At 36.4% G+C, this 144,179-nt stretch overlaps 6 protein-coding genes across 6 annotated transcripts; 3 read left to right on the top strand and 3 right to left on the bottom strand.

Moving 5' to 3' along the window:
- Positions 1–11,886: 11,886 nt before the first annotated feature.
- LOC133328894 (transcription initiation factor IIA subunit 2) lies at positions 11,887–12,429 on the top strand. Its single transcript, XM_061537404.1, has 2 exons — positions 11,887–11,958; positions 12,178–12,429. Exons 1-2 carry the CDS (start codon positions 11,887–11,889, stop codon positions 12,427–12,429), a joined length of 324 nt encoding a protein of 107 aa, XP_061393388.1.
- A 27,310-nt stretch (positions 12,430–39,739) lies between these two features.
- LOC133328892 (uncharacterized) lies at positions 39,740–71,173 on the top strand. The gene is made up of 4 exons (XM_061537402.1): positions 39,740–39,839; positions 65,524–65,721; positions 68,740–69,278; positions 70,920–71,173. The coding sequence occupies exons 1-4, from the start codon at positions 39,792–39,794 to the stop codon at positions 71,155–71,157; spliced, it is 1,023 nt and encodes a 340-aa protein (XP_061393386.1). The 5' UTR covers positions 39,740–39,791; the 3' UTR covers positions 71,158–71,173.
- Positions 71,174–77,710: 6,537 nt separating this feature from the next.
- LOC133328896 (TRAF3-interacting protein 1) lies at positions 77,711–86,110 on the bottom strand. Its single transcript, XM_061537406.1, has 5 exons — positions 85,962–86,110; positions 85,777–85,894; positions 80,543–82,164; positions 77,955–78,154; positions 77,711–77,893 (listed from the first exon to the last, which is right to left on the bottom strand). Exons 1-5 carry the CDS (start codon positions 86,094–86,096, stop codon positions 77,746–77,748), a joined length of 2,223 nt encoding a protein of 740 aa, XP_061393390.1. The 5' UTR covers positions 86,097–86,110; the 3' UTR covers positions 77,711–77,745.
- Positions 86,111–86,808: 698 nt separating this feature from the next.
- LOC133328897 (protein suppressor of hairy wing) lies at positions 86,809–92,962 on the bottom strand. Its single transcript, XM_061537407.1, has 8 exons — positions 92,510–92,962; positions 91,161–91,319; positions 90,660–91,087; positions 90,464–90,596; positions 89,944–90,134; positions 89,725–89,870; positions 87,191–87,954; positions 86,809–87,120 (listed from the first exon to the last, which is right to left on the bottom strand). The coding sequence occupies exons 1-8, from the start codon at positions 92,960–92,962 to the stop codon at positions 86,809–86,811; spliced, it is 2,586 nt and encodes an 861-aa protein (XP_061393391.1).
- A 5,215-nt stretch (positions 92,963–98,177) lies between these two features.
- On the top strand, positions 98,178–112,299 carry LOC133328898 (palmitoyltransferase ZDHHC6). Its single transcript, XM_061537408.1, has 6 exons — positions 98,178–98,238; positions 105,931–106,115; positions 108,595–108,676; positions 108,752–109,050; positions 111,554–111,772; positions 111,844–112,299. The coding sequence occupies exons 1-6, from the start codon at positions 98,178–98,180 to the stop codon at positions 112,297–112,299; spliced, it is 1,302 nt and encodes a 433-aa protein (XP_061393392.1).
- Positions 112,300–117,468: 5,169 nt separating this feature from the next.
- LOC133328900 (F-actin-monooxygenase Mical-like) lies at positions 117,469–142,186 on the bottom strand. Its single transcript, XM_061537409.1, has 10 exons — positions 141,795–142,186; positions 141,607–141,722; positions 133,502–133,660; positions 128,641–133,278; positions 121,175–121,763; positions 119,965–120,169; positions 119,798–119,884; positions 119,261–119,361; positions 118,896–119,146; positions 117,469–117,474 (listed from the first exon to the last, which is right to left on the bottom strand). Exons 1-10 carry the CDS (start codon positions 142,129–142,131, stop codon positions 117,469–117,471), a joined length of 6,489 nt encoding a protein of 2,162 aa, XP_061393393.1. The 5' UTR covers positions 142,132–142,186.
- Positions 142,187–144,179: the final 1,993 nt, after the last annotated feature.

The following is a 144,179-nucleotide window of genomic DNA, read 5'->3' on the forward strand; positions in this document are numbered from 1 at the left end:
TCTCGCCATTTACTACCAGACCTACTTTGGCAGGCTCCTTCTCAATTTGTTCAAAGGTGGCTGTTGCCGCTCGCTATCTTCGAGCTATTATGTCGATGTCATCGGAATAGGAACATGTGTTGTTTGATGTACAGAGTTCCACTTCTGGTCATCTTTGCCTCCAGCAAGATATAAAAAAAAAACACACGACAAACTGTCATCTTGAAAAAATTTAACCCCCCTTGTAGAAACATAACTAAGTTCTTGATTTTTGGTTCTTCGAGACGAATCAGTGGTTTTTGGAGGAGTTATCAAAAGAAAGTCAAACGAACGTATGACCTAGTGATTGAAAACCCTATCGACTGATAACTTTACAAGTTCTTGTAGAATTTTCTAATATGAAGTAATGTAGAAATAAGTCAGTTAAATGTGGGAGTATCAATATTTTACTTTTGGTCCTTCGAGTCGCATACCGAAGAGAGAAGACCTTCTGGTCTTCTATGAGATGACCTTCTGGTCTTCTGTGAGAAGACCTTCTGGTCTTCTATGAGAAGACCTTCTGGTCTTCTATGAGAAGACCTTCTGGTCTTCTATGAGAAGACCTTCTGGTCTTCTATGAGAAGACCTTCTGGTCTTCTATGAGAAGACCTTCTGGTCTTCTATGAGAAGACCTTCTGGTCTTCTATGAGAAGACCTTCTGGTCTTCTATGAGAAGACCTTCTGGTCTTCTATGAGAAGACCTTATGGTCTTCTATGAGAAGACCTTATGGTCTTCTATGAGAAGACCTTCTGGTCTTCTATGAAAAGACCTTCTGGTCTTCTATGAGTAGACCTTCTGGTCTTGTAAGAGAAGACCTTCTGGTCTTGTAAGAGAAGACCTTCTGGTCTTGTAAGAGAAGACCTTCTGGTCTTCTATGAGAAGACCTTCTGGTCTTCTATGAGAAGACCTTCTGGTCTTCTATGAGAAGACTTTCTGGACTTCTATGAGAAGACTTTCTGGACTTCTCTGAGAAGACCTCCCGGTCTTCTATGAGTAGACCTTCCGGTCTTCTATGAGAAGACCTTCTGGTCTTCTATGAGAAGACCTTCTGGTCTTCTAAGAGAAGACCTTCTGGTCTTCTATGAAAAGACCTTCTGGTCTTCTATGAGAAGACCTTCTGGTCTTGTAAGAGAAGACCTTCTGGTCTTCTATGAGAAGACCTTCTAGTGTTCTTAAGAAGACTTTCTGGACTTCTATGAGAAGACCTCCCGGTCTTCTATGAGTAGACCTTCCGGTCTTCTATGAGAAGACCTTCTGGTCTTCTATGAGAAGACCTTCTGGTCTTCTATGAGAAGACCTTCTGGTCTTCTATGAGAAGACCTTCTGGTCTTCTATGAGAAGACCTTCTGGTCTTCTATGAGAAGACCTTCTGGTCTTCTATGAGAAGACCTTCTGGTCTTCTATGAGAAGACCTTCTGGTCTTGTAAGAGAAGACCTTCTGGTCTTCTATGAGAAGACCTTCTAGTGTTCTTAAGAAGACTTTCTGGACTTCTATGAGAAGACCTCCCGGTCTTCTATGAGTAGACCTTCCGGTCTTCTATGAGAAGACCTTCTGGTCTTCTATGAGAAGACCTTCTGGTCTTCTATGAGAAGACCTTCTGGTCTTCTATGAGAAGACCTTCTGGTCTTCTATGAGAAGACCTTCTGGTCTTCTATGAGAAGACCTTCTGGTCTTCTATGAGAAGACCTTCTGGTCTTCTATGAGAAGACCTTCTGGTCTTCTATGAGAAGACCTTCTGGTCTTCTATGAGAAGACCTTCTGGTCTTCTATGAGAAGACCTTCTGGTCTTCTATGAGAAGACCTTCTGGTCTTCTATGAGAAGACCTTCTGGTCTTCTATGAGAAGACCTTCTGGTCTTCTATGAGAAGACCTTATGGTCTTCTATGAGAAGACCTTATGGTCTTCTATGAGAAGACCTTCTGGTCTTCTATGAAAAGACCTTCTGGTCTTCTATGAGTAGACCTTCTGGTCTTGTAAGAGAAGACCTTCTGGTCTTGTAAGAGAAGACCTTCTGGTCTTCTATGAGAAGACCTTCTGGTCTTCTATGAGAAGACTTTCTGGACTTCTCTGAGAAGACCTCCCGGTCTTCTATGAGTAGACCTTCCGGTCTTCTATGAGAAGACCTTCTGGTCTTCTATGAGAAGACCTTCTGGTCTTCTAAGAGAAGACCTTCTGGTCTTCTAAGAGAAGACCTTCTGGTCTTCTATGAAAAGACCTTCTGGTCTTCTATGAGAAGACCTTCTGGTCTTGTAAGAGAAGACCTTCTGGTCTTCTATGAGAAGACCTTCTAGTGTTCTTAAGAAGACTTTCTGGACTTCTATGAGAAGACCTCCCGGTCTTCTATGAGTAGACCTTCCGGTCTTCTATGAGAAGACCTTCTGGTCTTCTATGAGAAGACCTTCTGGTCTTCTATGAAAAGACCTTCTGGTCTTCTATGAAAAGACCTTCTGGTCTTCTATGAAAAGACCTTCTGGTCTTCTATGAGAAGACCTTCTGGTCTTCTATGAGAAGACCTTCTGGTGTTCTATAAGAAGACTTTCTGGACTTCTATAAGACGACCTTCTGATCTTCTATAAGAAGATCTTCTAGTCTTCTATAAGAAGTCCTTCTGGTTTTCCATAAGAAGTCCTTCTGAACCTCTATGAGAAGACCTTCTGAATCTCTATGAGAAGACCTTCTAGTCTTCTATGAGAAGACCTTCTGGTCTTCTATGAGAAGACCTTCTGGTCTTCTATGAGAAGACCTTCTGGTCTTCTATGAGAAGACCTTCTGGTCTTCTATGAGAAGACCTTCTGGTCTTCTATGAGAAGACCTTCTGGTCTTCTATGAGAAGACCTTCTGGTCTTCTATGAGAAGACCTTCTGGTCTTCTATGAGAAGACCTTCTGGTCTTCTATGAGAAGACCTTCTGGTCTTCTATGAGAAGACCTTCTGGTCTTCTATGATAAGACCTTCTGGTCTTCTATGAGAAGACCTTCTGGTCTTCTTTGAGAAGACCTTCTGGTCTTCTATGAGAAGACCTTCTGGTCTTCTTTGAGAAGACCTTCTGGTCTTCTTTGAGAAGACCTTCTGGTCTTCTATGAGAAGACCTTCTGGTCTTCTATGAGAAGACCTTCTGGTCTTCTATGAGAAGACCTTCTGGTCTTCTATGAGAAGACCTTCTGGTCTTCTATGAGAAGACCGTCTGGTCTTCTAATAGGAAGACCTTCTGGTCTTCTATGAGGAAGACCTTCTGGTCTTCTATGAGAAGACCTTCTGGTCTTCTATGAGAAGACCTTCTGGTCTTCTATGAGAAGACCTTCTGGTCTGCTATGAGAAGACCTTCTGGTCTGCTATGAGAAGACCTTCTGGTCTGCTATGAGAAGACCTTCTGGTCTGCTATGAGAAGACCTTCTGGTCTGCTATGAGAAGACCTTCTGGTCTGCTATGAGAAGACATTATGGTCTTCTATGAGAAGACCTTCTGGTCTTCTATAGGAAGACGATTTGGACTTCTATAAGAAGACATTTTGCACTTCTATAAGAAGACATTCTTGTCTTCTATAAGAAGACCTTCTGGTCTTCTATGAGAAGACCTTCTGGTCTTCTATGAGAAGACCTTCTGGACTGCTATGAGAAGACCTTCTGGTCTGCTATGAGAAGACCTTCTGGTCTGCTATGAGAAGACCTTCTGGTCTGCTATAAGAAGACCTTCCGGTCTTCTATGAGAAGACCTTCTGACCTTCTATAAGAAGATCTTCTGACCTTCTATAAGAAGACCTTCCGGTCTTCTATGAGAAGAGCTTCTGGAAGATCTTTTGGTTTTCTATAAAAATACCTTCTGATATTCTAAAAAGACCTTCTGGCCTTCTATAAGAAGACTATCGGGTCTTCTATAAGAAGACTATTGCTTAAAAATATCTTCAAAATGTCGTCTCCCGAACTCCCAATGATCTTTTATTGTAAGAAATGACTTCCCTTGATCTTTCTTTCTCTAACTTTGGATTATTTAAAGCTTTGTTATGTGTTTCTTTTTCTTTTACCTAAAGAAAAAGAAACGCACAACAAAACATGACAGAACCAAACAAAAGAAGAAAGTAAAAACTATGGCAATAGAAAAACAAACAAAAAATAGTGGACTTACCGTTTAACCATTTTGTTGGTTATGCCCGAATTGTTTTCCTGTAGAGATCCAATATCGTCGGATTTATTATAATCCAGTTTTGAAAAGATTTTTATGCGACGGAAATTAATTTTGCTGAAATTATTTTGGGGGGTGTTTGTGAATACGAATGATAATCACACTCACTCACAGACACACAAACACACGCACGCACGCTCTCAGTGAAATATCTTCAAGTTGGTGTTTTTTATTTCGCGTTTTTTTTTCTTCCAGATAAGCTTTTTGAGACAATTGTAAAAGAGATGGGATTTCTCTGTGTGTGAGATATTTTCTTTAGCTTTGTCTGGTGGCGTTTTTTTATTTATTTATTTTTATTTCACTTTTTGTTAAATCGAACACACTTTTCTGATCTGCTGCTCTGGCGATGATGAGATGCTGGGCTCGCTGCATTAAACGAAAAACAGACAAACGAAAAATTAAATAGAAGACTATGATAAATTTTGTTGCTCTGTTTGTATTTGTTGATTTTTTCCATTTACACTTTTTTGGGAAGGTGAAAGGAAGATTTTTTTGGATTTTTATTATTTTTTTTTCCATGTGTTTTGTTTTAGGGTTTGTTCTTTGTTTCTTAGTCTTCCCCTTTTTATAATTGTTTTAAATAGTAATTTGTATTAATATGTGATTTCTTCCACCCCAGCACAGCACAGTGAGACAAGTAGTGCAGTCATGCACACATACACTAATACACACACAACCCAGAGTCCATGCATGCATTCCTAACCCAACACAAAGATTCATTTGTTTTGTTTTTGCCCTAACAAAACAAAACATTAAAATCTGATTAGAAAAATAAACTGAGGAAAGAAAATGCAGGGAGTTTTCTGGTTATTTTGGTTAGAAGGAGACAACAAAACATTGAAAAGTGTGTGAGAGAGAAGGGGGTGAGGGAATAATTGAAAAATCAAATTAGATTTTTTGGAGTAATGATTGTTGGTTGGTTGGTTCTTCTTTCTAATGTTGTTTTATTACATTTTATTACACTTTCTCTTATTCTCGAATGCAGACAATGGAATGATAAACAAATGTCGAGAAACTGGCGTCTGCAGTTTTCAAACAAATGGAAATATGTCTGGTGTCAAATGTTTGGAAGTCGTAAACGAACAAGGACAAGGAACGAAAACAATAGAGGTCCATCTTTCTGTTCGAAATGGCTGATCACAGGGGTATACGATCCGAAACGACCCTTACTCGGCTAACATCTATTACCTCAGCTCATTGTGTAAAAGCAATAGGGCTTCATAATAACAAAGAACCCTAGTGTGGCGAGTGATCGAATCCATTTAACGGCGTTGGGGCGACAGATGCGAAGATCCGACAAATTTTATAGAACCCCGAGATTGACAGGGAGAATAGTATTATACTATAGTATACGATATCTATAAGTGGATGAGGAACCACCACAATTTACGTTGGAGGATATTGCAAGTGTCATGCGAAGCGAAAATCATCCAAGGCGCTTGGTCCGGATCGAATCTACATGGAGATGTTGAAGCAGATCGTTAGCCATCGTAATAGGAAGCAGCTATTTCCACACATATAACAGAAGGACTCAACCAGAACAGGCCGTGTAACAGGACAGTTATGGTGGCGCTGGATGTATCAAAAGAATTTGATACCGTCAGTGCCGTCAAACTCTTCGAAGACGTCGAACGAAAAACCATTTAGTCACGTTTAAAACGTTGTATTGTAAACGATATGTGTGGAAGCCAGGCATACGTTGAATTCAGAAATAGGAAATCGAAAGCCTCTAAAATTAAACAGGGAGTTCCTTACGGAGAGGGTAATATCACCGCAACTGTTTAACCTCTACCTTTCTGAAATTTCACGCTCACAGGATGACATAAAGATCATTACGTAGGCGGATGATTTTGTACGATCATAGCGTCAGGAAAATGTATGGCATTTGCAAGAGGCTGAAAAGCTATCTCGTGGATATAGCCGGATATTTCCGGCAGAGGAATATGAAAATATCCGCCACTAAATCAACGGCCACACTGTTTACCACATGGACTGCGGAGATGTGCAGGTCAATGGGCGCACAATTCCGACTATCAAAATTTCTAGGGGTCACATTCGATAGCCTCTATAAGTCGTCCGCGCATGCCACAGCGATTTGCGATAAGGTTAGGAGCCGGCACAAGGTTCTCAAGTCGCTAGCCGGCAGCACTTGGAGTGCTAACAAAGAAACCTTGTGAACAACATATACAGCAATAGGTTTGTCTGTGGTAAACTATGCGGCTACGGTGTGATCCGCCAACTTTAAAGCGAGAATACCGCCTGAGGACAGCAACAGGGTGTCTGCTTATGTTGTAACAGCCCTATTGCTTTTGCACAACCGGCTGAGGTGACAGGCGTTGGCCGCGTAAGTCTTGGGTCGTTTGGGATCGTAGACCCCTCTGTGGTATTGACACAACTGAGATCTGAATCGTGTAGCCGGCTCAATTTATATTGGGTACGAATTGATGGTGACGGTGAACAATATCTGCCTGCCACTTTAACTGGCCATCCAAACCCACTCATCTAACCCCATCTTCACTTTGGACACAACCTATACAGGTCACAGCCTTTGCTAGAGAAATACACAGCAGTACCAACTGCTAAACAGATCTCCGGCAGAAAGATTTCACGGAGAGCAGTTAACTTCTGCAACCGGGTTAGTAGACCGGATAATAAATTTCTTCTGATTCAGAGGTATCTCAAATTCGTTCGCAAGTTCTCTCGGAACTATCCGAATAACATTGCAAGAGACTTGTTAACTGAAAGAATTCCTAAGTCGAATTCTGATCACTCAGCACCCTCCACGGGATCTCTATAGTGAAGGTTTACTCATGGTTCCAGGAGATTTTTTTTTTTTTTTTTGTTCCGGTTGATAAACCCCACAAGCTGTCCACCTTCGACTTAAATTGAGTTTAGGGGCTCATCTCCGATTTTTCTGAAATTTACCATAGGTAGATCCCGTCACCCTGATCACGAAAATAATATAACATTCATGGGGGAAATCCATATTTCCCGAGATATGGACCTCTGAAGTTCCGGAATACATATGCTCATAACTTCGAAATTTATGGACCGGATATCGTAATATTGGCGGATATTTAGAGAAATATGTTTATTTAGAAGAAAATTTCGTTCGCATAGCCGAATTTTCCATCTGTTCATAGAATCCCCGGCCGAAAGCAGTATATTTAAAAAAAATAGTTTAAAAAATGTTGATGCGTTCGTCAAATTTTGCCGCCCCTAAACTCAACTTGTTCCCACAATACTTCCCAATGTTGTACAACAAATTCTAAAAAATTTTTAAACAAAGAAAATTTGTTTTCAAAATTCTTTTTAGTTTTGTTGAATAATTGTTGTTGCTTTTGTTGTGGATGGAGATGGTTTTGATTTTAGGCAAGAATAATCATGGGGAAGATGATGATCATGATCACAATTAATTGCGGTGGTGGTGTCGTTGTTCTCTTAATGTGCAAACTCTTGTTGTTATTGCAAAATATTTTGCTTTTGTTTTTAATTTGTATTTCTTCTTCCTCTTTTTTGCAAAAAACACAAATGATGACTGTCCAAAAATGATTGCTACTGCTTGTCCGTCTATGTTTACCTTTTTTTGCAAATGGACTCCCACACAATAAAAAACCAAACAAACAAGTGAATGGAGAGTACAGCAGCTTAGAGGAGAGAGAGAGAGTGACAGAGAGATAGAAATTAAGAGACTTAGATTTGTTGTGAAAATTCTGCTTAATCACGGTTTAATCATGACTTTCTACAAAAAACAATGGTGAATCAATGTTTTTCATTGATTTCAAGACAGACCCACTGGACACCGCCAAATTCCGCCCCCACCAGACCATCCATTTCATATATCGTACATATGGAACATTTTTAATATGTACACACATATATACATACACACAAACAAAACGAACAACCAAACTTACATTCACCCCCAACCAGCAGCGACAGCAGCAAAACAACAACAGTGTGGTGTCGGCAACGACGGCGAAAAAACAACAAAAATTGGTTGGATTTGGCTTTGACTGTGCTTGCTTGCCTGCCTGCCTGTTTGTGCTTGATGTATGCGTGCAAGTAGTCTTCTCATTGGAAAAAAAGTACAACAAGACTGCAACAACAACAACAATTCACAATTTGCGTTCCAATTTTCCCTTTGTTAGAACTTGGCTGGCTGGCTGTCTCACTGGGTACGTTCGATGGTTGGTAATGGTGGCTTTTAGACTAAAAGCTAAAAGTTTTAGTTTTTTTTTGCTGCAGCAATGACGACGACAACGATGATAACAACAAAAACAACAAGAACACCACCATCATAGCATGCAAAGATAAATTCACATTTAAAAATGTTATAATTCTTGTTTTTTTTCTTTTATGTTTTTTTTATCACAGAACACACAAACACAACTAATTGCATTAAATATATTTTTTCCTTCTTTTTATTTGCATTGCAATTCCAAAATCACACAATTTTTTTCATTTCCTTCAAAAGGGAATTTTTCTTCGTTGCAATTTGTATTCTTCCACAAAGTGCATTGCTGCTTGCTAGACACCACCACCATTCACAAAATACATTTTTTCCAACTAAGAAAATTCCTCTTTAAAATAAATTCCAAACTATTTTTAAATACAAATTATGGTTTTCACAATCATATTTTTCGAAAACTTTTATTTTTTTATGTATTTTTATTTTTTTTTTTTTTTTGCATTTTTATCCCTTCCACATATCTATATTTTTTTCACAAATTTCCTTTTATAACTCCTCCATGCAGCAATGCAAAAATCATCATTTTTTTCTTCTCCCACAGAAAAAGGGAATTATAAATTCTTTATATATTTTTTTCGTCGTTTTTATTTTGTTTTTAATTCAATTTATTTACTTTAAAACATTGCGGCACGTTTTCCACACAATTTTCTCAATAATTTCATTAATATTTATTTTATATTTTCTTCACATTTAATATTTTTTCTTTAAGCTTTACTTGAACACTTGTTTTGGCCTTTTCGTCGTTAAAAAAAAACTTTTTTCCTCGTCGGCTGTTAATGAAGTAATGATTCTCCACACAGTGCTGATGTTTTGATTACTTGTCTCGGCAAAATATGACAAAGGCGCGCCAATTGTATTAGGGACGGCGTCAGGGTTTGTGAAAATGTAACAGAACAAAAGGGAATATAAGAGAAAATGTAAAAATTGGCATTCACAGTGCATTGATAACACATGGTATAAATGGGAAGCTTTTATGACGACGGAAATGTAGACTAGATTATTAAATATTTTAATATATTTAAAAAAATATAAGGGAAATAAAACTTAATAATGTATAAAGACACAATATCAAATAAATTAAGGTTTATATTAACACAAATAAAGTACCTAAAATAAAAATTACGAAAATTCAATTCTTTGCAACTACAGGGATAAAAAATCAAAACATACGCACTCCGGCCAAACTTTTTACACCCTTCACGATGACGGCGGCAGTGTTACCCCTGGGAATTTTTAAAAAGTTGTACAAAAAGTCGTTCATTTGAAAAAAGTAAATTGGTCAATAAAACTGTTCCGAGAATATGTCAGATAACCTTGGAACTCAAAAACGGCGCAGACGAATCCAAAATAGTTTGAATTTACACAAAAAAATGAAAATACAACTTAACAAAAACAGGGAAGAAAAGTCGGACAAAGCTTAAAAAGTTGCAAACAGAGTGAAGTGGGAAACACATTGGAGGATTCAAACCTGGGCCAAACCTGAATTTGAACGCCGTTCTCTTTTTTTCTTTTACAATAAAAGAAGCCAACTTAGCATGCCAATCCTGAAGTCCTGGTAAGTGTTTCGTCCTTTTCAGGGCATCAAAAAGGTTGCAAATTTAGTCGCACAACGGTTACACTGATGGTAGGTATTCAAAATACCTAAAATTTTCTAGAGAACTATGTCTAAACATGCATACACAGTGTAAATTATCTACCTCATTCGTCGAATAAAAAGTGACTAGGATTTTTAGCATGCCGAAAATGTGGCAGGATATTTTTTTGTGAAGACTATTGGTTTCGGTTGGTAAATTCGTCATTGAACGAGATCTTCATATGGATCATATCCCAAAACATGGATCGAAATTAAAACTGCTTCGGTTAGAAATTTCGAGTTTCATAATTTTCATGTGGCGGCCAATAATTACCCCAAGAATCACATTCGAAAGCCTGTATAGGTAGTCCTGTATAACGAAAGCCCGGTCTGTGGTAAACTATAACTTTATTGGAATCCTGCCAGAATGCCAAAGTTAGCACAGCGACAGGGTGAGGCTACGAATATCTTTCATGTACGTCGTTGTTGATGCAATATATGAATCCAAATGCAACATAACCCTCCACCTAGGGTAAATTTGAATGAACTAGAGATACGGGTCCAATGTATAAGAGATATAAAAGCCTATTAAAATCGTCTGAACCCGAATTATAAATACAAGAATACAAGATACAACAATATAGAGTAATTTGAAGGGGTGATACCAACCCAGAGGTTTGATAGTATACGAATTTGATTTATGTTTCGAGAAATATTACAATCCGTAAAGGTAGAACCCAATAGGCAATTCTTGGTAAGTTATCGTGAGGAAATACATTTCAAAATCGCATCGAAGTTATCTGAAACCGATCTAATCCAGTCTCATTTTAATCTATTAAAGTCAGTATGGATGAGGGAGTCCTTATAGTTGCCATGAAGGGACTATTTATAGCCGCCATGAAGGGAGTTCTTATAGCCACCTTAAAGGGAGCTAGGGAGCCGAGCTGAAGAAAGTCTTTATAGACCAGTTGTAGGGAGTCTTTATAGACGAGCTGTAGGGTGTCTTTATAGACGAGCTGTAGGGAGTCTTTATAGACGAGCTGTAGGGTGTCTTTATAGACGAGCTGTAGGGTGTCTTTATAGACGAGCTGTAGGGTGTCTTTATAGACGAACTGTATGGAGTCTTTATAGACGAGCTGTATGGAGTCTTTATAGACGACCGGATCCTTTATAAGCGAGTTAAAGAGAGAGCCTTATATAACAACTGAACGATGTCTTTATGGAAGGGCTGAAGGGAGTCCTTACATACGAGTCTTTATAGGTGGGCTGAACGAAGACGTGCGGAATGGAGTCTTTATAGACGATCTGCAGGGTGTTTTTATTGTCCAGCTGAAGTATGTCTTCATAGGTGGGCTGAAGGGAGTCTTCATAGACCATCTGAGAGTAGTCTTTATAGATGAGTTGAAGGGAGTCTTTATAGAATACCTAAAGGGGTCTTTAATCCCCATTATTCCCCAGGAATTTTGTTAACCATTTTAAGGCAGAAAATGTGAAATAAGTTGAAGAAATTAAGAAAATGCAACTCTGTATGTCCTATTATTATTTTTTTTTCTTTCATTTTTAACTGTTATTTGAACCACATTTTATTTTTCACGTCTGCAATGCCTTTTCAATATTTTTTATCTGGCAACAATTGCGTGTATTATCAATCCACAGTGCACATTCTTCTTCTTCCACCCCAAAATATTGTTTGCAGCTGTCATTTTCTCATCATTCCTTCATTCTCGCATTTTCTTATCGGAATTTTTTCTATTCGGCGGCTTTCTACATTATTTTTTGTTGCTTCATTGGTTTGGTATTGAAAAACGAAACTTTTTTCTAATATTTTTCAATTTTATTTCCAACGAATAACGAGAAGAAAAGATGTCCTATCAATTGTATCGTAATACCACATTGGGCAATACCCTGCAGGAGAGTTTGGATGAATTGATTCAGGTATGTTTGGGGGAAAAATGCAAACACACAAGAGGAGCAACAAATTTACTTTAGTGCTGGGCTCCCATTCACCACCATATTAAATATTTAGAAGGAACTTTTGAATATTTTAAGCGAATTAGGGGGGAGGAGCTACGGATCCATATGGAGCACAGCACAAAAAGTAAATTTGTTGCGTATATTCAGAACTTTGTAATTGAGTTTTGTTTCATGTTTCAGTATGGCCAAATTACCCCCGCCTTGGCCTTTAAGGTCCTGCTGCAATTCGACAAATGCATCAACAATGCCCTCAGCCAGCGTGTCAAGGCCCGTGTCACCTTCAAGGCCAACAAACTGAACACCTATCGTTTTTGTGATAACGTCTGGACATTGATGTTGAACGAAGTGGAATTCCGAGAAGTCCATGAATTTGCCAAAGTGGACAAAGTGAAAATTGTCGCCTGTGATGGTAAAAGTGGCGAATTCAATTGAGTATTGTGGGTGGCCTTCTCGTTTAGAATCCTAGCAAGATTTCGTCTACTATAATTAATTGTTTATTGCATAATTACACAACAAAGACACAACAAAACATAGTTGCAGTTTAGAATATTATATACTACTACGTACATACAATGATGATAAAGGGATTGTGGTTAGCTATATACAAACATACATACATACATTAACTAGAAAGGTAAATTTAAGTTTTGTGGAGTTATGGTTTTATAAGGAAAACAGAATCCGATTGGCTTGATAATGGACTATGGCATTAGAAATTTAATTACTAAAAAAATATTATTAAAAAGAAGATATTGGTTTAAAAAAGAAAAACAAAACAAATACCATGTATTTAATATAATATTTTTTTTAAATAAAACAAATTTTAATTTATGTAGCATAATTGTAAATAAGGATATGTAGTTTATAACCTTGAAATATAAGAAACTAGGGAAATATAAGAAAGTAGGGACTTGAAATAAGTCTTTATAGAAGACCAGAAGGAAATCATTGTAGACGTTCAGAAGGGAGTCATTATAGACAAGCAGAAGGGAGTCTTTATATACTAGCGGAGGGGTCTTTGAAGTGACCTTGTGTGTATCGAGATGCTTGAATCTGGTGCTGCTAACTACCATGTTTTTTTGCTGCCGCGAAGTCAATCAACCTCATGCCGCTGTCTGATGTTTCTTCATGGAGGCTGAAATTTCCGACGGAGGGGCCAAAACTATTTTCCTTTCCCATATTGCATTAAAATCAGAATTTTAATGTCATGGCCAGCGCAGTGATCATATTATGTTTCTAGGCGCTCGTAAAATATGTCTTTGGTCTGCTCATCTTTATCTTCGGTCGGCGCATGGGCGCAAACGAGACTGATGTAGAAGAATTTCGCTTTTATACGGATTATAGCAATTCGCTCAGCAACTGGAGTGAATCTGGAGACGAGGTCTTTTATTCTCTTGTTAACTACAAATCAGGAGCCAACTTCATGTCTCGTTTCATGGCAGCTATAATACAGGGCGTAATCATCTGATTTCCTTACGCCAGTCCCTTTCCATCGCATTTCCTGTAAGGCAATAATATCGGCTTTGTACTTTTTGAGTACATCCGCCAAAGCAAACATGCGCACATTCCAAGTGCAGATTTGCAGATCGTGGTCCTTTATACGTTTGCGGGGGTCGTCAACATTAGGGGGGTTTGGTTTTCTTTTTCTTTGCTTTTCCATAGTAGTTTGGTTTTCCGAGAGTGGGCAACTAACCCGACGCCTCAACCCATTTTTTTATAGTTCTTATGGGTGAAGTCGCAACAGATATTAGCTCACTATTTCATCGGGTGATGAAAATAGGTAACACAGTTGGCACCACGGGGACGTCTGTGTCCCCAATTGAGATGAAAGGGGGACCAAGATAAGACGGGACTTCGCCATGTTAAAGCCAATCAGATCCGTTGCTTGGTAGCTATCATCCCCTAAGCCACCCGCCTTCAAAAAATATTTTTTAAAAAATCCACGACTTCAAAAAAATATTCTTTGCCTTGATAGGCATCGAAAAAATGTTCCTGTAGAAACCTCAAGCCTTTGAAAGGCCTTGGAAAAATACCATGCAAATAACACATGTTCTTCATCAATACTAGCATGGAAATTTACAAATAACGTGCTCGTTATTTTGAATCATAACATCTATAATCTCAATGGCGTCTATTTCCTTTACATATTCGTAATATTAAAGTAGTATTTCCAAACTACCAAACCGTAACGAATTATAGTCTAAGCCCACGCATTTATGATTTTATGATATATTTTATTTTCGTATCTTTTTAAGCACATGCATATTTGGTTACTAGAATCTCAAAAAAAAAAAAAAAATCTTAAATAAAGTTGTTAATTAATCTGAACCAAAAAAATTGACCGATCAAAAAAAAAAAAAAATCATCTTCGGGTCGAGTCATAAACTCTTGCCATTATTGACGCTGGCGAATAATTAATTTTACAATGCGATAATTGATATTTCAACTCGTGTATGTACCAACGCTGGTTGAAATATGACGTTTTTTTTTTTGGTTTTGGATTGATATCTAAATAAAGGATCGCGTGATTCAACCAAGCATGGAAGGTGTTAATTTTTGTCCATTAATTACCACTTTCCAAAAATCAAGTTGTTTCAAATAAGAAAAATGCGGTTTTGAAAATTTTGAAATCCTAATTTTCGGTGCAGATTAACTACACAAAATTTTGAAATTAATTAATTTATAATATTTGTTATAAATTAGTTCATTTCAAAATATTATCTTGGGAATATCTTATGGAATTTCCAAAACAAATTTTTGGGGAAGTACCTTAGCAAAAATTCACACTTTCTAGATGAATAAATTGGATCAATAAAACCAGTAGATGCAATTTTTATGAGGTTGGCTACTGGGTGATTAATTAAAAATATATTTTTTTCGTGTCCTATCAAAAGCATGGATTTTTATACCCTTCACCACACTGGAACTATGTGTTTTTCCCTGTAGATGTAGTAGAGGTATTAATAATTTGCTCTAATGGGTTCATTAGTGTGTGGAAAGTGTGCGGGATTTGTGTGATGATGGGATATAGGTATTTTTGGTTATGATGGTGTGTGGGTTATTGGGCTATGTGTGTGTATGTGTAGATGTTAGGATATATATATGAATATATTATGTAGGAAGCTGCAAAAATTGGGCCACTTCTACTGGTCTAATCCAGAGATCCACAAGGCGCAAATCTGTGGGCCTGACTGGGCAAGAAAATAGGTGATTTGTGTCATGAGGAGTGCTGTAACAATTTGGGCACTGATCGCATGTGCTGGAAATAATTCGTAATTGATAATTATTTAGAATGGTACTCCAGCCCGATCTATGTTGAGCTACAGTTGTTCTAGTGGATCTGGGGAGGCGCTTTTCGGAGTCACTGATTGCTGGGGGATGTTCATTAAGGACTTTATTTAGGCAATCTCCATCGACTGATTGATTAACCGCTCGAGTGTGCAGCTGTTTCTGATCTGCAGCTATTGACAATCAGTTGAGGTCGGATGGTATGACGTCTTGGATGTCGTGGAGGAGAATCCTGCACCACTATGTGGTGGTTGGGGTGACTTGGCAGATGACAGGCCAGAAGGAACCGTCTAGCAAGCAACACATTATGTTGCTGTACTGACAGTATGCTTGTCTCATCATGAAGATGATCCACGCTCAACATCTTCCGGAAGCAATCCTTAGAGCACTATTTTGGATCGTTTGAAGGTTGCACCATTGGGTGTCGCTGAGGAATGAAGTTCAAACGGGGGGCGGCATAGCTCAGTACAGAGCGACTAATGACTTTGTTCGTCATGATGAGCGTCTCTTTATCATTTCCCCAGGAGGTACCTGTCAGAGCTTTCAGGACTTTGTTTTTGCTGAGGTCTTTCCCTTCGACATAGGCGGCGTGCTTGGTGAAGTTAAACAGGTTATCAAAAACTACTCTCAGTATTATGGGATGTTGGACGGTCGGAATTCTTCGGTCAACGACTATGATATCAAGGTCTGTCTTAAGTTCACGTGTCCAGGATGTAAATAAAGTCGCAGTAGATTTGGAGATTTCCTTTCCTTGATTTTCACGCTTACGTCATCAATGTCGATTCCAGACGACATGATGGTACAGTCATCTGCGTAATATACCATTTTAACATCGGGAGGTGGGGCAGGAAGCGTCGCAAGATACAGATTTAATATCAGTGGAGATAGTACTCCTCCCTGCGGTTCGCCCATTTTGATCTTGCGGCATTTAGATATCCGACCTCTGAACTCCACATATGCCTGTCTGCAATTGATATATTTACCAAGCCTGTTAACATTGGGCAATGTGGAGTTCATGATATCACTAAGCAAAATCGAGTGGTCCACTGTGTCAAGCGCTTTTGATAGGTCTAACGCAGCGACCACAGTCCGCGCTGGCGGTCGATTTTGGTTGAGGCCGTTTGCGATGTATGTTGTGATATCATTTAGCGCCGTTGTAGTACTGCGTGCTTTGCGGAATCCGTGTTGATGGTCAGCTAAATGGAGATGTTCACTCATGGAGGCACAAGTCACTTAATCGGTTCAGATTTAGATTTAGCTCCCATATATATATATATATATATATATATATTTGTCCGATATAATGTAAACGGTCCCAATATATCTTTCGATTTGCACGAAATTTGGTACAGCCTAATGATTTAGGTCTAGAATGATGTGTGTTAAGTTTCGTGAAAATCGGTTCAAATTTAAGTATAGCTCCCATATATATTTTCGTTCGATTTAAGGTAAATGGTATACCAAAGTCCCTATATATCTTACGATTTGCACGAAATTTGGCATAGCGTAATGAAACAGGTCTAGAATGATATGTGTTAAGTTTCATGAAAATCGGATCAGATTTAGATATAGCTCCCATATATAGTTTCCTCCGATTTAATGTAAATGGTGCACCAAAGTCCCTATATATCTTTCGATTTGCACGAAATTTTGCATGGGGTACTGAATTAAGTCTAGAATGATGTGTGTTAAGTTTTATGAAAATTGGTTCAGATATAGATATAGCTCCCATATATATTTTCGTCCGATTTAATGTAAATGGTCCCTATATGTCTTTCGATTTGCACGAAATTTGGCATAGCGTAATGAAATAGGTCTAGAATAATGTGTGTTAAGTTTCGTGAAAATCGGTTCAAGTTTAGATATAGCTCCCATATATATTTTCGTCCGATTTAAGGTAAATGGTGTAATAAAGTCCCTATATATGTTTCGATTTGCACGAAATTTGGCATAGGGTACTGAATAAAGTCTAGAATGATATGTGTTAAGTTTCGTGAAAATCGGTTCAGATATAGGTATAGCTGCCATATATATTTTCTACGGAAACATTTTGCAATTATACTGAAGTTAATATAACCTAGCATGTGGAAAGTTCTGTTGAAATCGTTTCAAATTTGAATAGAGCTACCCTATATATTTTCTCCCGATTTTATGTAAATGATGCACCAAGAACTCGAAATGTGGCCGATATGCACAAAATATACTGAAATTAGTATAACCTAACCTGTGACAAGTTCCGATTAAATCGGTTTAGATTTCGATATAGTTTTTATACCCTACACAACTATGTTGTCAGGGTATTATAGCTTTGTGCAGCCCCTATATCTCGACTAGCTGAGTCGATCTAGACATGTGTGTCCGTCCGTGTGTCCATTATAATTTGTAAACACGATACAGGCCACAGTTATGGACTAATCTTCACGAAATTTTGCATGTATGGTGGGGTCTGGCCAATGAAGACCCCTATTGTTTTTGGTAAATATCGTTTAATATTTAGGGGATGAAATGGACCAAATACTGAATTTTTGTCAGGCCACAATTATTGCCTAAACATCTCGAATTATTACATGGAGAAGGGGATTGGGCCAAAGAATAAGCATGCCTGTTTTGATAAAGATCGGTCAATATTTAGAGGGTGAAATGGACCCTGACTTTTGTGTGAAAAATGACAAAAAATTGTATTCTATGGCGTATATATTTACCCGTGGAGGACATAGAGCCGAGTAGATGATAATATATCAAAGAGAAGTTGCTGACCTTTAAACTGATATCAATTATAATGTCGTAGGTAATCGGATGCGGGAGTTACACTTAAATATTTACAGGTGCTTACGTATTCGGATATTATTTAGTAACCCATTACCACACTAGAGGGCGGAAATATAGCGCTGATCGCTATGAAATGTTCCATGAGGTTCCAGTTATGGTCAAGTACAACGCCTATAATTGTCGGTGATGATCAGATAATTTTTTTTTTGAGTCGATCAATAGGCCTCATTGAAAGCCGAACATCACAACACAACCCACGCTGAAAGGAATCTGGACAAGTAATTAGAAGTGCTGTACAGAATATTACTAATATTTGTTGACCTCTAGTCGGCCAAGAGGGTAAAAATATCGCAAAATATTGCCCAAGCTCAGAATATAGAACCCACAAAGTTAGATTTTCGTGGAAGTTGTGTAGGGTATTATATGGTTGGCCCGTCCGACTATATATAAATATGTTTTGCTTAATATATTTCAAATAAATTTTTATTTTCCAATAATAATCTTCCACTTAGTGTACGGTGTGAAATATTCGACTTCAACCTCCATCAACCTTCTATCTATCTCTTGCCGATTTTAATTAAAATAACCATACCTTTAATTTATTTAGAAAGATATTCGAAACTGGCTAAAACCGCTACTTTATCGGCTAACCAAAGAATGCCGACAAAATCACCAAGCCAACCGACCCGTCACCAAGCCCCATTGCGTTGTGTGTGCAAAAATTGAAAGAAAAAAAAAACATCAAAGTCCGTGAAAAATCCCAAATTTCGTAGGTAGTTATCTGCACTTACGAAAATCGGTATTATTAATTATAACAAAATAAGAAAAAAAAATCAAAATGAAAAACGTCTCTGATATTGATTTTGTTTTATTTTATTTATTATTGCTTGGTGGTTATTTTTTTTATTGGAAATCATATAGTTCCGATAGTAGTTATCAGAAATAATTTATAACCCAATTTCTTTTTTTTTTTTGTGTAGCTGCAATATCTTTTTTTCCCATACCGAACCGAAAGAACATTCGATTAGGTTGTACTACATGAAAGTAAATAAAAATATAACGAATATATCAGATTTAGTTGTAGTACTGGGTACCGCACTCACTGGTTGTACCATCACTACGACAACTACTACTAATGTCGGTGATAATAAAAAATGTATAAAAATATCAATGACTAATATTTATGATTTTTGTTGTTTTGCGGTAGATAGATATTCGAAGTGTCATCGTTAGCTGTCTATCTTTGTTTGTTGTTATTTTACTAAATATAAAAAAATATAGGAATTTTCCAAAAAAAAAAAAAAAAAATGGCAAAGGTTTTTTATTATTGCTTCTAGATGGCCGTTAGCGAAGTTTTATCTGGTTTGTAATGTATTTTCGCAAAAATGGGGGTGTGTAGGTCCACTAAAAAATCTCCATGGAAAAATCACAGTTTTAATAATAAATCTAGTCGCTGCAGCTCAATACGTCTAACAATGTCGATGTCCGAGAACAGCTGGTACAACTCATGGTTCATTCGATGGCGATATTCACCGTCAACGCAGATCGGCCCATAGATCTTTCGGAGAATTTTTCTCTTAAACACTCCAAGAGTTGCCTCATCTGCATGCGTAAGTACCCATGCTTCAGATCCATATAACAGCACGGGTAGTATCAGCGTCTTGTAGAGTGTGAATTTGGTCTGGCGGGAGGTGGCCTTTCTTTTGAGTTGTTTGCTCAGACCCTAGTAGCATCGTTTGGCCATCACTATACCTCTCCGAATGTCATTTGATTTATTTATGGAGGTATATAAACACTTTGACTACCTCGAAGCTGTAGTTTTCAAGTTCCACAGTTGGTCCGAGTCTACTGGACAACTTGCGCTTTGATACCATCAGCTTGGTCTTCTCCCCGATTACTGCCAGACCCACTTTGGCAGACTCCTTCTCAATTTGTTCAAAGGTGACTGTTACCGCTCTCAATATTCGACCCATTATGTCGTTGTCATCTGCGTAGGCGAGTAACTGATGTTGTTTGGTGTACAGAGTGCCATTTCTGTTCACCTTTGCGTCTCGTATGACCTTTTCCAGCTGGATGTTAAAAAGGTCACACGACAAACTGTCACCTTGTCTGAATCCTCGTTCGATATTAAAGGGCTCCGAGGGGTCCTTTCCGACTTTAACTGCTGCTGCTCTTGTGCCAGTTAAAGTTATCCTGCATAGCCGTATTAATTTTGCAGGAATGCCAAACGCAGACATGGCTTTAAACACCTCTGAACGGATATGGCTGTCGAATGCGGGCCACATGTCGATGAATAGGCCACACTATTGCTACTATTTGATACCAGAAGTTCAAAATGATCCTTCCAAATCCTCAGCACGCTGTCTGTATCTGTCACCAGGTTTCCTTCTTCATCTCTACAGGAGGATGTGCCTGCACCAAAGCCTTCTGTTTGTTGTTTTATCCGTTGGTAGAATTTTCGGACTTTATTCTGACTCCTGTACATCTCTATTTGCTCACGCTCACGGTTTTCTAGTTCTTTCTTATTTTTTCTGAAAAAACCTTTCTTTTCTCTCCTTTTCTCCCATAATATCTCGGCTAGCTGAGTCGTCCGTCTAGACATGTGTGTCCGTCCGTCCGTCTATCGATTATAATTTGTAAACACCATACAGACCACAGTTAAGGACCAATCTTCACGAAATTTTACATGTAGTGTTAATAGCGTAAGAAAAAACAGCAAGGGCCTTTGATAAACATCCGAATATAGTCAGGTTTATTCACTAAAATATAATTTTAGGCTACAGATTGAAAATGAAAAGATATCAAAACTTACAATTGTAGACCCTTCTACGCTATTCAACAATTCAAGTTACAATGAAAAATATTTAAAAGTATATGAACAAATTTGAAGTATAGAACAAATAAAAATCAAAACATACTTAGTTTAAATTATGAATAACAAGTTTTAATTTCACACAGTATAAATGTAACATGTAGGGTTCTGACCAAAGAAGACCTCTATTATTTTGGTAAAAATCGGGTAATATTTAGGGAATGAAATGGACCAAAAACTTTATTTTTGTCTGATTTTATGGTCGCTCCAGAGGCCGCAATTAGGGATGATGTTTAGGGAATTAAATGGACCAAACAATTAAAGTTTGTATGGTTTTTAGGTCGTTCCAAAGGCCACAATAATAAGCCGAACATTACAACACATCACACATGGGAGAGGAATTCTTGCCAAGGCCTGTGTTGATAATGATCGGAAAAAGAAAACCAACAAAGACCTTTCTGTGTAAAATTAAAAAAAAATTAATAAAAATATTTACATGAAGGATCCTTCGCCCTAAAAAGGCATAAAACTAAAACAAACAAAAAATCAGTTTGAGCCCGGCTGGGATTTGAACCCTGGTTCCTATGGCATCTGTAGATTGTCGTCCGGCGACTTCAAAGCCACCTCCTTATCTTTCTAAGGTTGCACAATATGCAGTAATATACCATTGAAGAAAAATATTGTTGTCTGTATGGAAAAAAAGTCCGTCACTACAAGAAAAATCTACTCTGAAAAGGAATGTTCTGGTGTGATGCCAAATGTCCGAACCTTGACACGGTTGAATTTAAAATCGTAGATGCAAGTTTGCAACAATATTCGACATAAATACAACTTATCAAGTAACGACATTTGTAAGTCACATTGCCAAATATGCCTGATTTAAATCTGGGTCGATTTTCAGGAAACATAACACACATCATTTCAGACCTAATTCATTACGCTGTGCCAAATTTCGTGAAAATCGAAAGATAAATAGGGACTTTGGTGCACCACTTATATGTACTAGGACGAAAATATATATAGGAGCTATATATAAATCTGAACCAATATTCACGAAACTTACTACACATAATTCTGGACTCAATTCAGTACGCTATAACAAATCGGAAGATATATAGAAACGTTGGTGCCTATATCGAACGAAAATATATATGCGAGCTATATCTAAATCTGACCCGATTTTCAGGAAACTTAGCACACATCATTCTGGACCTAAATCAGTATCCTATGCCTAATTTCGTGCAAATCGAAAGATATATAGGGACTTTGGTGCCCCATTTACATTAAATCGGACGAAAATATATATATGAGCTATATCTAAATCTGAACCGATTACAAGAAATTTTACACACATCATTCTAAACTCAATTCAGTACGCTACGTCAAATTGCGTGCAAATCGAAAGATATATGGGGACTTTGGTTCCCCATTTACATAAAATCGGACTTAAATATATATGGGAGCTATATCTAAATCTGAACCGATTTTCACGAAACTTAGCACACATCATTCTGGACCTAATTCAGTACCTTATGCCACATTTCCTGCAAACCGAAACATATATAGGGACTTTGGTAAACCATTTACATTAAATCGACCGAACATACATATGGGAGCTATATCTAAATCTCAACCGATTTTCAAGAAATTTTACACACATCATTCTAGTCCTATTTCAGTACCCTATGCTAAATTTCGTGTGAATCGAAAGATATATAGGGACTTTGGTGCCTGTATCGGACGAAAATATATTGGGAGCTATATCTAAATCTAAACCGATTTTCACCAATTTCAATAGGGTTCGTCCTTGGGCCAAATAAATGAACTGTGCCAAATTTCATCAAAATCGGATCATAAATGCGACCTGTACTTTGTTTAAAATTTAACATCTACAGACGGACGGAAGGATGGACATGCATAAATCGACTCAGAAAGTGATTCTATGCATATACTCAGAAGGAACCATGGGTCATTCTCAATTCCTTTTGCCTGTTACAAACATATGCACAAAGACATAATGCCCTGTACCACAGTGTGGTGAAGGGTAAAAAAAGCACAAATTATACACCTTTCAACGTGCATCCCCCTTAGTTAGGGAATAAGTTAATAATAATCGCTTCATTTGAGATAAACCCAATTGATGCTTTCTTCTTAGTTTTTTTTACAGTTATTTTTGAAGCCCCGTTAGCATCTCAATTAAAATTCCATTGATACAAAAATTACAGAATCCCGAATCACTGGCAGATTTTAATTCTTCATCATCAATTTCCCCTTATTACGAAATAAAAAATCCGATATTTAAATTTGAATTTTATTACAACATAAATCGTTTGTCATGACGAAATTTCGTTTACCTGCTTTTCATCACGTTAATGATTCATTTCTTATCATCGCTTGTCTCTGTCAACACAATTAGCAACTTGAAATTATAATTCGATATGATTTATTTTAGATTGCATTTGACACATAAATAATGCCTAAAATATGTGCCGCTATTTTTGGTACGAATTTCCTAAAAAAATATATTGAAACGTTGCTTCAAAGAAGTGAAGCCCAAAAATTTCCACATCCCCTCATCCATAGCACCATTTCTCATATGTCTAAATCTGTGTCAATGACTTATTCTTCGTTCAGTTGAATTAAGTTTGTGTGCTTTCCCAAAATTTCACCAAATCATTATTCAGATGCTTGGCACACAAACATTCGAAGCATATTTAAAATTCCCGCAGATCACACCTAACAAAGCGCTGTCGATCAGGTTAAGGGGCTTGCACTTGAATTGATTGTTTCTTTGTTGTTAGGGATCTTTTCTTCATGGGAATCCCAGTTACATCTAAGCAAAAATCCATTTACATAAATCTGAAGAATTTCTGCAGCGTCAGCAGATTCTTCAACACATAATTAAGGTATATTGTGGAATTAAAAAAATACAGATTTAGGAAAAGATCTTGCGAAAAAATATTTTTTTAATCGACACCTCTTAAAAATCAAGGCGAGTAACTGGTGTTGTTTGATGTACAGAGTGTCATTTCTGTTCACCAATACCTCTCGTATGACCTTTTCCAGCAGGATGTTAAAAAGGTCATACGACAAATTTTCTCCTTGTCTGAATCGTCTTCCGAAATTAAAGGGCTCCGAGTGGTCCTTTCCGACTTTAACTGCTGACCTTGTGCCAATTAAAGTTATCCTGCATTGCCGTATTAATTTTGCAGGAATGCCGAACGTAGACATGGCTTTAAACACCTCTGAACGGTTATGGCTGTCGAATGCGGTTTTATAGTCGACGAATAGGTGGTATGTGTCAATGTGTTTTTCGTGGGTTTTTCCAGGATTTGGCGAAGAGTGAGAATCTGGTCAATGGTGGATTTGCCAGGTCTGAAGCCGCATTGGTATGGTCCCATAATGTCATTGACCATTGGCATCAGTCTTTCACACAGTACGCTGGATAGCATTTTATATACGATGGGAAGGTGACTTATTCCTCTATAGTTGGCACATATCGTATTGTCTCCTTTTTTGTGCACGGGGCACATGAGGCTGAGGTTCCAATCATTGGGTATGCATTCCTCTAGCCAGATTGTACTAATCAGCAGGTGCATGCTCCTTACCAGCATCTGACCACCCGTCTTGAATAGTTCGGCTTGTAACCCATCGACACCTGCTGCTTTAATATTCTTCAGCCGATTTATTGCTATTCTGACTTCATCTTGGCTCTGGTATACTATTATTGGTTCTGGGTATCCTCTTCACCGCTAATATTTGATGCCAGAAGTTTTTCAAAATGCTCCTTCTAGTTCTGTCACCAGGTTTCCTTCTTCATTTGTACAGGAGGATGTGCCGGCACCAAAGCCTTCGGTTTGGTGTTTGGTAAAATTTTCGGACTTCATTCTGACTCCTGTACATCTCGATTTGCTCATGCTCACGTTTTTCTTGTTCTTTCTTTATTTTTCTGAAAATACGTTTCTCCTCTCTCCTTTTCTCCCGATAGTTCTACATCGCATTACGCAGGGTTGTCCTATACGCTGCGTTTATCATATCAGTAGCATTACGACTCTCCTAATCGTACCACGGATTTCTTGATGGTGGTCTTTGGTACCCAAGTGTTGCTTTTGCAGCAGTTTTTTGGATCTGCAATTCTCTGCCACTGTGATTCTGTATTATTATCGGGACAAGGGGTGCTTTCGTCAAGCTGTTGGGTACGTTGAGCGTTGTAGGCCTCGGCTACCTGTTGTGTTTGCAGCTTTTCAACGTCAAATTTCCGTGTTACATTAGATCCCACCTTTTCTGCTACATTAAGAAGGGTGCGTACCTCGGCTGCTATAAGGTAATGGTCCAAATCTACATTCGCTCCTCGGATCGATCGGACGTCTAAAACACAGGATGAATGCCTTCCGTCTATCACAACACGATCGATTTGATTTCTCCTTGTTCGATTGGGAGAAATCCAAATGGCCTTGTGTATATCGAGATGCTTGAATCTGGTGCTGGCCAGGGCAGCGATCATATGCTGTTTCTAGGCGCTCGTAAAATATGTCTTTGGTCTACTCATATTTATCTTCGGTCGGAACATGAGCGGAAATGATGTAGAGGAACTTCGCTTTAATACGGATTATAGAAATTCATCTACTGGAGTCAATCTGGAGACGAGGTCTTTTATTCTCCTGTTAACCATAAATCCGCAGCCAAATTATTGACAATGATAACCGCCTTAAAAAAATATTTTAAAAAATCATGGTAGGCACCTTGAACTATTATTACAAAATCCCATATTACATATTTTCCGAATATTACTAATATTCAGTACAGACTTTCTATGTAATTGTGCAGTGATGTTCGGCTTATAATTGTGGGCTATAGACCGACTCGAAAAAACACAAATAAATTAAGTTTTCGGTCCACTTCAACCTAAAATTATTATCTGATCATCACCGAAAATTATAGGCATTGCCCTTGACCATAACTGGAACCTCATGGGAAATTTTAAACCCATCAGAGCTATATTCCGCCCCCTAGTGTATTAATGGGTTACTAAATAATATCTGAATACGTAAGCACCTGTAAATATTTAAGTGCAACTCCCACATTACGACAATATAATTGGTATCGATTTAAAGGCCAACCACTCCTCTTGGATATACTACCAACCTCTGGGGTCTATTTCCTTCGGGGGCAAATATATATGCCGTAGAATACAAAATTTGTCATTTTTCACACAAAAGTCAGGGTCCATTTGACCCACTAAATATTGACCGATCTTTATCGAAACCGGTATGCTCATAACACATGTTACTCGCCTACGCCGATGACATCGACATAATGCGTCGAACATTGAGAGCGGTAACAGCAAATTGAGAAGGAGTCTGCCAAAGTAGGTGTGGCTGTAAACGGCGAAAAGACCAAGCTGATGGTATCAACGCGCAAGACGTCCAGTAGACTCGAACCAAGTGTGGAACTTGAGAACTACAGCTTCGAGATAGTCAAAGATTTTATTCGGCGAAGGATAGTGATGGCCAACATATGCTACTATGGTCTGAGCAAACAATTCAAAAGCAAGGCCACCAAACTCACACTCTACAAGACGCTGATACTACCCGTGCTGTTATATGGATCGGAAACATGGGTACTTGCGCATGCAGATGAGGCAACTCTTGGAAAGATCTATGGGCCGATCTGCGTTGACGGTTAATATCGCCGTCGAATGAACCATGAGTTGTACCAGCTATTCTCGGACATCGACATTGATAGACGTATTGAGCTGCAGCGACTACATTGGCTAGGTCATGTTGTGAGAATGGATGAAGATGCCCCAGCCCAGAAGGTATATAAAAGTGAAGCAACTGATGGTTCGCGCAGAAGGAGAAGGCCAAGAATACGTTGGAAAGATCAAGTCGAAGACAATATCGCCGAAAATGGTCTTTCAAATTAGAAAAACTGCGCAAAAGACCGACGCGCCTGGAAATCTTTTCTGATCTCGGCTTATGGAACGTAAGTTCTGTCACAAGCCAGCTACGTAAGTTAGCATGCCCATTCCTTGGCCCAATCCCCTTCTCCATATAAAAATTCGCGTAGTTTGGGTCATAATTTCGGCCTCAGGAGCGACCAGAAAAACCGACAAAAGTTAAGTACTTTGTCCATTTCATCTGCTAAATATTAACTAATCTTTACCAAAAACAATAGGGGTCTTCATTGGGCCGAACCCATCCTACATGCAAAATTTCGTGAAGATTGGTCCATAACTGTGGCCTGTATCGTGTTTACAAATTATAATGGACAGACGGACGGACACGCATGTCTAGATCGACTCAGCTAGTTGAGATATTACGTTCGGTATAATTAAAGGTGGGTCTACTAGCACCAATATTTTGCGGCGTGACAAACTCTTGGGGCTGCACAAAGCTGTAATACCCTGACAACATACTTGTGTGGGGTATACAAATAATTTAAAAACCAGTGAACGGAGCAGTATAGTCGGACGGGGCCGACCATATGATACCCTACACAACATCCATGAGTTAGGGAATATTTCGCAATATTTGCACACTCTTGACCGATTAGAGGTTAGCTAATATTACTAATATTTTGCACAGATTCCCTTCACCGTGGGTTGTGTTGTGATGTTCGGCTTTCAATTGTGGCCTATAGATCGACTCGAAAAAAACACAAAAACAATAAGTTTTCGGTCCACTTCATCCCAAAATTATTATCTGATCATCACCGTAAATTATAGACGTTGTCCGCGACCATACCTTCAACCTCATGGAAAATTTCAAACCGATCAGCACTATATTTCCGCCCTCTAGTGTATTAATGGGTTACTAAATAATATCTGAATACGTAAGCACCTGTAAATATTTAAGTGTAACTCCACATCCGAGTACATACGATAATATAATTGGTATCGATTTAAAGGTCAACCACTCCTCTTGGATATACTATCAACTTCTCGGGTCTATTTCCTTCGGAGGCAAATATATATATATATATATATATATGACGTAGAATACAACATTTTGTCATTTTGCACACAAAAATCAGGGTTCATTTGACCCGCTAAATATTGACCGATCTTTACCAAAACATGAATGCTTATTGTTTGGCCCAATCCCTTTCTCTATGTAAAAATTCGAGATGTTTGTGCCATAATTGCGGCCTGTGCAGCGACCAGAAAATCTGACAAATATAAAGTTTTTGTTCCATTTCATAACCTAAATATTAACCGAATTTTACTAAAAACAATAGGGTTCTTCATTGGCCAGAACCCATCCTACATGCAAAATTTCGTGAAGATTGGTCCATAACTGTGGCCTGTATCATGTTTACAAATTATAATGAACAGACGGAAGGACGGACGGAGGAAACACATGTCTAGATCGACTCAGCTAGTCGAGATATGATGATGGGTATACTTAAAGGTGGGTCTATGACCAATATTTCGCGGCGTTACAAACTTTTGGGGCTGCACAAAGCTGACAACATAGTTGTGTAGGATATAAAAATCCACGCCTTATAGACCCCTTAAAAATAAATTTAAAAAATCCACGCCTTATAGACCCCTTAAAAATAAATTTAAAAAATCCACGCCTTATAGACCCCTTAAAAATAAATTTAAAAAATCCACGCCTTATAGACCCCTTAAAAATAAATTTAAAAAATCCACGCCTTATAGACCCCTTAAAAATAAAAATAAATTTAAAAAATCCACGCCTTATAGACCCCTTAAAAATAAATTTAAAAAATCCACGCCTTATAGACCCCTTAAAAATAAATTTAAAAAATCCACGCCTTATAGACCCCTTAAAAATAAACCTTATAGACCCCTTAAAAATAAATTTAAAAAATCCACGCCTTATAGACCCCTTAAAAATTAATTTAAAAAATCCACGCCTTATAGACCACTTAAAAATTAATTTAAAAAATCCACGCCTTTGATAGGCGTCTGAAAAATTAATTTAAAAAAATCCACGCCTTTGATAGGCCACTGAAAAATTAATTTAAAAAAAATCCATGCCTGAATAATTATGGCAAATTATTACGCAGCCTTGCAAACTTTAGTCCCAAAACCAAATAACAAAAAAAAATATGTCACATGATAAAATAAAGTAAATATTACAATAGATACTAACTAACAAAGAATATTATTTATTATCGATAAAATACATAGATATTTGTTTTATTTAACATTGAATATTTTTTTGTTTTCTTATCTAAGTTAATGAAAATGACAATCCCATCATTTGTGCCAAAAAAAAAATAAATAGAACGTTTCACCCGGTGTTAAGTTGTCACTTTAACTTAAATCCCATTTAAGCACTTAAGAACCAAAGAACTCTGAGTTTTTTTATCTATTGATGACACGGGGTATTGATGGTCCAAGAGGTGGGGAGAAGAGATATACATAGAGACTGAGAGAGGGAGATACGTGATTTATCACATTTCCATAAACAAAAACAAAAATCGATAAATTTATTTATCTGTCACCTTCTTCGTACAAAAAAAAACCTCAAAAAAAAAAAAATCCGCCTACACCTTGAACTGTCCATTCTGATTAACTTCAAATCGAATTGACATGTCATTTATTTGAATATTTAATTAAATTATTAGATAAACTAACGAAAGAACTAAATAAATAAACAATATCACTTTGAAATTTTCCAAATCCGAAGCGAATCATAACTTACAACAACAACAACAACCACACTACCACCTTTTGACAAACATTGCAAATGTTATTATCGCCTGCCAGAGTACTAGGAAATCGGAATCTCTGATTGGCTGTTCTGCTCCGCATATGTTTCGATTGACTCAATTCATTAAAGTGTGTCGTGTCGTTTTTTTTTTTCAATCGAAATGTTTGCACAGATTTATTTGGAATAAACTAAACCAATCAGGCCAGTAGTTGTGGCTCCTCTTTTTTTTTTTTTTTTTTTTTTTTTTTTTTTTTGAGAAACTTTCAGTGATTAATCTGAAAATCGAATGAATCTACAAATTATGCGACGACCACAACGACTAATTTTTAAACCACGTAAGTGTGAGATTTTTGACTTTTGCGGGGACAGTTTGTCTTTCATGTTTACCCCGCTGTCTGTTAATTCAATTAACAACTTCGGTTTTTTTTCGAAGTGCTATAAATTGTTGGGAGGAGATACACACACAGGCACATAGGTGTGGAAATTAATAGAAGATGAATAACAGCTGCTTCCAAATTATATTTGTGTTAGAAAGCCCGTGAAGGATATTGAAATTTTTTTTTGATATTTTTTCCAAAGGGATAACAAAGACGAAGAACAAAAAAGGAGACAAGACGATATTTGCCAACTATAGAGGAATCAGTCTCCTTCCCATCGCATATAAAGTGCTATCCAGCGTACTGTGTGAACGACTGAAGCCAATGGTCAATGACATCATTGGACCATACCAATGCGGCTTCAGACCTGGCAAATCCGCCATTGACCAGAATTTCACTCTGCGCCAAATCTTGGAAAAGACCCACGAAAAGCACATAGACACATTCCACCTATTCGTCGACTATAAAACCGCATTCGACGACAGCCCTGTCCGTTCAGAGGTGTTTAAAGCCATATCTACGTTCGGTATTCCTGCAAAATTAATACGGCTATGAAGGTTAACTTTAACGGGCACAAGGTCAGCAGTTAATGTCGGAAATAACCTATCGGAGCCCTTCAATACCGAACGAGGATTCAGACAAGGTGACAGTTTGCCGTGTGATTTTTTTAACATCCAGCTGGAAAAGGTCATACGAGACGCAAAGGTGAACAGAAATGACACTCTGTACACCAAAGAACACATGTTACTCGCCTACTCTGATGACATCGATATAATGGGTGGAACATTGCGAGCGATAACAGTCACCTTTGAACAAATTGAGAAGGTGGGTCTGGCAGTAAACGGCGAGAAGACCAAGCTGATGGCATCAACACGCTAAACGTCCAGTAGACTCGGACCAATTGTGGAACTTGAGAACTACAGCTTCGACGTAGTTAAAGATTTTATATACCTTGGTACCGACATTTATAGAATGAATGACATCAGTTTTGAAATTGGGAGAAGAATTGTGATGGCCAACAGATGCTACTATGGTCTAAGTAAGCAGTTTAGAAACAAGGCCACCTCCCGCCAGACCAAGCTCACACTTTACAAGACGCTGATACTACCCGTGCTGTTATATGGATCTGATGCATGGGCACCTGCGCAAGCAGATGAGGCAGCTCTTGGGGTGTTTGAAAGAAAAAAATCCAAAACCACGATCTTTACAATTTATACGCGGACATTGACATAGTCAGTCGTATTGAGCTGCAGCGGCTACGGTGGCTAGGCCATGTTGTTCGAATGAATGAGAATGCCCCAGCTCAAAAGGCATATAAAAGCGAGCCTACTGATGGTTCCCGTAGAAGGGGAAGGCCACGAATTAGATGGAATGTCCATGTAGAAAAAAAACATCTTGGAAGGTATTCTTTCAAATTGGAGGAGATGCGCACAAGACCGACGCGCTTGGAAATCTTTTTTTAAGCTCGGATTATGGAACAACCGTTCTGTAACAAGCCAGCTAAGTGAAGTGAGTCATCAAAGGCGTAGATTTTTTTTTAATTAATTTTCAAGAGGAATATCAGAGGCGTGGATTTGTATACCCTTCACCACACCGCGGTACAAGGTATTATGACTTTGTGCATATGTTTGTAAGAGGCAAAAGGAAGCAAGATAGACACATTGTTCCTTTTGAGAATATGCATAGAATCACTTTTTAATTCGATTTATGCATGTCCGTCTGTCCATGTTAGATTTTAAACAACGTGCAGTTCGCATTTTTGATTCGAATTGGATGAAATTTGGCACAGCTCATTTATTTGGCCCAAGGACGAACCCTATTGAAATTGGGGAAAATCGCTTTAGATTTAGATATAGCTCCCATATATAATTTCGTCCGATTTTATGTAAATGATGCACCAAACTCTCAATATTTGTCCGATTGGGACAAAATTTTGTACAGCGCACTGAATTAGGTCCAGATCGATGTAAGCGAAGTTTTGTTGGAATTGGTTCAGGTTTAGATATAGCCCCCATATTTAATTTCGTCCGATTTTTTGTACATTTTGCACATCACACTGAATCAGGTCCATACTTATGTATGCGAAGTTTTGTTGGAAAGGGTTCAGATTTAGATATAGCTCCCATATGTAGTTTCGTCCGATTTTATGTGAATGATGCACCAAACTCCCAATATTGGTCTAATTGAGACAAAATTTTGCACAGAGCACAGAATTAGGCCCAGACTGATGTCTGCGAAGTTTTCTTAAAATCGGTTCAGATTTAGATATAGCTCCCATATATAGTTTCATCCGATTTTATGTAAATGGAGCACCATACTGCCAATATTTGTCCGATTGGGACAAAATTTTGTACAGCGCACTAAATCAGGTCCATACTAATGTATGTGAAATTTTGTTGGAATCGGTTCAGATTTAAATATAGCTCCCATATATAGTTTCGTCCGATTTTAGGTAAATGGTGCACCAAACTCCTAATATTGGTCCAATTGATACAAAATTTTTCACAAAGTACTGAATTAGGTCCAGATTGGTGTCTGCGAAGTTTTGTCCAAATCGGTTCAGATTTCGATATAGCTCCCATATATAGTTTCGTCCGATTTTTTGTGAATGATGCACCAAATTCCCAATATTTGTCCGACTAGGACAAAATTTTGCACAGCGCACTGAATTAGTTCCAGACTGATGTCTGCGAAGTTTTGTCCAAATCGGTTCAGATTTAGATATAGCTCCCATATATAGTTTCGTCCGATTTTTTGTGAATGATACATCAAACTCCCAATATTTGTCTGATTGAGCAAAATTTTGCATAGCGAATGCAATTGAGGAAAAATGTGTGATGTGTGATAAGGTGTGTTGAAATCGGTTCAGATTTTGATATAGGTCTTATATGTATATATTTTCGTTCGATTTTATGTAATTGGTGCACCGAAGGGCCTATGTTTGTTCGATTTACATGAAATTTTAGCCGAGTGATAAAAAAAGGCAAATAGTGTATGCAACGGTTGTTTAATTAGGTCCATTTGTTTATATATGTCATACCAATGGTACACTAAAGAATCCAAGTCGGCCCGTTTGACATGTAAATTTTTCATTGATTTTGGAATGGTACGTGTATGGGTTTTTTCAATTGGTTCAAATATCTATCTAGATAGCACATTTAATTTCGCCCGATTCCATCACAATGGTCCTCCAAAGATTCTATGTCTGTACTATTTACAGGGTATTGTAGATATTAACATCTCTATGTACCCAAAGTGGTGAAGGGTATCATATAGTCGGCCCCGTCCGATTTTTGATCTTTCCTTACTGATTTAAATTAATTTTTCTGAGAGCTATCAAAGACGTGGAGTTTTTTTAAATCAAGGTGAGGAATTTTTAACAATTATTTTTCAGGTGTCTTTTCCGGCGTGAACTTTTCAAAATTAATTTTTCAGATGCCTATGAAAAGTGCGAATTTTTTACAATTATTTTTTATTCTTTCAAGTGCTAATTAAATTATTTTAGAGGTCTATCAAAGGCGTAGACTTTTTTACAAATAAATTTTCAGAGGCCTATTCAAGGCGTGGACCTGGATACCTGGATTTTTTAAAATTAATTTCCGTGGGAGCTACCAGATACCTGGATTTTAAGAGGCCTATGAAAGGATTTGGATTTTTAAATAATTTTTTAGAGGCCTATTAAAGGCGTAGATTTTTTAAATTAATTTTTCAGATGTCTATTCAAGGGATAATAGACTTTTCGAAAATATTTTTATAACTCCACGCCTTGGATAGAAGCATAAAATATATTTCGATAGACGCCTTAACAAATATTTTTAAAATGTCACGCATTTATTACGCCTTTTATAGGCCTCTAAAAAATAATTTGAAAAAAATCCACACCTCTGATAGACGTCTCAGAAATATTTTTAAGAAGGCCTAATATTACAAATGTGTTTCCAAATGCCGTTTTTCAACAAGCTAATAACAAATTTTTATAAAATTTACTTTTAATTTTAACACCACAAAATATCAATCACCTAACACCACCACCACCCAGTTCACAAGTATTTTACGTTTTGCCATGTGGCGTATGGGTGATAAGATTAAAAATTTCCCATATTCATCATACGCCAGCGGCAAATTGAAATAGATATGTAGGTCAGGAAATATGGAGGAAGTGTAATAGGTGTTATCATAGGGGAAGTGTTAGTAATAGAGCGACTTGGATACCTCCACCACAACTCAAAATTTTCAAAACAACATTTTTTCAATTTTTTTTTTAATTCGACACAAATCATGTTTGACACCAACCAAAAATCTTTTTTTAATATTTGACTAACAACAGTTTGTTAACGTCACAGTTTCCCCATGCATTATCTAAATAAGAAATAAAAAAAAAACACACACAGGTGGTTTTTTCTTCTTTCCAACTAATTTAACGTGACTCGCACTTGACGTCTGACTCGTTACAGAGAAGCGTGCTAACCATGCAGCGTACCCAACATGCATGCATGCTGCTGTTGTTGTTAATGAAAATGCACATATTTACATTCTCATTACAGCTGTTGTATAGTAATTTACTGTTACTCTTTAATTGTAAACACAGTTTGTGTCATTTAGTCACTGGAGTGGAGTGGTGGTTGTATATTTACACACACCTGATTTCAAAGTGGTTTAAACATTAACTCCATTCTATTGATGGCATGGCTGGCTTTCATTTTGTTATTATCTGAATATTGATTTTTTGTTGTTTTTGTTTTCTTCCACTGCATTTCAATGTGATTTTTCTCTCATTTTTGTATTTTCCACCATCATCGTCACTAGTTTAATATATGTGCATGTATGTGTGTGTGTGTAGACTTTTATCATTAGCACTTTGTGACAATTTGTTTGTTTTGTTGATATCAACGTTTACGGCGTATGTTTAATATTTTAGCAAAACAAAGCATCATATATACGAACATACCCCTTTTGATTTGTTTTTAATACGTAGCACAAACAATCAGACTCTCGAAAAAAACACACACGCACATGTACACACGTCTCTCACCTTAACACTAGTGAATGGTGAGTGGCCTCTAGGCTAGGCAATGTGCTCTCTTTTGTTGTTTTCTTTTTTAGTTCAACATGAAGTTCCTTTACCTCTCTTATTTTATTATTAATATATTTATTTTTTATTATACTAATTCTCATGAAACTGTACTTGTGGGAGTGCATTGTACTTGTTTTTTGAAGTAATAAACAATAATAAAAAGAAGCATGTTTAGTGCGCTCATTTATTGCACTATACAATAGCAACAACAATGAACAGTATGTGCCGTTATCAATCAATTACTCATCTTTGTTATGCTGGAAAGACAAGAAACAACAACAATATTTCCTTTTGTGCACACAACAGTTATATTCACTAGGCATCTCCTACTCTCGCTCTCACTCTCTTTATAAAGGAGTACTGTAATTTGCCATATGAAGAACAGTTGCCAAAATCAATAATTTCATGATCGGTAATGCAAAGAGAGTGGGAGAGAGAGTGTTTAATCACAAATGGGAGAGATAATATAAATTAGTTAAGGAATATGACAATAGAATAGAAGAAAATAGTTTATCAATAAATGTGCGTGTTCAGATTAATATGGAAAATAATCGAAACTAGTAAATGCACTGCGCAAAATTGATATCTTTGTTAGGTCTCGGAAAAATTTAAGAATATTTTTTCAAGGCCTAAACAAGGCGTGGGATTTTAAAGAAAATTTTGCAAGACCAAAAACAAGCGTGGATTTTTAAAGAATATTTTTTATTTAAGGCCTAAACAAGGCGTGGATTTTTTTAAAATATTTTTTCAAGGCGTGGTTTTGTTTAAGGAATATTTTTTCAATGCGTGGATTTTTTTAAAAATATTTTTTTTTTCAAGGCGTGTATTTTTTAAGAATATTTTTTTCAAGGCGTGGATTTTTTTAAGAATATTTTTTCAAGGCGTGGATTTTTTTTAAAATATATTTTTTCAAGGCGTGGATTTTTTTAAGAATATTTTTTCAAGGCGTGGATTTTTTCAAGGCGTGGATTTTTTTAAGAATATTTTTTTCAAGGCGTGGATTTTTTTAAGAATATTTTTTTTCAATGTGTGGATTTTTTTAAGAATATTTTTTCAAGGCGTGGATTTTCTAAGAAAATTTTTTCAAGGCGTGAATTTTTTTAAGAATATTTTTCCAAGGCCTAAACGAGGCGTGGATATTTTAAAGAATATTTTTTCAGGAACCATCCGAGGCGTGGATTTTTTAAAGAATATTTTTTAAGGAAACGAGGCGTGGATATTTTAAAGAATATTTTTCCAAGGCCTAAACGAGGCGTGGATATTTTAAAGAATATTTTTCCAAGGCCTAAACGAGGCGTGGATATTTTAAAGAATATTTTTCCAAGGCCTAAACGAGGCGTGGATATTTTAAAGAATATTTTTCCAAGGCCTAAACGAGGCGTGGATATTTTAAAGAATATTTTTCCAAGGCCTAAACGAGGCGTGGATATTTTAAAGAATATTTTTCCAAGGCCTAAACGAGGCGTGGATATTTTAAAGAATATTTTTCCAAGGCCTAAACGAGGCGTGGATATTTTAAAGAATATTTTTCCAAGGCCTAAACGAGGCGTGGATATTTTAAAGAATATTTTTCCAAGGCCTAAACGAGGCGTGGATATTTTAAAGAATATTTTTCCAAGAACCTACAGACCAATAAGAGTGGATTTTAAAGTATAAGCGTGGATTTTAAAGCATAAGCGTGGATTTTAAAGAATATTTTTCCAAGGCCTAAACGAGGCGTGGATATTTTAAAGAATATTTTTTCAAGGCGTGGATATTTTAAAGAATATTTTTTCAAGGCGTGGATATTTTAAAGAATATTTTTTCAAGGCGTGGATATTTTAAAGAATATTTTAAAGAATATTTTTCCAAGGCATAAACGAGGCGTGGATATTTTAAAGAATATTTTTTCAAAGAATATTTTTCCAAGGCATAAACGAGGCGTGGATATTTTAAAGAATATTTTTCCAAGGCCTAAACGAGGCGTGGATATTTTAAAGAATATTTTTCCAAGGCCTAAACGAGGCGTGGATATTTTAAAGAATATTTTTCCAAGGCCTAAACGAGGCGTGGATATTTTAAAGAATATTTTTTCAAAAAATATTTTTCCAAGGCATAAACGAGGCGTGGATATTTTAAAGAATATTTTTTCAAAGAATATTTTTCCAAGGCCAAAGCGTGGATGTTTTTAATTATTTTTAAATTCTTTTAAACTATTGTTCAATAGGGCTATCACAGGAGTATTTTATTTTTTTTTTTAATTATTTAACTTCCACTTAAAAATTCCCATATGAAAATGCCTCACCACCATTAAAACTATAAATCGAGTGATTGTCCAAACCTTTATTTATGTTTATAAAGGTTTTCTCCGTATTTTTCAAAACCAAATGACACTGAATTTTCACACACTGCTCTCCTTTAAATGACACTGTCACACCAATCTCTCATTTGCTCTCATTTTATTTTTTGATCAATCTTGTTCTATACATCAAAAACAAAACCATCACTTTCTCTTCCCCTTTATTTTATATGTTAAAACAAAATTGTGTGTATTTATTATTTTTATTTTCATTTTATTTATTTTTTTATTTCCAGTGTATTATTATTTTTATAAATTTATTTAATTTACAATAACAATTACGATAAGAATTTGCTCTCATTTAAAATATTATATCACACACACGCACTGTTATCTCTCAGAGCTCCAACTCTATGTCTTATTGGAGGGGAGAACAAATACAAAAAGAGTTTTTTGTGTGAGAGCGAGAGTTGATTGATAATTGAATAACAAAAAAACCGTAATAATGAGAGAGGAAATCAACAACACAGTAACAAAACAACGACGACAGAAATCAAGCTAACCACCAACCAGCCACTCATCCAACCATTCATATGGAAAAAATCGTCTAACAACAACAAAAACAGCTGACTAGATTGCTGTGACTGTGTTTTGTTGTTGTTGCTGCTTGCTAACTTGCTTGTGTCTGTCGTTGCTTTGCTTTTCTGATGGTGTTAAAGTTAGTTACCCCACATAACAGTCAAACAGTCAGAAGTAGTCGCTAGCCAAAAGCGAATGGTCGAAGAAGAAGTTTTTGTTTAAGCTGTGCGCGCGCTCTTAAATCGAATGTTATATAGTAGATTGGTGTTTCCGTTTAAAAGGAATCCAATAAGAATTTTAAACGGTTAAAAAAAAAATAATCCTGTAATAAAACATTCGTTGTGGTCGTACGAGACAGCAAAGAAGAAAAACAAAAATAGAAATAAGTGCCTTCCATTTTAATGAAATTAAAGAAAATAAAATAATTCAAGTGCCTTATAAAAAAAATAGAAAATTATTTTTTTTAACACAAAGAGATTGTAAATAGAAGCCTATGGAATTGTAAAGAAATTTTGTGCAAAAAAAGGAAAGAAAAAATTAAACCAAACAACGACATTTTTTTTAAATGCCATTATTTTGCCACCAATCAAACAAACAACGAAAAAAACGTAATAAGAAATAACAAAAAAAAAACTGTATTTTATGGAAATCGAAAATATCAGTAAAAAAATTAATCGTACGTAAAATTTGATAATACGTGTATAAATTGACATTTCTGGCAAATTGTTTGCATATTTCCAATAAGAAAAGAAAAAAATTAAAAACAAATCAACAATAAAAACATCACGTTTCAACGTTTTGGGTTTCAATGATTTTGTTGTTATTGTTTTACACAATAAAAACAAAAGTAACTGGCAAATACCACCATTAACAGCAACAACAATAATAACAATAACATTCACATACAGTTCAGAGACATGCAATGCATATTTTGTCTTGTTTGGTTTTGTCTTCTGTGAACAAGAAACAAGAATAGTTAGCAACAATAACAATAGTAATAACCTCCATTTAGAAACAACAACTGTACTACAACGAGGAGCAACAATAACAAGAAATCAAGGGAGTTCATGCAAGACATGTGAAACAAAACAACAAGAACAGCCAAGCAAATCAAAGAGCCTGCATGCATAGTCAGTCTTCCTGTTAAAAGAGATTACTACAATAGTAAATTTCCCTGAGATAAAGAGTGGGGCAACAAAAAGAGAGAGAGGAGATTTGGTGCATGCAAAAATCAAGCACTCTCACTAACTCCAACAACAGTGCATTAACACTGCATATGTTATAAGAAGAAGCAGCAGCAGCCATTTGTCATTGTTATCTTGTAAGCCAGTCTTCTTCTTGTTCTTACTGTAGTAAGAAAAGGCGGCTTAAGAAGGCAAATACCTTTTGTGGAAACAAAAAAGGAAGAAGCAACACATAATAAAAGTTCAAGCCCAAGAAATACAATACAATAATACAAGAAAAAAAGGCCAGAAGCAACATAAATAGATCGCACAACAGAATACAACAAAGAACAAGAGTAGCAACAACAGGCAAACAGACAGGCCTTTCAGAGTACATAGAGAGCAAAAAAACGAATTGTTGCCAAGTCAGTGAGTGACGACTGGACTGCCTACAAAGAAAAAATAAAAACAACAAGAAGAAGAAAAAAATAATAATAAACTAAAAAAACATACATATTTGGAGACAGGCACACTTCGTACCGGCGGGAGCCACATTCACACACTCTCACACACACATATAATACAAGTAATAACAACAAAAGCCTGCAGTGACGTGCTAAAAATAAACTAAACCCTACCCTAACACTATTGGCGTTTTGTGTTAAGGCTTGAGCATTTGCCGGAGAGGTTTTGCAAAAAAAAAAAAAATTGAAAAAGCAACAACTTTGTAATCATTATTATCTTACCACACACAACACATCTTCATCATGGATTATTTTGTAAAGGCCTATAAAGATTGGAAACTGCATTCACAGGTAAGAAAAGATTGAAATAAAAATTAAATCTTTTTATAATTAATAGATTATTAATTTATTAATAGTTATAAGGTATGTGTAACGAAAAAAAATCAAATTACAATAATATCACTTAAATTGATTGGTGGCATAATTTTTTTAGTTTTGTAACGGCTAAAATTACCTTAACCACAGTTACCCAGATTTGTATTATTTTGCAAAAATAATTAAAAAAGTGTTTAAAAGCACAGCATCTTCTCATGAACCGCCACCACATCTGTTATTTGAGTTCAACCTTCCAAGATGGGTTTCCATTACATGGAAATATGTAATTTCATCGTAAAGTCTGTGGTTTTTAATTTTTTTGTTTGGTATCGAATCTTTTCGATTCTTATACCTTCGATGAGTCACACAGTTTTATTCACATAAAAGACCTAAATTTAAAAAAGGGGTGAACTGGAAAGAAGTTCTTGTTATCACGAACCAGTTTTATTTTAAACACAAGAGTTTTAGGGAAATTTTAAAGAAGCCCACAGATATCATGGAAGTCCTTTTTTATGTGGAACATTGTGAACAGTATAATTTTTATACCCTTCACCACACTGTGGTACATGTGCATATGCTTGTAACAGGCAAAAGGAATTGAGATAGATCCATGGTTCCTTTTCAATCACTTTCTGAGTCAATTTATGCATGTCCGACAGTCCGTCCAAATATGTATTTTTGTTAACAAAATACAGGTGGCATTTGTGGTTCGATTTGGATGAAATTTGGCACAGTTCACTTATTTGGCCCAAGGACGAACCCTATTGAAATTGGAGAAAATCGGTTCAGATTTAGATATAGCTCCCATATATAGTTTAGTATAATTTTTATTGAATGATGCACCAAATTCCCAATATTTGTCCGATTGAGACAACATTTTGCACAGAATACTGAATTAGGTCCAGATTGATGTCTGCGAAGTTTTGTCAAAATCGGTTCAGATGTAGATATAGCTCCCATATATAGTTTCGTCCGATTTTTTGTGAATGATAACACCAAACTCCCAATATTTGTCCGATTGGAACAAAATTTTGCACAGAGTACTGAATTATGTCCAGATTGATGTCTGCGAAGTTTTGTTAAAATCGGTTCAGATTTGGGTATAGCTCCCATATATAGTTTTCTCCGATTTTAGGTAAATGATGCACCAAACTCCCAATATTTGTCCAATTGGGACAACATTTTGCACAGCGCACTGAATCAGGTCCATACTTATGTATGCGAAGTTTTGTTGAAATCGGTTCAGATTTAAATATATCTCCCATATATAGCTACGTCCGATTTTTTGTGATTATTTCATTTGTCCGATTGGAACAAAATTTTTTACAGAGTACTGAATTAGGTCCAGTATGATGTCTGAGAAGTTTTGTTGGAATCGATTCAGATTTAGATATAGCTCCCATATATAGTTTCGTCCGATTTGATGATACACCAAACCCTCAATATTTGTCCGATTGAGCAAAATTGCGCCTGATACCATCTCAATGGTCCTAAAAAGATAATATGTCTGTTCTATCTACAGGATATTGTAGATATTAAAATCTTTTGTATGTACCCAAAGTGGTGAAGGGTATCATATAGTCGGCCCCGTCCGACTTTTGAACTTTCCTTACTGGTTTAAAAATGTTTTAATTTTTTTAATAAGTTTCTACAACATTTTTATACCTTATTTTAATTTTTATAATTTTTTAAAACATTTTATTTAATTTTTTTATAAAATTGGATTTTTTATTTAAAAAATTTAATTTAATTGTAAAATTTTAAAAGAACCTCAAGCTTATAGTAAATATATTGAAAAACAATTATAAATACATTTAATTAAAAATAATATTAATTTTTTTTATTAAATTGAAAAACTCATAGTTATTTGAAAAATAATTCGTATAAAAGATTTATTTAAAAAAATATCGTTTGTAGAATTTTTAATTTAAAATTCACGTTTTAAGAAAATATTTCAAAAATGCACGCTTATATTTGTTTTTTTTTATATTTTTTATTATTTGTATAAATGTTTTTATATTTTTATTAAAAAATGTGTTTTTATAAAAATTATAAAAAATATGTTCTGTTAAAAAATCTACGATAATAAAACATATTTTATACTAAAAAAATAAAAATCCAGGCTTTTAAAAATTATAATTTTTTTAATCCACGATTATATTTTGATAAAGCATCCACGCCATAGAGACTAATTTATCCGATCACTTTATCGTCGTTATAGGTGATTTGGACTGATTTTTTTCTTATATAAAAATATTTGGGGTTTGTCAATAAATCTGAAGTCCACAATTTTATGACACCTGTTGTCTTAGCTGTCGAATTTTTTTTTGTATGTTTATATTTTTATAATCCCTGTCGCATGTTTTGTCATGTTTATGGCGAGGCAGATGATAAATTATGGATGGCTGGGGGATAGGTATCATAAACTAAGCTGTTATCTATCGGGGGAGGCAGCTGCAATTTGCAATTTTTTCCGCCCCCATTGGGCACACTTCACCAACTACTAACCTATATTAGAATGATTAACAAATAATAATAATAATTAAAACAATTGTTAATGTGTTATAAAACTATAAAAAAATTGTGTTATGGTTTTACGACATTCCATTTGGCTGGTGGTGTTTTTTCCCACATTAATATTCAAATCCGGTTAAAATATTCACTTGAATACGATATGAAATCCGGTTTTTAAGTAGTATGCCCTTTCGATATTTGTTTTCAGGTGGGTGACCGACCCAGCATCACTTCATCATCGTCAGCATCATTTTTTTTCTGTTGTGCCCGTATGTCAATTAGAACGAATCAAGTGGTTGGTTTCCCCCCTTTTCTGGGGTATTTCTGTGTGAATGGCTTGGCTGTCAACCAATGTGAGAGAGTGTATGTGTGTGAGTGTTAAACTAATTCTTAACGACAGCTGTTCAGAGCTGAGTTTGTGAAATAGATCTTTGTTTCATAAATATTTTTTTTTTTATTTTTGTTGTTGTAGTCACGAATGTGTCAATTATTGTTGTTGTGGTTTTTTGTTCTAATATCTGTTGTCTTTTTCTTTGTTTTGCCATTCCTACCAATCATAAGCCAAACCTGATGACCATGAAGTTGTTCAGTTCCTTCTACCCACCTAGTTTGTTGTTGTTGTTCTTATTAGTATTACTTGTCATAATAATTATTGGTATTACTTTTTGTTGTATATTGCCTGTATTGACAACAACTTTCATTAAATTGGCAACAACAACAACGTTCAACACCAATTGCCGCTGATGAAAGTAAAGCCAATTCAAAACAAGAACAACAATTTTTTTCTGAGCTGGGTTTCTTTTATTTTTGTTGTTTCTCTTTTTTCTCTCTCTCTCTCTCTCTCTTTCCTCATCCCAACATATGGTAATCCCTCAAAAATAATACACTCAAAGAAAAAAAGCTGTCAAACAACCAAGATGTGTCACGATCTCAGTGAATGGATTAATGACGTCTTCGCCTCATTATCATCATCATCATCGCCATCACTCACCATCGCCGACATCATCAATGGCTTTGTTGTTAAACAACAGCGCACAGCTACAACACAAATAAAGTAACTGTCAATCTACTATGGCTCTCTTGGTTGTTTCGATGAGCAAGACCGGGCTGGCAACACGACTAATTTTATTTTTGTTATTTTATTACAGTCGGAAGTCGGTAATATTTTTTTTGGGTTTTTTTGGATAGTTAAAATATGGTGGGAATTTTGAGAAATTATGCATAAAAAATATTGCTATTAAATTATTTAATTAATTACGACTCTTTCTTCTATGGCCAGATATGCTAAATAAGGTTCTATGATTAGACAATATTGAAACAACAAACAACAAATTATTTATGTCCCCGATATTCTTGCAAATGAAGAAATGATGAAATAAAAAATTTGTGGAATACATAGATATTTGAAATAATTTAGAACAACCGATTTTCAGGAAACTTAACACCCATCATCCTGGACTCAATTCAGTACACTGTGCCAAATTTCGTGCAAATCGAAGGATATATAGGTACTTTGGGGCGCCATTTACGTTAAATCGGACAAAAAATTATTAGAGCTATATATAAATCTGAACCGATTTTCAGGAAACTTAACATAAATCATTCTAGACCTAATCCAGTACGCTATGCTAAATTTCATGCAAATCGAAGGATATATAGGGACTTTAGTTCACCAATTACCTTAAATCGGACGAAAATATATATGGGAGCTATATCTTAATATGAACCGATTTTCAGGAATTTTAGCATACACCATTCTAGACTTAATCCAGTATGATATGCCAAATTTCATGCAAATCGAAAGATATATAGGGACTTTGGTACACCATTTACCAAAAATCGGGCGAAACTATATATGGGAGCTATATCTAAATCTGAACCGATTTTCAGGAAACTTAACACACATTATTCTAGACCTAATCCAGTACGCTATGCTAAATTTCATGCAAATCGAAGGATATATAGGGACTTTAGTGCACCAATTACCTTAAATCGGACGAAAATATATATGGGAGCTATATCTTAATATGAACCGATTTTCACGAAACTTAACACACATCATTCTAGACCCTATTCATTACGCTATGCCAAATTTCGTGCAAATCGAAACATATATAGCGGCTTTGGTGCACCATTTACCTTGAATCGGACGAAAATATATATGGGAGCTATATCTAAATCGGAATCGATTTTCAGGAAATTTAACACACATCATTCTAGACCTAATTCAGTACGCGATGCCAAATTTTGTGCAAATCGAAGGATATATAGGGACTTTGGTGCACCATTTACCTTAAATCGGTCGGAAATATATATGGGAGCTATATCTAAATCGGAATCGATTTTCAGGAAATTTAACACACATCATTCTAGACCTAATTCAGTACGCGATGCCAAATTTTGTGCAAATCGAAGGATATATAGGGACTTTGGTGCACCATTTACCTAAAATCGGCCGAAACTATATGTGATAGCTATATCTAAATCTGAACGGATTTTTCCCAATTTCAATAGGGTTCGTCCTTGGGCCAAATAAGTGACTTATGCCAAATTTCATCCAATTCGAATTATAAATGCGACCTGTACTTTGTTTACAATTTAACATGGACAGACGGACAGACATGCATAAATCGACTCAGAAATTGATTCTATGCATATTCTTATGGGTCTATCTCGTTACCTTTTGCCTGTACAAACATATGCACAAATACATAATACCCTGTACCACAGTGTGGTGAAGGTTATAAAAAGGGGGTTATATGGGGACTACCCCAAAAAAATGGGCGAGTATTTTTGGTAGGGAGATTTGTTACCATGTACGACTACAAAATACCATATTACGCGCTCAAGAACCTCAAAATACCGAAAATTGGAGGTACCTTTATATGTGGGCTAACAGAAAAAGTGGACCGATATTTATAATTTTTAGTAGAGATATTTGGTAACCAATAAGAACCCAATGTACCAAATTTCAGCGAATTCGATTGAAAAATGCGCTCAAGAACCTCAAAATACCGAAAATTGGAGGATACCCTTATATGGGAGCTATGCCTAAATGTGGACCGATAAAGCCCATCTTCGAACTTGACCTATGCAAAATGTTGAAGATCTATCCTAATTCGTTTAGAGGCTAGAGTGATTACAACAGACAGATATGGCTATATCGTCTTAGAATTTTACCCTGATCAAGAATATATATTTTATAGGGTCGGAAATGAATATTTCGATGAGTTACGAACCGAATGGCAAAATTAATATACCCTCCATACTATGGTGGCGGATATAAAAAAATTATTTATTCTTAAAAGTGATATCTTCGCATAGTTCCCCCTCTGATAGGAAGATCATGGCGATGACGAGTCCATCATCTCCATATTATCTTTTTCTACGAACATTCATACTGCATAATAACAGATATAATTTACTTACATACTTATGTATGTATATAACTATGTAAGTATATATCAACATATTGGTTGTGTTTATATATATTTTTACCGCATTATAAAAACAAAACAAAATAGACGAAGATAGAAAGAAAATGAATTGTTATTTTTATGAGCTTTCATTTTGAATCTTTATCTAATTTTTGTTGATTTTTATTTTTATTTTTTTTTTTTTATAAAAGATGATGAAGAAGAAGAAATTGTGACAATGTTTATTATTATCAAACATGTGAGGATGTTTTTTTAGGTGGATAGGAAAAACAATCGTATCTAATATCAAGGTCAATTTCTCAGTGCTGCAGCACGTTTCTTAGGGTATGTTGGTATGTTGAATTTTTTCCAAAAATGACCCCATAGCCTAAAAGATGATTATAATATTTTTTTAAATTTTTAAATATCAAAATATATGTTATTTTTTTTTTGTTATAAATACTGGGATTTCCCATGAGAAAATAACTTTCTCATTTTTTTGAAAATTTTCTTTCTTAATTAATGAAAAATTTGCAACGCTATATAAACACACATATATATGTATATACATTTCTTTAAAATGTTTAATTAAGCAACTGACTCATCAAGTCCCCATTATTATTTTTATTATTTCTATTGTGACAATATTTACCAGCACTTCAGACATCTAGAGGTGTATTTATCGCCTAATTATATCGAAATTTTATAGCAAAAACAAAATATGACAGGTAATTTTGTGTTGTTATTATTTCGCATTGATAGTGGATGGAGGGCAGGGGTAGGAAATTCGACCAGACAATAACTGACAACTAATCAAAAATTATACGGAATTTCAACATTTCATAATCATCGTTGGCGTTGTCGTCATCATCCAAATTTTTTATAAGAAACAATTATGAATCGACAGAAAAAAACATCAAACCGGAACAAAAGATTTCATTTCTAAAGCCTCTAATCGATCAAAAGAATTAAATACACAAAATATTGAATCATGGAATATTGATGTATTCGTCAAAAAACATTGTTTTCTATATCACTTCTATTTTTATTCATAAATAATTTTTTGGGTTATTAATAGACCAATTGACTTTGATGGAATGCTCCATTATTGTGAATTCAATTCTTTGTTAATTTTCTCTCTCTCTCTCTCTCTCTCTTTTAGATTGATAAGATTAAACAATTTAGAAACATGAAATTTGAAATTTGTTTTCTAAAGGTGATTTAGACATAAGTTTAAAGTTAAAATCAAAAAAGTAAAGTAAAGTAATTCTAAACTGCTTATTTAGACCATAGTAGCATCTGTTGGCCATCACTATCCTTCTCCGAATTTCCGAAACTGATGTCATTCGTTTTATTTATGGCGGTACCAAGGTATATAAAATCTTTAACTACCTCGAAGCTGTAGATCTCAAGTTCCACAGTTGGTCCGAGTCTATTGGACGTCTTGCGCGTTGATACCATCAGCTTGGTCTTCTCGCCGTTTACTGCCAGACCCACTTTGGCAGACTCTTTCTCAATTTGTTCAAAGGTGGCTGTTACCGCACGCAATGTTCGACCCATTATATCGATGTCATCGGCGTAGGCGAGTAACATGTGTTCTTTGGTGTACAGTGTGCCATATCTGTTCACCTTTGCCTCTCGTATGACCTTTTCCAGCAGGATGTTAAAAAGATCACACGACAAACTGTCACCTTGTCTGAATTCGTGTTCTATATAGAAGGGCTCCGATAGGTCCTTTCCGACTTTAACTGCTGGCCTTGTGCCACTTAAAGTTATCCTGCATAGCCGTATTAATTTTGCGGGAATGTCAAACGCAGACATGGCTTTATACACCTCTGAACGGATAGGGCTGTCGTCGAATGCGGCTTTATAGTCGACGAATATGTGGTATGTGTCGATGTGTTTTTCGTAGGTTTTATCCAGGATTTTCCTTTTTTGTGCACGGGACACAGGATGCTGAGGTTCCAATCATTGGACATGCATTTCTCTAGCCAAATTGTACTAATCAGCTGATGCATTCTCCTTACCAGCATCTGACCACTAGTCTTGAATAGTTCGGCTGGTAACCCATCGGCACCTGCTGTTTTATTATTCTTCAGCCGATTGATTGCTCATCTTGCCTAGGTGGTATACAATCCATACGGTCATCTATTATTGGTTCTGGAGTATCCTCTTCATCGCTACTATTTGATACCAGAAAATTTTCAAAATGCTCCTTCCAGATCCTCAGCACGCTGTCTGTATCTGTCACCAGGTTTCCTTCTTCATCTCTACAGAAGATGGTAAAATTTTCGGACTTCATTCTGGCTCCTGTACATCTCGATTTGCTCACGCTCAGGGTTTTCTTTTTCATTCTTTTTTCTGAAAATACGTTTCTCCTCCCACTTTTTTCCCCGATATTTGCTACTGTCTGCAGGGTTGCCCTATACGCTGCGTTTTTCAACTCAGTAGCATAACGACACTCCTGATCGTACCATGGGTTTCTTGATGGTGGTCTTTGGTAACCTAGTTTTGCTTTTGCTGCAGTTTGTTGGGGTTGGACAATTATTTGCCATTGTGTTTCTATATTATTATCGGGATAAGGAATGCTTTCGTCAAGCAATTGGGTAAGTTGAGCGGAGTAGGCCTCGGCTACCTGTTGTGTTTTCAGCTTTTCGACATCAAATTTCAGTATTGTGTTGGATCGCACCTTTACTGCTACATTGAGACGAGGGCGAACCTTCGCTGCCAGGATAATGGTCCGAATCGATATTCGCTCCTCGTATGAATCGAACGTCTAATACACTGGATGAATGCCTTCCGTCTATCACAACATGATCAATTTGATTTCTCGTTGCTTGATCAGGTGGCCTTGTGTATATCGAGATGCTTGAATCTGGTGCTGCTAACTACCATGTTTTTGCTGCCGCGAAGTCTATCAACCTCATGCCGTTGTCTGATGTTTCTTCATGGAGGCTGAATTTTCCGACGGTGGGGCCCTAGATATTTTCCCTTCCGATTTTTGGCATTAAAAATCTCCTAGCATAATTTTCTAGGGGCTCGTAAAATATGTTTTTGGTCTGTTCATCTGTATCTTCGGTCGGAGCATGGGCGCAAATATAGCGAATTTCTATAATCCGCTTTTATGCGGATTATAGCAATTCGCTCATCTACTGGAGTGAATTTGACCTGTTAACCATAAATCCGCAGGCAAATTCATGGCTCTGAATTACAAACGCCTGTCCCTTTCCATCGCATTTCCGTCAAAGCGAACACTGCGCCAGTTGTCTACAACGTCCGCACATTCCAAGTGCAGATTCGCAGATCGTGGTCCTTCATACGTTTGCGGGGGTCGTCAACATTAGGTGGGTTTGGTTTTCTTTTTCTTTGCTTTTTCATAGTAGGTTCGGTTTTCCGAGTGTGGGCAACTAACCCGACGCCTCAACCCATTTTTTATAGTTCGCGGCACATGTCATATCAGCTCACTATTTTAACGGGTGATGAAAATAGATAACCCAGCCTGGACTTCGCCATGTTAACGCCAATCAGAGCCGTTGCTTGGTATCTATCATCCCCTATGCCACCCATTTACATATGTTCTAGATATTAATAATTTTTTAGGCCTCTCATGTACAGAAAATATAAATAGTCATGCTTATTGCAAAAATAAATATTAGCTCCTATGCTTTACTTCCGTAACATTGTCTCGCATGCTACTCTCTCATGGTACTGAAAAAGGTAAATACGCAAATGATTTGTTATCCGATATGCCAATGATGATAGGCAGAACAAAAAGTATGCAAATATACAACTACACAAATATATAAATATTGAAACTAAATAATATCGTTATGTTTACAGGAAGCACAAAAACACATTCATTGTAAACATAAAAAACAATGTGGGTGTTTGTATTGATTTATCCTACATTTTGGGTGTCATAAAAAAAACATTATTTCTAATATATATATATATATGTATATAAGTCAAGGTGGAAAAAAACTTTTGTTTTCCATAACAATCCCGTCTATTTCATATAGGATGTGAAATATGAAACTCTCTTAGTGACAAATAATATTTATACTAACACAAGAACAACTTCAGGCAAACCACAGCACGCCTGCTCTCTTTGGGAGTAATTTTTGTGTAAAAAGCTCAAAAAGAGAGGGTTTCTTCCTGTCTCTGGTTTAGAATATAATCCAGAGTTGAACAGAACTAAATTGAGAGTAAGTGCGTGGGAGCGTAACTGAGAGATAAAAAAGTTATTGACGAAAAGAGACAAAAAGAGAATACGACTTTAGCAATCACCGCTATCGTACTATTTTGTGCATTAGTGATATAATCCCACATCAGGCAAAACCCGGCACGCATGCTCTCTCGCGAAAGTAAATAACAGCATACTCTCATGCACATTCAAGTGAAACAACTAAAAACCCATTGACACACACACACACATCGACAACGCAACGCAAATTTGTTATTCTCTGCCCGAGCCTGATCTAATCAGTAGTTGTCATTCATTTTCATTGAATAGAGAGGTTTTCTGTGTTGTTGTGTTTCCTCTTGTTGGCATTTTCACTAGTAGCTGTCAAATGAGGGTGATGCTTGTGTAGCAATAACGCCGTTCATTGTCTCCATATAAAAAAAGAACACTTCAGAGTACTTTCTGGTGTTTTTGGAATTTACACTTACTTTTATTGTTAAAAACAGAAAAAGAAAATAAATTGTAAAAAAATAAAAAATGAAATTATTAGCCTTCCCACTCATCATAGATGTTGTCAATCAAATCAGCAAATAGCAAATAATAATAATAATTGAACAATAATGACAATTCATCATCATGTGTCAAATTATTTTTTTTCGGCAGCTAGAAAGTCGCCCAGAGTATTTTCGCAACAACAACAAAAATTTTCAATTTAAAAAAAATTAGCAATATTTGATTATTAATTATGAACGAAAAAAAGGAAATAATAACACACAGACATGTTTCCTCTTGCTAATTGATGAGTAAATGTCACAGTGACACACAAATACACATATATACATATGCCAAGTGTATTAAAGACACCTTGTTCATGTGTGTAAATTTTTTTATTTGACACAAATGTTTTAATTTAATTTGTTTACCATTTTTTTTCGGTATTTTTTTCGTCAACTTGTCAATTTGAATATTAAATAAATCAAGGAAATCTTGATATATACGTCTCATTATTATTTTTCCTTTTTTTTGGAAGATATTTGATTAATTCTATTGTATTGTAATTAATATTAAATTAAAGAAATTTCGTTATCATCTTGTCAAATGTTCAAATAATGATTAACCATGCAATTTGTTATTATACCCAAAAATGTAATATTATATTAATCAAAATTCAATATTTTGTTTGATTTATAGGAATTAATTACTTGTGAATATTTTTAAAAATTTATATTAATATATTAATTATTTTTTATTAAGCAAATAAAGACAACAAACAATTAAATTAATAATAAACGTAAATTAAAAATTAATTAAGCATCGCTTATAATATATAATTTTAAATTTGGGTAAAAAAATGCACATAAAAATTAAAAAAAAATATATATATATATTTTAAAAAATTTCCTTTTTTCACAAATTTAGGAAAATATTTTTTTAAAAATTCTGCAATTTTCATAGGTGTTGTGATTATAATTTTTTTAATTTTTATTTATTATTGTCATTGAGAATATTTGAAAAATATATTTTTCAATTAATTATTTATTAGTTAATTATTAAAAATAGCTTTTAAAAAACCTTGGGTTTCTTTTTTTTTTGGAAAATATATTTTTAAGAAAGCCAAGCTTTTAAATATGGTTTATGAAAAATATTTTTTTCTTCAAAATTCCAAGTGGTTTATTGTCTGCAAAAAAATATATATTTTTTTAAAAATCCAGGCTTGTTTTTATTCTTATAGATGTAGTTATATTATTATTATTTTTTATGCTATGCTAACTCTATGAATACTTTTTTCTATACTGTAAAAAAATGCTTCAATCATTTTTTTTATTATAGTCTCTTTTACGTCATATGTATATACATGTGTTCGTGTCAAAAAATAATTAACATGTACAAAAATTTTAAAAAAAAAAAATATGCCACCGCAAGTAAACTGAAATTTATTTTTCAATGTCAAAATTGTTTATATAAAATTTCCATTTTTGGAAATAATTGCTCTCGCTGCTGCATCTATGTATGCTGCAAAAGTTTGCAAAACTTACGAAGGTCGGTGATGTTATTAAATGAATTATTATTAATATTAATAACACTACAACATCTCAGGGTAAATTAAAAAAATAGAAAATAATAATTTTTTATTTTTTGTTTTTAATGTACTGAGGGTAAATTTAAGCAATATTATTGTAATAAATTTTCATGCAGCGGATTATACATACGTAAATATGTATGTGTGTTTGTAACACAAATGCATATTAACATTTGCTTGGGGTCAATGTAACCCCAATTATGTACATACATATGTAGTTCGGTTGTTTCAGACATATTTTATACGAAGGCCGATCAATAAATATGTGATTATTGGTCTTAAATGGTCTCAAAAGTTCGAGGGTTGTGGCATCGCATTTAAAGAAGAATATTGGTAATGTTGTTGTAAACAAAAATTATTTTGTAAAGAAATTTTTAAAATAATTTTTTTTTAATCCGTGCCTGTTAATATTTAAATAAATTCAGCTTGAGTCCGGCTGGGATTTGTACCCTGGTTCCCACGGCATCTGTTGATGTACGGCGCTTTAGCGTCCACCTCCTTATCTTCCTAAGGTTGCACAGTATGCTGTTGCATACCATTGAAGAAAAATATTGTAGTCTGTATGAGAAAAAAAAGTCCGTCACTACAAGAAAAATCTGCTCTGAAAAGGAATGTTCTGGTGTGATGCCAAATGTCCGAACCTTGACACGGTTGAATTTAAAATCGTAGATGCAATTTCGCAACAATAGTCGACATAAATACAACTTAACAAGTAAAGACATTTGTAAGCAACATTGCCCAATATGCCTGATGAGCCGCTTAACCAACGGCGAAACGTTTGGTGCACCATCGGACAAAAATATATATAAATCGGACAAAAATATATATAACGGAGCTATATCTAAATCTGAACCGATTTTCACGGAACTTGGCACACATCATTCTGGAGTTGATTCTGTATGCTACGACAAATTTCGTGCAAATCGAAAGATATATAGGGACTTGGGTGCACCATTTACCTTAAATCGCACGAAAATATATATGGGAGCTATATCTAAATCTGAACCGATTTTCTCGAAACTTAGCACACATCATTCCACACTCAATTCAGTATGTTGTGCCAAATTTCGTGCAAATCGAAAGTGATATAGGAACTTTGGTACAGCATTTACATAAAATCGGACGAAAATATATATGGCAGTTATGTCTAAATCTGAACCGATTTTCTCGAAACTTAGCACACATCATTCTGGACCTAATTAAGTACTCTATGCCAAATTTTGTGTAAATCGAAAAATATATAGGGTTTTTGGTGTCCCATTTACCTTAAATCGGGCGAAAATATATATGGGAGCTATATCTAAATCTGAACCGATTTTCTCGAAACTTAGCACACATCATTCTGGACCTAATTCATCACACTATGCCAAATTTCGTGCAAATCGAAGTATATATAGAGAATTTGGTGAACCATTTACCTTAAATCGGACGAAAATATATATGGGAGCTATATCTAAATCTATACGGATTTTCACGAAACTCAGCACACATCATTTTAGACTCAATTCAGTATGTTGTGCCAAATTTCGTGCAAATCGAAAGATATATAGGGACTTTGGTGCCCCATTTACCTTAAATCGGACGCAAATATATTTGGAAGATATATCTAAATCTGACCCGACTTTCTCGTAACTTGGCACAGATCACTCTAGACTTAATTCCGTGCGCTGTGCCAAATTTCATGCAAATCGAAAGATATATAGGGACTTTGGTACAGCATTTACATAAAATCGGACGAAAATAAATATCTAAATCTGAACCGATTTTCTTGAAACTTGGCACACACCACTCTAGACTTAATTCCGTACGCTGTGCCAAATTTCATGCAAATCGAATGATATATAGGGACTTTGGTACAGCATTTACATAAAATCGGACGAAAATATATATGAGAGGTACATCAAAATCTGATCCGATTTCCTCCAAACTTGGTACATATCATTCTAGACCCAATTCAGTAATCTATGCCAAATTTCGTGCAAATCGAAGTATATATAGGGATTTTGGTACAGCATTTACATAAAATCGGATGAAAATATACATGGGAGCTATATCTAAATCGACTCAGAAAGTGATTCTATGCATATTCTCAAAAGGAACCATGTGTCGATCTCGTTTCCTTTTGCCTGTTACAAACCTATGCACAAAGACATAATACCCTGTACCACAGTGTGGTGAGGGTATATATATATATACAGTCGACTCCGCTTTACTGTAAGTTTTTTAACTGAAAATATCGGATAAGTGAAATAGATATCCTGCACCATTTCATTTTAGGTTAGCCGCCCATAATTTACTCCGGATAAGTGAAACTTCGCATAACTGAAAATATCGGATTCCTGAAATAAATTTGGGAGTCAAATATTGCTATTTGTGAAATATGAAACTCTCTTAGTGACAAATAATATTTATACTAACACAAGAACAACTTCAGGCAAACCACAGCACGCCTGCTCTCTTTGGGAGTAATTTTTGTGTAAAAAGCTCAAAAAGAGAGGGTTTCTTCCTGTCTCTGGTTTAGAATATAATCCAGAGTTGAACAGAACTAAATTGAGAGTAAGTATGTGAGAGCGTAACTGAGAGATAATCATCAAAAATGACTGTCGAAAAGAGACAAAAAGAGAATACATATTTAGCAATCACCGCTATCGTACTATTTTGTGCATTAGTGATATAATCCCACATCAGGCAAAACCCGGCACGCATGCTCTCTCGCGAAAGTAAATAACAGCATACTCTCATGCACATTCAAGTGAAACAACTAAAAACCCATTGACACACACACACACATCGACAACGCAACGCAAATTTGTTATTCTCTGCCCGAGCCTGATCTAATCAGTAGTTGTCATTCATTTTCATTGAATAGAGAGGTTTTCTGTGTTGTTGTGTTTCCTCTTGTTGGCATTTTCACTAGTAGCTGTCAAATGAGGGTGATGCTTGTGTAGCAATAACGCCGTTCATTGTCTCCATATAAAAAAAGAACACTTCAGAGTACTTTCTGGTGTTTTTGGAATTTACACTTACTTTTATTGTTAAAAACAGAAAAAGAAAATAAATTGAAAAAAAAAAATGAAATTATTAGCCTCCCCACTCATCATAGATGTTGTCAATCAAATCAGCAAATAGCAAATAAGAATAATTGAACAATAATGACAATTCATCACCATGTGTCAATTTTTTTCGGCAGCTAGAAAGTCGGGCAGGGTATTTTTGCAACAACAACAAAAATTTTCAATTTAAAAAAAATTAGCAATATTTGATTATTAATTATGAACGAAAAAAAAAGAAAATAATAACACACAGACATGTTTCCTCTTGCTAATTGATGAGTAAATGTCACAGTGACACACAAATATACATATGCCAAGTGTATTAAAGACACCTTGTACATGTGTGTAAATTTTTTTATTTGACACAAATGTTTTAATTTAATTTGTTTACCATTTTTTTCGGTATTTTTTTTTTCGTCAACTTGTCAATTTGAATATTAAATAAATCAAGGAAATCTTGATTATATATAAGGCTCATTATTATTTTTCCTTTTTTTTTTGGAAGATATTTGATTAATTCTATTGTATTGTAATTAATATTAAATTAAAGAAATTTCGTTATCATCTTGTCAAATGTTCAAATAATGATTAACCATGCAATTTGTTATTATACCCAAAAATCTAATATTATATTAATCAAAATTCAATATTTTGTTTGATTTATAGGAATTAATTAGTAGTGAATATTTTTAAAAATTTATATTAATATATTAATTATTTTTTATTAAGCAAATAAAGACAACAAACAATTAAATTAATAATAAACGTAAATTAAAAATTAATTAAGCATCGCTTATAATATATAATTTTAAATTTGGGTAAAAAAATGCACATAAAAATTAAAAAAAAAATATATATATATTTTAAAAAATTTCCTTTTTTCACAAATTTAGGAAAATATTTTTTTAAAAATTCTGCAATTTTCATAGGTGTTGTGATTATAATTTTTTTAATTTTTATTTATTATTGTCATTGAGAATATTTGAAAAATATATTTTTCAATTAATTATTTATTAGTTAATTATTAAAAATAGCTTTTAAAAAACCTTGGGTTTCTTTTTTTTTTTTGGAAAATATATTTTTAAGAAAGCCATGTTTTTAAATATGGTTTATGAAAAATATATTTTTTTCTTCAAAATTCCAAGCGGTTTATTGTTTCCAATATATATATATATATATATATTTTTTAAATCCAGGCTTGTTTTTATTCTTATAAATTTTGTTATTGTATTATTATTTTTTTTTTGTTATGCTATGCTAACTCTATGAATACTTTTTTGGTATACTGTAAAAAATGCTTCAATATTTTTTGTATAGTCTCTTTTACGTCGTTTATTAAAATCTTCATAAACATATGTATATACATGTGTTCGTGTCAAAAAATAATTAACATGTACAAAAATTTAAAAAAAAAATATGCCACCGCAAGTAAACTGAAATTTATTTTTCAATGTCAAAATTGTTTATATAAAATTTCCATTTTTGGAAATAATTGCTCTCGCTGCTGCATCTATGTATGCTGCAAAAGTTTGCAAAACTTACGAAGGTCGGTGATGTTATTAAATGAATTATTATTAATATTAATAACACTACAACATCTCAGGGTAAATTAAAAAAATTGAAAATAATAATTATTTTATTTTTTGTTTTTAATTTACTCAGGGTAAATTTAAGCAAAATTATGGTAATAATTTTTCATGTAGCGGATTATGCATACATACGTAAATATGTATGTGTGTTTGTAACACACATGCATATTAACATTTGCCTGGGGTCAATGTAACCCCAATTATGTACATACATATGTAGTTCGGTTGTTTCAGACATATTTTATACGAAGGCCGATCAATAAATATGTGATTATTGGTCTTAAATGGTCTCAAAAGTTCGAGGGTTGTGGCATCGCATTTAAAGAAGAATATTGGTAATGTTGTTGTAAACAAAAATTATTTTGTAAAGAAATTTTTAAAATAATTTTTTTTTAATCCGTGCCTGTTAATATTTAAATAAATTCAGCTTGAGTCCGGCTGGGATTTGTACCCTGGTTCCCACGGCATCTGTTGATGTACGGCGCTTTAGCGTCCACCTCCTTATCTTCCTAAGGTTGCACAGTATGCTGTTGCATACCATTGAAGAAAAATATTGTAGTCTGTATGAGAAAAAAAAGTCCGTCACTACAAGAAAAATCTGCTCTGAAAAGGAATGTTCTGGTGTGATGCCAAATGTCCGAACCTTGACACGGTTGAATTTAAAATCGTAGATGCAATTTCGCAACAATAGTCGACATAAATACAACTTAACAAGTAAAGACATTTGTAAGCAACATTGCCCAATATGCCTGATGAGCCGCTTAACCAACGGCGAAACGTTTGGTGCACCATCGGACAAAAATATATATAAATCGGACAAAAATATATATAACGGAGCTATATCTAAATCTGAACCGATTTTCACGGAACTTGGCACACATCATTCTGGAGTTGATTCTGTATGCTACGACAAATTTCGTGCAAATCGAAAGATATATAGGGACTTGGGTGCACCATTTACCTTAAATCGCACGAAAATATATATGGGAGCTATATCTAAATCTGAACCGATTTTCTCGAAACTTAGCACACATCATTCCACACTCAATTCAGTATGTTGTGCCAAATTTCGTGCAAATCGAAAGTGATATAGGAACTTTGGTACAGCATTTACATAAAATCGGACGAAAATATATATGGGAGCTATATCTAAATCTAAACCGATTTTCTAGAAACTTAGCACACATCATTCTGGACCTAATTAAGTACTCTATGCCAAATTTTGTGTAAATCGAAAAATATATAGGGTTTTTGGTGTCCCATTTACCTTAAATCGGGCGAAAATATATATGGGAGCTATATCTAAATCTGAACCGATTTTCTCGAAACTTAGCACACATCATTCTGGACCTAATTCATCACACTATGCCAAATTTCGTGCAAATCGAAGTATATATAGAGAATTTGGTGAACCATTTACCTTAAATCGGACGAAAATATATATGGGAGCTATATCTAAATCTATACGGATTTTCACGAAACTCAGCACACATCATTTTAGACTCAATTCAGTATGTTGTGCCAAATTTCGTGCAAATCGAAAGATATATAGGGACTTTGGTGCCCCATTTACCTTAAATCGGACGCAAATATATTTGGAAGATATATCTAAATCTGACCCGACTTTCTCGTAACTTGGCACAGATCACTCTAGACTTAATTCCGTGCGCTGTGCCAAATTTCATGCAAATCGAAAGATATATAGGGACTTTGGTACAGCATTTACATAAAATCGGACGAAAATAAATATCTAAATCTGAACCGATTTTCTTGAAACTTGGCACACACCACTCTAGACTTAATTCCGTACGCTGTGCCAAATTTCGTGCAAATCGAATAATATATAGAGACTTTGGTACAGCATTTATATAAAATCGGAAGAAAATGTATATGAGAGGTACATCAAAATCTGATCCGATTTCCTCCAAACTTGGTACATATCATTCTAGACCCAATTCAGTAATCTATGCCAAATTTCGTGCAAATCGAAGTATATATAGGGATTTTGGTACAGCATTTACATAAAATCGGATGAAAATATACATGGGAGCTATATCTAAATCGACTCAGAAAGTGATTCTATGCATATTCTCAAAAGGAACCATGTGTCGATCTCGTTTCCTTTTGCCTGTTACAAACCTATGCACAAAGACATAATACCCTGTACCACAGTGTGGTGAGGGTATATATATATATACAGTCGACTCCGCTTTACTGTAAGTTTTTTAACTGAAAATATCGGATAAGTGAAATAGATATCCTGCACCATTTCATTTTAGGTTAGCCGCCCATAATTTACTCCGGATAAGTGAAACTTCGCATAACTGAAAATATCGGATTCCTGAAATAAATTTGGGAGTCAAATATTGCTATTTCCTTTCACATCGCTCCGTATTACTGAAATTCATGAGAATGAAAGATAATTACAGAACCCATATTAACCAATATTTTTCTGCACAAAAAATCCACGCCTATTATAATTGTTGAAATATTATTATTTTTCATTAAAAATGTTTTTCTTAAATACACTCCTTTATTTTTTCAATCCACGCTTATTATAATTCATGAAAACTATTTTTTTAATGCAAACATTTTTTAGTTCCTAAAATCTTCTTATAATTCAAATTTATTTTTCTTCGTGAAATATTATTTTCTGAAATCCAAATTTGTCTGCATCTCTGATTTTTTATCCTAGCCCCGGGGACTTCTCAATTGACCTATTTATTTATTTCCATTTTAAAATGCATTGCAAATCACTATCATGTGAATTTTATTTACGTATTTAACAATAACCAACCCCTAACACGAGTTCCATAAATTTTATTATATAAATTTAAAAAAATAATAATACCCCCATAATAAAACATTCTAGGTAGAATTAATACCATGTAGAAAATTTGAAATTTATTGACGAGGGATTTAGAAACATTTAACGAAAAAAATGTTCATTGTTTTTGTTTTTCAAAAAAAAAAATAAACAAAGCACCCAAATGAAGGCCGGGGCAATTTTAAGACACGGCACTTGAAAACTAAATGAACGAACGTCAGGACAGACAAACGTACTGTGACATACCGACAAGTAGAAAATTTGTGTTAGTACAGGTATTTGCAGACAATAGTACAATAATACAACAATAATAATAACAACAACAACAAAAAACACCAAACAAAATAACCACTGGGGTTTCTTTTCAATAAAACAACAACAAAAAGAAAAATTAAAAAATACACAAATTTACAAACATACTTATAGAATTATGAATATGTACATAAATATTCTATACTACTTAGTTCTAACACGATTTGTGCAATTTAATTATTACCCTAGTAAATATGTCGCCATCTTAATGTATATATACATATATGTATATACACCTTCAATTTAAAATATACAATGGCTGGTGGAGGTGTGCGATAACATTTGGATTTTTTGTTAATACTTTTCGTTTTTTTTGCAAAAAAAATCTTGATGGCAGGTCTTAACATTTCAATTTGTTCATAAGTCAAGTAGTAGATTTTGTGTGTTTTGTCGATGATTTACAATACTTATTAACATTTTTGAAAACTTAATTCATTTGTTTGTTTAGGTGTTATCAGTGGAACACGAAGCAGCAGCAGCAGCAAACGTCAGCAATCTCCTTTTCAACAACACCCCTTTTCCCACCTCGCTTCTTTTGGTTAACAAAAAAATCGTTAATAATTAATGTTTGTCAAAATAATAATAACAATAACAACAACAGCGACGACAACGACAACGAGAAGCACCCAAGCAAGCACTCAGTTGTGTGACATGATTATTGTTGCTGCTGCTCTTTTTGGCTTCAAACAATTATTTCTCATTTGCAAATATTTTTGCAATGTTTTTTTTCATTATTTTCTTCTTCTTTTTTCCTTCATCTCCATGTTGTTTCTTGAGTGTGTGTGCGTCTGTCCGTCTATCTGAGATGACAACAGGTTTTAGCCGGTTTATATTCAAATAAATACGAATAGCAGCATCAACAGCAATACCAGATATCTATCCGAGTATAATAATTATCACGTGAATTGCGAAAGAAAACATGTACAAATATTCGTGAGTAGGTATTTTTGTTTTTGTAGTTGGCTGTTAAATCCACCACTGTCCCTTTCTCTAAAACATGAACATAGTTTAAATGACAGTTACTTGTTATACGTCATTGTTTAGTTAAGGTCTTTTTCACGTTTGCTTTTGAATATCTTTTTAAAATTTAACTGATTCTCTGCTGTGTCACCGCTGTCTGTATGTCGTTGTTGTGTCAACTTGGCATCACTCTTTTTTTCTCTGTTTCATCTCTGATCAACACAACAGTAATGTAAATAAAAGGAAGTGTAAGGAAACATGTACAAATATTCGTGATTAATATATAACAGCTGTTAAATCTACTACTGTTACTGATGTATCTCCACCAACATACTTGACAATGTATGAAGTAAAAAAAAATCTACTACTGTCCCTTAGTCTAAAACATGGGCATCTTTGTTTTTTTTTTTTTAATTTAAATGACAACCAGTTGTTATATGTACGTCATTGTTTATTTAAGGACCTTTTTCATGTTTGCTTTTTTGAATGACTATTTTAAATTTAACGTCTCATTTCATATCTGATTCTCTGTTTTGTCACCACTCTCTGTAAGTCGTTGGAGTGTCAACCAGGGCTGCCAGATTTTTTTTTGGAAAAATCGTCAAAATGACGATTTTTTTATCAAAAATCGTCAAAAATTTAAATAGGTATTCAATTTATTAAACACGTTTTTTAAAGCTAATCAAGAAATTAATTTATTTTATAAATAAATATTTGAAAAGTCATTTCGACTTTAATAAAGTCATTCATTTTGAAAAGAAATATTTGTGTTAATCATTTTCAACATGTCGGTTTTAATTAACGCATCATAACAATTTGTTTGGTTAACTTTTAAATAATCTTTGGTATAAATTTCTCCATTGAATCCTTATTGGGGGAATTTCGACTTTTCGTTTTATTAAGATTTACTTGGCTGAAAACACGCTCAACATTTGCTGAGAAATGCGGTAATACAATTACCTTCCGTACAAATTTAGTTATTATAGGAAAAACATATGAACCATCACCACGTTTCAAATCAAATATTGCATTCCAAAAACGAAATAAATCGGTTTCATCATTTTCACAAATGTTATCAAAATCAAACAACTTTATTTCGCGAAATTCTGAATCCAATTTTTGTTTTTCATCTTCGTTCACAAAATGTGGAAATTCTTTAAGTATATCGAAAAATGAATTATTCTTTTCATTACTAATATACGTGGGACTTATCATAGATACAATTTTGCTTTCAAATCGAATCTTTTTAAAATTGTAATAACTTTGTATAAATTGAAACTTAAATTTAATATAACAACGTTTCCGTTCACCAATTTTCTTCAATTTGCCCGTGTCAAAAAACAACAACCGTTAACTTTTATTTGTTTTGTTGCTGTCTACCCAGAGAACGGCACAGCTGATTGGTAGTTTTTCATCTATCTGGGTAAACATAAACTGTTGTTGGCTTTGTAACAGTACAAAGTATACCTCACACACATATGCCAAATATTCAAATTCTTTTTACTTTTTCTTTCGCTTTATACATTTTTGATGTTGCCATAACAAAAAGAACCCAAATATTGCGATATTACTAAAATGACCAAAAATCGTCATTTTTTGGGCAAAAATCGTCAAATCGTCATTTTTATATTTTTGACCAAAAAATCGTCAAAATGACGATAAATCGTCAAATCTGGCAGCCCTGGTGTCAACTTGGCATCAGTCCTTTTTTCTCTCTGTTCCATCTCTGCTCAACACAACAGTAATGTAAACAAATGGTAGTGAACGACGACAACAGTATGTGTTGTGTTAAAGGGGTTGTTTAGACTATGTGATTTGTGTTGAGAGTATGGGAGAAAAGGATATTGAGTAATTAATAGGGGAATTTTGATTATTATTGGAATTTAATAGAATTTTAATATAATTCGAAATTAAATTAATGTGAAATGAGTAATTTTGCTTCTAAGAATACAATATAAACGTTATTGTGTCAAAAATACTTCTAGAAAAGTGAAATAAATAATAAAAAACCTTTGTGTATAACAGTACATTTTATGTTAATGAGGCTATTTAGACTATGCGATTTCTGTTTATAGAGTGTGGGAAAAAAGAAAATTGAGTACTTAAAGAGGGAATTATGAATATTAATGAAAATTTAGTAAACTTTGAAACTATATTAATGAGAAATGAGTAAGTTTGCTTCTATGGATACAGTATAAAGGTTATTGTGTCAAAAATACTTTTAGAAAACTGAAATAAACAATAAAATCATTTCCAATTTTATGACATTAAAAAGGCTCCAAAAAATGTGTGTATAACAGTACATGTTATGTTAAGGGACCGTTTAGACTATGTGATTTCTGTTGAGAGAGTCACTAATTAACTGAAATTAAACGAAAATGTTGAATTTTAATGGAAATAAATGAAATTTTAATTCAATTTGATACTGAATTATTGTGAAATGAGCATTTTCGCTTCCGAGGTTGGAAAATAAACATTTGTAAAATTTGATCAAATGCAAAATGAATAAAAGAATAAGAAAGTTTAATGCAAAGAGAATAAAGCATGGAAACAAATTAATTTAACTTTTTCGCAAAATTCTTTTTCACAAAATTTTTTTCAAAATATGACCTTATTTTGACTAAAGTTATTTTGACCTAAACATCTACGCTAATTGTCCTGAAAAAATAATATTTAAAAATCCACGCTTATTGTTCTGAAAAATAATATTTAAAGACCTACGACCTATTCTTTAAAAATCCACGCATATAAACCTGAACTCAGGCTAGACCTGAAAATAGCCTTAATAAAATAGAACTTTTTACCGGGCTTTATGAGGATTTATTTGACATATATGCATATATTCTAAGTGTAAACGTACTGTTACAAATATTCTTTAAAAACCCCATGCCTATAGACCTGGAAATAGTATTAAAAATATTATTTAAAAATCCACGCCTATAGATCTGGAAATAGGCTTACAAATATTCTTCTGAAATCCACGCTTAAAGACGTGGATATAGGCTTCCAAATATTCTTTTGAAATTCACGTCTATAGACCTGAAAATATGCTTTAAAATACGCTTACAACATACACGCTTATATACCTGAAAATAGGCTTTAAAATAAACTTTCAATATACACGCTTATATACCTAAAATAGGCTTTAAAATATCCACGCTTATAGACCTGAAAATAGGCTTTAAAATATCCACGCTTATATACCTGAAAATAGGCTTTAAAATATCCACGCTTATATACCTGAAAATAGGCTTTAAAAAATCCACGCTTATAGTCCTTAAAATAGGCTTTAAAATATTCACGCTTATAGACCTAAAAATAGTCTTTAAAATATACACGTTTATATACCTGAAAATGGGCCTCTTCAAATCGACATTTCTATACCTAAAAAATTTGCTCGAAAAATTCACGCTTATAGCCTCGTTTCTCGTTTTGTTTTTAATATTTATTTCAATCAAAAAAGTTAATTTTAATATTCCCTCCATTTTCCCCATTTCTGTTACAAAAACAACTCCCCTTTTACACATCTCTGTATGATAACAACTCAACATCTCTGTTATCTCATTTTCGTTTTATCTCTCGCAACAGCAGCAGCAGGCAGTCATTTCCCAGTGAATTCCAACGATTTAAGAAGAAGTGTCATTCGTTAGTTTTTTTCTTGTTGTTAAAGGTGAAGGGTTTTTTGTTTTGGTTTCGGATCGAATCGAATACAATTGTTTTGCAAAAAAAGAAATAAAAAATAATTGGGCGAAAAAAATTAGAACAATTAAAACGTATATTAGTTATTACATAAAAAATAATACATTATTGTGTTTTTTAACAAAAGAAATAATTGTATTAATTATAAAAAATATATCCCATTGATGATTGTTGGTGATTGAGTGAGGAAGGAGAGAGTGTAGCAACAACAACAACATTAAGTGGGTTTCTGTGGAAAGTCAGTCAGTGAGTCTGTCTGTCAATCAGTCAATTGGTGTGTGTATGTGTTTAAAAAAAATATATTGTATTGTAAATTAAAACGTGTTTTTGTTGCTGTTACGGTTGCTGGTCAAAAGAGATTGGATTGTTGTTTTCTTTTATTTGGTAAAAGGTACTTGTGTAGTTATGTTTGTAAGAAAAGTGAATGTTGAAGGAGGGGAGGTGTTGGGGTTGAGGCAAAGAAGGGGGCTGGTTGTTGGGTGGCAGGCAGGTGTGTGTGTGTATGTTTGAAATTCCTGCCTTCTTTTTTTACATTGCATAAAACACAAGTTTACAATTGAAATACTACAGCTGACATACTGTCACTATGTGGATATGTATGTAGCAGTTTTTTGTGTTGGCTGGGCCACAAGTGTGTGCCAAGTTGACATTTTCAGTTTTTAGTGTAAATTTGTAACACTTTTAATAATACTAATAATTGCGCAGTCACACATGACGTCACATCGACATCGGCACAACGCACTCCTGCCCCGTGTCCATCATTCATGCCACCAAACGCAAACACCACACACTTTATTACATACACACAAAACATAAATAAATCTGAGTTTCGAAATTCCGTCTAGGAACTGATTAGTGGGGATTAAAACCACAATAATATTCTAGAGGTTTAGTAGATATTTTTTGAAACAAATTTCAGTGGCTTATTTCGTTTTATTTTCATATTTTATCTTATTTGCCATGATGATGTGATTTATTTATTAATATCGTTTTGTCATTAATTCTGTTCATTTGTTTTTCTTTACAGTTCCATGAAATTGTTCCCGATATGGATGATGATTTTGTCTTCAATGAAAAACAATCGATACGCGATTCTTCGCGTTCTCTAAAGAAATATGGCAGTACATGCTGTAATCAAAATATACGCAACAATGAAATTCTCGTCCGTCATGTTGTGGAGAAAACCGACACATTACAGGGTATTGCTCTGAAATATGGTTGCACTGTAAGTAATATATTGTTTAGCATTATAGAAAAAATCATTAATATATATGTATGTATGTTTGTGTCTCTTTTTGTTTCATTGTGCCGAGGCAAAAATACAAGATCGCTTCGATGATTGTGTGCACTTTTTTGTTATTACAAATCAGACGCACAAAGCAAAAAGAACAGGGTGCCGTACTGCCGCCGCCACAGCTACAATAACCCACTTTATAGCAACTTGATCAGTTCAGCATCATTTCATTGATGTGTTCGGTGTGCGGTCATTCACAGCCATTGACATTATCACATTTTTTTTGGGTTGAAGGAAATTCATTACAACACAACATCAGCATTTAATAGCATTTAATGATCAAGGATAACTGCCCAAAGAAATCCTTGTTAGGATAAGTTCAAATAATCTTAAAAAATCTACGCTTAAAGACCTGCAAAAATGTTTCAACTAAAACTTAAAATGCATCGTTAGTAGAGGCTTTCAAATATTCTATTGAAAAATCAGCGCTCATAGGCTTTCAAATATGCCTTAAAATCCATCGTTTATTGACCTCGAAAAAGGCGTTAAAATAATAAAATCCCCGGGATTGATAGGCTTTAAAATTAAAATAGTCTACACCTATACACTGCCAGGCTCCTAGGCTTTCAAATAATCGAAAAAGGCATTAAAATATTAAAAAGATCTGCGTTCATAGGCTTTCAAATAGTCTATAAGAAATTACAAACTTTGAATTTGGATTTAAAAACCTAATTTAAATGGATTTAAGTGGGCATTTTTGAACTCAATGTAAAGACTTTTAAGTGTGGATTTTCAAATTCAATTCGAAGGCCTATGAACGTGGATTTCTCAAGACTTTTAGAAACCCAATTTCAAAGCATTTAAGAGATCATTTGACAGCCACTTCAAATACCTTTATGGGTGTATATTCAAACCAAATTCAAAGGTCATTAAGCGCGGATTTTCTAAGAATTTTTGAAAGCCAACTCCAAGGCCATGAAGCGTGGATTTTCAAAGGTCTGTGAACCTGAATTTCTCAAGTCCATAGGAAACCGAATTTCAAAGCATTAAAGCGAGGATTTTTAAGACCATTTGACAGGCATTTAAGCTTGGGTATTAAATACTATATGCAAACCCAATAAATTGCCTTTTAAGCGTGAATTTTAAAAGACAATTTAAATTTCTTTAATAATGGATTTTTAAGATAATTTTAAATTCAATTGGAAGGTTCTTAAGCGTTGATTTCCAAAGCCAATTTAAAGTCATTTGAGGGGGGATTTTTTAAACCCAATTCAATGGCCTTTAGGAGTGGATTTTCAAACCAATTCAAAGACTTTTTAGGTTGGATATTCATAACCAATTTAAAGGCCATTGAACGTGGACATTTTAAGACTTTTGAAACCCCATTTTAAATTTTGCTTAATCGTGGATTTTTAAGACAACTTGAAATCTAATTGAAAGGCCTTTAAACGTTGATTTTGGTATAGGTCTTCAATTATTCCTAAAGATCGACTCTTTTCGGTGACCGTAGTTTCGAACATTTAAACAGGATTCAGCCTTTTTACATTTTCAAAATTTACTTTCTGTGCCAATGGCTGGTCCCATTATTAAAATACACGTGGATGGATTCCTTATTAATTTTCTTCTCCAAAAAAAAAAATCTAATTTGTCTTTTATAAGATAAAAAAACACAAGCAAACACAACATTTCAAACAAGAATATTCTTGTCATCTTCTTTTAGGCATTATTTATTTAATAAATTAAATAACAGTGATAAGATTTCTGGGGTGAAACAAAAAGAAGAAAGTATCTGTATGTAAACATCTCGCGTATGAAGTAACGTAAGAGAAATCACGAGTTTTGTATTCGGTTCTCCCCTGCTTCTCTACTATCTTCTGTCTACTGGTTATATTTGTCTTTTCACAACAGCAAGAAGTATAGAAACACATTGCAGTCATGATCATGATGGAAATACACTCTACAATCCAACTACTGAATAAAATAGATATTTTGAAAACAAACCCCTTTTTTATGACAAAAATATATTTGAAAAAATATGCAGATTTCTATATTCAGATTTCTGTCATGCTTTGGATATAAAATCCAGGTTTAAAGACATTTAAATGCCTTTGAAAAATCACAAATTAAAGCCTTTGAATTAGATTTGAAAAGGCACACTTAAACGGCTTTCAATTGACTTTGAAAAAATTACGCTAAAAGGCCTTTGAATTAAGTTTCAAAATAAAGGTTTCATTCCTTTTGATTATGGTTTGAAAATGTACGCTTAAAGAGCTTTAAATTGGGTTTAAAAATCCGCGCTTGAAAAGGCATTTAAATTCAGTTTTAAATCCACCCATAAATGCCTGTGAATAGGATTTTAAAATCCACACTTAAAGGTCTTTGCATTGGGTTTGGAAATCCGTTCTTAAAGGCCTTTGAATTGGGTTTGGAAATCCATCCATAAATACCTTTGAATTAGGGTTTTAAATTCATCGTTAAAGGCCTTTGAATTGGTTTTGAAAATCCTTCCTTAAATGTCTTTAAATTGGGTTTGAAAATCCTTGATGCTTGGTTTTATATGAGTTTTTTAAAATCACTCCATTTGATGTAATTAAAACCCCCTTAAAAATCTTATCAGATGCAAACATTCTAGATTGATTGCTATGTGTGTGTGTTTGTGTTCTTATTTCAAATTCCAGGCTAATAAATCAAACAGGCAAAACTGCCGGCTGGGTTTCATTAATCATTATTCATTCACCCTAAATAAATTAAAAAATTTTAATCTGAGAAATGTTTGTTGTTTATTTTTAATTCCTAACTACTATTCTCATTGTCTGGACATCACGATAATGTCATGTTTTGTGTTTAACAACAACAGCAATAATAATAACAATAAGATGGCAATTAAATGCACATATATTATCCATATACACCTTTAAAACAATTATTAATGAATTAAGTCATAATAAGATTGTAAATTTTATAAAACCAAAAAATTACAAAATTTCCCATCTCTTCTTTTCTTTGCAGACGGAACAAATAAGACGTGCCAATCGTTTATTTGCCTCAGACAGTTTATTTTTACGTCAATTCTTGATGATACCCGTTGACAAATCATCCATTTACAATCCCAACAATACACCGTTCGACAATGTGATAGAGAACAACACCAACACCATTAACGTGGATGTGATGTTTAATGGTCTGGTTGGTGGTGATCCTCTAAATTGTACCACATCCTCAATTGTCTCCTCAAATTCTGCCTCGTCGTCGTCAATGTCCTCAGCATCGGATGTGGGTAATAATCCACATCCGGGTACATTACCAACACGCCCCTATTCCATAGCCGGTGAACTGTTAGTACAAACCGATGATATTATTGAAAATGCCAGCCTAAATAAAACCACTAATGGCAACTCAACGAAACAGAGTAAATCATTGGATTCGGTGGCGGCCGCGGGGGCTACTTTAACGCCAGAAGAGGAAAGCCGTCGTAGCATAAATGAATTTCTGAGTAAAATTGATAATACAATATCCGAATCACGAAAATATGTGGAAAAGTCGAAAGAGTGAGTATTTCTTTTTGGAATAATTAATTAAAATATTTAAAAATAATTTGTTCATGTATATATTTTAAGATACAGAAAAAAAATTTGCAAAAAATGACATGGAACTCGATCAAATATTTGTATAAAAAATCGCTCTGATATAACAAGGAGTTGACATTCAAATAATTTAACAAAATCCATACTTAAATGCCAGGAATGTAAAAACAGCTTCCAAGAGGTCTTTAAAATCCACATATACAAAGGATGAAATTCTCAAATTTTCTTAGACTCCACGTTTAACGATCTTTAAAATCATCGATTTAAAACCTAGTAATATAGTTAAATATTCTAAAATAACCACGTTTAAAGGCCACACTTAAAGGAAGAGTTTGAAAATCTAATTTTTTAAAACTTTTGAATTGGATTTGAAAATCCATAACTAAATGCCTTCGAATTTGACTTTGAAAATCCACAAATTAAAGCCTTTGAGTTAGATTTAAAAAGGCACCCATAGAAGGCTTTCAATTGAGTTGAAAAATGTACGCTTATAGGCATTTGAATTAAGTTTCAAAATTCACGCATCAATCCTTTTGATTTTGGTTTGAAAATCCACGCGTAATGAGCTTTGAATTGGGTTTGAAAATCCACGCTTTAAAAGGCATTTAAATTCCATTTGAAATCCATTCTTAAAGGCCTTTGAATAGGATTTTAAAATTCACGCTTTAAGGTCTTTGTATTGGGTTTGGAAATCCATCCTTAAAGACCTTTGCATTGGGTTTGGAAATCCATCCTTAGAGACCTTGGAATTGGTTTGGGAAAATTCATCCTTAAAGGCATTTGAATCCTAACTTCAGGGTCTTTGAATGATATGAAAATCCACGATTGAAGGCACTTAATTTAGGTTATAAAATCCAGGTTTAAAGATCTTTAAATGCCTTTGAATTGACTTTGAAAATCCACAACTTAAAGCCTTTAAATTGAGTTTGAAAAGGCACACATAAACGACTTTCAATTAAGTTTAAAAAAATTACGCTTAAAGGCCTCTGAATTAGGTTTCAAAATCCACGCTTCATTCCCTTTGATGATGGTTTGAAATTCCATGCTTTATTCGATTTGAAATCCATCCTTGAATGCATTTGAATAGGATTTTAAAATCCACGCTTAAATGTCTTTGCATTGGGTTTGGAAACCCATCCTTAAATACGTTTGAATTGGATTGGGAAATCCATTCTTAAAGGCCGTGGAATTGGTCTTGAAAATCCAACCTAAAAGGCTTTTGAATTGGTTTTGAAATTCTATCCTTCATATATAACTTCAGGACATTTGAATTGGGTTTGAAAATCCGCTCTAAAAATGGATTTGAATTAGCGTTAAAAATTAAAACCATTTGAATTGGATTTGAAAATGCATGTCTCATCCACGTCTTTAAAGTGGGTTTGAAATCCGCTATAAACCATTTGAGTTGGTTTTGAAAGTCCGATAAAAGGTCTTCTGCCTATAGAAGACCTTTAAAAGAAATTTAAGGTCTATTGGAGGTCTTAGAAGATCTTTTATATTTAAAATTCATACCATTTCCATTTTTTCATATTACATTCAACCCAATTTTCCCTCTTGTATTACCAACAGTTATTGATTCTCTTATTCTTCTTCCCCCACTTTCAGATTGATCTCCAGTCAGACTGATAACGATTTATTTGTTGCCACCGAAGTTGTATCGCGCAGACGCAACAACAACATTAATAACTCATATAAGAAAAACAGTTCGTCAAATACGTCCCAACACATACGACACAGTTCGACGGGCAGTAATTCGGATACAGCTAATCTCTTAAATACGACACAAATGCGTCGAGTGCAAAAACGATTGGAACAGCAGCAGGATGATTTCTTTGAATTGTAGCATAATGAAAATGTTTAGATATATAGATAAATATATACACATACATATATACAGATGGTACTAAAAACAAAAAAAAATCGTTGACTGAAACACAACAACCATCGATATTAAAACAAATTGAAGCAAAACTCAACAGCAGTTTAAAACACAGATGCACACTAAAAGAAAACGAGGAAGAAGAAAAAATGAAAACGTCCTGAAACAAACAACACATGAATTACAAAAATACCCTTTTTTGCGCCAACTCTTAATTCTTTTTGTTTAAATTTCAAATGTAAATAATTTTAGAATTAATTGATAGCAACAACATACAAAAATATTTATTATTTTTTTGAATACTATGACAGACGCGCGATAAATGACATAATGAATGGTTTATATTGTTATGCCCTTCACCATAGTGGTTCAATGGTTAACACCACCGTAGTTGCCATCAAAATGGAATTCAATGCCGATTTGGCCTTCCATATAAGTGTATCCCGAATTTTCGATATTTTGAAGATTTCAGACATGTTTTTCAAAGGAATTGTCTGCAATTTGGTATTTTGGATTATAATGGGGCAACAAATCTTACCAAAAATTATGAATATCGGTCCACTTTTTAATATAGCTCCCATATAAGGGTACCCCGAATTTTTGAGATTTTTTAGGTTTTCAGACATGTTTTTCAAACGAATTGTCTGTAATTTGGTATTTTGGATTCTCATGGTGTAAAAAAATCTTCCCACCAAAAATTATCAAAATCGGTCCACTTTTTGATATATAAGGGTACTCCGAATTTTCGATATTTTAAGGATTTCAGACATGTTTTTCAAACGAATTGTCTGTAATTTGGTATTTTGGATTCTCATGGTGTAAAAAATCTTCCCACCAAAAAATATCAAAATCGGTCCATTTTTTGATATAGCTCCCATATAAGGTTACCCCGAATTTTCGATATTTTGAGGATTTTTGACATGTTTTTCAAACGAATTGTCTGTAATTTCATATTTTGGATTTTAATGGGTTAACAAATCTTCCCACCAAAAATTTTTAATATCGGTTCACATTTTAGTATAGCTCCCTTATAACGGTACCCCGAATTTTCGATATTTTTGGACATTTTAAGCACGTTCATTAACCGAATTGGCTCTAATTTGATATTTTGGTTTCTTATTGGCTGTTACAATTTCCCACCAAAAATTATGAATATCGGTGAATCTTTTGGTATAGGCCTCATATAACGAAACCTCAAATTTCAGTATGTTCAAGGCCCTAGCCCACTTTTCCATATTGAGTACCTGTAGTTTGGAGTATTTTGTAGTCACTGGTGGAGGGTATAAAAAATTCGACCTTGTTTTTTGTTACAATTTTAAAATATAATTGTTATTCCAAATAACAACAACAACCAGAACCAAAACCAAAGAATGTTATTGTCATTCCAGTCTTCATTTTGTTGAGTATTCATCAGAATTGAAATTAATTATTTTATGTTTTTGTTTAATTGGTATTGTGTGTATTATATAAAGCAGTTTACCTAACAAAATTTGTGATTTTTTTGAAGAAGAAAAAATTGAAAACGAAAATGATAGGTATTGTGTAAAATAAAAACCCTCTATTATTTTTTTGCAGCTTTCTAATTTTAATTATTATTATTAAAAACATTATATTCTTTATTTTTGAAATAAAAATAATCATTATATATACAAAATTATTATTATTTCTACAAGAAAATAGAAAACAACACACATTTATTTTTAAGTAATAGTTTTAAATTTTTATTAGTTATTCTTTTTTTACTTATGACATTATTAATCAGATATGAAATAGTTGTCCCCCCACAACATATAATGCTTAATTTGTATACACGATTTCTAGTTGTAATTACATATTTTAATTTTATGCTATTCCCCCACCCCTATCAACATCACATAATATAGTACCTTATTAATGTTATATATAGAAGAAGAAGAGAAAAAAGAAACAACCAATATTGTTAATTGTTTCAAAAATTGTAATTATTTTATAAATTATCATCATTTTTTTAAATAAAGTATTAATTTTTTAAACCTACCCCCCAAAATAAAAAAAAACAAACCAGCAAATAGGTTTCCTTTTTTATTATTAAAAATTATTAATTACTTAAATACATTTATTATTACAGGTCTTCTAATTAAAATAAGAAACAATACTCTACACTAAATAATAACCACCATCATATCTGAAAAGAAAAAAACTACAACAAACTAAAAACCAAACGAAAAAAACTCAATTAGTAACTACCTATACATTACATACATACATATATTTGAGCAAACATCACTAGTTAAATTGATAAATAAAATATATATATTTTGAAACCCAAAAAAAAAAAAGAAAATCTTAAACAAAATTTTAAGACGCACCAAAAATATTTATTTATTAAAACAAAAACTACTCGACTAGAACAACTATTAAAAAAATTAGGGAGTTCATTAATGCTGATATATGTATGTGATGATATTTGAAACCTAAATATATATATTTTCCTCCTGCATTCGTTATTACCTACCGACGCCGGATGCTCCTTTGTGGCGTGGAACGTCATTGTAAAATAATTTTTAAAATCTGAGATGGAAAAACAAATCACATATATTAATGCATGTTGTTTTGTATAGACCACAACACACACACACACACAAAAAGAGTGAAATAAATATCTATGTATGTATATTGATATATTTGTTGAAACATTTGAAGAAAATTGATGGGTGTATGTATTATATTTTATAATAGGAAATAAAATAAAGAGTCCAATTAAACTACAATGAACTGAGAATTGATATTTTTCTTCAAGTCCCTGTGATCTATGGAGGTCATTCTGAAAATATATAAGAAGTAAATCGGAGGATCGTTATTGGACGATTTTAAAACATCACGGGCTTCAGAAAAGAATAATCCGAGGTTTTGGGATCACCGGATTTAAAAACGCTTTTATTTTACCATTGGGGGGTGACGTAGGGGATGATAGATACCAAGCAACGGCTTTGATTGGCTTTAACATGGCAAAGTCCAGGCTTATTTTGGTCCCTCTTTCATACAATTGAGATGAAAGAGGGACCAAATGACACTGACCTCTCCACGGTGTCATCTGGGGTAACTACTTTCATCAGTCGTTGAAATAGTTAGCTGATACATATGTGCCGCAAGTTCATAAGAACTACAAAAAATGGGTTGAGGCGTCGGGTTAGTTGCCCATTTCGGAAAACCCTTCCCACTATGAAAAAGCAACGAAAAGAAAACCAGACCCCCCTAATGTTAACGAACCCCTCAAACGTATAAAGGACCAGAATTTGCGAATCTGCATTTGGAATGTGTGCAGTTTTCGCATTGGCGGATGTACTTAAGAAATACAAAACCGATATTATTGCCTTAAAGGAAATGCGATGGAAAGGAACTGGTGTAAGTAAATCAGATGATTACGCACTGTATTATAGCTGCCATGAAACGAGACATAAATTTGGTTGCGGATTTATGGTTAATAGATGAGGGAATTGCTATAATCCGTATAGGATACAAGTTCTTCTACATTCGTTGATTTCGATGCCGTCCGGAGGGTGTGGAATACCGGAAAGGTAGAGATTAAACAGTTCCAGAGAAATCACTCCACCCTGGGAAACTCCCTGTTTAACTCTACGGGGTTTGGACTTCTTGTTCCAGAACTCCATGTACGACTGGCGTCAACACATATAGTTGATTATCCAACGTTGCAAACTCGGCCAGAGGGAAATGCTCTCGATGTCCTCAAATAGCGTGGCATGATTGACAGTATCAAAGGTTTTTGATAGGCCAAGCGCTACCAGCACGGCTGGTTCAGATTAAGTCCTCGACTTATATGTGTGGAGATATACTGCGTTGTTTACGGAATCTATGTTGATGATTCGCAAATGGATAGCTTTCTTTAATGCTGGGGAGGAGTAATGCCTCAAGGGTCTTCGGCGACAAGGATCTACTGGCGACAAAAGTGAAATCGGTAAGATTCACCTTTTCTGGCATCCATGCCCGGCTTCAGTAGCGGGAACAACCTGTCCGTTGTCCAGGCTTCGGGAACGACGTGGGTGGCTATCGACAAGTTGAGGTCGTTGGTCAAGTACTCGACTCCTGGCTGCTTTAGCATATACATGGATATTTCGTCAGGGCCCAATGCTTTGGATGACTTCGCGTTACGGATGACACATGCAATATCACCCATCGTGAACTGTGGTGGTACCTCCTCGGCTGGAAGATATCTTATACGATGAAGTACTCTTCTCTTCGCCCTGTCGCTCTCGGGATGCTCGACAAACTGTCGGTTAAAATAACTCGCGCATCTCTTCGGATCAGTCACATTTTCGTCGTTAAATGTAAATGTATCATCCTTGTTACTAGGGTTTGAGAGCGACTTAACCCTTGCCCACAGACGATTATGGGGAGGTAGTCTGAGCCAAGTGAAATGACGGGCTGCCAGTTGACGTCATTTATCAGACCTGGTTGACCAAGCTTAATGATCCATTATGTCGATGTCGTCGGTGTAGGTGAGTAACATGTTGGCTCTCTGTACACCAACACAGTGCCATTTCTGTTCACCTTGGCCTCTATTATGACCTTTTCCAACATGATGTTAAAAAGGTCACACGAAAAACTGTCACCTTGTCTGAATCATCAGTATGGATAGGGCTGCCGAATGCGGCTTTAAAGTCGAGGATTAGGTGGAATGTGTCGATGTGTTTTTTGTTGTTTTTTTTTCAGGATTTGGCGCAGAGAGAAAATTTTGTCAATGGCGGATTTGCCACGATTTGAAGCCTCATTCCCATATGCGATGGGAAGGAGAGTAATTCCTATATAGTTGGCACAAACTATCCTGTCTGTGTTGTTGTGCATGAGACACTGGATGCTGATGTTCCAATCATTGGACATGCATTCCTCTAGCCAAATTACACTATTTAGCTGGTGCATGCTCTACTGATCGTAACATGGTTTTTTATGATGCTTTTTGGTACCCGAGTATTGTTTTTGCTGCAGTTTGTAGGAAGTGGGCAATTTTTTGCCATTGTGCTTTTATATTATTATCGGGACAAGAAGTGCTTTCGTCAAGCAGGTGGGTATGTTGAGCGGAGTAGGCTTCTGCTATCTGTTGTGTTTGCAGCTTTTCGACGTCGAGTTTCCGTGTTTCATTAGATCGCACCTTTGTTGCCACATTAAGACGAGTACGAACCCTGGCTGCCACGAGGGTATTCGCTCCTCGAATCTATCGAACGTCTAAAACACTGAATGATTGCCTTCCGTCTATCACAACATGATCAATTTGATTTCTCGAGAAATCCAGGTGGCCTTGTGTATATCGAGATGCTTGAATCTGATGCCGCTAACTACCATGCTTTTGCTGCTGCGAAGTCAATTAACCTCATGCCGTTGTCTGAGTTTCTTCATGAAGGCTGAATTTTTCGACGGTGGGACCAAAAATATTTTCCCTTCTGATCTTTGCATTAAAATCACCTAGCAGAATTTTAATGTCATGGCCCGGGCAGCGGTCATATGTTGTTCCTAGGCGTTCGTAAAATATGTCATTGGTCTGTTAATCTTTGTCTTCCGCCGAATTATGAGCGCAAATAAGACTGATGTAGACGATAATAGAAATTCGTTAATCTACGAGTACTGGAGTGAAGCTGGGAACGAAGTATTTTAATCTCCTATTACCCAAAAATCCATTAAAGAGGAGGTATTATACGTAAAAATATGTTCCGCAAACTTAATAGGCAGGTAGGTACCCGAATGGAGGAATTATGGCGCCCAACGTGCCCAAATTATTTTTACGTATATTTCTTTATACGACTTTAGCAATTCGAGGGTATAAAATGTCATTTGGATGAACCATTTTTTTCCATTATGGAAACGTACAGTCAGTCACGTAACCAGACAAATTAACGGTTTCTATGCTGTGCGGTGACAAATTCTTGTTCACAATGAAAATACTTTTTATGGTTACGAAGTTATGAAAAATATTTGTAGACTTACCCGGCCACACGTGTTGCAAATTCTCACATTCCATTTTAGTCTTTATTTATTTGCAAAATAGAGTCTGTGTTGACATATATTTAAATACTCAACATATGTCAATCATATGATTTAAAGTTCAGTTCCATGGAATTTCCTTCAAACTAAACCATTAAAACCATTGATTAACAAAATGAAATGGAAAAATACTCCCAAAAGACAGGCAGGCAGGGCGGCTGTTTTGCGAAACGGTCGTTGACAATGGTGACATCAATTTGAAAAATTCGAATACAAAATAAATATTGTGATTTTTTCGTAGTTATTTATTTAACTAATTATGATATATCACCATGAATATGTTTATGTGTTATTGAGTTATTTATTTACTTTATTTATTCGAATAAAAAAATAATGAAAAATAAATCAACAATGGTACCAATCTTGAATGTTCGCCAAAAAACACAAAACGAAGTTGTCTTGTTCCGCCACAATTCCTAATATTTTCGGCAAATGTGACAACAAATAAATCGGTGAGTAAACAGACACTCACTCATTATACAAATAACAACAGAACAACAACAAAAATAAACAAATCAATTAGGAATGTGTTAACATTTTAAATATTTTTTCATTATTTTGTAAAATTTTAACCCGGCTGGCATCGATCATTTCCATATATTCCTGTATGCTCGATTCGATTTGTAGCAATTGATTTTTCATTGGTTCCGTGGCGGATTCGGTGAGGCTGGAGAAAAAAAGGAGGAAAATTATTTATTATCAACATTTTTCAAAATTATCTTCCATACCTCTTCTCCCTTTTCAATTGATTGGCGGCCTGGGTATATGTATCCCGCCACATTGTAAACTCCAGCTGCATAGCATCAATATCTTCCGGTATAAAATCCATTAGTTTACCCAAAGGATTAATGGACTTGGTTAAATTTTGTATGACATCGCGTAAATTATTCATGGATGTTTGTTTCATTACCATGCCATTGACTGTGTCCTGAAAACATTTAATTATTGGGATTACAATTTAATTGAAGGAGATAGACTTCTACAGAAGAATGCTCAAAGAAAACAACTTTTGAAGGAATAAAAAAAAATTAATCCGCGTTGTAAAACTGTAGTTACAGAAAGAGTATGAACATAAGGCATTTGGTCTATCTAGATTTGTTGGGATTTAGCGACATGGATAAACCTCGGTTAGGTTTTGAATAAATGAAGCTATTCGAATGGAGGATTCAACACCAAGAGACCTTAGTAATTATTCAAGCAAGGATTCAGAAACATTTTACTTAAAGAGACCTTAGACCTTAGTACTAAGCTTAGCCGTCCTTCGTAGTCGAAACCTGGATAAGTAGTCTTGGTGAGGAAGGTAATAGGGTACTGGTTTAGTACTCTAAGCGGGGACGATGACAGGAATACTGGGGATTTAGAGACCTGGCTAAGTAATCTTACAACAGCTAGGATTCGGATACTTTAAGCAGGGTTTGAATAAGTGAATTCAACAGCAATGGACCTTAGTAAGTGCTCAAGCAAGGATATGGAAGGATTCTACGAAGTTTCTATTCTCTGCTTAGCCGTTCTTCAAAGTCGAGACATGGCGAGAAATGTAATACGTTACTAGGATTTAAAGTCCTGTTTAAGGACTCTAGGCGGGGAAGGTGACAGAACGATTTGGGACTTACAGACCTGGATAAGTACTCTCACAAAATCTGGGATTCGAATGCTTCAACTAGGTTTTTAATAATTGGAACTATTCTAAATGATTCAACAGCAAGGGACCTTAGTAAGTACTCAAGCAATGATATGAACGGAATCTACAGCAAGAGGCCTTAGTAAATACTGAAGCAATGACACGGAAGGATGCTACGGCATGAAATATTAGTAAGTTCTCCGGGATTTTATTCTCAGCTTAGTCGTCCTTCGAAGTCGATACTCGGTACTCTTGGCGAGGAAGTAAATATGATAATAGGATTAAGTGACGTACATACGTTCACTAGGCGGGAAAGTTGACAGGACGATTGGGGATTTAGAGACCTGGATAAGTTCTCTCACAACAGTTGGGATTCGGATGCTTCAACTAGGTTTTGAATAAGTGAAGCTATTCTAAAGGAGATTGATAGCAAGAGATCTTGGTAAGTACTCAAGCAAGGATAAAGAAGGATTCTACTACAACAGACCTTAGTAAGTACCCAATCAAAAATACGAATGGATTCTACAGCAAGAAAACTTAGTAAGTACTCAAGGCAGGATACTATAGGATTCTACTGCAAGAAACCTTAGTAAGTACTCAAGGCAGGATACTATAGGATTCTACTCCAAGAGACCGCAGTCTAACCGTCAAGCTGATGTTTCTGAGGCTGGCGACCAATTAGTGAAAATGAGTCACTAGTATGTTTTCCACGCTGTCATACTACTCTCACAAAGTGCTATTTAGCACACATCCTTTCTTTTGCCGTCAACCACTCAGTTATGCCGGATGAACAAATTCTGATTTGAAAGAAGGCGAGAATTATCCGGTTGCCAAAACCGGAAAAATCTGCTAGTCGGGGAGATTCATATCGACCTATATCCCTTCTGTCACCACTAGCGAAGGTTTTGGAGACCCTCCTGCTGGCATCCATGACGGAGAACCTAAAAGCTGGAACAACATAAACATGGCTTTAGGAAATGTCACAGTAGCACCACAGCCTTCACAGATGTCGTTAATAACTTTGCCAATGGACTCAACAAGACAAGACCGGCCGAGCGAACAATTCTTGTGGTATTGGATCTGTCCAAGGCGTTCGATACTGTCGACCATGCCACCTTGATTTATGACATCTTGAACTCTACATTGCCAAACATAACCAAAATCAAACCGCAAAATCAAAATGGGTGTCCCGGAAGGTGTCATCTCACCCTTGTTATTCAACTTCTACATTTCCAAATTCTCCTCCCCTTCAAATGGTATAAAACTCGTCACGTATGCTGACGACTCCTCGATCTTCGCCTCTGGAGTAGAAGTAGTGGAGATCAAGGACAAAATCAACACTTATCTATCCTCACAGTAGCCATATTATTTCAGGGTAGAAACTTGCAGATTTCCCCATCTAAATCAACTGCCACTATATTTACATCATAGACCAAGGAGGTAAAGCGGTCAGGATGTTCAGTCATCCTGAATGTGTATCAAGCGAGAGTCGTAGGGATCGAAGACATTTGTGTCACTTGCAGGCAGAGCCCGCACATTACAGGTCATCTATTTTCATGCTCACTCCAGCCCACGGATCTTTGTCCCATTGATCTGTGGCTGAGGCCAGTAGAAGTGACGAATTTTTGGAAGCTCCCAACATAACATTTTAAAAACAATCCCCTGAGAATATCGAGTATCCCACCCGCTTCTTACCTTCTCATTTTTAATCTGTTGATTGAAATCCTTTTGCTGAGTCAATTCCTTTTGTGTCTCCAATATTTGTTGTACCAAATGTCCCTGCTGCTCCACCGTTGCATCGGCAATATCCAGATCCGATTTCAAAGCACTATCTGTTCCACTTAATTCCCCCGAATTTATAGCATCCGGATTTTCAATAATCACCAAATTTTCACCATCATCATCCAGATCACCAAAATTTTCCAATTTCACTTGAATGCCGGACATTTTTATCTGATCGTTAGGTTGAAGAATAATTTCAATATTACGATCACGTCTACGTGGTGCACCTGGCCTTGCAGAGGGTGGTCTTGCTGATGGTGGCCTTAGCGAAGTTCGTGGACGATTGGTTTTTGTGGTCGTTGAATCTTTCGAATTTTCTCTTATAAAAGTGGATTCACGTTTGATTACCGGATCGGCAGGGGGATTGACAAGACCAGCTGCAATGGCAACTGGTAAAGGTTCAGGGTTAGTTTCCTGGGGCCTAACGGGACTTGGTGGTGTGGGTTGCTTTTTGGGTTCCATGGGTTCTTCTCTGCGTATTTTGGCAGAGCTTTGTTTTTTGGGTGTTTGAATTTCTTGTTGTGATTCTGCCATGGGGTCTTTCAGAGTTGCCGAAAATTGTTCGGCATTGTTAGTTTCCTTTGAAATTTCAAAGGAGTTCTCACTGTTCGGAATTTTATTACGCGATCTGCTTGATGATTTCTTTCGTTCCACCGCATTGCCATTAGCCACATTTTCCACCTCCAGTTGTCTTAGTTTTCCCGACACCTGCCTATTATTTTCATCCGTATTTTCATTGTTAGGTGAAGGTAATTTCTGTAGATCTTCCTTTGCCGGCGACATTTCCTTATTTTCTTTCTTGGCTTTTCTAGATTTTCCTCCTGAACTTTTACCACTACTGGTTCGGGAGGGTTTTAATTCAGGTGGATCCTTATCTGGCTTTGCATCGAGCGATTCCAGAGCTTTAGTTTCAGCACTTAAATGATCTACATTTACGGCATCTCCCATTAGACTATTTTTGCGAATCACTTCAGTTGGCTTTACTTCATCCTCTTTCATCTTCTCCTCTTCCTCGTGGGAACATTGAGGTGCTTCATTTACGACCTTAGAAGTCTCCTCCTTCTTCTTCGTTTTCACTTCACCAATAGGTGATGCGGTTTTATTGCTGTTCTGGGAATCGGTTTTATTCAATTTTTTACTAGCCGATTCTTTGGATTTAGTCGGGATTTTCTCCTTCTCTTTGGTCTTTGAGGAGGTTTTTTCTTTAGTGGTAGAGGATGTCTTCTCCTTTTCCTTGGAACGTTTTGGTTTCTCTTCCTTGGCCACGGTTGCTTGTTTGCTAGTTTTACTGGAAACTTTACTACCTTTTGTGGCATCCTTTGTCTTCGAGGATTCTTTATCTTTTGATTTTTCTTTAGGTTTTTCGCTGGATTTCGGATCTTTTCCTTTGAGTACCTGTTCCACAGCCGGTTGCCAATTTAATTTATTTTCTATAATTTTACCCATTAACTGGAGTAATTCATTCGTCTTCTCTGCCTCATGGCCAGCCACAATTTTCGAAGTTTTTACCGTAAGCGGAACATTTGTGCAAATTCCTGGAAAGAAGATGATCTTAGTGAGAATTTTGGGAAAGATAAATTTAATATATATTTCATAGACGCATGGTGTTCACCTTTAACATTGGTACTTCGAGCCGGATAAGTGACAGAATTTTCTTATAGGTCGAGAAAATTCTGTCTGTGTTCCACAAACAATTAAGGGGACCGCCCCCCATTCTCGGGGTCAACATTTTTGTTGATATAATTCGAATCTACACAGATTAAAGAATGTCTCTACAAAATTTCAAGTGAAAATCTCAAGAACTCTTGAAGATATAGCCGATTTATTGTGTCAGCATCAAGTGACGGCTAAAGGGTTTCTCAAACTTTAAACGCGTTTTCTCTAAACATTTTTTTTGTGAATGGCGGGCACGATAACTCAAAAACTAATAGTCCAATCGGTTCCAAATTTTGCAATGTTTCTCTGGGAGTGTATAGCTCTCGTATGAACTAGGATAAAACCAATCGGTGAAGATCTTCCTTATTTTTTAACTTGGTTTTTGGTAAAAAATCGGCGATTTTCCAAAAATATTCTTTCAAAGGTCCACCATTTTGTTAATTTTAGAGCGAAGTCAATAATCCTAGTTCATACGAGAGCCAGACATGTACTCTTTTTAACAACGTTGGAATTTTCGGATTCCGATGTTCCAGTGAGGAGTTATCATGCCCTCCATCAAAAATAAGGACTTTCCTTTAATTACAAAAAACAATAACAAAAATTTTTTGTAAATTATTTTTCTTCTATTTTAAATCTTCAAATATATATGTGCAAAGTTACAAACCTTAACAAGCATTGGTATTGATTTACCAGCCCATTGAAATTCTTGAAAAATTAAAATCGAGAATGGGTGGGGATCCCTTAAAGCCGTTTTGAATGACTCCCAGTCAGTTTCGAATTGTAGCTTAAAAAGCTCAAAACGATATCACCCACTACAAGATTACTGGAAAATGGGTAGGGTGGTCCCGCTATTGAAGTCAGGCAAAGGTGAGTCATACAGGCCGATCTCACTTTTGTCGCCAGCAGTGTTGCCAAAACTTTGTTGAGAAAAAATGCTAGATTTTGTTTAAAAAAATGCCAAAAAGTGCTAAAAATTTTAGAAAAGTGCCAGAAAAAAGTGCTAAATTTTAATATAAAGAAAATTGTTAATGAGATCTATATTTCTTAATTTTTATACTTAAATATAAATTAATAATTGATATTAAATTTTTCCAAACAGGGTACATATTGTTTTGGTCGCTCTAGAGACCCCAACTATGGCCTGAACATCGCGAAATGCGAAAGGAATTTCCAAAGATATTTTCAATATTTTACGACTCAAACGGTAAACACTTTTGTGTGAAAAATGTCAAAATTTGTGTATATATTTTCTCTAGAAGAACATATACCGGTAAAGTTGACTGTGAATCCAAGATAAGTAGTTAACCTTTAAATTGATACCAATTACTGATGTATGTAATCGGATGTGGATGCTATACATACATATATACAGGTGTCTACGTACCATTACCACACTAGAGGGTGGAAATGTCGGTTATGGTCAAGTGAGACATCTATAGTATTTGATGATTCGGGCTCCACCAAATCATCTGCCAACAATAAAACATGACTTTTTTGATAATGATCGGTCAATATTTAACGAGACAAATTGAACAATACTTTTGTGGGAAAAAGAAAAAAAATATTCCAAAACATTTATTTTTCTAGAGGGGAAGAAGTTGCTAGTATACAAGAGGTGCGGTTGGCCTTTAAATTTATATAAATTTTATTGATTTATATACTTGGAGTTATACTAAATGTTCATATTCTGATATTGTTTAGTAGCATTTTTATCACAGAAGGAGGTGTATATGTCGCGATTTTTTCCCGAAACGGAAATCGTTTCGCAGAGCATTGGGACCAGTGATAATTATGCTCCACTCACTGATTTAACGTTGAAAAAATCAAACTAATCGTGGAAAACATAGAGAAATTTCAGTTTGTCATCGAAAAACGACAGTGATACCAGGAAAAAATTTAATAAAAAATAAAAATGCTAAAAAAAGTGCTAGGTTCTAGATCAATTTTTTTGGTGCTAAACGAGTTTAAAAAGTGCTAAATCTAGCACTAAAAGTGCTAAATTGGCAACACTGGTCGCCAGTATCTAAGACACTTGAGGCTTTACTACTCCCTATCATTCGTGAATGCTACTCAGTTGCTGATCATCAACATGGGTTTCGGAAGCAGCATAGTACAACAACAGCTTTGCACGCCACTTCCACACACATAGCCGAAGGACTCTACCAGAAAAGACCGTGTAACAGGACAGTCATAGTGGCGCTAGACCTATCAAAGGCATTTGATACCGTCAATCACTGTTCGAGGACGTCGAGAGAACAACCCTCCAAACGTTTGATCATAAACTATATGTGTGGACGCAAGTCGTACGTGGAATTCAGAGACAGGAAGTCGAAGGCCCGTAGAGTTAAACAGGGAGTTCCCCATGGAGGGGTGATATCTCCGGAACTGTTTAACATCTTCCTTTCTGGAATTCCACACCCACCGGACGGCATAAAGATGGTAACATATGCCGATGATTGTACGATTATGGCGTCAGGACCTAAAATTGATGACATTTACGAGAGGCTGAAGCACTATCTCGTGGATATCGCAGACTTTTTCCGGTCAAGGAATATGGAAATATCCACTACTAAGTCAACGGCCAAACTGTTTATCACATGGACAGGGGAGATGTGACTCTCTTTTAATGTGTTGGTCGAGGGGACCGCCAATTACCCCAAGGATTTAGGGGTTACATTCAATGGTCTTTATAAGTCGTCCGGGCATGCCACAGCTATTTGTGATCAAATCAGGAGCCAAAACAAGGTTCTCAAGTCGCTAGCCGGCAGCACTTGGGAAGCTGACAAAGAAACCTTGTTAACGACATACACAGCAATAGGCCGATCTGTGATAATCTATGCGGAGCCAGTGTGGTCCGCTAACGTCAGTGCTACGCATTGAAAAAGTCTTCAATGCTACCAGAATGTCGTCCTGAGGACTGCAACAGGGTGTCTCTTCATGACTCCAGTAGATACACTTACAAGATGTTGTCGATGGAATACCTGCTTGGGTTTTATAGGAATAGCCATCCAAATCGTTACCTAATGAATAGGCACCCACCTTCTAGGCATGTCTGGAAGGACCTTTAAGATCTGAGAATATAGGTCCAAAGGTACAAAAGGAAGCCTTCAACAGGCCTACCAGTCAGGATTGAATCGTATTCACATGGATGCAGTTGAGGAAGCAATTCGAGAATATCATGTGAATACTATCCTCGGAGATCAGGATGGTGTAGCCGCCTCAATTCATGAGGTCGATAATATCTGCACGGCATGTGGTAATGTTCCACATGACACGCTACACCTATTTAACTGTCCAGGCAAACCCACTCACCTAACCCCATCTTCTCTTTGGACTCAAACGATACAGGTCGCCGCCTTGCTGAACTTGTAGTGAGAATCAAAACCAGATTAAGAAGAAGAATAAGAAGAAATACACAGCAGTACAAGCTGTTACAACAACAACTACAAGTTTGGTATGACCCACTTTTACATATTTGTTTTTTTACTTACGCACAACATCAATCATTTTTTGTAGAAAACGCATTTTATCCTCACGATCTTTAATATTGTCGGAATTCAATTCATCCGCCGTGTACAGGCCCTCAAAACAACCTGTATCCCGGATTACCTTGAAATAAAAACACAAACAATTAATAATTTATAAAAATTAGTAATTCATTTGATTGACTTCTTACCACAGTAAAAACATCATGTAGAAAACGAAATGGTGGCTTTCGTAAAAGTTTTTCCGTTAAATGTGGTTTCTTCACATATTTACCCAATGTTTCTTGGGTGTGCTTAATAACAGCAGGATTTATATCCTCGGACATTTTTATAGAGGTTTTAATTTTTATTTTGTTTTACTTTATTACAATTCTTAATAACTCTGCATTATTTATTGTGTGTTGAAATAAAAATGAAGTTAAGTAGCTGCTTAGTTAGTTTGCCATGGCAACCGGGAAAAACACACACTTTGGCAGGATAAAATTTGAAGTTGATTTTTTTCGGAGTTGCCATATTAATGCAGTTGAAAGTGCGATATGTTAATGTTAAGGGAAATGGTTTGAAAATTTAAATTCGTAATTTCTACACTAAGGTTCGTCTGGTACGATCTTTTTATAGCCTTCACCATAAGCATGTAAACCCCATTTTGCTATTGCTTGGAACGTCCCAATGCAGTCGTCTCTTTTATTCTCTTTTTGGGTTAAAAATAAAATATTTTTTATTGCATTTTAAAATTGCTTAACTATAATATATTACTAGATCAAAAAATAATAATAATTACGTTATTATAATTCTATGAATTAATTCATTCTCCATTTTTTTCACAGACACTCATATATAAAATAATTTTATATACAGATTAAAGTACATATTGTTTTTTTCTTCAAAGGCATCAATGGTGTTCGATAACTAATAAAAATTAATATTAGAAAAAATAATATTTTAAAATTCATATTAAAAAACTCAAGTAATAAAAATTGCATCCATTTATAAAAAAAACAAACAAATTGAGTATAAAAATAATTTTTTCTGTTTAGCTTATGATTTATCCTTTTCACTTTTAATAGTTCGCTTATCTTCTTTTTCTTCTTTAATGGGTGGTGGTGCAGGAGTGTTGTCGTCTTCCTCCCCATCGTCGTCCTCGTCATCATCATCATTACCCAATACATATTCAATAACTTCATCAATTGGATAGTTGTTTAAAAGCTCCTTTATCGAATCATTGTGTATGACAACGGTAAACAGCAATTTGACATATTCGCGCATGCGGCTGGCAAATTCCAATTCATTATAATTGAATTGATCATTGGATAAATTGTGGCCGCAATTTTCAATAACTTTGCAAAGGACCTGCAAAAATAAAAACCACAAATTAGAATAATTAAAAAATATTAAAATTAAAATAATTTTCAAAACTTACCAACTCCTCTGAGGCATCAGGCCAACCAAATTTCTTAAGTGTTGCCGTGTCCACCAACATATCCAGCAACTTGCCCACATTATCCTTCAGTTTCAAATCCTCTTCATTTAACTCCTCGTCATCATCGGTGCTAAAGTGTGTCAGATTATCATCATCAGCAATGGCAGCAGCCAAACTTTCCGCCAAAGATTTACGTTCTTTTTTAGTTTCAGGGGTCCGATAGGTTTTCGCCGCAATGGTATTGGTTGTTACGGGTTCAATAACACCACCATTTGATTCTAAAGGTATAACGGTAAATGCTTCATTGGATAATATAATGGTCTCTCCACCACCACCCGTTGATGTTGAAGGGCCCTCATTGATAATAAACTCTTCCAGAATTTGCACTTTATTCGATTGGTTAGCAGCAGCCGAGATTGTTGGCGATTGTATGATACGTTGATTTGCCAAACCCTCTATACTACTATTCAAGATTTTACCCTCACTATTTGTGGTAACAAATTCAATACGCGGCCCCTGGGCATCTTCAATTTTAATAATTTTCGGTGCTGGAATTGTCATCGACTGTTCATCCTGATCATCATCTTCGTCTTCTTCGTGTATGATACCGGTGCGATCACCAAATGGATCCTCGTTTACAAAGGTTTCAGGATCTTCTTGATGTACCTTTAGTATGTGGAATTGTAGACTTTGTACACAATCGAAGTTCTCCTTGCACACCGCACAATCGGTACGATTTTTCATTTTACGTTTTTGCACGGGAGCTGAAAGAAAGGGAGGAGAAATAAATTTGAATACATTTTTTTATTTCATAAAGTCTGCAATCAGGAATTAGAAAATGGGAATTATCTCTTCCAAAAATAACGAATTCGAATTATAATTCGCAATTTTTTATAGTCGGTTTGTATTTTTCCGAAATAAAAATTCGAAATCATCTGTCCGTTGATACGTCCTTCGGTACAATTGGTTGAGCAACAGCGTAGCTTGACGCCAGGGTCGCTAGGAGACGGTGTCGGCTTCTGGGCTTCCTGCTTCGAGACGGCGGGTTTGGCTTTCGAATAAGATCCGTCGACTAGCAACCAATTATCTTTGCTGATACGCCCATCAGAGGCAGCTCGTTTCATGATCGCCACTCACAAATCCTCCGGTACACTTGGTTGAGCAGCAGGCACTGGTATCGATTTCTGGACGCCCTGCTTCGAGACGGCGGGTTTGGCTTTCGTCTCAACCTTAACACTCTTAGCAGGATTCTCCATCGAAGAAGCAGTTGTCCGTGCATCTAGCGACTGCATGGGTCCCTTTGTAACAGAATGTTGTTCATCCGCTGACCTCATTGTCTTCACGGCCATAGGTTATGTTGGAGATCCTGACCCCATTTGCAGCTGTCGCGAGCACCTGCTTCATATTCGCCATTTTTGATTTCCCCAGCACCAACTGGTCAACTGTGATAACGCTTATTTCGGGTTTTGGCATTGACAGCAGTATCAAGCTGTCAATTCTTGCCCAATGGGAATTGAGGTGCGATGGATGGGCGGCGATCTTCGATTATGCTATTTTCACGATATTGCTCTACTGCCCGAACGACTGCGTCCGTGTGAATAGTATTCAGACCTGTTTGATAGGCATCTTGATCTAGGGGTTCACGATTATATCTTTGGACTTCTCTCTCTCTCTAGATCATGAAGATCTTTCCTGACGTGCCTGTGCGGTGGAGTCCTGACAGAGGTGTTCCTGACGATAGCACCCAAGCAAGTACTGCATCGACAACATATAATTGTGTGGAGGGAAGGGTAAGATTTTTATATCCTCATAAAGATGGTCCACTGGAGTCATGAGGAGAATCCCTTGTTGCAGTTCTCAGGGCAGCATTCTGGCAGGTCTGAATATTCTTCCATCGCGCATTACCTACATACGCACCCCACACTGGCGACACATGGTTTACCACTGACCGGCCTATTGCTTTATAAAGGTCAACAAGGTTTCTTTGTCAGCTCCCCAAGTGCTGCCGGCTAGCAACTTGAGGACATTGTTCCTCAGCTTATCACATAAAGCAGAGCGTTCCGGAGCGTATATCCGATTGTCGTGGGAACGGACTCGTTTGGTTGTTGTTGTTGTTGTAGCAGCTAGTACTGCTGTGTATTTCCAATTTATCTTAATCTCGTTTGGTAGTTATTTGTGCTGATGGGAGGGTCATCAGCACCAGTATCTTAGTATTTGAAGTCTGGAGACTTGGCGCTCGCCGCCAAGTCGTCTTCAGGGATTGCATCCGTTCTCATCGTCAGGGAGGAGTCACTAGTATCGTAGTGCTAACCACAGTGTTTTCTATAGCGTCTTCCTCTCGGCTTCAATTTATATATATATATATATATATATAAATATATATATATCAACCACTGATGCACAAAATAATACGCCAGCGTTGATGGTTAAAAACGTATTCTTTTTTCTATATTCGTCCGTCATTTTTTGATGATGATCTCTCAAACACACACTTACTCTCTATTTATTTATGTTAAACACTGTTGTAAACTTACTTATATGAATTCCATCTTCCATGTGCTTATTATATTCCAGTTCAGTTTTGAAACCCCTCCTGCAAATATCACATCGTTTAACCATTTTAGAGCGTCCACGTCGTTTTGTTCCATCGGGGTTATGCTCCTTTGAATGTTTTTCAAGTCTAATAAAAAGTAAATAAGCAAAAATAAATAATTATCTTTGTTTTTCGAAAACAAAACAATGTAGTCTCTTACTGTTTTTCAGTTCTAAATTTCTCTGGACAGTGGCTGCATTCAAATGGACGAATATGGGTTTTCGCATGGGTACGCAACTGTGTACCTTGTATAAAACTTTTACCACACTCCGTGCAAACATGTGGCCTTTCGCCGGTGTGGCGTTTCATGTGACGATTTAAAACTTCCTTAACGGCAAATGATTGTTTGCACTGTAGAAAAAAAGAAAACAAGAATTAAATTTAAAATCAATTAGCATCACATGTTAAAGATACAGACTGTAAATTATGTTTCTAAAATATCATTCGAGTTCGTTTGTTTTGAATTTTATAGAATCTGGCTATTAATACGAAAGAGCATTTCAACAACGATTTTGTGTTATTGCTAAATTGAAGATGAAAATAAACTCCTAGAGCGTCCCTTTCGAATTTTATAGAAAGTCTAATCTACTTTTTTCAGGGTTCCATAGAAAATGTCCTTGCTCTTCGTCCTTCCCGAATAACTTCTTTTTTTATTGAGTCCCAAAAATAAATATACATACCACAGAACATGTATAGGGCTTCTCTCCAGTATGATAGCGCCTATGTTTTTTCAATGCCACCAATGATGGGAATTTCTTTTCACATAAATCACAATCAAATGGTCTCTCCCCAGTGTGGGTTCTTGTGTGGATACTAAAAAAGTACACGTATCATTTAAATTATGACTTAAAATACTAAATCATTTTTCAAACTTACTTCAATGTCGATAAACTGTAGAAACATTTTTTACATGTCGGACACATATATTCCGACTTCTTGGTAACCTGTGTACCCAAATGCTGTTTCAAATGTGAACGTAGATTATCCAAACGATAGAAGGCCTTATTACACACCTTACAATGCAGGGTGTTACTTTCATTTGCCGCACATGCACTAAATTTCAGGTGACGACTTAAATGGTAGGATCGGGTAAAATCTTTACCACATGTTTTACATGCAAATGGTTTTCCACGATTACTGTGTTGTTCTTCGTGCAATTTCAAAAGATTAGCACTACGCAATTTAGCATTACAAATGCTACAGGGAAAATCATTAAATTCCGAGTGTGTAATAAAAATGTGACGTTCATAACTCATTTGGGTCTTAAAGGATTTTGGGCAATCGGGGCAGCTAATGTGACCTAACTGAAAAGTATAAAAAATAGTAAATATTAAAAATGAGGACAATAAAAAGTGTTTTAAAATATTTTCAACTTACATGGAAAGTATCATAACTTTCGCCACAGCAGAAGCACACATCTTTATTTTCCATGATTACAGCATCCTTTTCGATTTTCTCCAGATTCTTTAACATTTCCGCTTTACGCAGTTCATAGCCACTGTCAAAGCGGCAATAGTCCAAATGTTTTTTCAGACCCTAGATAAATAAAAAATTAGTATAATGAATGGTACGAGTCTAGTTTCCAGATTTTTTAGAAATACAAATTTTGTGCCGGGCCGAACCCTCCACGATGATGTGAATATTTCAAATACAATATTGATCATTTTTGGTAGAAAGATTTGCTACCAAATGAGGATTTGGAATACTAAATTGTAGATAATTCGGTTGGAAAACTTGACCAAAATCCCCAAATTTCCGAATAATTTGGGGTTACGTTAAATGGGGGCTATCCTCAAAAGTAGACCGATATCGATAATTTTTGGTGGGGAGATTTGATATCAAATAAGAATTGAAAATACTAAATTATAGCCGATTCGGTTTGAAAATTTGAACAAAATATTTGCTAGTATTCAAAATACTGAATTATAGCCAATTTAGTTGTAAAACGTGCCCAAATTCCGAAAATTGTTGGGTACTGTTGGGTGGGAGCTAGCATAAAAAGTGGGCCGATATCGATAAGATTTGGTAGGGAGATTTGCTATCCAATGAGAATTCAAAATATCAAATTATTGCAAATTCGTATAGAAAACTTGCCCAATCTCCCAAAATTCTGAATATCATCAAAAGTGGATCGATATCGATCATTTTTGGTAAGAAGATTAGCTTTGCAATGTGAACTCAAAAAACCAAATTCGGCTGGATAACTTGCCCAATTTCCCCAAAATATGGAATAATGGGGAATACCGTTATATGATGGCTATAATCAAAATGGACAGATATCAATTATTTTTGGTAGGAAGATTGGCTTCTTAATGGAAACTAAATATACCAAATTACATACATTTCGATTGAAAATCGGACAAAAATATATAGAGGAGCCACATCTAAATCTGTACAGATTTTAACCAAATAGGTTTCATCCAAATTGCATGTCCTTCGGGTAATAATAAAGTACAAAACCTTTTCGATACTTTTGGATACCTTCGTTAGAACCGATATGACGTTATAAGCGATTTCAACCGAGTATAAGAAATATTCACTCCTATCCCGCATATCGGAAACTTGGATCAAATAAATGAGCTGAGCCAAATTGCATGTCATTCGGATAATAATAAATTACAAAACAAAAGTGTCGAACAACTTCGTTAGAACCGATATGACCTTATAAGCGATTTTGAACGTGTATAATAAATATTCATTCCTATCCGGCATCTCCCAAAACTTACCTTCAAACGTCGAAATGTCTTAAAACATTTTCCACAAACATGTTCAACAATTTCCTGGGTACGTGAAGCGGTTTCCATTTCTTCATCATCATCGCTCAAATGAAGTTCTTCCAGTATTTCACCCGTATGTCCTGTGGTGCGGCCCTCGATATTTTCCGTTAAAATAAAATCAATGGACTCATTATCGTCACCATCACCATCGGCATCCTTTTCTCCCTTTACCAAATTCATTAAATAATGATCCATCTTTTTTTGTTTTAGTGCCGAAGGTGGCGTTTTCGACTGGGCAATGGAGAGGGTAATTTGTTTGGGTGGTGACATGGGGACTGATGTTGTGGCGGTTGGCTTTGGTGGAACTGGTGGCTTGATTTGTTTATCATTTAAAATTTTAATACCCTCATTTTTTGCTGGCGGTGGAGGCATTGCAGCGCTGTCATCTTTTTCCACTTTCATTTTAGGTGTTGTTAGTTGTTGTTTTTTAATTCATAAAATTTCCTCCTCAAGGATAAATGTAAAGCCACGGAATTAACGTAACAAATTAAAGCAAACTTTTAGGCAATTTTGAAAATGTGACGACCTCGTTTTCTAATTCTAAATGCAATGGGCCGAATGTCAGCAACGCCTAAAAACACATAAAGAAAATTATAAAATGGCGGCAATACAAATAAAAAAGAGTGTATTCATCAATATGATCGCTCTCATCATGACATTTCAATGCATGCAAGAGTGAGACAGAGAACAACAACAACAACAGCAAAACCAAGCAACAAGTCAAAATACTCATGCACACACATAAACAAACTCACAATGACGAGAAAATGAAAAAAATACTACAATTTATGTGTTGATCTCTGTGTTCACAAAAAGAAAAATATTTTCACTTTTTTGTTGCCTTTTTTCAATTTGTAGTTGCATACTTTTCATAGCATTTCATTATTAATAAACGCTTTAATTTTATTTTTTTCTTGTTTCACACACTTAGCTCAGTTTTTTTCTTTCTATGTATTTTCTTATTGTGCTTACTTAGCCGATTAGATAAAGGTTGTCAATATATTTTCCACTTTATTTTTTTCTCCGTAGCCATAAAAAATATCAATTTTCATGCCAACAAATTTTGCAGAATAAAGTGAAATTTCGTATTCACAAAATTCTTTTTTTCACTGTTTTTCAAATTGCTTATTTTCTAGGGCATCTTTTTGGGGAAACTATAGCTTTTAATTCACTTCATTTCGTAGTACAAAATTTACAATATCTCACTTTTCGTCTAAAATCTTGACTTTACCTAATTTTATGCTTTGAAATGTGGCAATGTACGATGAATTGGTGTTATCAACTGTTTATTATTTGCCATACCTTGACGTTTTTCTCTCTCCGTAAGTAGTGATCTCACATGAGTACACTTTATGCAACACTGTGTGCATGCATGTCAAAAGTAGCAATTAGTGGAAATACGTAACGTAAAGTGTTCGTAGTGGTAAACATGCTTGAGTAATTATCATTTGAATACTTTGAATTATTGAATACAACGGAAAAATTTGACCGCATCCTGAAAATTGGCTTCATTATTTTTTATTTATAATTATGATATATGAAAATACCATTTTTTAATTTAATTTTTTATTAGAGCGAAACATACTCTCATTGACAGAGAAAGAAGAGGTAGTATAATTTGGATTAGAGACGAGCTGAAGGAAGTCTTTATAGACGAACTCATGGTGGGACTTTTTATAGTCGAGCAGGAAGGAGTATTTATAGATGAACAAGAGGGGATATTTTTTATACGAGTAGAATGGAGTCTTTATAGACGAGCTGGAGGGAGACTTTATAGATGAGCTAAAGAGAATCTTTGTAGAGGGATCCTTAAAACTTCGGCGTCAGAATTAGACGTTACCTTAAAGATAGGGCATCGAAAAACCGTAGCCGCTCGATGGTCAGGCTTAAACCCGCCTGAAAAGGTTGGTCAACCTTTGGAGGATCTTAGAGATGTTTAAGGTTGTGCAAGTAATTCAAAATTTCGAGTCGCTATGGCTGTCAAAAACTCGGAATGTCCAATTACAGGCACGTCAGTTGAAAAAGGCGCCAAACGGCGTCCAATCTTTGTATTTACCTATGACAAAACATGGACCTTTAATGAAAATGTTCGATGACAGCTCGATGGTCATGGTTTAAACCGCCTGAAAAATCTCGTCAACATTTTGAGGATCTTAGAGATTTGAAAGATTGTGTAAGTAATTCAAAATTTCGAGTCGCTATGGATGACATCAGATCACCTAAATTGCAATTACTTTATATAAGGGTTATGCCAAAAAACATGGATAACATTTTTTACCCACCAAGAACCCGGAATGTCCAATTACAGACACGTCAGTTGGAAAAGGCGCAAAACGGCGCCCAACTATTGTATGGGTCTATGTGAAAACATGGTCCTTTAATTAAAATGTTCTGCAGTGAATGTGCTGATTACAAATACCAGTAATGCGGATCCGTTATATGTGGCCTATACCAAAACGTGGACCGGTGGTTTTGAGGGGGTCTCGGATGAAATTACCGAGTGATAATGATTTCCAACCTAAAGTAGCGCTATGGCGTTAGGTGACCGCGTGTTCATAATTAAAATTAGTCGGTAGTATTCGACTGATGTCTCTTTGGATATCCGGTTTATTCAACATGTTTTTAAGCTTTGATGCCAAGTCGGCTCTAACGCAGACCGACAAGAAGGTCTATCGCAGACCGAACTTTAAACTCCCCATTGGAGGAATAAACTCTGGGCAAATGTCAATGAATGAATCCGACAACAACGATCTTTTTCAACTGGTTCATGGAAAGGGGATTCTTCCAGGGGGATTCTTCTTGCAAAATATCACTGATCTAACCTAAATATGGCAAACTATTTCGTGATTTCAACTTACAATATCTAAATCGACATAGAATTTAATTCTGATCAAGAATATATCTACGTGGTTTTCGTTTTCAATGCAAAAACTTCAGATCAAAAACTCGAGTCGAACGATAAATAATTGGCTTAGAAATCATACAATGATAATTATACACTAAGTAAAACTAGGGTTCGATCTTAGGTTCCCAGAGCAACGCAAATGTTGCCAGACTACTTAGCGTTCTGACCCACAAAGAAACTTCCGACGATTGCACAAAGAATATTTGTATACCATGGGAGCAATTGCAAGTGTGTGGATTAGTTATCCTTGGCTACAACACAAGCCTGATTTGAAAAGGACTGTGTGTAGAGTGAAGAGGAATGTCGAAACTTGCTAAATTTGAATTTATTCGTAGATTAAACTTCGTGTTAACTGCGACATAAATACAAGTTATAAACTATATGTCTGATGAGCCGCTTAAGGGACAGCGATAATCGTCGCATACTGATGGGTGCGACTGGATTTCGTTTTCATTGTAAAACTTCGATAATTAGGCTCGACTCGAAAGATAAATAACGGACTTAAAAATATATCGCTCTTTTGCTGCAAGACAGGCATAACTTCAGAAAATGTGTTGAAGTTCCTCTGTCCTATATAAAGTGTAAGTACATTTACATATACGATTTTAAATCGACTCGATTAACGAAATCCAGAAATACACCCTAATTGTTTACACATACCTTTAATCATGATCTAAATGCGGATCAGCTGATGTTTGTTAATATACATACAAAATTATAAATTTGCTGCAAAAATATTTGTTTGCTATTTGAACATGAAACGAAGAATTACAACAATGGAAATGTTTTTGCAATGTTGCGATCGTTTTGAAATTAAAAAAAAAAACAAAGAGAAACACAAAAATTCTATAAATAATTGTTATGTCTGCTTTTCCACAGGCAAATTTTTATTTGGCAAATACTGAGTTTGTAGGCGAGAGGGGGCGAGGAAGAAAAACAAAAATTTGCCTGTTCAGAATTTGCCGTACACGCAAATTCTGCTTTGCTCTGTTCGTTGAAAACAATTTCGTTGACATTTCCTTTTGAACCTATTCGCTTTACTGACACACAGCCGGCTTTTGTTTACAAACCTGTTCCTTTAATTTTTGCAATTGAAATTTAATTTTTAATTTTTGCAATTTATATAATAAAGTATATAAAAAAATAAATAAAATATTAAAAAAAATCTTTAAAATGCAAACACTTTTGACTTTTATTTTCTTTCTTTTGTATTTTGATTCGCAAATTTGGCAAAGAAAAATTTGCTAATGGAAAAGCAAGCGAAAATTTCAAAAGAGAAAACAAAAAATTTGCCAAATAAAAATCTGCCTGTGGAAAAACAGACTATTTAATTTTTGTATTTGGTGACCGTTAAATTTAAAAACAAACAACATGTGAAAACAGTTGCAAATTTTGGTACATTGTGAGAGAGTTGTATTTTTTCGCACAAAAACCGCGTTGCATCTCAGTAGTATCATGATTTCGATCATGATTTAAAATAAACCATGCCGCACGATGACTAAATTTTGTATGGTAAATCATGGTCAATTTAGCCTGATTAAGGAAAAAAAGCCCTGATTCGTCCTTTAATCATGATCAAATGTTATATGTAAATCCGCTTTGTGAGTAAACTTTATATGGGACAGAGGAACTTCAACAGCTTCTACATTAGAGTGTATAAGAGATATTCATATAATTTTTTTACACAACATGAGGTCTATTATAGCGAACAATCGTGCATCATTAACTCGAAAATCACGTTTTTTTAAGTTATGCCTGTCTTACAGCAAATGAACGATATATGTTACGATAATTAACTAGATTCGTGCAGGTTTTGGAACGGAGCATATGAATATAATTAAATTACCTAAAAGTTTGCTTTATTTTTTAATTTACATTTGGTCTGTTCCCGTACTGCAAGAATCTACTAATTTTTACTACGATAACAAATTTTCCTTTATGATATCGAAAAAATAGTAAAATCTAGTAGATTCTTGCAGTACGGGAACAGACCAATTATTTTATCTATCATTGCTGTTGTCATTCCAAAATGATTAACAATAATATTCGACCACATCAGTTTGGTTGATAATGTGTACAACGCTTAATATTTACAGCTCGAAGTTTGGCAGAGTACGATTTCTAGACATTTGTAGAAATGTCAAAATTCTTAGTTGACTTTTTTAATTACATACAAACACTAAGCAGATAACCTGTGATGTTGAGTTTGACAGCTCGAGTTATATCATCGCTCACACAAAAGTTATTATTTTATAGTGGATAACATGACGAGTAATCATTTTACAGTGGATTTTACAATGGGAATATCGTTCCAAGTGTTCATTTCACAGAGTAGTTCATTTGAACAAATTCTGTTCTCCCTCACACTTCATTCGTAAATATTTGTCTCATCACATCGGTTTTCTTCTTTATCAGGCATTCTTTTTTCTCTCCCCCAGTTGCAGTAGCAGTTGGAACGTTTTTAATTTTGGTTGGTGACAAAGCATGCACAGAATGGCAACATTCACTAACAACATTCAGTCAGTTTGCTTTTGCTGTTCGTTGTGCTTTGGTGTGTGTTGTTTTGCCAATTCTTGCTTAAAAGAAGCGACAAAAAAATAATGGAAATGTATAAAATACGAAACTGAAAAAATTATTACAACATAAAATTTGCATTGCAAACGAAAAAAAGAAATCTATTTATATATACAATAGAAAACAACAGAAACAAACATGACTGCTGAATTGTCTGGCTTTAAAAGATTTCTACATTGGGGTCCAATTACAGCTATGAGTAAGTAAAGAAAACATTGTATGGAAAATTAATAAATTTTCCAATTGAATGCGATTGTTTGTAAACATTCAACATATTTTCAGTTGTTAACGTATCCCTAATTACCTATAGCTGCCTCCAAATCCATGTTATGTTAGGCCTTTGTTCTGATTTGTGTGTGGGTTTTATTTTGATTTGGTTGACTGGCTGGCAGTAGGAATTCTATGTTGGCTAACAAAGTAATTGTTGGTGTTTGTGTCCCTTACTCATTCATTTATTTTCATTCATGCCACATTAACTCCAACAATACTTCCGGTTGTGCGTCTACTCCGGATATTAAAATTCCACGTTAACATACCACACTAAAAAGACCACTTGTGGCAGTTTCATAAAAGTCAGCCAGCAATGATATTTTGTGGGGTTGAAGACTTTTGGTCAATTTTCCTGTCACCACCACAAGTACCCCTAACTGTAATAAAATTCTTTCTTTAGGTTATGGTGACATGCAAATGTTAACACCAACAGCAATAATAACAATAATACAATTTGTTGCCTTCCACCAACCAACCAAAAAATTACAAAGACAATTTCCCAATGTAGGCGTTGCATGGAATAAATTTGTTTGCAAAACTTTATGACAAGCTATACTTTGTTTTGGGGCAACAAAAACATTTCGTCACTTCGTTTTTTTTTTCATCGAAGTGTGGTTACATGCCCAAAATGACTTGATAGAAATTTGTTTGTTCGATGTTGTTTAACCTTTGACTTTGTTTGTTGAACTTCTTGCATGTCGCATCCATGAAAAATATACACCAATTTAGGTGGGTACTATGAATAATTTAATGAATCATAGTTCAATGGCGTCTTATCTACTCTTTGCTTTATATATTGGACTTATGTTGGATTTGATAGGTATTTTGCATATCATACGCCCTTGAAAGTTCAATGAATTAAAATCAATGGAGCCTTGTGCTGTTAAATTTGTAGACTTTCAGAGGGCCGCATTCCGTCCACATAAGTCTCATTGAACATTTGACCGACAGAAACCGGACCAAGTAATCCAATAGTTTCAGCAGTTTAACCCTTTGAGCCCCGAATTTTTTTCCGTAATCATAGAAAAATTCTCTGTTCACAGATTTAATGCAACTATCCTAGATAGGATATGGACAAAATTTGACATCGCTATATCCTTGCATTCGGGAGATACAGTACATTCTTTCTGAAAAATAAAAGCCAAATATCAAGAAAACCAAATGCAAAATCGATGAAAAAATCATTTTTAATTATTCTCTATATTCTGTTTTACAAGAATCAAAAATAATTCTGACGATAGAATTCGTATATTTCGAATACGAAGCGATTTAAATAATTTGGACTGTATATACAAATTAGTACTGTACACATTTTTGCCCTCTTCTCTGTATTAAAAAGCTCATAACTTTACCAAAAATTTGAATTTTTTAGATTTTTCTTCTGATGTGTGTCGTCCATAATCAGGCCTTGACATAGGAAATCCAAAGAATGCATATCTACTAGCTGTATAATAAATATAAGCTCTAAAACATTTTGTTGCCTGTGGGCAACATTGGGCCACAAAGGGTTAAGGAGAGTTTCAAGGCACTGTCAACAAAGCAAACAATAATAGATTAACACTCGGGAACGACCCGAGTTCGACTCCGCCACAGATTGTCAACCCAGCGACACCTGAACCAAACGAATGTTTTTTTCACTGGGGAGCAAATCATGTCGACAGCCTTGTTCACCATTCTTTTAATTCGCGCCGGCGTTGAACAAAACCCATTGCTTCTAATTCCACCTCAGTATGATGCAATTGGTGTCACCTGAGGAGTTGCTTCATTGCCAGTTGTTGTCTGCAGCCTACAACATCCAGAACCTTGTCTCTAACCACACCGAGAAGTTCTATACCTTCTCAGCAACCTGCCCAGAACTCCAAGTGGAACTGTTCGTTTTGCGGGGAAATCATAGGAAGAAATGTAACATCTGTAAGGTGCAATGTTTGCATTATCTGGTGTCATATGAGAAGATGTACCACCCTATTGCTGCATTGATAATCCCGCAATATTCGCTAGAATCCAGATGAGTCATTCCAGTTCCATTCTTTCCTTCCCTAAGGAAAGCCGAATTCCGGCTTTGTAGCCGATTGCTTAATAATAATCCAATAATATCCGCTAGAATCCAATAGAGTCCTTCCAGTATTACGGCTAGCACTCCGTCTAGCTTTCCATCGGGTAGTATTGCTACTAGTGTGAGTACTAGTGGCAGAGCTAGTTATTCGACTAGCTATTCCTCCAATAAGAGATGACCAACTAATAGGGTCGATCATTCCGAGCTGATATTCAACATCACAAATGCCACCTTTCCAAGTGATATCTAGCGTTGGCTTGCCAGTTACCTTAATGATCGGCAAGCCTTCATTAAGGGGACCCCCCCATTCTCGGGGTCAAAATTTTTGTTGATATAACACTGATTAAAGAATGTCTCTACAAAATTTCAAGTGAAAATCTCAAGAACTCTTGAAGATATAGCCGATTTATTATGTCAGCATCAAGTGACGGCTGAAGGGCTTCTCAAACTTTAAACGCGTTTTTCTCTAAACTTTTTTTTTGCGAATGGCGGGCACGATAACTCAAAAACTAATAATCCAATCGGTTCCAAATTTTGCAACGTTTCTCTGGGAGTGTATAGCTCTCGTATTAACTAGGATAAAGCCAATCGGTGAAGATCTTCCTTATTTTTTAACTTGTTTTTTGGTAAAAAATCTGCGATTTGGGGGGAGTTCCCTTAAGTTCCGTGGTCAAAAATCCGAATATCGCAAGATCAAAATGGGAGTACTGCAAAACGGGGCCCCATCTCCCATTTTGTTCAATATGTATCTGACGAAACTTCCCATTTCTCCAGCAGATGTTTTAGTGGTGTCGTTCGCCGATGACAGTACGGTTTTTTCGTCCGCCGTTAACATTGACGATGTAAGTGCAAAGTTTTCAACTACTTAGCCACAATAACCAACTTCTTTCCTGACCGAAATCTAAACTTATGTACTGGGAGGTCTACTGTGTCACTTTTCACTTCCTGGACGCGAGAAGTCAATTTAGAACTTAACATTTCCATCGAAGGGCGGATTGGTCTTCTATAACCTCTTTCATTTCTCCTCGAATTTCCAACATGAAAGCTAGGAATAAAGTTCTGAAAGTGTGGGCTTGCACCTTCTGGACAAGGACAATAAATCGTTGGTAACGACACACAAGGCCAAGCAAGGTTCCATCCTTAATTATGCTGCACCGGGACTGGATTTCCTTCCTTAGTGTCACACAATGGAGATCCTTGCAAACTACTCAAAGTAATGCACTCCGAATTGCAACCGGGTGCGTCCAGATGACGATCGTCGATCACCTCAATGATCACAACATAATGTGTTGTTGACTCAATCCCACGGCGGCCGGTTCTATGCACCGGATTGACTCGGAGGAATTCTTCGACCAAGGGCTGCCACCTCAACTACTACATGTTTGTGCCGTATTTTTTCATCATGGGAGAGGCGTTATATCCCGGGATGCCTGCTCCGAACTCTTCTGGTCCGCGCCGGGATAGAAAGAAACCCCGCACCTTGGTTCTGTTCCGTTTGTCGGAACCGCATCCACCACAGATCAACGTCGGTGAGATGCAATAGATGTATGGGATGGGTGCATTTCCGCGGCTGTTCGGGTCTTAGTCGACTCCAGGACTACTGTGACAGGAGTTATTTTGCTGCATGCTGCGTCAGCGTATCTCCCAGCGTGTTCTCATCATCTTCGCCGTCAACGTCTTCGTCTTCAACGACATCGTCGCCAACGCCAGCGTCGCCAACGCTATCGTCGTCAACGTCTTCGTCGTCGTCGGATTATGAGACACCCCCACAGTCTCCTCTACAGCAAACGCAGAGTCTAACACCACATGTTGCTGTAGTACGCCCCGGAAATGCATCGTTTTTGCAGTTTAACTGCGATGGACTGCGAAATAAAATCAGCGAAATCGTAGACTTTATGAATCGAAATAACATCATGGTCGCCGCGATCCAGGAAACCAAGCTGTCTGATACCTGTAGCTTGCACCGTTGCGATGGTTACAACGTGTTGCGAAAGGATCGCACTAGAAGCGGAGGTGGGGGACTTGCTTTCTTGTTACACCACTCTGTACAATACAGACCTATCTCGCTTGAGCTAGACTCTAGTGACCCATATATGGAGTGTATGGGGGTAGCAGTCAAGTGTGGTACTGCCGAGATAGAGGTGCTTAACGTGTACATCCCGCCGTTAAATAGCTGTACCCCGCGTTATTTACCCGACATTAGTTTACTTTTGGAGGTACTAGGGGATTTCAATGCCCATCATGAACTCTGGCATTCCGTCCTAGGTAATGACCAGAGGGGTACAGCGCTGGCAGAGCAAATTGACAGCTCCTCGTTTTGCACGGTGAATGAGGATGCCCCCACGAGAATTAGAGGAGATTGCCACAGCTCGCCGGACATCACCATTGTGGCACCAGGTCTGATTAATGACGTAATCTGGCAACCCGTCATTTCTCTTGGTTCAGACCACCTCCCCATCATCGTCTCCGTAAATAGACCACCCGATTTCATAACCTCTGAACGCCGAACTTTCCTGAACCATGGTAAAGCTGATTGACAAGGTTTCAGAGATTTAACCAATCGCCGCTTCAGAGAGCTGCCCATTCCCTCAGATCCTCGGGTAGCTGAGAGGAAATTCCGAGACATCATCACTGCTGCAGCCGCCCGCCATATACCTGCTGGTCGTATACCCGAAGTGAGACCAAACTTCCCAGCAGAAGCGACGGTGCTTGCGAATGAGCGTGATGAGCTTCGCCGTACAACACCTGAAAACCCAAGAGTGAAGGAACTCACCCTTGAAGTCAACAGGTTAGTATGCGAACACAAGCGGAAAAGTGGCTAGACCACCTGAAGCTCTGCAACATTGGAGCCGCAACAAGTAAATTGTGGGCAACGGTTAAGTCACTCTCGAATCCTGGAAGGAAGGATGATAGAACGGCTGTCACGTTTAACGACGTAACGTTGACTGATCCGAAGAGGTGCGCGAGTTTTTTTAACCGGCAGTTTATTGAGCACCCCGAGAGTGACATGGCGAAAAGGAGTGTGCTTCGTCGCATTAGAGCCCTCCGAGCCGAGGAGGTACCACCACAATTTTCGAAGGATGATGTTGCAGATGCCATTCGAAACGCTAAATCATCCAAAGCGTTGGGCCCGGATGGAATCTCGATGATAATGCTGAAGCAACTGGATGAACCTGGAGTGGAGTATTTAACTGCTGTTCTCAACCTGTCGGTAGCCACCCACATTGTTCCTGAAGCCTCGAAAATAGGCAGGGTGGTCCCGCTACTGAAGCCAGGCAAGGATGCCAGCAGAGGGGAATCGTACAGGCCGATTTCCCTTCTGTCTCCAGTAGCAAAGACGCTTGAGTCACTACTCCTCCCTCTGATGAGAAGTAGGTTTCCAGTCCCTCAGCACCAACATGGATTCCGGAGAATGCATAGTACGACCACAGCATTACACGCCATAACCACACATGTAAGTAGAGGACTTAACCAGAACAGGCCGTGCGACAGAACAGTCTTGGTGGCTCTTGACTTATCGAAAGCCTTCGATACTGTCAATCACGCCAAGCTGTTCGAGGACATAGAGAAGACCAACCTCCGGCCTAGTTTGAAACGTTGGGTAATCAATTACATGTGTGGTCGCCAGTCATATGTGGAATTCAGAAACAAGAAGTCTAAACCCCGTAGAGTGAAACAGGGAGTTCCCCAAGGTGGGGTCTTATCTCCGGAACTGTTTAACCTCTACCTTTCTGAAATTCCACAACCACCGGACGGCATTGAGATCGTAATGTACGCGGATGATTGTACGATCATGGCGTCGGTCCCTATTATCGATGACATTTGTGAACGGTTAAATGTCTACATAGCTGATTTAGTACAGTTCTTCCATCTGAGGAATATGAAGATATCCGCCGCCAAATCCTCAGCCACTCTGTTCACCACATGGACGGCTGAAATGAAGCTCCCTCTGAACGTCATGGTCGATGGTGTAATAATTCCGACCACTAATTACCCAAAAATTTTGGGAGTAACGTTCGATAGCTTATTTAAGTCGTCCGCGCAAGCCACCGCTATTTGCGATAAGATGAGAAGTAGGAACAAGGTCCTCAAGTCGCTTGCCGGCAGCTCTTGGGGTGCTGATAAAGAGACCTTGTTGACCTCTTACAAAGCAATAGGTCGGTCGGTGGTAAGCTATGCGGCGCCAGTGTGGTATGCGAATGTAAGCGATACGCAGTGGAAGAACATACAAACCTGCCAGAATGCCGCCCTGAGAACTGCGACAGGGTGCCTCCTTATGACGCCAGTGGACCATTTACATGAGGAGGCTATGGTCTTACCCGTACATCGGCACAATAGGATGTTGTCGATGCAGTACCTGCTTGGGTGTTATCGCAGGAATCATCCATGTCATAATCTTATGGATAGAATTCCCCCACCCAGGCACGTAAGGAGAGACCTACATGATCTAGAGAGAGAGGTCCAACGGTATAAAAGAGAACCCCTAGATCATGAGGCTTATCGAGCAGGAATTACCAACATTCATACGGAAGCAGTGACCCAGGCAATGCACCAATACCGTGTGAATGCTGTACTTGGAGTCCACCCACCACCTATAGCAGCAGAAGAACGTGAGCTGCCTAGACAAACGAGAGTGGTTCTAGCCCAACTAAGATCAGGATGGTGCAGCCGCCTCAATTCGTATTGGGCCCGAATTGACAGCGCGGTTCCAAACACATGCCCTGCATGTGGGTTTGGACCTCACGATACGCTGCATCTCTTTAACTGCCCTGCTAAACCCACTCATCTGTCTCCGGAATCTCTTTGGACGCAACCGTTACAGGTTGCAACCTTCCTGAACCTGGAAACAGAGGAATCAGAACCAGATCAACTTAATACAACAAACATGTAGATAGTTGCTACAACAACAACAATGTGTTGTTGACTAGACAGTTCCTGCTGACATCTATCTGCCGGTTCATTCCAACCGTCACACAGTGATGATATACACCTGATGATGATACACCTCAGAGACACATCGTCGAGAATACTCCTGCCATAGTCTTGTGGTTAGTCTTATATTATGGTATTTGCAACCGACCTTTGAATCATGGTATTTTGAAACCGTGGATCGGACCACGGGGATTGTCAGTTTGGCAGTGCCTTCATGCAGAGGGGTAGGGATCATGGAGATAGTCATGCAGATCCTATAACCTGATAAATTCGTGCCTAATTTGTAATCCTCCTAATTTCTTGTCTCTTACCAATAGCTATAACATTATCTCTTTTGCTTCTCTCCCTGGAACATTATTTCGTCCTTGCTACCCACATTCACATTTTAACTTTAAATAGTCTGTCCCACATTGCCTTTCAAGGAAAATCTTTTCATTAAAACACCTAATAATTTCATTATTGCAATAATGGTCCCGCTGTTGCATGCTCAACAACACTAATTGTTTGTTGCAATAGTAGTAATTGTATTCGACCGAACGCAACACAACAACGTTTTATTCTCATTATTAGCCACCACTAATTCTAACACTTAACAAGAACTTCGTTTCATCCCCTCTCCAACAATTTCTTTTGCAGGTATTATAAAATGCATAACGCTGACAACTTTATATATGAACTCAATGTGGTGGCCGCCTAATATTTCATTGGGCGCATTTGTAAATCAAGCCATATTCTTAATGCTTTCATCGTTGGCAACCTTTAACTATGTGATGGCCACAATAACGGGGCCAGGTTTATTGCCACTAAAATGGAAACCACAGGTAAGTCGAACATTATATGGGTAGTTTGGGTTTTTATTTTGTTTTCTAATTTGTAATACTGGTTATTAATTTTGTAGCAATTAGTCGAAGGCAAAATGACTGACTGCTAATTAGAGGTCATAAATTGTGGAAGTTAAACAGATTAATTAGAAGCTAGTTTGATATAATTATTGACTTCCTAATATAATGTTAATGAAGGAATTAAGAAGGATAGAATGAACTTGAACTTGATAGTACGCATTTGGAAAGAGGCGATTTTATATTAATTTTGACCACGCCTTTGACCTTGTCAAAGTCGGTCAAATGGATCTTGACACGTTGCACCTAGGTTCGTTGTGCCAAAGTTCATAGGCTCTTTCGTCGAAGAACGCCTCAAAGACATATGGGTGGTTTGATTGAGTCATCAATTGCTAGATCTGTGGATTGAGATCTTCGACTAGCTAGTTCGTCCGCTCTTTCATTACCCAAGATGTCTCATTGTCCTGGTACCCAACACAACCGATAGCTGTAAGTAAGTTCTTCCAAAGCTGCTCTACACTTGAGGACGGACTCAGATTTGATGTAACAATATTTGATGGCTTTATGAGCCGCTTGACTATTCACGAAGATAGTCACCGGTTCAACGACCTCTGCATCCAGACTATTTATCAATTCCGCTGCCTTCCAAATCGCGAAGATTTCAGCTTGGAAAACACTAAAGTTGCAATCCAGCTTTTAGGTTAACTCAATCCAGCTTTTAGATTAACTCTTGCACAGTAGACGCCCGCCCCTGTACCTTCTTCCATCTTGGAACCGTCTGTATAGAAGGCCAGACCGTTCAGATGACGGTTACTTCGGTTCCAGTCGTCTCTACTAGGAATAACGACATATACATCGTCAAATCTCAGGACTGGTGATATATAGTCGCTTAGTTTTACGCGTTGGTCCAATGTTATACCTGGCTCGTTCAAGATACGGCCATGCCCAAAGGTACAGTTTCGCCATAGGTTTTGTTTATGCAGCCTTAGGCGTTCTGACACTTAATGCTGAGGCCCAGGGCCTAAAATTCAGCATTGCGTTTCAGGTCTGCTTGTGGCGTACTCCTCCTATAACTAAATTCGAGGCGGTTCTTAGTACCTTATCTAATTTACTGGAGATCGACTTGTGGCGCAGACAGTTCCATCACACAAGAGAACCATAGGATAGGATACCACAGTGTTATACAACCATCGTATTTGACAGTCAAGGTACATTGTTTCAGGAGATAGATGAAGTTGCACTCCATCCAGTGTTGGTGGAGCAAAAACCAGTTTCGTCCTTCTTGGATTTACACCAAGTCCGTTCGTTCTGGCCCAACGCGACTGCGTCAGTAAGGCTCTTTGCATAAGCTCCGAGATTGTTGATGGAAATTTTCCAGAAATCGTCGTCCGCATAAGCAACAACTTTGATACATTCCATCTGGTCCTGGCGATTTATACGGTTTGAATGTATTGACTGTCCATCGTATCTTATTTTTGTTAACCACCTTGCCAATGAGATCCTAATCCGGAGGCACAAGAGGCTGAGTGTCATCACGTTCACCGTCGATGGTACCCATATCTTTGCAACCTGGGAAATGAGTCTCAGCTAGTAGATTAAGAGTATCAGAACCAGAGTCCGCCCACGCTCCATCCTGCTTCTTGATACTTCCGATGGACTTCGGATCCTTGGATAGGAGTCTTCGAAACCTAGCTGCGTCATTGACTCCTTCTATCGACTTACAAAGACTTTTTCTTTGCGCGTTTTATATCACTCTTGTATTTGTTGAAACTAGCTCTGTAGGGATTCCAATCAATGTTGAGTTTAGATTTTTGCGCCCTCTTGTACAGTCGTCTGGTCGCTTTTTTGAGCTCAAATACAAATTTAAATTGAACCAACACAAAATTATATTATTTTATTACAATATTTATAAAGCCACCAAACAACCAACCACACTTTCTTAAATTTTTTTTATTGCATTTAAAAACGCATTCTGCCTTTGTCGGGTCCTTATGACTGTCATATGGTGTTCACTTTTTTGTGTGTGGTTTTTCTTCCGTGTTCCGGTTGAGTCGTGCAAAACAAATTTTGTCGCACACAAAGAGTTTAGTCGGGGAAATTTAGTTTAGATTGTCGATGTCGTCGTCGAATAGACCATTTTACACAAATAAAACGTTCCATTAGGCAGCAGCATATAATACACAATGTAATAAATATCCTTTTAACACGCAATTTAAGATTGGATCAAACCCCTGACGGTTTAGGGTTGTATACAAATTAATAACAAAATAAACCGCAACATTTTAAAGCGTTAAAACATCCCCCGTCTTAAAGCGGGGAATGAATATTAATGTACAGCAGTTAGCAGTTGTGACATGAAATATAAATCATAATTTCCATATAGGGAGATATTTAAGAATAATTAAATTATTTTCTTTTCATTAATATTATTTGTTTAAACATTTTTTTGTATTTCCTACAGGATCTATCTGTCACGGATCAATTACAATATTGTAAAGTATGTGAAGGCTATAAAGCACCCAGATCTCATCATTGTAGAAAATGTAAGTCACAATTTTTTTATCTAACTAAAATCAAATTTAATTTAATAATTATTTTAATTTTTATTTTCCTTCTAGGTAATCGTTGTATTAAGAAAATGGATCATCATTGCCCGTGGATAAATCATTGTGTTGGTTGGGCAAATCATGCCTATTTCACCTACTTCCTTTTGTTCTCCATCATTGGTAGTTTACATGGTGCCGTAATATTGTCTTGTGCCTTTTATCGTGGCATCCATCGTTATTGGTATTTGTCACGTGGCCTGGTGCATTTGGCAACAGTTCAATTTACTGTCTACAGTATAATTATGTGTATATTTGCAATGGGTTTAGCCATTGGTGTGGTCATAGCATTGGGCATGCTATTATATTTTCAGGTGAGTTATGGAGAATCTAAATTATAATTTTTTTATTTGAAAATTATAGTTATTGTGATACGAGTAAATGGGTTCTACTTTTCTGGAGTTCATGGTGTTTGAATGCCATGGAGAGGTAGACGAATTCGGAGAGCAAAGCTATATAGTATTTCAGTTCATTCCGACGATTCTGAAATTGAAATTGTCAATGTATATATTCCACCCGACAACAGCATTGCGGCCAGTTATCATCCAAGCGTCATCCATTTGCTGCAGGGAGATAATAAAATTGTTCTTGGCGATGTCGAATCTCATCAGGAAATATGGTTTTCTCAACTTCCTAATGATCCTCGCGGTATTCTTATTGCAAACCAGACGAGACCGATTTCGCTTCCATCAATGAGGAATCCTCTACCAGAGTCATTGGCAGGTGTTCGAGCTCTCCACTCAAACCAAGGTCACTTTAAATTCAGACCATATTCACCATCCAGGTCACTGTAGAGAAATCCTGTGATTTCGTGGATCCCGATTAGCGTACTTTTATGAATTATAATGAAGCCAACTGGCACGGCTTCATAAAATTAAATGTGTAAAGCTTAAGTCGTATACCGCCACCCTTATGTGCAAGAAAGTGTTAGAAAATATTCCGTAATTTTTTATAAAAGTGGCAAACGCTTCATTCATAACAGCTATGTTTTATAATTAGAAGTCTATCTGGTGCCGTCAATTCATTGAACAGGATCAAGCCAGCAGTTATAAGGATATACAAGAATCTTAAACGAGACTTGCTGTCCCTATCATTCACATTCAGACAGATAGAGGGAAATCCAAAATCCTCGAATTATCGATTTCACAATTGGTAATTTCTGATATTTTGAAAGATGCTGGATTATTCCAATTCTAAAACCAGATAAGTTCGTTAATTATGGGGATTCATAACGTCTTAAGTCCTTTAAGGCAAAATTTTCAGCTTCAATTTCCTCTACAATCGGTGACTGACCCGGTGCAAAAGCTACACTCATAACTGAAGGAGAAGATGAATCGCCCAAAGGCTCGGCACAGACCGAATACATAAAAACACTACTCTCTACAATTATCGACATGTTGGTAGAGTTTATCGACAGTCGGAATACGACGGTGAATATGAAGGGTGTAGGGCGCGCATATAACTATATAGGAAATCTTGTGAGGAGCGCACCCTATGAAATGAACGACGATCCGGCGATTCGTGATCGGTGTATGGAGATATTGGAGAATAAATCCCGAAGTGCTATATAAAGGCTATAATGAAAAATTGGATGAAAAAACACGTGATGTGGCGGAGTTACGTGCAAGAAATGGGTAGCTAGAAGTTGCTCTGAAAACAACGGTTGCAGGCAAAGGATGTGGAGGCTAAAAACAAATGCGAATTTGGAACATCAGGTTCACGAACTTAAAGGTGATTTAGTGAGAAAGTCCAGCCGGCAGTAAAATCATGGGAAAAGGCGGCAAATAAACTATGGGAAAGTGTGGCTTCGTCGGAGAAAGCGTATCGAATAACGGCTAGCCTTGAAGGCAGGTTGCAGGCAAAGGATGTGGAGGCTAAAAACAAATACCGCCAATTGGAAAAGCAAGTTCACGAATTTATAGGTGATTTAGTGGCGGCTGAAGAGAAAGCCGAGTCAGCAGTAACATCATGGGAAAAGGAGAAAAGGAAATCCTGAAATAGAAAACATTCAACAAAGTGAAACAAAAATAGATCCCTAGATCTAGTAAAATCATGGGAAAAGGAGGAAAATAAACATTGGGAACGTGAAGAGAAAGCTCAGTCAGCAGTAAAATTATGGGAAAAGGAAATCCTGAAAATAAAAAACTCCAATCTTATGTTAGTGTACAAATATTCAACAAAAAAGTATCTTCTCTTAAGTGGAACAAAAATAGATCCCCAGGCTAAAAACAAATGCCGCAAATCAAGTCTACAAACTTAAAGGTGATTTAGTGGCGGCTGAAGAAAAAGCCCAGGAAGTAGTAAAATCATGTGAAAAGAAGGAAAATAAATAAAGTGTGGCTTCGTCGAAGGAAGCGCGTCGAACATCGGCTAGCCTTGTAAGCAAGTTGCAGGCAAAGGGCGTGGAGGCTGAAAACAAATGCCGCGAATAGGAAAATCAAGTTCACGAACTTAAAGATGATTTAGTAGCGGCCGAAGAGAAACCCCAGGCAGTAGTAAAATTTGATTTAGTGGCGGCTGAAGAGAAAACCCAGCCAGCAGTAAAATCATGGGAAAAGGAGGAAAAAAACTTTGTGAATTGTGGCTTTGTCGTAGAAAGCGCATCGAACAGCGGCTAGCCTTATTTTGAGGGTTTGCAACTTCTGGAATATTAAATTTTTATATATACTCTACCTTATCGTGGAGAGTATAAAGAATTCCAATTCCGAATTAAAAATAGTTTTCCAAATAACCAAATAACATTATTTAAAAAAACACATTCTCTATAAATATATTTTGTAGCTATTCTTTTAATTTTTTTGTCGATATTCGTTTCAGATGAAATCAATTTTGAAAAATCAAACCGGTATCGAAATGTGGATCATTGAAAAGGCCATGTATAGGCGTATGCATTATCCCGATCTTGATGAATTTGTTTATCCCTACGACTTGGGCTATAAGGAAAATCTACGACAGGTTTTCAAAAATGAATGCGTTGCAAAGGGTTTGGGAATCGAGTGGCCAGTTATACCAGGATGTGACCAATATACACTAACAGTAAGTGCAAAGCAGTTAATAACTAATAAATACCTTTTTTAACCATCAATATTATCCTCCATACTTCCCAGCGTGAACAAATTGCTCAAAAATGTGAAAAACGTGCACGCACACGAACCTACAAATGTATACGCAAGGCAACCGGTAGCTATTTACCGCTCTTCTCTCAGGGATTCCGTGTTTGTTTATCACCACCCTGTACCGATGAACCGCGTCTGCGTTTGGAGCCCGAGGACATAATAAAAGTAACACGTTTCCGTAAACATTGGCTGTTTGGTGAACGTGTTGTCAGCGACAAGGAGAAGGAGGTTGATGCAAAAAAGATGCCATTACGTGGCTGGTTTCCACGACGTTGTGCCATTGAATTAATACTACCCAGTCAGCCGGTGACATCGGAGGAGGAGGAAGAGGCTAGTAATGTAAATGAAAAGCCTGTCAATGGAAAAGCTAAGAAATTAGAAAACGGCCATTCACGTAGAAAAGTACAGCAGCAATCACAACAAAATGGTCATAAGAAAAATAACTGACGTTAGATGTAAATGGAAAGAAGAAGGAACTATGTAAACTACACACACACACACGTGAGAGACTTGATGAAAACAAAACCCCCTGGACAAAACGAAAAGAAACTAGTTTTTGTCCTTTTTAATATAGCATGAAAAATATAGTGTTTATGTGAATATTTTTTAAGGAGTTTTTATTAAACAAAAAAATATATATGTATATTCTCTTTTAGAGAAAAAAAAAACAAAACAAAAAATATGCGAAAATATAAAATTTGTTTGAAATCAGAGATTATAAATGAAAAGGAGGTAAGTTTGAGCTAGAGTGGAAGGACGAGAAAATATAGGTGGGATACTGTAGTGTACAGATAGATTTGTTCTTCGATATTTGTTTGTTTGAGATCCTCTCAACTGAAAACTGATGTGCAGGATTTAAATCATGTCCATCAATAGATGGCTCTGACTACTGGGGGACTATTAAAATTGCACACATTATTTCTTTTTGTCATAACCTTTTTCCGTAATGTAGATATTAAAAAAAATTGGTACAATCGTATACTTCCTTATAAAGTAAATAACATTTTAAAATTAGTATATTATTAATATGAAATTGGAGTTACAAGATTAGGTTTAAAAAAATTATGGAATATTACATTGTGTGGGAGGTTTCAGAAGGAGTGGACCGATTTTCCTCATCTTCGATCTTACTTTAAATTTGAAAGAAATATTAAAAAATTTTCAAAATGTTGACCCTTTAGTGGGGGATGGTACAATATACAGACTTGGTAAATATATTAATTTGTGCAAAGATTGTTTGCAATCGGATATTCCGTTCGCATGATATTACAAAATTAATGTTTAGCAATATTTTGACCATTTTGTGTAGGAGGAGTGGACCCATATATCCCATCTTCGATTCGATCGATTTAAGTTTGGTAGAAATATGATGTGCAAAGTTTGGATGAAATTGGTTACTCCCTTTGAGAGATGTCGTGCCCACCAGCCACCCAGACATACACAAACACAGACTGATGATGAAAGGACATTTGTAAATCGACTGCAAATTATCTGAAAAGGATTTGGAGTTAAAATCCATATTTCGATGAAGCACATTTTTGTCATAGTATAGTGAATATACTCTCATTAGCCATAAGACTGAGTGTATAAAAACATGGCCGATCAAGAACGTCGTTCTAAATTCAATTCAAAGCGCTATGCTAAATTTCGAGTAAATCGAGCGAGGATAGTATTTTTACTTTAGTCGAAATTTTACATATCTTTGAACTTTCACATAATGCTAATTTTCTCTTATATAATCAATTTTTATTTATTTATTGGCAATATGAAATAAAACTTTCGAATTCCCTCTAACCATTGGTGCAAAATTTACGAAAATCGGCTAAGTGTTCGCTGAGTTATTTGCATTTGAATTCATGGGTGTTCCTTCCGGACTACGCACAGACTGTGTTTTTTATTGGCCTAAAAGTATGCTACAATTTTCTTTAAAAATACCACTGAAAGAATTTCTACCCTTAAAAAAGAATCCATTTTTGAGTGGTTTTTCATTTTCGGGTAATAGGCGCCCAGCATCAAACAGTTAGTAGATTTCGCAACATGCTTCAATTCAAATGCAAATAACTCAGCAACGTCTTAACCGATTTTCATAAATTTTACACCAATGGTTAGAGGGAATTCGAAAGTTTTATTTCATATTCCCAATACAAAAATAAAAATATGTTATATAAGAGAAAATTAGCATTATGTGAAAGTTCCAATATATGTAAAATATCGACAATTTTTAAACATTCCAGCATAGGGTGGAGTGTATATTTATCACTATTCATCGTAGACCCCAAAAAATAGACATATTCTTCATTAGAATAAAATTCTATGTCGATTCAATATACGGTATTTTGAAGCTTTTTTGGCAGGGTATTCATCACAGGTTATGGTAGCTCCCATATAAAGGGAGCTACCCAATATTCGATATTTCGAAGCTTTTTTGGCACGATTTTCAATCTAATCAGCTGAAATTTGTTGTTAGAGCATTGAATTGAATAAGTCTTCTTACTAAAAAAGTATCAATTGTTAAGGATATTTCTCCATATAACGCTATATCCAAAATTTCGATATTTTTGCGATTTGGGACTCATGTTTCAATCAAATTGACGACTATAAAATTATATTTTGCATTCTCATTGAGTAGAAAATCTCCCTACCAAAAATGATCAATATTGGACCAAATTTCTCAGTAGTCCCCGCCATAAAATGGTACCTGTATTTTTCGATATCCCGGGGGCTTGGACACGTTGTCCATCCTAATTGGCTATAACTTTGTTTTTTTTTTTAGGTTCTCTTGGCGTGACATTTCATCCTACGAAAAAAAGATTTTATGTTAACGGAGCACAAAAGTCCTTATATTTCATTCGATTTGCACGAAATTTGGCATAACGTACTGAATAGAGTCTAGAATAACGTGTGTTAAGTTTCGTGAAAATCGATTCAGATTAAGATATAGCTCCCATATATATTTTCGTTCGATTTTAGATAAATGGTGCACCACAGTACCTATATATCTTTCGATTTGGACGAAATTTGGCATAGCTTACAGAATTAAGTCTAGAATGATGTGTGTTAAGTTTTGTGGAAATCGGTTCAGATTTAGATATAGCTCCCATATATATTTTCGTCCGATTTTATGTTAACGGAGCACAAAAGCCCCGATATTTTTTTCGAATTGCACGAAATTGGGCACAGCGTACTGAATAGAGTCTAGAATGATGCGCGCTAAGGTTCGTGGAAATCGCTTCAGATTTAGATATAGCTCCCATATATATTTTCGTTCGATTTTAGATAAATGGTGCACCAAAGTCCCTATATATCTTTCGATTTGCACGAAATTTGGCATAGCGTACTGAATAGAGTCTAGAATGATGTGTGTTAAGTTTCGTGAAAATCAATTCAGATTAAGATATAGCTCCCATATATATTATCGTTCGATTTTATGTTAACGGAGCACAAAAGCCCCTATATTTCTTTCAATTTGCACGAATAGAATAGAGTCTGAATAGAGTCTAGAATGATGAAAATCGATTCAGATTTAGATATAGCTCCCATATATATTATCGTTCGATTTTATGGGAATGAGTCTAGAATGATGTGCGCTAAGTTTCGTGAAAATCGCTTCAAATTTAGATATAGCTTCCATATATATTTTCGTACGATTTAATGTATATTTAGCTCTAAAGCCTCGAGGTTTCTCCGATTGGCACAATGCACAATGAAATTAATATAATTTAATATCTGGCAAGTTTCGGTTCAGATTTGGATATAGCTCCCATATATATTCGTCCGAATTTAGCATAGGTTGCACAAAGGGATGTGTATGGATTGCTGTTAGTCGGTTCACTTGTAGATGATGATCACATATTTGAGTTCGTTCAATTCACATGTCAATGTTCCATCGAAAGGGCAACGTCTGTTAGAATAAATATGTGGAATATGCCCAAAGTGAAGATAAAGGGTATCAGTCCGACTTTAATACTTACTTTCCTTATTGGTTTCTGGTATTATTTTTATTCAGCAAATTTCTAAAACACTTAACAATTCCAAAAACACATACAAAACACACACACACTGACAAATAAAACACCATGCAATCATTTTTATTTCTTTTTTGCTACATACATTCTTGATGTTGTCTGCTTGTTTATTTATTGACTTGATTTTATATCTTCGATTTTTCGAATAAATGTTAAAAATTAAAAAAAATATATGTATAATAAATCAATAAATTCGTTATTCGTATTATTATACACACGGTGTGTATATGTGTAGGTTAAAATAAAATAAATAAGGGGGTACACAATTTTGTTGAACACTAAATAATAACAAATTTATATGAGGAGTTTAAATGACACACAAAAAATAATAGGGATGGGGGAGGTTTGAAATATACATTACCAAACGTTTGCATTTCAGTTTTTTTTAGAAACCTTTCGACATATAAAATAGACAAAAATAGTACAAAAAAGGGTAACACTTGGTATTTTTTTTTTTTTTTGTTTAAAAAATTAGCACGATAGTTTTTTTTGTTTGTTTTGTATAGCAATTAAAAATTACGAAATTACATAAATATTATATATATAGTTATTTAAAAAAAGTAATATGTTTTGTGTATATAGTTGAATAGAATAGCATAGCATAATATAAATATAATAGTAGAGCATGTATGTATTTAGGTTTGTTGTTGTTATTACAATAATAATAATAGTTATGAAAAGGGGGAGGAAATAATTTAATTGTTATTTTTTTTCATGGGGAGAAAAGTATTAATATTAATAATTATAAATGTATAAATATACATATAAGTTAATATAAATTAATTTGCTTACAAATTTTTATTTTATTTTAGAATTTACAATACTTTCGACAGTAAAGTATTCAACATTCAGTCACAACTTGGGACTTACAAAAAACACAAGAAAAAATCCAAAATGAAATTTTTGAACAAAAAAATACAAAAACACATTACACACAATCTTATCCAAGTCCTATATCTTATCCTTTTCTCTTTTTTTCAGAAAAAAAACTTTCCAATTTTGTTTTCCAAAAAAAGTAATAATAATTGATATATATTTGGCTTTTCACATTGTCTTTGCAAATTTTTTAAGTTAGGGTGAAGATGAAAACGAGGTTTTTTGTATTTAAAAACATAGTAAAATATTTAAATGTTTTAATTAATTATATTTTAAGTGAATTTTTTTCATTTTCCTTTTTTTGGGGAATTTGTGTTTTTTGTTTCTTTTGTGATTCATCATAGTCCATTTGAGGGGTTTGTCTGTTTTTGTTTTTTATTATATATTATATATATAATTAAATGTTTAAATTTAGTTTTTTGTGATTGTTTAAAAAAAATGTTTAATTTTTTTTTAGTTTACTAATTGATTTCGATGAGGCATTTTGAGAAGGCTTTTCATTTTCCATTTCACTGTTTGGTTTCATTGGTTTTTTCCATTCCAGTAACTAATTGCATTTCGAAATTTTGTATTTCTAATTATGGTAATTTGGGTTTCCTTGTTAAAAACGGGTTCACTTAACGGTTTCCTTTTGGTTTCATCACTTGGTTCCTTTAGTTTTATATTTTTTACATATTGCCGAAATCAGTGCATTTCAAAATAAAATCCGAACACTTCAAATCTGAAAATAAAAAAAAGAATATTCTTAATTTTTAAAATCCATTAAATTAGAATTTTTTAGGGGTGGATTTTTTAAAAGGAATATTTTTAGCTGCCAACACAGCCTTAGGCGTGGATAAAAGACTATTTTTTTAGCCACCAACACAGCCTTAGTCTTGGATTTTTATTAGTAATATTTAACAGCTACCAACACCGCCTTAGGCGTGGATTTTTAAAGGACTAATTATCAGCTATCAACACAGCCTTAGGCGTGGATTTTTTAAAGGACTAATTATCAGCTATCAACACAGCCTTAGGCGTGGATTTTTTAAAGGACTAATTATTTAGCCACCAACACCGCTTTCGGTTTGGATTTTTTAAGGACTAATTATCAGCTAATGGACTAATTTCCGGCTACCGAAACAGCCTTAGGCTTGGATTTTTAAAGGACTAATTTTCAGCTACCAACACAACCTTAGGCGTGGATTTTTAATGGAATAATTTCCAGCTACCAAAACAGCCTTAGGCTTGGATTTTTAAAGGATATATTTTCAGCTACCAACACAGCCTTAGGCGTGCATTTTTTAAAGGACTAATTTTCAGTTACCAACACAGCCTTAGAAGCCCAATTGGTCTTCTCATAGAAGACAAAAAGGTCTTTTTATGGAAGATCGAAAGGTCTTCTCAAAGAAGAACAAAAGGTGTTCTCATAGAAGACCAAAATGTCTTCTCAAAGAAGAACAAAAGGTGTTCTCATAGAAGACCAAAAGGTCTACTCAGAAGAGACCAAAAAGGTCTTCTCATAGAAGACCAAGAGGTGTTCTCATAGAAGACAAAAAAGGTCTTCTCATAGAAGACCAAAATATCTTCTCATAGAAGAACAACAAATTTTCTCACAGAAGACCAACAAATTTTCTCACAGAAGATTTAGGGGTTTATCAGCTCTAAAAGTAGATACAGTTTTTTTAGGTAAATATCGGAGTTCTAAAAGTAGATTTTTTAAAAATTAATTGTAGAGAACTATCTGAGCTATATAGGAGGATTTTTTAAATATAGTTGACTATATGAACTATATTGGAGGGCTTTTTAAACTTTTTTTAAGTCTTGTTTTTTGATGACCAAACCCCTTCTTTTTAGAAGGCCAAAAGGTCCAAATGATCAAAAGGTCTTCTTTTAAGAAGACTCAAAGAAGACCAAAAGGACTTTTCAAAGAGGACCAAAACATTTTCTCATAGAAGAACAAAGATTAAAAAATCTTCTTTCTAGATCACCAAAAGATATTCTGTTTAGAAGTCCGAAATGTCTTTTTTTAGGAGACCAAAAGCTCTTCTTTTTTGAAGATCAAAGAGTCGGCTTTTTTGAAGAACAAAAGGGACTATCTGAGGACTAAAAATTATTTTTGGGGACTATCTGAGCTCTAAAAGTATATATTTTGCAACTTACATTTGATTCTTCATTATCATTCGATTGTCCTCGTGACGATGTACTTAATTGTATTTTACTACTGCCACTACCAGATGCCATATCACCAACACCACCACCACTGGAACTTGCACCTCTCAATAGATCCGTGGTAACGGCTAAATCATGTGTTGAGGAGGATGGCCGCAAGGCGGCACGTTTGGCAACAATTTCCAACATTTCATTTAATATGGCTCCCTCGGCAGCAACATCTGCTGAACTTTTATCGAGTTCTGGAAGAAAAAAACAAAATCAAAATTATTTTTTTAGAATTTTAAAATAAAAAATGGAAAAAACTTAGTTTTGCAAATCTAATGAGGGAAGGAAAAAAATAAGTTTGGACTTACTGTTACACGACAAACGCATATTAAGTTCTTCCTTTAGCTGGGCATGTCGGTGTTCCAATTGCAGCTCCTGTTGACGTATGCCAAGTTCTTCATCGCGTTTTCTACAAAAAAAGAAAAGATAATTATTTTATAAATGAAATGAAAATAAATGATTGCTGATTGCTTTAGAAGAATTGAAAGATATATAGGGAAGTCCAAGACCAAAAGGAATTCTCATAAAATATAGAAAAGTCTTCTCATTGACGACATTTTATAGAAAATTTTTTTTATAGACGACCGTCTCCTGAAAGACCGAAAGATCTCTCATAGAAAACCAAAAGATCCATTTTTCATAGGATCTTTTCATAGCAGACAGTATTCTCATAGACGATCAAAAGGTCTCTTCTCACAGAATACCAAACGTATTTTCTCCATATTGACCGAAAGATTTCTAATAGAAAACAGCTGACCACACAGCATTCTCATAAAAAATCGAGAGTTCATCTCATAGAAGATCAAACGAATTATTGGAAATTTTCTCCATAAATGTATACTCACTTCAGTTGTGTTATATTACGCCATATCTCCAATAATTCTTTAAGTAATTTTTCATCATTACTGCCAATGTTATTGCCAGGTTCCAAACTGAAAAAAAAAAACACACACACACATTTAGAATACATTTTCCATATATTTTTTGTATTTAAATTCATTTGTCTACTTACTTCTCTACAGTTTGTTCTTCACCCCGCAAAGCTTTTTCGATAAGTACACCGCGTGTCTCTAGTTCTTTTAATTGCACTTCAATTTCTTCCTGTTCACGCTGAATTTCCTGAGCGATTCTTAATCGCTTAAGCTCAGCTTGACGTACAGCCTTGGATATTGCACGCTGTTTCTTTTGGTCACGGGTTTCATTAGTATAGCTTTCGTCTAGAAAAAATATGACAAAATGAATTATTAAATGGAGGTATAAGGGGACTATAAATTAAATATCAGAACTATATTTTTAGGGGACTATCATAGCTTAAGGGGTGGAGTTTTTCAAGAATTTTTTTTTAGGTACCAACACAGCCTTAGGCGTGGATTTTTTAAAGAATATTTTTGAGCTACCAACACTGCCTTAGGCTTGGATTTTTTAAAGAATATTTTTGAGCTGCCAACACTGCCTTAGGCGTGGAATTTTTAAAGAATATTTTTGAGCAACCAACACTGCCTTAGGCGTGGATTTTTTAAATGTTATTTTTAGGGCACTATCTGAGTTATTAGGAGGTGTATTTAAATATTTTTATGGGGTTATCGGCATCTAAAAGTTGATATTTTTAAGGTAATTTGTAGTGGATTATCTGAACTATATAGAAGGAGGGGGCTATTTGACCTATATAGTAGGAGTATTTTTTAAATATTATTTTGGGGGACTATCAGAGCTCTAAAAGTAGATTTTTTAAAGATTATTTGTAGAGGACTATCTGAGCTATAAAAGTATATTATTGAAAGATTATTTTTAGGGGACTATCTGAGCTATATAGGAGGATTTTTTAAAGGTTAATTTTAGAGGAATGAAATATTATTTTTAGGGGACTATCTGAGCTATATAGGAGGATTTCTTAAAGGTTAATTTTAGAGGAATCAGAGCTCTAAATGTAGAGTTTTTAAAGATTATTTTTAGACGACTATCGAGCTCTAAATGTAGATTTTTTAAAGACGATGATTAGCGGTCTATCTGACCTCTAAAAATAGACCTAAGGATTTCTTAAACATTATTTTTATGGGACTATCTAAGCTGCAAATGAGGATTTTTTGAAGATTATTTTTAGAGGACAATTCGAGCTACAAAAGTAGATTTTTTTTGAAGAATATTTGTTGAAGACTATACGCGGATTTTAAAATATTTTTTTATGTTATAAAATTAAAAAAAAAGAAAACTTAAATACATACCATCCGATCTTTGATAATTCAATGGCAACGGCGGTATTGGTGGTGGTATTTGATCATCATCATATGCATTGGGAGATGTGCGGGAAGCAGCCGCTGCATTATGTGAAGAAGCATTTGTCATTGACTGGGATTTGTGAACGCACAATTGTGGATTGGACGAAGTGAAGGCCAGTGCCGATGACGATGATGATTTCTTGGCTGGAGGACTAGTTGTGATGTGATGCGAATGTGATCCGGATGAACGCAGTTCTTTATTGCGCTGCTGTTGTAGTTGTTGCGGGCCACTGTGATGTAGGCGTTGTAGGTGTAAACAATTATTGCTAGTTGTGATTTTGGCTTTTTGCGGACTGCTGCTGTTCAAATTATTCAGCTGATTGTGACTGTAGTGATGGGTGGGTGTTTCTGCAGTTGTAAAATGTGAACGAGTCAAAGCATCTTGAGACGATGAATGTTGATGATGATAATGGTGTTGTTGCTGCTGTTGTCTGGGACAATCATAGCATGCTAAGGCTGCCATTGACATGGATGATGTACGCAAACGTCGAGTGGGACTGTCCGTATAGCAGCTGTAATCATCTTTATCCTTATCCTGTTTTGTGAGGATTTTTTTGAGAATTTGTTTTTTGAATGTTTAGTGTTTTTTTTTCAAAGGAAGGAAAATAAGGAAAAAATATTATTTTTACAAATTTGTATTTTCTTTTAAATTATTCAAAATAAAAATACATGCTGTTGAAAAAATAAAAAATTGATTTTTTTTAATTTGTATTAAGGAAAAAGGTATGAGAAAAACTCTTAGGATCCCAGCCATCCATGTAGGGGTATTGTAGAAGAACAAGAAAAGGATTGGAAAAGGGGTCCCTTGGAACTCAAAAACAAATATAGATGTTACCAAAACCACCATCAGGGTAGGATAAGGGGTAGTATAGAATTGAAAAAAAATTATGTTCACAATTAAAAAAAAAAAACAATTATGTGTGATCGTGTTTAAAACTAAGCGTAGTTTTTTGTTTATTACATATATAAACATAATTATTAAAAACAATTAAAATAACAATTATTTAAATAAAAACAATTAAAAATAATAAAATAAAAATTTGTATATATTTTATTTAAATTAAAAAAAATTAATGGCCATTTTATAAATATATTTGGAATATAAATATTACGTTTTATTAGTACACACGAAAAAAAATAAATTATACTAAAATATTAAACACAAAAAATAAAAATTAAATAAAAACAAAACTTAAAAATTAACACTTAATTAAAAAAGATATAAAATAGAAGGGTTCTATATACGACGGACTTGGATTTGTATCATTTCGTTGTGTGTGTTCGTTTTTATTTCAGACAAAGGAAATTATTAAAGAACTTAAAAGGATAAGGGAGGAAACACATTATTTGTTCTGTAAAAAAAGAAGAAAACCAAAAAAGGAAAAAAGAAGAGAGAAAAAATACAAAAAACCATGAAAACAAAATCAAAATTTTCTACTACAACAATAGACCCATATAACCAAGAAACAAAATATAAATGGACATTTGACATTTGAATGGATGGATGGACGGAGAGACAGATGGATGGATTGTTTGGCTTAAATAAAAAGCAAATTTGAAAATTGTTTTTTCGACACCAATAAGAAATGAAATGATTAAAATAAAATAAAAATAATGTATTTGATGAATTTTGGGGTTAGAACAATTATCCGACCGGACAATGGAAATATTTCACCCAGTGACCTACATATAGTACAACAAAATTCGTATTTAAAGGATACATATAGCACCTTTTAAAAATAAAGTTGGTATACTGTATGTATAAATGTATGTAGGCCAAAGGAAATATTTAAGTTAAAAAGAAACTGAAATTAGAACGAAATGGAAAGATAAAATACAATTCCTCTTCTTTTCAATGTCACTTCATATGTGATATGAAACTTTCCATGTCTGAGGTCGGGTATGGAGGACAGGCAAAATGAAGTTGGGAGTTTACAAAAAAATGCATGCAATGAATTTTAAAGCATTCATAAAAGATACACATATATATATATATATATTTGTAGATATATAATATAATAAAAAAATAATAAAATATATATTCTTCTTACACCAATATAGATATCCCTTAGTTCAAAGCAGGACTGTAGAGATCATTGACGCAGAGACAGAGGGAGAGCAAAAAGACGTGAAAAAAATAAGAGACGGAAACAAGGAATATTGATACAATATTAGATATATTGAATTATACATACATATATGTATATAAGATATAGAAAATACACATAACTAAGCTATCATACACATTAAAAAATTGTTGGTGCAAATGGCTCGGCTCAAGGAGTGAATATTTGTATCCTAATACCATTTATTAAAATAAAACCAGTAAGGCAAGTAGTAAAGTCGGACTGGGCCCTTCGCCACATTGGGTATATTCTACATTTGTCTCCTAACAGATGTCGCCTTTTCGAAAAAACACTGACATGAAATTGAACGAATTTGAATATGCGATTTGTATACCTTTCTGGAACCTATGCTAAATTTCATTTCATTTTGTAAAATGTGAACGAGTCAAAGCATCTTGAGACGATGAATGTTGATGATGATAATGATTTTGTTACTGCTGTTGTCTGGAACAATAATAGCATGCTAAGGCTGCCATTGACATGGATGATGTACGCAAACGTCGAGTGGGACTGTCCGTATAGATGTCGCCTTTTCGAAAAAAACACTGACATGAAATTGAACGAACTTGAATATGCGATCTGTATACCGTTCTGGAACCTATTCATTTTGGCAAATTTAGAATCGTTTGCGTTGTGCAGCAAAGGTGCGATCTAATACAACACGGAAACTCGACGTCGAAAAGCTGCAAACACAACAGGTAGCCGAGGCCTACTCCGCTCAACTTACCCATCTGCTTGAAGAAAGCACTTCTTGTCCCGATAATAGTATAGAAGCACAATGGCAAAGAATTGCCCACTCCCTACAAACTGCAGCAAAAAGAACAATTGGGTACCAAAAACCACCACCAAGAAACCCATGGTACGATCAGGAGTGTCGTATTGCTACTGATGTGAAAAACGCAGCGTATAGGGCAACCCTGCAGACAGTAGCAACACGTAACGTGATGGAGAATTATCGGGAGAAAAGGAGAGAGGAGAAACGTGTTTTCAGAAAAAAGAAGAAAGAACAAGAAAAACGTGAGCGTGAGCAAATCGAGATGTACAGGAGTCAGAATGAAGTCCGGAAATTTTACCAACGAGTAAAACACCAAACCGAAGGCTTTGGTGCAGGCACATCCTCCTGTAGAGATGAAGAAGGAAACCTGGTGACAGATACAGACAGCGTGTTGAGGATCTGGAAGGAGCATTTCGAAAAGCTGCTAGTATCAAATAGTGGCGATGAAGAAGATACACCAGAACCAATAGGAGATGATGGTATAGAGTGTATACCACCTAGCCAAGATGAGGTCATAAAAGCAATTAATCGGCTCAAGAACAACAAAGCAGCAGGAGCCGATGGGTTACCAGCCGAACTATTCAAGACTGGTGGCCAGATGCTGGTCAGGAGCATGCACCAGCTGATTAACACAATTTGGCTAGATGAATGCATGCCCAATGATTGGAACCTCAGCATCCTGTGTCCCGTGCACAAAAAAGGAGACAAGACGATATGTGCCAACTATAGAGGAATAAGTCTCCTTCCCATCGCATATAAAGTGCTATCAAGTGTGCTGTGTGAACGATTGAAGCCAATGGTCAATGACATCATCGGACCATACCAATGCGGCTTCAGACCTGGCAAATCGACCATAGACCAGATTTTCACTCTGCGCCAAATCCTGGAAAAGACCCACGAAAAACACATCGACACATATCACCTATTTGTCGACTATAAAGCCGCATTCGACAGCCCTATCCGTTCAGAGGTGTTTAAAGCCATGTCTGCGTTCGGCATTCCTGCAAAATTAATACGGCTATGCAGGATAACATTAAGTGGCACAAGGTCAGCCGTTAAAGTAGGAAAGGACCTATCGGAGCCCTTCACTACCGAACGAGGATTCAGACAAGGTGACAGTTTGTCGTGTGATCTTTTTAACATCCTACTAGAAAAGGTCATACGAAATGCAAAGGTGAACAGAAATGGCACTCTGTACACCAAACAACACCAGTTACTCGCCTACGCCGATGACATCGATATAATGGGTCGAACATTGCGAGCGGTAACAGCCACCTTTGAACAAATTGAAAAGGAGTCTGCCAAAGTGGGTCTGGCAGTAAACGGCGAGAAGACCAAGCTGATGGTATCAACGCGCAAGACGTCCAGTAGACTCGGACCAACTGTGGAACTTGAGAACTACAGCTTCGAGGTAGTTAAAGACTTTATATACCTTGGTACCGCCATAAATAAAACGAATGATATCAGTTTTGAAATTCGGAGAAGGATTGTGATGGCCAACAGATGCTACTATGGTCTAAGTAAGCAGTTTAGAAACAAGGCCACCTCTCGCCAGACCAAACTCACACTTTACAAGACGCTGATACTACCCGTGCTATTATATGGATCAGAAGCATGGGTACTTGCGCAAGCAGATGAGGCAGCTCTTGGGGTGTTTGAGAGAAAAATTCTCCGAAAGATCTACGGGCCGATCTGCGTCGACGGTGAATATCGGCGTCGAATGAACCACGAGCTCTACAATTTATACGCAGACATCGACATAGTCAGTCGTATTGAGCTGCAGCGACTACGGTGGCTAGGCCATGTTGTGCGGATGAATGAAGAAGCCCCAGCTCAAAAGGCATATAAAAATGAGCCTACGGATGGTTCCCGTAGAAGGGGAAGGCCACGAATTAGATGGAAAGACCAAGTAGAAAACAACATCCTGGAACGTGGTCTTCCAAATTGGTGGACTTGCGCACAAGACCGACGCGCTTGGAAATCTTTTTTAAGCTCGGCTTATGGAACAACCGTTCTGTAACAAGCCAGCTAAGTAAGTAAGTAAGTAAGAATCGTTTGCGTACAATGGGACAAATTTATGTTAATCGATTTAGAGCAAACTTGAAAACGCTAATCGGTAGGCCGCACTCTTCAAAATTAAATCTCAAACAGACAGCCGTTTGAAATATATATAAAAGCTCTGTTTGAGATTAAAAAAAACCCAATAACGTCATTCTCTCAATTCGATACGATGTGCAAAATTTCGTGTCTCTTGGTGCACCATTTACCTAAAATCTAACGAAACTTGAAAGAGATAAATTTATTTATATTGTACAAAATTGTGTGTCAATCGTACAAACTTTGTGTATTTAGTGCATAATTTACATAAAATCCGATGAAAATATATATGGGAGCTATATCGAAATCTGAACCGATTATTACGAAATTTTAAACACATCATTCCAGACTCGATTCTGTGCCTTTTGTCAAATTTCGTGCAAATCTAATGATATATAGGGACTTTGGTGCACCATTTACATAAAAGCGGACGAAAATATATATGGGAGCTATACCTACATCTGAAGCGATTTCCACGAAACTTAACACACATCATTCTAGACTTAATTACGTTATGCAAAAGTTCGTGCTATCCAGCTTGTAGGTAAGCCATATTGGATCCGTCTGCATAGAAAGCCAGACCGTCCGGTTCCAGTCGTTTCTACTAGGAACTAACGACATCTACATCGCTTAGTTTTACTCGTTGGTCCAATGTCACACCTGGTTCGTTCTAGATACAACCACGCCCAAAGGTACAACTCGCGCGCCTGACACTTAATGCTGAGGTCCAGAGGCCTTAAGTTTAGCATTACGTTCAGAGCAGCTTTTGTGGTGTTCCTCGTGGCTCCTTTTATTAGAATCGAGGCGGCTCTTTGTACCTTATCTAGTTTGCTGGATGTCGACTTGTGACGCAGTCAGTTCCACCAGACAAGAGAACCATAGGAAAGAATGAGCCTTAGCACGGTGTTATAGTAGATGGTTTTAGCCCCCTGATTACACTCTCTTCGCCCGTTCCTCAGCGCTCCTGTTCCATCGTAATTGACAGTCCATGATTGTGCCAAGGTACTTTGCGTCGGGTGATAGATGAAGCTGCACTCCATCCAGTGTTGGTGGATCAAAGACGCTGAGCTTACGCTTTCTAGAGAACATTACCAGTTCCGTCGTTGTTGGGTTTACACCAAGGCCGTTCGCCTTGGCCCAGTATGACAGCGTCAGTAAGGCTCTTTGCATAAGCTCCGAGATTGTTGACGGAAAATTTCCGGAAATCAATATTAAATCACTACGTCGTCCACATGAGCTAAGATTTTTGATACCTTTTCAGTCCAGTTCCATCAGTATGTTGTTAATTACTAATAGCCATAGCAACCAATCCCTGAGAGGTGTCTCAAGTTACTGTTTTTCTGATTTTTGTATCCCCCACATTTGTATTTATAATTCTGCTGTAAGGGTGCCTCTGAGAGGTACCTCTAGTTACTGTTTTTCTGATTTTTGTATCCCCCACATTTGTATTTATAATTCTGCTGTAAGGGTTTCAGGAGTGCCAACTTTTTTAAGTTAGTGATTTACGAATTTAAGTTTAACATTGTTAAATGCTCCCTCTATATCTAGGAAGGCGGCCAGCGTAAAGTTTGAATTTTCCATATTCCTCTCAATATAACTTACCACATCGTGCAGTGCAGATTCTACTTGTTTTTTATGTATGCGTTTTGTGAATTGCTAAGAGTGGTGGAAGTGTCTATACGACTCCTAATCTCCAGGTCGATCAGTCTTTCGAGAGTCTTGAGGAGAAAGGATGATAGGCTAATGGGTCTATTCTCCCTTGGTGCAGAGTGGCTTGATTTGCCCGCTATAGGGATGTATGTAACCTTTGCCTCGTTTCATCGCCGGTGTGATTCCATCTGGTCCATTTGGCGATTTATATGGTTTGAATGTATTGAATGTCCAGCGTATCTTATTTCTGTTAACCACCTTGCCAATGAGATCCAAATCTCGCAAGAGGCTGAGTGTCATATGAACATGAATGAACCAGCCGTTTGAAAATCGTCGAAATTTGAAATGGAGAGTTGGTGGGTCCCTTAATAGTCATATTCAATGTCTCATATAAAATGCAACTTAATGGACCATATTTCGAATGTTGAAAAATATTTCTAAATAAATTCCCAGTCTTTCAGAAATAACCCCACTTTTATAAAACAAATACCACTGACATATTTTACACCAGATAATACCGATTGACTTAACAGTTATAAAATAAAAAAAAACTTAACCACAACCAATCTGTGAATAATAATAATTTATAACGAACTCTATTAAAACACTAAAACACACCATCACCTCCTAAAATAATAACAACAACATAGGCACACACATATGCATAATAAAAAGCATGATCGATCGCATATTTACAAAATATGACATTTGAAATTTAAAATGTTGCTCTTATATTTCAAACTTTTTCTTCTTCGTCTACTTACCCTAGATTTCTCTTTGGATTTTGGTGATATACGGAAACGACTTAGAACACCATCAATACCCGATGAGGGCGTCGAAGATGTGGTGGTTGTTGGAGTACTATTATTGCTGCCACTACCAACACCACCAGTACCTGTTTGCTCTGCTTGGGCAGAGTTGACATCACTGGCGGCGCCGGTATTGTGTTGAGTTTTATTTTCTTTATTGGCATGCTGGCCCATGTGAAAGAAATTGCTTAGCGATTGTATCAAAGATTTGCGACGTTCGGGATCTTTGGCTCGACGATTCAATTTTTTAGTTGGTTTTTCCTGTTGTTGTTGTTGTTGCAGCTGTTGCTGCTTGGTTGATAGCAGAATATTGGGATCTGAGGTGAAATCATTTTTAACATGCGATTTTAAATTGTCCGACAATTGTGCGGCACCACCACTAATACTCATTTGATAGGCCAAATCATTAACACTCTTGGAGGTATTCATTTTGGAGTCACGTAAGCTGGTTGGGCGTTCATAACCCTGGGGATTGGTTGTTTGTTTATTAGCCCCGCTGCTGCTGTATTCATTCTGGATCCTTTTCCTTAGCAATTGCATTTTTTCCTCAGGACTCAAGCCCAATTCGGAATTGGATTTGAGGCGAGCCCTTGCCCTGGCCTCACTGCGTAGATTTTCCGTGGAGGTAGTAATATTGGCATCTTTACCCTCTACATTATTATTATTGGTGTTGTTGTTATTGTTGTTACCCTGTTGCCTTCCACGATTTTGCCTTAATGGTGGTATGGGCGTGGAACTACCCATTGGCTGTGGGGGCGTTGTTGTGGTTGTTGATTTTTGTGCGCTTACATATGAAAACGATGGTGTCTTATTGATTTTATAACGCTGTTCCAAATTCTTTAAACGTTCATCCTCCAAATGTTCACTGAAAGGTCTGGGGATTTTATAGCCTGCGGAACGTATGGGTGAAAGAGGCTCCAGACCACCACCACCAATACCACTACTATAAGGTGACACATAACTTGTTGTTGTTTCCAGCGGATTATTTTCCTTAAAACTGGAGCTATTATTTAGGAAACGTTGTGTAGCTGCCGCCGTACGGGCTGAAGGTGATGTGGGATTTTGGCTGGCTGTGGAGACATGATAATGGGCCTGATTGGTACAGTTGGTGTCTGTGGTGGAATTTGCTGCTGCCAATTTGGGTGTTGGACTTAGACTAGAACCACTTGAATAACCACAACCACCTGCTCCGCCTCCCAGGCCACTGGTCATAATGCTACGTTGGCGACTGCGATGCAAACGTTTTTCGGCATTCAGTTGCTTCTTGGACTGCAGCTTGTCCATGACTAAATCGTGTATTAGATCCTTTTGCTTGGTGCGTTCTTTGGTAATTTCCTCCAGCTTACTTGTGAGCGTCGGAATTTCAGGTACTTTTTTCTGTGCAGTTTGTTGTGTGGATCCGGCATGCGTATTATCTGTTGTTGTCGTTGTTTTTTGCTCGTCACTGGTGTGGGTTGTGGTGGTGTTATTGCTATCAAATCTTAAATTACTTGGTGTTGTTGTTGTCGTGGTATTGTTATCTATCACAGATATTTGATTAAGGCTCATCTCACCCTTAGAGGATTTTCGCCTTTGCTTTTTGGCCTCCAATGAATCTCCTCTTGCCGTGCTGCTAATCTGCACAATTTTTTGCTGCAAAGCTCGCACATATTCCTCATAGGAAAGTTCATCATGGGATCTACGATCACCGGGGGCTAGAGGACCCAAACTGGGACTATCTTTCGATAATTGTCTGGGTGGTGTGGTATTTTTACTTGAGGTGGTGGCTGAATTCGTACCCGATGTGGATTGTGAGGATTTTGGGGCACGATCTGTGCTGCTGGGTGTTGAACCACTACCACCCCCACCTCCACTATCACCACCACCCACATAATCACGCCTATGGCTATTTGTGGAATTTCTGGTATGCGGTGAAGAATCCAAGGGACTAGATACCACCGTGAGGGCCTCACTTTCCTCGGTGGTGGTTGTTGGGGTTGTGAAATTATTTATATTTGCCGACTTGTTACCCTGTCTCGATGAAGCCGATGTTGTTGTTGTAGTGGATAATTGGATCTGCGAATGGCCACTATCATCTTCCAGATCATTGAAGGTACTTGAATCGGTCAGTGACTGAGTCATTACATTTTTACTTGTCTCATTGACGGGTGTCTTATTGGCATCCTCATGATGCATGATGTAGGCACCCTGCTCTATGTAATCGACACCCAAACGTTCATCACGCTTCACCGAAATCGGCTTAGAAATATCCAAAGGTTGCTTGGCAGCCACATGTTTGGGTGTTGTCTCTTGTTGCTGCTGATCCACAAATTCCATATAACCACGATTACGCAGCAATGCGGTATTAGTTGCCGAGTGAGCCTCGGTACCCGAACTTTCATCTTCCGATCCCGTATCCATAAATTCAATATCATCCAAATCAATGGATTTCAATATGCCCTCAAATTCTGCAACAGGTGCCACAGCCTTGGCCAATTCTTGCATAACCTCATTGGTACTGGGCAAACGGGAGGATTCCACCGCGTTACCCTTACGTTTCGATTTTTTATCACTTTTATTCCTTCTCGAAGATCGATCATAATCCAATTCAACAAAATTCTCCGATATACAATCATCCGCGGTCCAATCGGATAGCTCCGTTTCAGTTAAAATTTGTGCTGTCCCTGTGGGTTCTGTCTCGGAATCGGATCCCCGTGATAATAAATCACCCGTTGGAGTTTTATCCATATCGATAAGGGGTGATCCCACCGGTGATTCTATGGACTTTTGTGCGTTGGACAAATTAAGGGATATTGGTTTTATGGCCTTAACCGGGTCAACGGTACCCGAATCCAATATCAATGGTAGATTTTTTAAACTTTCGATTTTATTTTCATTTTTACTATCAAATTTCAACATGGAGGGCTTGACTTTGGGTGGACCTTTTTCTGGTAGGGGTGGTCCGGTTTCAGGCAGTGGTGGTGGTATTGCTTCGGCTTCTGATTCAGTTTCTTCTAATTGCTTAGTTTTTCCTCCCACTTCTATGACTGTGGTCTCCACTGGTTCTGGGGTGGCGGTGACTGGTTCATGTTCCGTTTCCACTTCATGTTCCTTTTCATCTTCTGGCTCCAATTCGATGGTCTTGACGGCAGCCTCTTCGGGTAAGGTTACACCTTCGGGTAATTCCATATATTTGAGATCCTCCGGATCACCAATATATTTACCATCAATAATCATAAGGCTGTCAATTTGCATTAGCGTACCCGAAGTGTCATGGACCTCCAAACGTGGCACCTGATGATTAGCACCACCCGAGCCCGTGGAAACCATGGCAATAGCACTGTTATGGGTTTCAGGACTTGTGGTAGATTCCAAAATGAAATGTTCAATATCTTCCAGGCTGGAGGAGTGTGAAGAACACGATGAGTTACTGGAGGAGCATGAAAGATTATCTTCCTCCTTATGGGTATTCCATTCGATATTGGGCACCTCAATTTGGACATCTTCAACTTCGTTGTCCTCCTCCTGCTGCAGCAATATCTCCTTCTCAGGGACATCCTCCTTTTCCATGCTATGGTCATCTTGTTGGGTGGGTGTCTTGTCACCCATATTTGTGGATGTGGGACTTATCCGTTCGCCTATGTGACCCAAAATGTCGGGTATGACTTGTTTAACATCTTTCGAAACATCCGGAGGTTTTATTTCATTTTCTTCCAAAATGGTGCGATTCGATTTCTGTTCTGGTGAGTCGCCCGTCAAATCTATAACCTTATTACTATCCGATTTATCACGTTCCACTTGTTTTTCGGGTGTTGTCAAATCGATTGTTTCCAAAATGCTTTTATTATTGGTGGGTGTGGTATTGGGCGAAGCAGGGGTCTTCTTTCCCGCCATGGTATCCAATAGTGCAGCATTCACCGTCTCCGTATATTCCATACATTTATTCAGTTCATTTTTATTATTCACATAGACATTTTCCTTTTCATTGTCCGTCGACGCTGTCGAGGAGGCCTTCTGTATGGTGATTTCCACTTTCAAATCATTTAAAATGTTATTGGTTGCGGAACGCATCAGTGCCTCATTTTGTGGTTTCTCCCCCAACTTGGTGCGATCCAAGAAAGTTTTCATACTTGGACTTATTTCATTGCTGGGATTGAGTAACTTCTGACATTCCGATATATTCGATTGGAAACTGCGTATGCGGGAATCCAGTACAGAAGTGGAGCCAGATTTTTGTATTTTATTACCATTGGCAGGTTCACCGAGCAGATAGCGTTTCTTTAATTCCAGACTTTTCTTTGAGGCAATACCCTCGGTACTGGCAGTTTTGTTAAGTAAATAATCTCCAGGTCTGGGGTTTTGTAGCGGTGTTCGATTGCTGCTTAGCAGTGAAGGGTCGACTTGTACCAATGGTTTGAATTGAGGTATTTGTGGAGTATTTTGTTGTTGCAGCTGCTGCTGTTGTTGTTGGGGTGTTTGATATTTAGCCAAATAGGGACCGCTAGTGCCAATGCCAGTCGCTGAACCCATACCACCTCTACCACCATATTGTGGTATATTCGAACCGCTATTATATTTTTGTATTGTATTTGGCGGTATAACCGTTGATTTGACCTGGAAAAAAGAAAAAAAGTAAGGATTTACAATTAAGTCTTCGACAAACAAAAATAGAAATGCATAATATCAATTGGGAGATAAAGAAAAAAATGGGGGAATTTATGGAATTTTTAAATTTCCTTTTAGACATTGGTAACTTGAATTTCTCACTTAAATATAATCGACTGGCTGAATGAATGGTTACCATAATTATTGGTTAATAAATGGTTAATATACCAACCTGAACTTTAGTGGGCTTCCTCAAATGGGTATCATCAATGAATATCTTGGGTGCACTGCGTATCAACTCATCGTTATCAAATTCCGAATCGGTGGAAATTTCAGTCGCTGAATTATGTTCTAGCTCATCGGATGTGGAGGTTTCCGTATCACTTTGGACCTAAAAGAATTTCAATACAGAATACGATTAGCAAAATATATTTAAATATAATAAAAACAATAAGCAAAGAAACGAAAAATCAAAGAACAACATGCTTAAGAAAAATAACAATAACAAAAAGAAAACAAGGAGTTATGAAAAAAATATTAAAGAGAGAACAACATCCTTTTCAGGTACGATCCAAAAAGGTATGAAAACGAACACAATTAATAGAAAAATATACAAATATTTTTGTACAATATTTTTTGAAAAAAAAAAAAAAAAAAATGGACACATTTTAAGGTTAGGTTTGTGTGTTATAGAAAAAAGTATAACAAGAACAAAAAATCTGAAAAATAGAACATTTATCAACAGCATTACCGGCAGCGGCGGATTTGTTTGTAAGTGGTGTTAGAACAGCTTGATTTAATTTATTTTTTTGTTGGCAGTGTAGTAGACCTGGCAGTTACAACAATTAGGGCATTATTTTTTGGGGGCCTTTTTAAAAAACACTTTTTTTGGAATTAGAGAATTTTTGTTTACCTTTCAAGATCGTACCCAGAGTGCAGTTGCAAATTAATAAAACATTCAACACAATTTCACCAGCCCTCTCCTCATATTACTATATTTTTTGGTTAAATACTTCTGTTGGGAAGCAGTAGTAGGTGGTGATGATAGAGATAGAGTTGGTTGGTTGGTGAGGATTGAAGAAGCTCATCAATAGAAAAGGGCTTAGCGATTAATTGCTTTACGTAATAAATTGTCTTATGCCACACCTTTGTTGTTGTTTTTTTGTTTGGGGAAGGATCCTTGGAGTTTTTTCATTTTTTTAGGTTAGGATTGGTTTTGGGAGGGGATTTTGTTTTTTTTTTTTTTTTAATTTTTAGGTTATAATTATTTGTAGCTGTTGGTTCTGGTGTTGGTCGGTTTGCTTTATCGAAATTTTTAACATATAACACATGAATCATCTGCCGCTCCAATACCTCCTGCCCCTCCTCCTCGTTCTCTATAACGTGAGGGTGAATGTCGTGTTGTAATGTCATTGAGATATGAACTACGCCCTGTTGTGGTGCCACCGTAACTGCTATAGGGTGTCTTGTATGTCGATGTATAGGAACTTATGGGTGTGTGAGTGTGAGTAGAGGTGATTGGCAAACGCCTACTACTACCATACAATGAACTGGATGTCGTATCCGCCGCATATGAGGGTACATAATCATAACTTGAGGTATTATATGAAGAACGGCCCAAGGTTCGAGAGCTTGGGAAACGACTTGCTGTGGATGTTGAGCTATATGGAGGACGTGAACGATATGAATTTGTTCTGTAATCGCCGACATCGTCATCATCATCATCGTCGTCTGATATATATTTGTTGTTGTAATAAATCGTCTCCCCACCACCCAATGAGTTTCTACGTTCCGCAGCAATAACCTCTTTCATATAAGGATTGCGTTCCACCACCCGCTCATTGACAAAGTCCCGCTTGCGGTCATGTAAACGTTTGCTGCGCTCCAAGAGCAATTGAGTACTGGCATCCATGGCGGAAGATTGTCCTGGAGATACCGTGGAGGTTACCGATGAGTTGGTCAGACGTTGATGCCTGGCCGGCCTTTGGGGTGTGGAGGATTTGTTGCTACTACCCCCACCACCACCATACCTTGGCAACTCAAATTCACTTTCATTACTGGATAGAGGTGAGGACATTTGCGTCCCGCGTGGGCCCAACGAATAATTTGAACCATGCACCTGGGATAGTTTACTTAAATCTGTAATTGATTTTGAGGCCGGTTTACCCATTGCCTCCCAATCTAATTCATTGGCCGTGTGCTTAATTTCCGGTGTCTCAGAGCGGGGCTGCTTGAACGCACCTTTTTTGTTGTTTTTCTTCTTATTCTCAAAAATCGTATGACCATCGGGCCATTGACGTTTGGGTCCTTCGTTTGTGGCCTCGGTTAAATTGGCATATTCAATTGTTTTGTTGCTGTCTGCTTCCAGGTCGTCTACCAACTCCTCTGCTTCATCCTCTTCGGTTTGTGGTTTTGGCCATGGCCGATTTTTCACCTCCTCCGACATTTCCACCACTTTGAGGTTGTCCGGTTGCAATTTTTCATCTTCCACTTTGGGTAAATCCAGCTTTTTCGGCATCGGTGCTATAATCGGTTTATTATCTAACAATTCTATAAATGCAAATGAGCTACGTCTGGAGGATGGTGCGGTGGATGTGCTGGGTGCGATTTCCAAGGGTTTTGTCATGGGTGGTGTGCCAGCACGATTTGTGGCAGAACTTTGCACGGGGCTACGGCGGGAGTCACGGGGTGGCAAAGAGCTAGCAGGTGAGGGTGGTGGTATCTTATTCGAATTCCCACTACCATTACTGGAACCACTACCCTTGCGTGGTGGTTTTGCATCTATGGTTTTTTCAATGACATTATAGTCCTTGTCACGTTGTATCAAGGCCTGGCGTCTCTCCAATTCAAACTCCTCAATCAGGCGTTTTTCCGAACCCTCTGTGGTCAGATCAATGGTATTGAGTAATTTTATGGAGGATGTGGGAGATTTTTCTTTTAGCAAAGAATTGGAATCTCTTCGAGGAATTTCTTTATTCGGTTTTTCTTCCTCATCCTGATTTTGTTGTGGCGGAGGATTTTCTTTCGTGGTTTCCTTAAATTTCCTCTGAGGCATTGGACTACGTGGCAACATTTCCATATTCCAATCGGAGGTCTTTTCCGACTCCGTTAGACTTTCCATGGATTCGGGTTTTTGTAAATGTTTAGGCAGGGTTTTATGTTTAGGCATGGGGCTATTGGGTAGCATTTCCATATTCCATTCCAAAGAAGGGGCCTTGGCCTTAAGGCCTTGATTTTTATCCTCCACAGCAGGTTCCTCTGCCTTTTTGACAGACTGTTTTTCTTCCTCCACTTCCTCCTCCGGTGGTGGTTCCTTTTCAATGGGTTTCAAAACCTTGGTAAACTGGGTAACATTTTCCGGTTGCCGATTGGGGCCATAACCAAAGCCATCATTGACAATGTTGGCGGATATTTGTATGCTAGGTACCGCCGCCCCGCCTTGATTGCTTTCCTCTTCCAAATTGCCAACGAGGGATGCTTTGGACCCAGACAGTTTTGTTATCTTCGGATCCTTATTATAAATATCATGGGTAAACAGTTTACTGGCAATGGGGGAATCTTCAATGAGAATCTCATCTTCATCGATGAGTCGTGGGAATCTTAAAGGCTTGTTGGCATCCATAGCGGGTGGTTGGGATTCCACTTGCCTTGATTTACACACCTCCTGCATGACATCCTGCACCGAGGGTGGCATATTTGTGGGCGAAAGTTTGGAAAGTTTCTTTTTAAGCCGCTGCGGAGCCAAGGGTGGTGGTGTGGAATCTGTCGAAGATGATTTACTTTTTTGACGACGTTTGGGGCGACAGGGGAAATTGTTGCCGCCACTGGGTACAAGTATGGGTACATTAAGTCTGGGTGGTGTATAACTTACATCCCTTACGGCATGATCCTCATCCACCTGTTCCATCTCCCCCTCCTCTTCTCCATTCAGGGGTATAATTTCAATTAATTCATCATTGGAATCGAATTCCACATTGACCAACATTTCATCGGAAAATTGACTAAATAAATTATCTATACTATCATCCTCGGAAGAGCCACGCTGCTGTATGGTGGTAATGGGTGCCACACTGGGACTTTTACTTATCGAAGTGCATAGCGAATCCTCATCGTATTGTTCATTTAACAGAATTGTTTTATCGATATCTAATAGATCGGCCGGCTCAAGTAACGAGTCGAAATTATCGATGGTTATTTCCCCACCACCCAAAGAGGAGACATTCGATTGCCTTCGGGATTGTAAACTGGCCAGGGAGCTGCGTCGTGAACCGCTTAGCGATTTATCACAACCCGTTTTGGGTAAATTACGTATATCCTCAACAAGGGGACGTTTCGTGGAAGGTGAAGGTGGGGTGTTGGCAAGCGAAGTTGTTACATCATTTTCCGGAATCGGAATTGTGTTGCTGCTCGGGTTTAGAGATTCTGTTGAGGGTTGTAAATTCGTGTTAAAGTATTCATTTTGCTGTGAGGTTTCCGTAGATTCTGCTGAGGGTTTCAAATCAGTATTTAAGGCATCAGTTTCAGTTAAAGAAACTCGAGATGGGCTGTTGGAGGCCAGATCTTCGTTGGAGGGCTCTAAATCCGTATACGTTGACTCATTTTTGTTGAGGGATACCCGAACTACCTGGCCAGGGGTTTGAGTCCCTGCCGATGGCTTCAAATCCACATTTGAGGAATTATTTTTGCTGAGACCCACTCGAGCGGTGTTGTTAGAGGTGTTAAGAGATTCAGCTGATGATGGTTTCAAATCCAAATTTAGGGAATCATTTTTGCTGAGGCTCACTCGAGCTGTGTTGTTGGTAGTAAGAGATTCTGAGACCGATGATTTTACATTAATTTTGGATGATTCATTTGTGTCCAGAGAAACCCTAGATGGGCTGCTGGACGCTAGACTATCTTGCGATGGTTTCAAATCCACAGTCGATGATTCATTTTTGTCCAATGGAACCCGAGCTAATTCCCCAGGGGAACTATTTTCACTTGGAGAGGAATTGGAATCTTTGGATGTTTTTAATTCGAAATTTATTGAATTGCTTTTGAGGCCAGATTTCGAAAGATTTTCTGCGGAATTTGTTTCATGAGGTTTTAATTCAATACTAATGGATTGTTTAAAGGGTCTATTGGGGGTTACACTATCCACAACAGTTTCCTTAACAATTTCCATATTTGGGGCTGATATTTCAATCGCCGAAGTAGCCTCCAATTTCATTTCCTTGAGAGATTCTTCTGCCTTAGCCTCATTATTTAACTTCGAACTATTTTCAAGGTTCCCTTTCGTAGTGTTGACTGGAATCTCTTGAGTTTTATTTGCCTGTTCCTTGGGTTTACTTAAATCTCCACTAACCTGTACCAATGCCAGTTCCTCCAGTGAGGCATAAACTATGGGCTTTTGAGGTACTATGGGTTTTTTCACAATCTCCTTTGGTGGCGATGGCGAAGGTTTCTTTAATTTCTTCTCGGGGGATTTGTGTAATTTCTTTTTCATGGGCGATTTACGTTTTTCGGGAGATTTATCCACCCCAACCTTGCGTTGCCCGGGTGTCTTCAATTGGATTTTTGTATTTCGCTCTGGACTTTTTTGTTTAAATCCAAAAAATTTGGCATATTTTGAATTACTCAAAACGTTGTTGTTGCTGATGCTGCTGGGACCATTGGTAATGTGCATAACCCCCTCCTCCTCGACTTTCCCCTTATTGTTCGCTGCTCCTCCCTTTTGTATGGTATGGGTCTTTTGAAAATCTGACCTCTTCTTTTGCAGGAAATTTGTGGCTTCATTACGCCATTCCGATTTCAAATATTCCATGGTCTTTTCCAAATCACTAAAACTATCCGATTCACGAGAGACAATCGATTCTTTGGATTTATTTAAATTACTGGTGGTGGATTCCATGCGTCGCAGTTTAAAATTAGGTTCCGTTGCATTCGGTACCGAACTCATTGACTCGAAACGTTTGAGTATGTTTTGCACCCCACTTGGCAAATCACCCTCCTCTTTGTTCGGCGACTCCTTATCCTTCGTGCCGAGCATGCTGTTCTTACGTTGCAATGGCATTTCACCCTCACCAAAGGATTTGGCTTTGAGTAACTTTTTCCGATTAATGGAGGGTGAGACGGATGGTTTCTTTTTGAGACCCAAATCGATGCCAGTCTCTTCGAGAATGTGTTCAATTTTATCCGACAGATCATCACTTGGAGACCGTTCCTCTTGGAACAATTGTTGATATTCCAGACTGGGGGAGCGCATTTCATCGCTGTGCAGGATTTCATCGAGAATTAAATCATCCTCATCGCGGAGGATAAGGGATTTTTTGGGGGCTAGTGCTGGGGTTTTCTTTAGGGAACCCTTGCGTACAATTTTTTTGATAATTTTTACATTTTTGCCTTTTTTACCCGCGCCCGCCGTGGCCACAGCTGTGGTGGTGGTTATGGTTTTGGGAGAGGTTGTTGTGTTCGTTGTCGATTTGTTAGCCGCTGTTGTTGTTGTGGTTTTATTGGAGGTTGTATTTGCTGCTGTAGTTCCTTTGGCATTTATTTTCCCAACAGTCACCACCTTGGGTTTAATTTTTTCTATATCCACTGCCCCATCCATTTGATTGTCCTTTAAACTAAATTGCCCTGAACCTACACCTCCCGCTCCCGAAAGTGAAGCCTGCCTTTTGGGTGCATTGGGTTTAGTTTTATTGCCGGCCGGTTCCAATGACTTTTCCGTTTGACTTTTTCTCAGCCGATCAGCCACCGTGACCACCGAACTTCGTCTCTGAGGTGCCGGACTTGTGGGGAAATATTTCGATAAATCTACCTCCTGCAAAGACTTTTGATTTTTATTTACATTACTTGTGGAATCTTTACGTTGTTGTTGATTGGGAAAATATTTCGACAGATCCACATTGGCTGGCACCTGTTGCGTACTTATTGTGGGCGTTTCCATTTGCGATTTAATGCTATCCAAGGTACCGGAGAAATTTTTCGTTTCAATTTCTTTAAGTTTTTCCGTCATACGACGATTGGGTTGTGGCGAGAATTTCGTTTCAATTTTATAGAACATTTTACCCATATCCTTGGAGGAATCAGGTGGTGGTGCTGGGTCTTGAGACTTTTTGGGGTTTTTTGAAATTTCAATATTTTTAACAATACCCAAAATATTTTCTATTTCCATTTTGGTATTAACATCCGCCGCGGATTTTGTGGACTTGGGTAGTTGGGGACTTTGTGGGGTTCGATTCGCCCCCTTAAGGCTATTGTTGCGACTCAAAGGCTTCTTGTTATTGGCCTTTAGCTGTTCATTTTCTTTGTTAATCATTTCCTTGATTTGGGCCAATACCTCACGACTATCCATGACGGGTTTTTGCGGCTTTTCCGGTGAGATTTTATTTTCAGCTTCAGGTTTTTTGAGCACGTCTTTAAATTGCGACTTGGGGGCATAGGGATTGGTTGCTGCCAAGGTGTTTGCTGTGGCCCCTGTGGTTTGTTGTTCCAAAAACTTGGCCTTGGCCGCTAAATCATCTTTGAATTTACTCAACTTTTCTTCGAATTTATTTTTACCCTCCTGGGCCTGCTGGGCTTTGTTTTCCGCCAACCATTTCTCCTTCATACTTAGCTTCTTTAATATATCACTTTGTATTAGATTCTCTTTGGCTATGGTATCCAGATCTTTGTTCATCTTCACAACATTGCTGAGATTATAAAGTTTGGCACTGATGGCATCGATTTCCTTGCTCAAGGTATTGTGGGTATTTTTTTCTAATTTTTCAATATCCGCCTTTGTGGTTTTCACCGGGCTCTTTTCCAAGCCATTCAGGGGGGGTAGAATTATTGAGGATGAGGTGGATTTAAAGGATTGGTCAGAGCCGGCGGAGTCTTTCCGTTTATTATCCTCCACCACTTCTGATTTAATATTCATTAAATCCGAACCCTTATCCTTCGATTCCTGAGTATTATTATTATCCAACAAATTAGTTTCCTTATCCTTGGAATTATCATCCTTAACCTCCATTACCTTTGTTTCTTTGTTTTCATTTTTATCCTTGTCTGTCGTTATCTCACTTTCGTTGTTGTTGTTGACATTTTCGTTAACTTCTTTTAAATCTTTATTCTAGTTTTTTTTTATTCAAAATATTTTACAAAACAAAAAAAAAAAATAATGAAGAAAAAACCAACACCATTTTACATGAAATTAAAAAAGAATTAAAGGATAAATGGAAATAAAGGATAATCATTAAGTGTGTGTATGTATGTGTGTGCATAAAGTATATAATTTGGAAAAAAGAAAAGTTTTGAATTAAAATTAAAAAATATCCCAAAATAACAACAAGAAAAATAAAACAAATTTACACTAACCTCAGTTTCGGTGTCGGTTGGCAAATTTGGAGGCAGCGGAGGTAATCGCACTTCCTCGCGTCTCAACTCACGGGCCTTGGCAAATTCTTCACCCTCAGTGTCATCTTTGCCATCATCTAGAAAAATCGAATAACAATTTAAAAAACACCCTTCAATGAAAATCTTCCCTCCCCAAAAAAATAACTTACCCGCCAATCCTTCACTTGAATCATAAAAATCATCCGAATCATCACTATCGCTGTAATTTTGTTTCCCAATCCATTCGGATGCCAGCTGCAAAGTTTGTGCCCCCAATGGCGATTCATTGGCCTCTTCATACATATCATCATCTGACTCCGTATCCGATTCATCGGAACTTGTTAAATCTGATTCAGAATCATTATTCGATTCGGGTAAGAAATTACGTCCCGACCATTCATGTTCATCGATAATATGCTCTTCGGAGGGTTCACCACCATCTGATATGGCATCAGTATTTTCAAATTCAATACGTTCGGGTGTTTGGCCACGTTCCAGCAACTCCATTTTACTAACATTTTCCAGAGGTCCACGTTTTTCTGGGAGTTTTTGGCTCCTCGCCAGATTCACTGTTCAGTGCAGAATCAGCAGGTTCAGCAGTTAGACGATCTACGGCGGAAGCCGAAGCAACGGGAGTTGCGGTGTCATGCGGTTGACCAGTTGATTTCTAGAAGAAGATGAAAAAAAGGATTCAAAAATTAACAAATAAAAAAAGTTGGGTTAAGTATTCATCAATATGAGGCAGTATTCTTCCATCAAATTTCATAATAGGTCGCCGAACAAACGAAATTGGTATCTATGATATATGTCAAGAAAATAACGGTAACAAATTGGTTATGTGCATAAAATAAATTAATTATTGAGTTTGTTTTGGTTTTAGCCAATTTGAACCACTGTACTTTATTTTAGGGGTTGAAGTCAAAGGGAGAAATATTCTCCATCGAATTCCACTAAAAGTCACCGAGCAAATTAAATCGCTAGATTTTATAAATATCTAGGAAATGTGGTTTACAAATTTGTTATATACGGAAAATAAATAATTTTGTTTGATTTGGTTTTGTCCAATTTGAACTACTGTACTTTATTTTTGATGGTTGGAGTCAAGGGGAGAAATATTCTCCATTGAATTCCACTATAGGCCACCGAAAAAAGGAAATCGGTAGCTATGACACATATCAAGAAAATCGCTAAAATAAACTTGTTCTGTCCAGGATTTCTATCTAAGGGATTTATTGACTATAGATTTAGGTTTTCTGGTCATTCTGAACCACTGTGAATTTCTTTAGAGGTCAGAGGGAAAAATATTCTCCATCGAATTTCACTATATGTCACCAAATGAAAAAAATCTTTTGCCATTATATATACCAATTAAATACCATTATAAAGTTATACACACCCTTTGTCCTGGTTTCCTTACAACTGGCCGTGTTGGTTTAGCTGGCAATCTAAAATGCTGGGTACAATAGAAACGACCATTTGGATCGTCACGATCAAAGGCATAGGCACCCAAACGCAAATTTGTATGACAATGATGACACTTTAAACAGCCACGATGCATAATTAGGTTCTCCGTTTGTAACTTCTCCATGAGATAGACAGTTTGACGGCAGAAATGACATTTCTCCGAGGCAGCTTGTTTCTTAAAGGCCAAGGCCACTTTGGTGCTCTGGATGAGGATAAAAAATAATATAATTAGAATACTACGGAATCGGAAATTGCATAGATAGAGAACCTAAAATTTAAAACCTGTCAATATTTTCAAAACGAAATTTTATTTTGAGTGGGGAACTAAGAAGAGAATGTTTGTCGGTTGCAAGGGTGCACAATAATAGTATTCTCAAAAGCAAGGCATGAATATTGAAGTGGTGTGTTGTTGTGAGAGAGCGATGTAGGCAAATGAAGATGCTTCCCATTTTTTTTTAAATTATAAGATTTTTTAAATTAAAAAATAAAATAATTATAAATAAATTATAAAAAAATAAATAATTATAAATAAAAATAAAATAAAGCAAGAGTGTATGTGTGCAAATGCTAGGGTGGAATGGATTTTGTTTGTTTTCTATTGCCAAGGTCGGTCCTTAGGGGACAACGTCTAGTACTCACAGATTTCGATGCATTATTTGTGTTGGGAGGGGGATTCTTTTCTTCGCTGACATCACGTTTTACAAATTGCCCAGCAATTGAGGCAACTTTACCCGGTTCCAAAACATTACCCTCTTTCAGTTGTTTATCGAGCATTTTTAAATTCTGATCGATTTCTTTGAATTTCTCCTCGGCGGAGTCCTGTCGTGTGGGTTTGGCCATTTTATGTTGACGTGCCTGAAATTGTTCGCGGCTCCATTTCGGTACCTTCTCTCTACCCTTGGGTCCGTGCACTTCGGTTTTCTTCGATTGTTCGATTTTCTTTTCAATTTCCCGAACATTCCAATCGTTGCTATCGATTTTACCAATGGCCCGCATTAGATCTTTGGGTTTTTTGTCATTGCCGCGGAAAGAGGAGGTAATGCGTTGTTCCATGGATTTAATGCGATCACTGAATTGTTCATCGGCAGTGG

The sequence above is a fragment of the Musca vetustissima genome, unplaced genomic scaffold (assembly GCF_032173495.1).
Source record: "Musca vetustissima isolate MV318-11 ecotype Yass unplaced genomic scaffold, APGP_CSIRO_Mvet_v1 utg14752, whole genome shotgun sequence".
In the NCBI taxonomy this organism is placed as follows: Eukaryota; Metazoa; Arthropoda; class Insecta; order Diptera; family Muscidae; genus Musca; species Musca vetustissima.

Coding starts and splice junctions, on each gene's coding strand:
- LOC133328894 (XM_061537404.1), top strand. CDS start 11,887: ATGTCCTATCAATTGTATCGTAATACCACATTGGGCAATACCCTGCAG. Junction 11,959..12,177: donor GTTTGGATGAATTGATTCAG/GTATGTTTGGGG, acceptor TTCATGTTTCAG/TATGGCCAAATTACCCCCGC.
- LOC133328900 (XM_061537409.1), bottom strand. CDS start 142,131: ATGGAGTTGCTGGAACGTGGCCAAACACCCGAACGTATTGAATTTGAA. Junction 119,885..119,964: donor GAAGAACAAACTGTAGAGAA/GTAAGTAGACAA, acceptor TTTTTTTTTCAG/TTTGGAACCTGGCAATAACA. Junction 119,147..119,260: donor TATGCGTTTGTCGTGTAACA/GTAAGTCCAAAC, acceptor TTTTTCTTCCAG/AACTCGATAAAAGTTCAGCA.
- LOC133328892 (XM_061537402.1), top strand. CDS start 39,792: ATGGATTATTTTGTAAAGGCCTATAAAGATTGGAAACTGCATTCACAG. Junction 39,840..65,523: donor ATTGGAAACTGCATTCACAG/GTAAGAAAAGAT, acceptor TTTTCTTTACAG/TTCCATGAAATTGTTCCCGA. Junction 65,722..68,739: donor CTCTGAAATATGGTTGCACT/GTAAGTAATATA, acceptor TTTTCTTTGCAG/ACGGAACAAATAAGACGTGC.
- LOC133328896 (XM_061537406.1), bottom strand. CDS start 86,096: ATGTCCGAGGATATAAATCCTGCTGTTATTAAGCACACCCAAGAAACA. Junction 78,155..80,542: donor AACAGATTAAAAATGAGAAG/GTAAGAAGCGGG, acceptor AAATGTTTTCAG/GACACAGTCAATGGCATGGT. Junction 77,894..77,954: donor CAATTGAAAAGGGAGAAGAG/GTATGGAAGATA, acceptor TTTTTTCTCCAG/CCTCACCGAATCCGCCACGG.
- LOC133328898 (XM_061537408.1), top strand. CDS start 98,178: ATGACTGCTGAATTGTCTGGCTTTAAAAGATTTCTACATTGGGGTCCA. Junction 98,239..105,930: donor GGGTCCAATTACAGCTATGA/GTAAGTAAAGAA, acceptor TTTCTTTTGCAG/GTATTATAAAATGCATAACG. Junction 111,773..111,843: donor GTGACCAATATACACTAACA/GTAAGTGCAAAG, acceptor CATACTTCCCAG/CGTGAACAAATTGCTCAAAA.
- LOC133328897 (XM_061537407.1), bottom strand. CDS start 92,962: ATGAAAGTGGAAAAAGATGACAGCGCTGCAATGCCTCCACCGCCAGCA. Junction 87,955..89,724: donor GGAAGATGGAATTCATATAA/GTAAGTTTACAA, acceptor CCTTTCTTTCAG/CTCCCGTGCAAAAACGTAAA. Junction 87,121..87,190: donor CTGATGCCTCAGAGGAGTTG/GTAAGTTTTGAA, acceptor TTATTTTTGCAG/GTCCTTTGCAAAGTTATTGA.